Below are 144,179 nucleotides of genomic sequence, written 5' to 3' on the forward strand. Positions count from 1 at the left end.
CATTCAACATTTTTTACTGGAACTACTACTTCAAAAAAGCAACTCTCAGAATAGTAATGAAGTTGGTATTTAATTTTTTTTTTAAATACTTACATTTTCAAAAAATACATTGTGTCACACAATCAAAAGATGACTGCCTATAGTAACTACAAGAAAATAAAAACTTATTTTCCCAAACATAATATTTTTTTTTCAAGATTAACCTGGCTCATTCAGCATTTTTTAATGGTACTAATAATAATAGAATTTAATGAAGATCATTTTTTTTAAAGTCAAGACAAAGGAATTATAAATTGAGTTTGAACTTGTAAAACATATTCATGAGTCTTCAAAGTATTTAAGTTGGGAGACAGTATTGACACTTTCCCATGCATTTTAAATTTTAAATTGTCCATACATTTAAATGTTGATTTTTTTTTTCAATGCTGATCGTTGATTTGCGTATTTCAAAGTCTAGTCGTTTTTAAAAATTAAGAACTGTGAACTAAAATGAGACAGTTTTTTTCATACTACTATTTAAATGCAATAATTAAGCAATAGCTGTATAGGGAAAGTAATTAATGTAATAGGTAAAATGGCTTCTGAAATAAGCTAAGTAAACAACAAACTAGTATAGGGGAGGGGGGGCACATGTGAACATGGCACCATGACAACGTCAAGCAAAACATCTTAAAAAATTCTTAAATAATGGCAGGGCCAGTTCTACTTCTTAGCCTAACTTTTAGGGCAAGGACCCAGTCTATGTTCCTGTAGTGACAGGTTTTTTGTTTTAGCAGATGCTGATGTAATGTTATCAGACTTCTACATGTGAAAACATATTTTAAATTACCTAATAAGCTAAACTTAATTATTGCAAACCAATACATGAACATTCAAGTAAATTTATGAGTTGTTAATTGTTAAATCAATTTTCATTTCATTTTTTTATATTTTATATTTTAGTGCTATTAGTGATCACTTGAAGCAGTTTCCAGCTAAAAGGAGTCAAATTTTCATTTTCATATGAATTTCTCCTAGAGTTCAATTTTTAGTTACGTTCATTTCTATGTGAACTTCAAAAAACAAGAAAATTAAATTAGAGTAGCTTTGAAAATATTTATTTTGGGAATAAATTTGAAGATAAACAAGTTTGCTAGTTTGAAATTTCGTTTTTGTCCGAAAATACGTAACTAATAACAACTTAAGAACAAAGCTTTAAAAAAATAAGAAATTATTGAAATAAAAATCAAAATAAATTGCTTTAAGATGGCATAAGTTAAAACATCTAAGACCATTTAAAAATATTAAAACACTAACTGGATGCTAAAAGATTAAAATTTCGAGCGCGGCAAGACATTTTCGGCGAAGCACGTGTTCAACGCTTGAGTGTTTGTTCTCTATATTTTCATTTCTATGTGAACTTAAAAACAGGAAAATTCAGTTCAAGTAGCTTTGAAAATATTTATTTTTGACATAAATTTAAAAGTAAGGAAGTTTGCTAGTTTTAATTTTCGTATTTTTACGAAAATACGTAACTAATAACAACTTAAGAGCAAAGTTTAAAAAAAAAAAAAGAAATCATTGAAATAAAAACCAAAATAAATTGCCCTAAGATTGCATAATTTAAAATATCTAAGACCTTTTAAAATAGTTCAAACACTAACCGGATGCTAAAAGATTTCAATTTCGAACACGGCATGCAACTTTCGGCGAAGCACGTGTTCAACGCTAGAATGTTAACAAACAAGAACGACTTTAGTTTTTTGCCGATTAGGATAACTTAAGTCAAAGCACTGGAGATCATTATTAATAATGCAATTTTATTACAGAAAACGAAAATTTTGCATTTGAATTCTACCTCAGTAGATCGACACGTTCGCCGCGCAGCGAAATGCTATTGGCTGAAAACTGTATGATGCAATCTCCATAGTGTGTTGGAATGCAACTGATTGGCTCAAAATCGTTCTTCCTATTTCTTTTTCAGTGAATTTCATAAAAGATGAAAAAATAGTCGCTTTTTATTGCAAAAAGTCGCCGTTTTTTTAAAAATAGTCGTTTATGGCCTGTTTTTTGCCAAAAAAGTCGCCATAGTCGCCTAAGGTAAAAAATAGTCGCAAAAGTCGCCTTTTTAGTCGCCAATGGCAACCCTAAATTCAAGCAACCTAATGGTAATCAAATCGGAAATGAAAATTTCTTTCATTGAAACAGATATTTCGTTGTATCGGTATTCGTTGTAACAGGACTTCACTGCATATAATTCTGATAATATTGCTGTTTCTGCTCTGATAGCTAAACATTGTAAAGGGGTTACAACCATTAACTAAAAGAAGCAATACAATTTATATTATATTGATTCGTTCTTTTTCTGCGATTTTGAGGATATTAGCTACGACCTGACTTGAAAAATCCTGAATAATGTTCAATCAATTTTTACAAGAATTTAGATGAAATTAGACTTAAAGAGAATAAAATTCCCTATAAAATGAGACCAGAACAAAGTTTCTAGAATGAATAGTTTTGGTTTTACAGATGAAAAACTACGTTTTGTTGCTAAAAATTGCCATTTTTCGTAACTTTAGCCTCTTTGCGGCACATGTTAATATCATAGAAATGACTTGAAACTTTCCAAATGACATTTTCTAGTCTATTGGCACATTTTCGGAGGGTGCAGCGAAAGATTGGTTGAAAAAAGTTTTTCCCCATGTGCCTTATGACCACCCTAATGTTATACTTTGAGACAACTTCGTGTAACAGTAAAGGGTTGCAAAAATGCATAGTAAACATAGTTCTATCTCATTAAAAAATGAAATAAGCACATGCAAGGTTAAATTTTAGCCCATATTGCAGGATTTCTGTCAAAACTTCACATCTGTTCTTACAAAATAATTTAGTTTCTAGAACGGAAGATTCATCAAAACCATACAGATTGACTGGGAAATTTCACTGGATTGTTCACATAGAATAAATGTTCAGTTTAAAACATTACTTTGATACATTGTTGTTCTGTTTTTCATGTTTTCTCACAAAATACAATTTTTATAAAATTATAGTTTGGGACACTTTTGGACAGGACAGTAAAAATTGGTTTTTACCGTAGTGTCTAAAAAACCTTGCCAACCTTGCTGAAAGAAGAAGTTAGAAGTTCTTTAAAACTGACAATTGCACATTTTTTTTAAATCCAATAACAAACATATCTTGAAAATTAAATTTAGTGAGACATCCAAGCTTTGGTAGGGACATTAAAAATAGAGATGTACTGAGTACTCGGTACTCGGCCAAATTTTGATCAGGTACTCGGCCAATACCGAGTAGTTGTAAAAAAATGAATATTGTTCAAAGCAGATTTTACAATTAATAAAAAAGTGCAAGCATATAATATACTGCAATCATTTACAAGTAAAATTCAAATTTTGAGAATAATGAAGTTTGTTATGCTTCAATGGAGTAAATCTTATATTTTAAGCCCCAAAGTTGATGAAACTTATTTGTTAAAAATGGAGCGAAAAAGGTAAGTACGGTAATGTTTATATTATTAAATGGATTTTTGCCACTTCCAAAATTATTTATAAGGTATAAAAATACCTTTTCTTAAAAAATAAAGCAACGTTAATAGCAGAAATTTGCAGGAATACTGCAGACGTGTTTTGGCATTACAAGGAATGCTTTTTTCAATGCACGAAAAATGGATTTAAAGGCATCCGACAAATATCTGATTTTTTTACATTCATTAGCTCACATTTTATGCACTGAAAAAGATGTTCCTTGCAATACAGAAACACATGTCTGCAGTGCTCTTGCACATTTGTGCTTTTAACATTGTTTCATTTGCTTTTAAAAATTATTTAAGTTTGCTGGACTAGAAGTATAGATTGATATGATTTGTTATAATTCCAACTTGATTATTCCTACCTTTTATGTATTTGTTTATTTTTACTTTAAAAAATAACTTATTTGTAAAATTATTGACTTAAACAAAATCTTTTAAATAATGCATAATTAAATTTCAGCTGGAATTTTGCATTACAAACAGGGTTCATACTCTATTTGGATGAAAAAATTCCATGACTTTTCCAGGACTTTTTCATGACTTCGTGAAAATTTTCATGACCTTGTTACATGAAGAGAATAGTACCATATAATATCAAACTTGCCAATTTTTTCTTTTTCTTTTTTTTGGAAATGAGCATTAGTAAAACTTCTATGTGAATGCCACTGCCTGATTGAAAAAATATCAGTGTATGCCTAAAAAACTGAATAATTTTTACCTGTTTTCATCATATAAGTTTAAGTTAAGTAAAACAACAGTGAATGATGCTTAAATGTCGACTATTTTTTTACAAACAGGCAGAATGATAATGATTGGGGAAAAGGTTGAATGAATCATTACTAAGTTTCAATAAATTTGCTTCAAAAGTTGTCTTTTAGTGTCAACTTGACAATTTTTCGGCTCTTTAAAATAAAGTCACATTCTTTCGTAAATTCATGTTTCTAATAGTGTTCACTCTAGAAAAAAAAAGGGCAGGGTGCTGGCCTTTGAAAGGGGCACCTTTTTTAAAAAGGGCACTATTTCAACGCGGTGTCCCCCCATCCAAGATCAATGATGCACCACTCAAAAAGTACCGAGCGCCCCCCCCCCTCAAAAGAAGAGAAATAACACTTAAAACACCTTGCAAAAATTCAAACAGTCTAGTCTGCACCATGACTCCCCCCCCCCTTTATCACCGTCACCACTGACTTTAGTATTAAATATGATTTCATCCAGAAAACGCACTTGTCTTCAGAATAGGGTTAGCTCAACCCCCCCCCCCCCACCACACACACAAATGCCAACTAAGCTAAGCACATTTTCCACACTTCATAAAAAAAAATAAAGCTAATGCTGAAACTTGGCTTTGGGTGTTTTTCAAAACTTTTCAGGCCATAATTTCAACTACCTATGAGTAAAAAAAAAGTTCTAGGCATTTCAAAAGCCTTTGAATTTCAATTTAAGAAGAACAGTATTTAATTACTGATCAAACTAGTTTTGGCCAGGATTTTCAGTCAAATATTTCACTGTGCGCCGATTCGAAAAGGCTGGCAAGAATGGGTGAAAAATGACAGAGTTCAGCGTCAAGATGGTAGCGGTCGACCTACGGTCACAACAGATCGTGATGACAGAGTGATTGTCTGATCAGCTGTCACAGCGCTTTCTTCATCTCTATGAACCATCAGACGTCTTCCTAACAAAGAAACTGCCTAGTAAAGTGCATTGTGCCATTAAGTATTCTAGTAGACATCAAAATTTTGATGAGTGTAAATTCTCCTTTTTTAAATATATTACACTTCAAATAGAATAATTAACTTAAAATACTGTGTGCAGTGCTTCAAAAATGCAGTAGTAGCAAGTTGCAAAACTAAAGACTTTATTTCCTAGTCTTGGAATTCAAATTCATGACACAAATGTGTTGGCAGATGTAGGCGCTCCTAAATGCAATGCATAAGCAGCTTGGGTCAAGCTAAGATTTTTATCTCAGACAATTTTTGTGAAAATTTAATATTTCAGCATTTTAATTTCGTGATTTTTTTAAAAATCAATTGCATAATATTTATAAAAGAAACAGTGCAAGATTATTTTTGTTAGAAAAAAGCACAAGTATGTCAAAAGTAAGCTTTTTATTATGTCAATAAGTGTTTTAAATAATCTGTTATATGAATCACACACACACACACATATACAAAGATAATAAAAATACTTAGGAAAAAGGAAAGAATTGAATGTCAATACGATGTTTCCATTTCAAACGTTTTTTTTTTTGGAGGGGGGGGGGATGGGGGTTAAAAATCCAAGATATTTAAAAAATAACCTTGCATTTTAGCCCAGTAAGCTTTGTACTATGTTCTTCTTAGGAAACAATCAGAAAGTTAACTTTCCAGAAACAAATGTGAAAAGATGGACTAGCAATGCGCTAAAATTAGCTAAGCCTAATTTACACGTGCAGACGAAAAACGGAGACAAAGGGTTGAAATGTTAGGAAAATGTCCTATTCCCTCTCTCATTGTTAATTCTCAGAGGATCAAGGATGGGAAGGAATGAAACAAAGATCCTTCCCTTCCCAGAAGATCTTACTCCTTCCCACAACCTTTCAAAAACCCACCCTCAGTAGAAGGGAAGAACATGCCTTTGTTTCCTACTGATAAGACTGTTTGAGTTCTGAGAATCTCATCCCCTCTTTGCCTAGGTGTTTGCTTCCCCTTTTGTTTACGGGGCCGTTTTCAGGGTGAAATTCTGGGAACAAGGATAAGACATGGGCGTTTTAGCAGACGATCGCTGGACAAATGAAATTGTCCCGATATCGCGGCAAGTCGAAATGATGGTCGATGCATCTTTTTAAAAACACAGGGTGCAATTTCTCATTTTTGAAAAGGGCGGGGCTGTTGGATGTAATTTGAGGTTAATGGCCTACAGCTAAGCTGAAAATTAGGCAACTCATTTCCAACTAAAAATTTGAGGGAGTGGTCTGCCCGAAGAAAATAAAACATGAATCATTCTTTACACTGAAAAACATTTATTTAACATATATTGAGAAAATGATTACAACACAATGATTTGGTTCTCCGAGAAAAAATTAAAAAAAGAGATCTTACAATAAGTCCATGCATGGATCAAAAGTCCTGTCGATGTTCCATGGTGACACCTCACCGGTAGATGGACGGCATAGCAATTTCCACCAGAATTGCAGGCTGGTCAGTTCATACCACGTGAGCAAAAGTTCACCACATCAGGAGAAAAAACATATCCAAGATGGACACGGTCCTCTTTCCCCGGAGAACAAACGACCCACATCAGGGAAAATTATAACTTTTCACTTTGATAGACGTCATCACAGCACGCGCTTTCCAAACTGAAGACATCAGCAGTGCATTATTCAAGAAAGATCAGACCTCACCTGAGAGGTCAGTAGCGAAAAATTTATGATGACATTGACAAACACATTCACAAAACACCAACAACACAAGACGAGGAGACGAGTAAAAGAAAAGTAGCAGTGCAGTAGCGATCGAGCTACGGCCGGTCTGCGTATTTATAGCCAGATTCGACCTTACTCGAAACAATGTGACGTTACATTATTTGCATATTGCCAGAACAACACAACCCGGAGAAAACACAGCTTGCAGGTTGCACAATTCTTATTTAATTTGGCATTCAGCACTTAACACCTCAACATGGTTTCCTCATGTGATCGACATGTGCTCTGTCGGAAGTTTACCGACGTCTGCCGAATGACGGCAACCAATTGTTATATAGTTAGAAAACATCCAGGGTTGGGTTCTTCAACGTGTGTGGAATGATAATACCAAAATAAGGAGGACAAAGTAATATGAACGTCTAACTGTTTTATTCACACTCCATGGACTGACTTTCCCAGCCAAAGCATTGGCAACCGCGCATGCGCTACAAGTCGATGCTCATTAGTATACAATATGTTACACGTCCTTTTTTTTTTTTTTTTTTTTTTTTAAACAAAAAAAATTGATTTAAACCAAACACAATTTAAGCATGCACTAAAGATTAAAATGATAAAGACAAATAAGTGCAAAAATTACTAAAACAATCACAATTTAAACATATACTAAAATACTAAAATATTCAAGAAAAATAAATGTCAAAAGTTTTTTTTTTTTTTTTTAAACATAGTCCTGGAACCTGAGGGGTCTTCTTATTATGCGTTTTTCTCGTTTGGGGGTTGAGACATTATCAGGCAGAGTCTCAGTTGGATTTTCAGATGAATCCTCCCTTACTATTTGGGTGGATGGTGATTTTAATTTTTCCTTATCTACATCCAACTCCATGTTTTCTTTACTCTCATCTGGTCTAAGGTGAATTCTATTTCTTTTAAGTTCACTTCCTGCCGCTGTTTTCACTAAGTAAGATCTGGGTGTATTTAACTTTTCTATAACTGTCCCTGGGGCCCAATCTCGGTGCCCTAGCTGTACGAAAACTGGTTGATTTTTCTTTAGAGTTGACAGTTTTACAGCTGATCTGTCATAATATTCTTTCTGTTTATTTTGCTGCTTTTTTAAAATCTTTATTGTTTCATCTGTTGGGAACTTTGGTGTGAGAAGAGATGTTTTCTGTGGCATTACAGTTCTAAGTCTTCGTCCCATAAGCATTTCTGACGGTGATAACAAACTGGATTTTGGAGTGCTGTTGTATTCCAGTACTGCTAGGTTGGGATCTCCTTTGCTTCTAATAACTTTTAGTAAAATTGATTTCATCGTTCCAATAGCTTTCTCTACCATTCCATTTGATTTTGGATACTTAGGTGACGATGTTACAGGCTCTATGTCATACGACTTAGTAAAATTTTGGAAAAGTCTACTATCGAACGGTGGACCATTATCAGAATGCAACCTGCGTGGTATACCATGTGTCCTAAAAATTTGTTTCAGTGCATTGATAACTGGCTCTGCTGTTTTCTTTGTCAATTTCTTAATTTCTATGAATTTGGAATGGTAATCAACACATAAAAGATAGTCTGTTTTTTGTAGATACATGAAATCAATAGCTACCTCCTCCCATGGCAGTGTTGGTATACTGTATGGTAGTAAAGTTTCTTTTACATTAGCACGTTGATGTTGTTGACAAATTGTGCATGCATTAATGAATTTTTTTATATCTTCACAAAAATTTGGCCAATATACGTTTTTTGAAGCTTTGTTTATGCAAGATGTTATCCCTTGATGGGCTGAATGTATGTTCTGCAAAATTTCAGCTTTCATCTTTGTGGGAATTACTAATCTATTTCCCAGAAATATTAAATCGTTGTAACAGTGAAGTTCTGCTTTCTTGTCCCAATAGCTTCTAGTTTTCTCAGGCATCTGTTTAAAACTTTGTGGCCAACCTTCTTCAATGTATTTTTTTATTAAAATGAGCTCCGGATCATCTCTAGTAGCAATCTTTAGAACTTCGGTCTTCTCATCAGTAGCTGATAGGACTGTATGAACAACTGCTGCTCCTGCCTCTAAAAAACTAGTATCTTCACTACCTTTCAACGGTGTCCTAGACAATGCATCTGCGATATATAATTTTTTACCTGGTACATGTTTTAGTTCGAAATCATATTTAAATAATTCTAAAACCATACGCTGTAGTCTTGGGGACAACTTATCTATAGGCTTTTTCAATAGACCTATTAGAGGCTTATGATCAGTTTCAACCAAAAATTTAGTTCCAAAGATAAAATAATGAAACTTTTTACAACCAATTAAAATTGCCAACAGTTCTTTCTCTATTTGACTGTAACGTTGTTGTGTCTCTGTCAATGAGGATGACGCGTATGCAATTGGGTGACCCTCTTGTATCAAAACAGCACCCAGTCCAAATTGACTTGCATCTACAGACACTGTGGAGAGTTTATCTTTGTTGTAGAAAGACAAAACAGGAGAGTTTGTAACACATTTTTTTAAGTCTTCAAACGCCCTTTGTTCATTTGAACTCCATACAAATTCTACATTCTTTCCAAGTAACTTCCTTAATATACCTGTTCTGTCAGATAAATTTGGTATAAATTTTCCTAGAAATGTAATGATACCTAAAAATCTTTGAAGTTCTGCTTTATTCTTTGGCGTGCCGTATTCTACTATAGCTTTAATTTTGTCTTCATTTATAGACTGTCCATTCTTCGATAAATCAAAACCCAAATATTTAACAGAATCCATTCCAATTTTACTCTTCTCTTTAGATAATTTCAAACCATGCTCTCGAGCTCTATCTAGAACAGCTTTTAACTTGGCATCATGTTCTTTTTGAGTTTTCCCAAACACAAGTATATCATCAATGTATATTAAAATACCATTTATATCAATAAATATATTTTCTATAGTTTTCTGGTACACCTCAGGTGAACTGCTTAATCCATACGGTAATCTACAAAACTTATAGCGTCCAAAAGGCGTGGCAATGGTACACAATTTAGAACTTTTTTCTGTTAGAGGAATTTGTAAAAATGCACTTGAGGCATCCAAGACACTGAAAAATTTAGCTCCCTCCAATTCCGAAAAAAGACTTTGCTGGGTTGGTATTGGGTAATGCTCTCTTTTAATATACTTATTTAAGCCTCTGGGATCCATACAAATTCTTATTTCTTTGTTTGGTTTCTGTACTACAACAATAGGGTTAACCCAGTCTGTTGGTTCAGTAACTTTTTCAAGTACCCCTTTTGACACCATGTTATCAATCTCTGCCTTAACTTTTCCCTTTAAAGACGCTGGTATAACTCTAGGTGCAGAAATTTTTGGAACTGCATTTTTGTCTAATTTTATGTCATACGTATACAAAAGTTTACCCAAACTGCCAGTGAAAACATCATTGTACATTTTGAACAAATCAACATTTTCAACAACTGAAATTATTTGATTTCTTTTAATAAATCCTAACTTTTCAGAAGAACTCAAGCCAATTAAAATACTCGAATTTTGCTTAACAACATAAAATTCCAAGACTTCAGCTTTATCGCCATATTTACACAAAAATTCACAAGTTCCTATGACATTTAAAGAATGTCCTGTATACGATCTCAAAATTTTACTAGTCTTCTTAATATTTTCAGTTCTTTTAATTACTTTAAAGTATGATAGTGGAAGAATATTGACCTCCGCACCCGTGTCAATTTTACAAGATACCTTAGTGGTGTTAATATGTATTTTTTCTTTCCACTCGGAATTGATTCCGTCAACAACCGATGCTACACTAATTTCATTACTATCGGTTTCATATTCATCAGAGTCATCTGTATTATCCACTAAATTTATCTTTTTATTCTTGCAAACACTAGCGAAATGGTTTTCTTTACCGCATTTGTAGCACCGCTTTCCGAAAGCGAAACATTTCCCGTAGCGATGATAAGAATCACATTTTAAACATTTCTTTTTTACTTCCGCCTTTCTTTCACTCTCGGAATGGTCCACGATGTTTTTCTTTTTCGATGACACACGCTTGTTAATAGCTAAAGAAGCGCTTGAATTCTTTTTCTCTTTTACTGCAAGGACCGAAGACGCATGACTCATTAGTTGAATTTGCTTGGTGCTCGATTCTTTAGCACGGCAATATTTCACGGCCTGCTCTAAATTTAGATCCGATTCTATCAAAAGTTTTTCTTTGACCGCCACATCATTTATGCCAATAATTAAAAGGTCTCGAATTAAATTTTCTTCCTGCGTTTCGAAATCGCAATCTTTAGCCAAAACCTTTAAATTCGTCACGAAAGAATCAACACTTTCGTTTTCCCCCTGAACGCAATTGAAAAATTTGTATCTGGCTATAACTGTATTTTTCTTCGGTGCGAAATAATTATCAAAACTGTTTAGTACAATGTCGTATTTCTCAGAGTCCGCGGAGCTTAATCCAAAGCTATTAAAAATATCTAAACAGTCTTCGCCCATACATGTTAGCAACAATGCTACTTTTAATTTATCCGCCTTATTTGTTTTTTCTGTTGCCTCTAGATAAAAATTAAATCTCTGTTTGAACTTTTTCCAATTTTCTGGAACGTTACCTTCCAAGCATAATGTTGTAGGCGATTTGGCTTCCATCTCGAAATAAGAAAATTCTACTTACAGTTTTGCAAGGTCCAAATCAAGATTTGTTGAGCGCAATTGAGCGTGTTATCAATTTCCACTTTGTTGTTCCGTGAGCTGCCACCATGTTATATAGTTAGAAAACATCCAGGGTTGGGTTCTTCAACGTGTGTGGAATGATAATACCAAAATAAGGAGGACAAAGTAATATGAACGTCTAACTGTTTTATTCACACTCCATGGACTGACTTTCCCAGCCAAAGCATTGGCAACCGCGCATGCGCTACAAGTCGATGCTCATTAGTATACAATATGTTACACCAATCATAGCGTGATAAGATAAATAAATACCTTTGTGCTGAATAGTAAAGTCAGAACAAACAACGTAAGTAGAAGCACAAATTTGTAAATTACCGCAGACACGTGTTTCGGCGTTACAGGGAACGCCTTTTTCAATGCAAAAATAATGAGCTTATGGATGAAAAGACATCCGACAAAAGCCAAGAGCAGATAAGCATGCAGCTTAAAAGATAAAAACAGCGGATTAGCCAAACACCAATGACAAAGTTATAAACCGATAAGGAACCAATAGGAATGCAAGCAAAGGCCAGAAGCTTTCCCTTAGGTACGAACCCAGAAAGAAAGAATTCAATTGGACAAGGATTAAGCCGAAGCTTAAACAAAAAGAAAGAAAGAAAGAAAGAAAGAAAGAAAAGAAAGAAAGAAAGAAAAGAAAAGAAATTGTCAGTATCCGTGAACCGCAAGAAAGGAAAAGCAGAATGGAAAACCATGAAATAAAATAAACAGAAACAAAAAATATTCGAAAAAAGGAAAAATAAAGATAAATAGAAGAAAATTGGGGGGGGGGGGGGGTGTCAATCAAGACAAAAAGGTAAAAATAAACAAAGGAAGATAGATAAAAATGAGTGGGAAAAAAGGGGGGGTATTAAAGATATGGGAGCCAAATGTTAGAAAAATATGGAACTGAACTAAGATCGTTAACTAAGTTAGAACTGTTCCTCAAAATATGAAAGGATTCCCAAAAGTCAAGATCTGATGAATTGGGGCATTTTTGGATAATCTGATAAGAGTTAAAATCAAAAGAGTGATTCGAATCCCAACAATGTTGAGCAATACTAGACTTGTTTAATTGTTGTTTTTTCACATAATTTTGATGCTCTTTCAAGCGAATTTTTAAAGCACGCCGAGTCTGTCCAATATAGGCAAGTTTACAACTACAATTAATTCTATAAATTCCACAACAATTAAGGGGGTGAATAGGATCTTTAAGAGAAGAGAATGAAAGTTTATTAATAGGAGAGAACACCACCTGGAATTGGAAACGTTTTAGAATCTTAGCAACCTGATAGCTTACAGATGGAAAGAATGGCAAAACAACCAAATTCTTTCTGATGAAGGTTCGGTTAAGAACCTTGGTTTGGGATTTATTTGAAAGTTTTTTATAAATGGAATCAATCAAAGTTGGCGGATAGTCTCTATCAATTGCCACAGCTTTAAGATAATTAAGTTCCACTTTAAGAAGTTCCGACGAAGAACAAATATTAATTGCGCGATAAACAAAAGAATTGAAAGCAGAATATTTTTGATTTGGAGGATGAGACGATAGTCTATGAGGAGGTAAAGAGACAGCAAAAGGTTTGCGATAAACAGTAGTTTCAAAACCAATTTCAGTACGAGAAACAAGTACATCAAGAAATGAAATGCAATTATTCCGTTCTTTCTCACAAGAAAACTGAATATGAGGATCAATGGAGTTTACAATAGATAAAACCTCATCACTCTCAAACTGATTCTGGTTCATTAGAACAAAACAATCATCAACATACCGAACATAAAATTGGAACTGCAGTTTTTGGAACAGCTTAACCTCAAAATAATGCATGTAAATATCACTAAGAATGGGGCTAAGTGGGTTACCCATAGCCAGACCATCTAACATAATATAAAAATTCCCATTAAAAACAAAAGAACATTGCTTAAGACAAGTACGGGTAAGGAAAATTAAATCCTCAATTTCCGTATTGGTGAAATGAAATTCAGAAAGTCTTCTACGAAGGCATAACAATGAACCCTCAACGGGAACGTTCGTAAATAAAGAGTTAACATCAAAAGAAGCCATAAAAGAATTATTTGGAACGAAACTATGAATTTTTTTAACAAACTCAACAGAATTTTTAATAGTAAATAAATTGTGACTCCTAAGGGGAGAAAACACAGAGACTAAATATTTTGCAAGTTTGTACGAAGCCGTACCAATATTGGAAACAATCGGCCTGAAAGGAATACCAACTTTATGCACCTTAGGTAAAGCATAAAATCTAGCACAATTAGCAATAGATGGAACAACAGAGCGTTTAACATTTGAAGGAATAGACTTAACAGACTTGACAGCAGATGCAATAGTTTTTAACTCTTTATCACTAGGATCTTTAGAAATTTCAACATATGGCCCAGAAGAAATCAAATCATTAGTTTTATCAACATAAGATAATTTGTCAAGAACAACAATTTGGCCACCCTTGTCAGCTTTGGTAACAACCAGATTGTTACCAAAGCTGACAAGGGTGGCCAAATTGTTGTTCTTGACAAATCATCTTATGTTGATAAAACTAATGATTTGATTTCTTCTGGGCCATATGTTGAAATTTCTAAAGATCCTAGTGATAAAGAGTTAAAAACTATTGCATCTGCTGTCAAGTCTGTTAAGTCTATTCCTTCAAATGTTAAACGCTCTGTTGTTCCATCTATTGCTAATTGTGCTAGATTTTATGCTTTACCTAAGGTGCATAAAGTTGGTATTCCTTTCAGGCCGATTGTTTCCAATATTGGTACGGCTTCGTACAAACTTGCAAAATATTTAGTCTCTGTGTTTTCTCCCCTTAGGAGTCACAATTTATTTACTATTAAAAATTCTGTTGAGTTTGTTAAAAAAATTCATAGTTTCGTTCCAAATAATTCTTTTATGGCTTCTTTTGATGTTAACTCTTTATTTACGAACGTTCCCGTTGAGGGTTCATTGTTATGCCTTCGTAGAAGACTTTCTGAATTTCATTTCACCAATACGGAAATTGAGGATTTAATTTTCCTTACCCGTACTTGTCTTAAGCAATGTTCTTTTGTTTTTAATGGGAATTTTTATATTATGTTAGATGGTCTGGCTATGGGTAACCCACTTAGCCCCATTCTTAGTGATATTTACATGCATTATTTTGAGGTTAAGCTGTTCCAAAAACTGCAGTTCCAATTTTATGTTCGGTATGTTGATGATTGTTTTGTTCTAATGAACCAGAATCAGTTTGAGAGTGATGAGGTTTTATCTATTGTAAACTCCATTGATCCTCATATTCAGTTTTCTTGTGAGAAAGAACGGAATAATTGCATTTCATTTCTTGATGTACTTGTTTCTCGTACTGAAATTGGTTTTGAAACTACTGTTTATCGCAAACCTTTTGCTGTCTCTTTACCTCCTCATAGACTATCGTCTCATCCTCCAAATCAAAAATATTCTGCTTTCAATTCTTTTGTTTATCGCGCAATTAATATTTGTTCTTCGTCGGAACTTCTTAAAGTGGAACTTAATTATCTTAAAGCTGTGGCAATTGATAGAGACTATCCGCCAACTTTGATTGATTCCATTTATAAAAAACTTTCAAATAAATCCCAAACCAAGGTTCTTAACCGAACCTTCATCAGAAAGAATTTGGTTGTTTTGCCATTCTTTCCATCTGTAAGCTATCAGGTTGCTAAGATTCTAAAACGTTTCCAATTCCAGGTGGTGTTCTCTCCTATTAATAAACTTTCATTCTCTTCTCTTAAAGATCCTATTCACCCCCTTAATTGTTGTGGAATTTATAGAATTAATTGTAGTTGTAAACTTGCCTATATTGGACAGACTCGGCGTGCTTTAAAAATTCGCTTGAAAGAGCATCAAAATTATGTGAAAAAACAACAATTAAACAAGTCTAGTATTGCTCAACATTGTTGGGATTCGAATCACTCTTTTGATTTTAACTCTTATCAGATTATCCAAAAATGCCCCAATTCATCAGATCTTGACTTTTGGGAATCCTTTCATATTTTGAGGAACAGTTCTAACTTAGTTAACGATCTTAGTTCAGTTCCATATTTTTCTAACATTTGGCTCCCATATCTTTAATACCCCCCCCTTTTTTCCCACTCATTTTTATCTATCTTCCTTTGTTTATTTTTACCTTTTTGTCTTGATTGACACCCCCCCCCCCCCAATTTTCTTCTATTTATCTTTATTTTTCCTTTTTTCGAATATTTTTTGTTTCTGTTTATTTTATTTCATGGTTTTCCATTCTGCTTTTCCTTTCTTGCGGTTCACGGATACTGACAATTTCTTTTCTTTTCTTTCTTTCTTTCTTTTCTTTCTTTCTTTCTTTCTTTCTTTCTTTCTTTCTTTTTGTTTAAGCTTTGGCTTAATCCTTGTCCAATTGAATTCTTTCTTTCTGGGTTCGTACCTAAGGGAAAGCTTCTGGCCTTTGCTTGCATTCCTATTGGTTCCTTATCGGTTTATAACTTTGTCATTGGTGTTTGGCTAATCCGCTGTTTTTATCTTTTAAGCTGCATGCTTATCTGCTCTTGGCTTTTGTCGGATGTCTTTTCATCCATAAGCTCATTATTTTTGCATTGAAAAAGGCGTTCCCTGTAACGCCGAAACACGTGTCTGCGGTAATTTACAAATTTGTGCTTCTACTTACGTTGTTTGTTCTGACTTTACAATCATAGCGTGCCACATGTTTTTCCGAACACTTCCGATTCAAACTCGGACATTTGAGTGTCGGTGGCAGGTGGATGGGATTTCCCGCGCAAGGTTTTTCCTCCCGGAATGGCAAAAGGTAAGTCACAAAATGTTTTTTTTAAAACAATATTGGTGAAATCCTTCAAGAAACAAAAATAAAGGCATTTAGCCCAACAGGGGCGCATTTCGCGATCTAAAAGAAGGGCAGGGCGCATTCTACTGATACGGAAAAGGGCAGGGCGCTGCGCCCTTCAAAAACGGCCTAGCGGGAACACTAGTTTCTAAAACCAGATATTTATTTAAAAAAAATAAAAAAAAAACATTTCATAGTAAATAAATTTTTTGCTTTAAATGTACTTGTTTACTTATTTGTACATTTTCAAATGCATATAATTTAATAGGTTTAGAAATTCCAGAACATGTTTGAATAATGACACTGAACGTACCAGTGGCTCGCATGGATTAGTTTTGGGGCCGTATATTGGGCACTACTGTTTTTGAGCATTAGAATTCCCCTATTTCTGTATTCTATTGCCTGACTAAAGATTGTCTAAAACCTTCAACAAATTGAGATAAATTCTGATAAATTTTAAAATAAATATTTAGGAGTGATGGAAACGAACTTGGATGCAATGTTTTTTGAGATCGTTCAATTTTCCAGTTCAAATAGCTTTCACGGTGCACAATACTAAATCACTCAAGATTTCTAATGCTCTTTTTAGCTACTGTTACTTTTTCTCAGAACATTTTTTCATGACTGAAAATAAATTTCCATGAATTAGACTGAAAATTTCAATTTTCCATGACTTTCCAGGATTTCCATGACTCGTACAAACCCTGTAAAAACTATTATTTGGACATGGAGGTCTATACAGTAAAACCTGTAAAGTTGACTACCCTTGTAAGTTGACCACTTGTCTATGTTGACCGCTTTTGTCAGGAACGGAATTAGTCCTATCTCATATAATGAAGGAAAACCTCTGTAACTTGACTACCTCTCTATCTTGACCACCTGTCTATCTTGACCACTAATGTACGCCAAATTTGGTCTGGAGTATTGTAAAAAACCCTTTGTAAGTTGACCACTTGGTTTATTTTTCAAAACTTTCTTCAGCAAATTATTTTATTATTTATTTATTTATTATTATTATTATTATTATTATTTTTATAGCTTTCCAAAAATGTTTTTAATGCTTTGATGAGAGAATAGCATTTTACTAACTAAACAGCAGCATAAAGCTTATGCTGTTCTTTAATCTCCAAACTTGTTTTTCATTTGTTGTTCTATTTGAGATAACTTTTTGTACTCTGTTCAATGAAAATAGGTGTCAGTAGAAAAGTTCTAAGTCTTTTCTTTCAATTGCAATATGTTGTGGCAACACAAGAATTGTGCTGAAAAGAGCAGGCCAGGATATATACATTTTGGGCCCCCATGCAACAAAATATGTAGGGCCCCTTCCTAGTGGCCAGCAGTGTCTATTTTTAAAGTGAATAAGTCTTAGTGGTAGTTTTTTCTATTTTTTCTTCAATTTCTAGGGCCATTAGCCCCTTTAAGCACGCGGGCTCCACGCTCTGTGGGTACGCAGATGTACGCCTGCTAATGAGTAAAGTTACATGTTTCTAGTGAAAGGGATTAAGAGATAGGACTCTTTAATTCTGCCTTTATGAACTGGGAGAGTCGCGCTTACTGCTCTTTGTGCTATAAGTTGTACAAAAAAGACTTAAAAAAGAAAGTTAGTTGAACTTGAGATTAATAAAAAGTATGAAACATTATATTAAAATTAATTGAAAATGGAAAAAGAAACATTAGCCGGCACATATGGAATTTCTAAAAGTACAGTGTCTAATATAGTTAAAAACAAGGGAAAAAATAACAAAATTATTTGAAGAGTATTTTTAATTATTGTTTCACTTTCAATAATGTTAAACAATGAAAGTGAGTTGAACCGAAAGAATAAGGGTGAATTACTCAAAAAATGAATACATGGTGCTAGAAATGACAAAAAATAAAAAAAGTCATTACCGCCCTTTATAAGTTGACCACCAAAGTACTGCACCGCGAGTGGTCAACTTACACAGGTTTCACTGTACTACTATTCCAATGAATTCATAATTTGTCACGTGTGTGTCGGTGCTATTTCTTAAAACATAATTGGAACTCGGTACTCGGCCAAAGTGCTACTCGGTTTGTCTCTAATTAAAAAAAGACCTCAGAGGTGATCAAATTTTCAGAAGAACTGGAATGATTTCATTTAAGATATGATAAAATTAATTTTGTAATAACTTAAGGAATAATTTAGGCGAGAAAAATAATGAAAGTATTTATGTGAGTTACTGATTTAAAACTATATTTGGAATGTGCTGCTATTTACATTTTTGAGCCTTTTTTTTCATTGCAAAAAGAAATGTTCTATGGATTAAAAAACTACAACTCGGAAAAATCAGACTGCAAATTTTGTGGAATTAAAAATCATTATTGGTTGAAATTAGACATAAATGTACACATCGATTTTTTTTCCATTCAGTCACTTTAAAATATTAGAAAAAAAAAACTATAAAATAAATATTGTTAACTCATAAACATTAACGATTTTATTTAGTTATGTTTGGAGTTTATTGTGATGACGTTAAACTGAAATGCAAAATCATGGCAACAATAAATTTCAACTGCATTCCATTAGCCAGAAACAAAAGCACTTTTCAATTTATATATATTATCACATTTGAGTGACTGTAAGACATCTAATCCCAAGAATAACAGTAATACTCAATACTCCTATATCCCACCCTTGCTTTGTAACATAGTATCTTGCACACTTTAAATGCAATTAAAATCTTACTTGCAGAAAAAATGACCACATTTTGCAGATACAGGCGACTTCAGTAATTCAAGGCTGAAAATGGAAATTTAATTTATTAGAGATAAGAATTTAAAAAATGTTTTTTCAATAAAAGACAGCTGTGTCTGTATTTGACTAGAAATTTGGAAGAAGTCACATTGACAGTAATAGCCCGGTCAAAATAGACATTCGAGTTCGGAAAAATTCCCATAAAGCTGAAAATTGGTACAGACCTTAAGAACATCATTATGAGTGAAATGTCAAAAGTCCCCATCGATCCGAGTGGAGCTAAAAATTTTATGCAAGGTCAAAGGTCAAAATTGAAATTTTTTTTAAAAAAAATTGAAAACATTCATACAGTGCTGAAAATTGGTACAGACTTTAAATGCATCATTGTGAATGATATATGAAAAATTCCCATCGATTCCACTTGAACTAAAAATTTTATGGAAGGTCAAAGGTCAAAATAAACAAAAAAAACTTAAAACATCGGAAAAATTCACATAGAGCTGAAAATTGGCAGAGACACAAAATACACAATTATAAATGAAATATAAAAAATCCCCATCGATTCCACTTAATATAAACATTTTATGCACGGTCAAAGGTCAAAAAATGTTTTTTTTTTTTAAATTTTGCAATTATTTCAAAACATAACTGTTATTATAAAAAGCACATATTAATTTGTAAATTATACAATATGTTGAAAAGACGTTTTTATATGAAGTTCAACTCTTTCTGGTTCAAATTATGTGAAAATGGTGAAACAAGTACAACATTATCCCTTATTTAACGGATATAAGATGTCTCTCAGTACCTATTATCCCTAATCAGATTCTTCAGGTGCAGCAGCAACAATTTTTTTAAGTCTTTGCATACAAAGGTTGATCAAAAGTAACAAGTAATGCTTTGTATTCTCCAAACCACAAAGTATAGTAGTGTATATACTATTGTAGTTATTTGCAGGTTGGTGAATAAATGGTAAGAACAAAATCCTAGACATTGAAAAATCCATATTATTCTTTGTTAAATCTTCAATATAGCCGTTCCAACCTGATAGCGATAAATTATTCCATTTCCCATACAACCATAACAAATCTATTTTCCGGAGTAAGAAAGAAGTTGTATCACTTTCATAAGCAAAATTCTGAGCAGTTATTTTACTATATCCTACAACACCATTATTGTGGTACTCTTGTGTTGGCACATGAGCTTTTTCTGCAAAATCTTTCGCTGAAATAATTTGTTTCATTCGCGATAAAGAATCTTCTGCTAAAACTGAACTTCTAGGAGTAATAATTTGGATTATGCCCATTATGTGTAGAGTGTTATGGCCATCTAAAGTGTGTACGTTAATACCAGCATTGTCTGCTGCGTATTGAATAAATATCCCGGTTTCTGGTGGTAAAATATGTGGCTGATGGTTAAAAACTGTAGCCGCCTCATACGCCATAGTATCATTATACGAGGCACTTAAACCAAAAGACGAGAAAATTTGTATCAAACGTTTAGATCCAAATCGTCGATGAAAAAAAACTGAGAGACCCAATTGTAATATCGAGATGAAAGATCTAGGACGAACAGCAGCCATAATACAGTGGCTGACACTAGTACATATTAATTTCAAATGTTCCAATTTAGATCGTTTTCTTTTTAAGATAATTTGCTCCAAAAAATAAGTCAATGACTCCGGAATGTCACTATTAATATTTTCAAACATTTGACATGGCGGGGGATAATTGTTAGTGTCGCACACGACAGATTGAATATCTTTTTTAATAATTAATGCCGCAGTCTTTAGTACCCTAAATCTTTCCTCTTTTGCTGTTTTTTTTTTCGTACCAAGCTTTGTTCAGTATATCGTGCTGAGTGTAAACAAATCATTGCTAAACTTCCACGTTTCTCGGTTATAATCATTCTATTGCCATACCTTAACTTTAATCTGTTTTTGATTGTTTTATCATTTGGGATTTCAGTTTTACAAATATTTTTTAGTTCTTACGGTGAAAACTGACAGTCATCATTATTTTCAATATAATCAAATATTTCTCTCATCGCCATAGTAACAGCGGGATTTTCAGGACGACCTGCTTTAAGACCTACAGAACGCTTTAGAAATGAAGTGTAGCAATTAGAATGGTACTCCGCTTCAGCAGCAACTAAATCGTATTCATATTGTATGCGAGCAATAACAATTTTTGCTACGTCATCTGAACGATTATGTGCAATCTTTAGAATATTATCTTTAAAGGAAAGAGTAGCAACTTGACAAATTCTACGCCGTATATTCTGCTGTTTTTTCTTTTCAGTCTCTTCATTTGCTTCATCACCACAAAATAAGCAACAGTTTTTAAAACAAAATGTTGTCTCACCTGATAGGACTCTAGTACGAGGTGGACTACTCAGAGATGTACTGGCCTCTGTCTCTTGTTGTCTTTCAGCTGCCGCAATGTACACTTTCGGGTGTACATTTTGCGACACTACATGAACTGATCCACCGACTGTTTGTCTTTCAAGTATTCAACAAACCCATCGTTCCTTGCACTACTTGAATCAATTATAGATTTTAGTCCGCGTTCAACAGTAACAATTTCACCGTCAGTCAAAGATTTATTGCAAATGAAGCAATCTTGCGGCATCTTTGAAGAATTATTTGTTAAGGGTACGTATTCATATCAAAAATAGTATCAATAAACCCGACTTTTCACAACAAAGAATCACTCCCTGTTAATAGGAGCACTTGTGCGACTGACTTTGCTCATACAAAGGAATCTAAGCGCATCCACTCTCCCCTGAATGTAATTTGATCTTTTCAATTTGAAGGGGGGGGGGGGTGTGTGAATCGTAAGAGGGGATAGGCATAGCGGTCAAGTGTAGTTTCTCGAGGTCACTCGAAAGAAAGAAAAGGAGCTTCAGTACTATTTCCAAGTTTAAAAAACTGCAATACCTTATGAATGTTATCATTTATTGGGGGGGGGGGGGGGGCACAAATATTGGGCTTTTTTAACACCTAGGCAGATCCAGTTTCTGGTTTTGGAAGTACTCGTTATCAGAAAGGGATCAAAGTAATTTTAGGGCACAAATAGGGGGTTTAAGGTCAACGAAATATGTCATCAAAATGCAGCTTTAATTTTGTCACTTACAGGGGGGAGGGCTGGGGGGTAAGACCACCAAGGCACAGCCTCTAAATCTCCGCTTGTATGTACATAAATGCATAGTTTTCAAACTTTGCATCCTCTATTTCAAGACACTTACCGTTTAAGAGATATTTGTGAAAATTGATTTTCTGAGCTTCGACCTTGAATAAAACGTTTAGCTCCACTGGGATTCGTTGGGAACGTTTGAAATTTCGTTTATAATGATGTCTCTAATTATTTCTATGGTAATTTCATAGTCAAAGTGCAATATTTAGACAAAAATTGGGATTTTGGGGTGAATTTTTAGAAATTTGAGTCTTGAAGTGCAGTTTTAGACTTTATTTTATCGCTTTAGGGAGAGGGGGGTATGACCCCTTGACCCATCCACTGAATCCCCTCCCGTTTGTGCATAATTATCTATTAATTATTTATTAATTATCTATTAATTTTCAATCTTTGTATCCCCTATTTTTACAATAACACTTACCGTTTAAGAGATAGTTGCGAAAAATCGATTTTTGACCTTTGACCTTGAATAAAATTTTTAGCTCCACCGTGATCGATGGGGACTTCTGACACTTCACTTTAGTGTTGTCCTTAACTATATTTGTGTTAATTTCATAGTCAAAGTACCAAATAGGGGTACAAATAAGGGGTCTAAGGGATTTTTTTTTTTTTTTTAATATGTCTCCAATGCCATTTTAACCTATATTTAGTAGCTTTAGGGTGGAAGGTATGACCCCCATGACCCATCCTCGGAATCCCCACTTGTTTGTACACAATTGCATACCTTTCAAACTTTGGAACCTCCATTTTTTCGCTGACAATTATCGTTTAAGAGATATATATGAAAAATTGATTTTTTGACCTTTGACCTTGCATAAAATTTTTAGCTCCACTCGGATCGATTAGGACTTTTGACATTTCATGTATAATGATGTTCTTAAGGTCTGTACCAATTTTCAGCTTTATGGGAATTTTTCCGAACTTTCGCTTTTTTTTGGTCTATTTTGACCGGGCTATAAATGACTTTTATAATTACCAGGATTGCATAAATTTTTGGCCAGTAGCGAATTTGGCCCAGGGGGAAAAAAAAAGCCTTGATAAAATCAGTTTTAGCTGTGTGAAGTGGATGTACATAATAAGCAAGTAAAAATAAAATAAAATGACTAAGATTATTAAAAGCAATAAGACAAATTAATTCCACAGTCAATCACTTTTTCACTAGTGAAATGAAGCTTATTTATTTTGTAACTACAGTTGGATCCCGACTTAACGAATCTCTATTTCAGGAATTGCACGATTTAGCTCATTTTTCTTTTTCTCCGAAAAAAATGAAGACAAAAACCCCTATTTAACGAATAATAAAACCTGAAACGACAAATTAATTTAACAGCTGAAAGAATTTTTTTTCGTTAATTTGAGTTATGAAATACTGTATTAATTCGAAATGTTACATCCATATTGTCCTAAATAGAAAAAAGACTTTTCTTGGAATCAGCCATTTTTTGACGGGCGATTGGACAATCAACGAACAGTGATTCTGATGCAGAAAGCGATAGTGAAACTCCCATTAAAACTTACTTTTTCAAATGCTTTACATGGCCAAGAAACTAAAAACATATTTCATGCAGCAGGCTGCAAAAAACACGGAATTTTCTTCTCCTCATAAAGACGAAAGAGAACTATTTCGAGTCAAGTATCAAGGAAATTGTCAAACATTTATTACTCAGTAGTTTAGAATTTCAGATTAACCAGCGTATAATAAGTTGAGGAATGCTGAATAAAAAGTGTACACTTTCTAATTATGAATATTTTTGCGCAGTTGCTTATTAGGGGTTTTAGGGAAGGTAAGTGTTTTTTTTTACACCCCGATATTACGAATAACCCTGACTGAACGTATAAAAGTTTCAGTCCCGGTGAATTCGCTAAATCGGGGTCGGACTGTATTAAATTACTGCACATTTGAAATAGGTAAGTCACATGAGAAATGTGTGATAAGTTTTAAAAAATGTTAATCTCAAACATTGTCAACAGAAAGGTACAATATTGTCTCACAGTCTCAGAGGTATGAAAAAATTTCAAATGATATCTAATTATTGTACAAAACTGAAGATAGTCAATCTGTCTAACTTGGAAGATTTTACTGAGTTTCTTAGCAATTAATTCGATTCTCAGAAGAAAAAAATACATCAAAGAGCTGACATTAATGTATTTTGGCAATGCGAATAGTGGAAAAATTAAATAATTACAATCCAAAATTTAGTGATCATGTCAAAATCCACCAACTATCAAAATACTCCCTTTTTCTGATTCAGCTAAAATAAAACAACTAGTGTCTAAAATTTGTTTATGCTAATATTGTAAATAATTAAATACATTTTACAATTTAATGTCAGTACATTTTTGTATATATGTAATATATTTCAATTATAATTTTTTTTAAAGTGAAAACTAATTATAAGTTGTAAATTTCAAAATCAATATGTTGTCAAATGACTTGTTAAGTATTTATATCATCAATTGGGAAATTCTACAGAAAAGGGGGGGGGGGGGGCACAAAATTAAATTAATTTTTTCCTCACAAATTTGGTATAAATGGAAAGGAACTTATCTGAAATGTATGAAACAGTGTTCGATAATATCATAATATTTTCGAAAATATCTAACATTTTGATATATATTTTATGTTTTCAATAAGTGAAAACTGAAGTCTTCAAAAAAGGAAATAGTAAAAGCTTTATTTTGTTACATTATAATGACAATGACTCAAAATTAAGGTTTCTTTCATTATTTATATCTAATATTTCATTTTAAATTTCTTTCAATTTTAATGTAATTAATTTAGAATTAGTTGTTTTACTCATTTTTCTGCTGTTAGCTACTTTAACAGTTATATGGCTCAGAAATAAATAATATACACTAGTCAGTGTACACTGCACAGTCATAAGACACTTTCATTTTGTCTGAGTGTAAAAGATAAGTAAAATTGGACAATTCCATGATAAGGTCAACCAGATGATCAAATTTTCAAAATTAAAATTTCCAAACAAATGAGGTGTCATTTTAAAGGTAAAGAGTGGTGTATTTTCAAATGCCTATCTAAAATTTGATCATTTCAGTTATAAATAAGTTACAGGAGGTTAAACTAAGGTCAACATCTTGAGTATTTTCAAACCATATTTGGTGGAACTCGAAAAAATTCTGTTTTTTCCAAAAAATACATAGTAATATTATGAATTGAGATGAATAACCATTTAAAGATACAATGTGTTGCTGGTGATGTTGCTAAAATGTGTCAAAATATAATTCATTTTGATTTGTAAAAGAATTCCTCTGGGGTACATGTAGTGTTTTACGTCCGACACCAAAATGCGTGGTTAATTATGCTGAGACAATTTTAAAGCCACATACATATATTTTTGGGTACAAAGTAAGAATTTCAATCTCTTTGATGTAACCTATTTTCATTTTGTAACAAGTAAATATTTTTTACTAAAATCTAGGTGTCGGAAGTAAAAAATTTTTACGTCCTACACTGTTACATTCCTTTCAACAACATATGTTTTCAACTGTGTTTCTCCTTTTTTTTGCCTTTAATTTCAAAGTTAAAGTGAAACATGCATAAAAAACAACTTAGTGAATTCATTGTATATATATTAAGGGTTGATAGGGGTAAGTAGGATCCCTTTTCAGAAAAGGTGTGTTAAATGAACGTAATACAGTTAAGATCAATTTTGGCAAATTTGCCAAAACTATGAGTAGTAAAAGAAATTGGAAACACTAAATGACTGCGCTTATGTAAAGTTGGCTAAGGAAGAACCATTATCAACATTCAACCCATATAAATCTTGATGATTTTCTTTCAGGTAAGTTTAACAAATAACTAATCACCAGATCAATTCCTACTAAGTCATCATAGTTGTCTTGTATTTCACTAATAAAATATTTCATCAGAGTTGCTTTTGATTTTCAAATCCTCAGTTATGGGGTCCCCACTTACCCCATAGTGTGGGGACCTCTTACAGCGAAATTTTACGGGGTAAGTGGGGGGGCCCCTCCTCTAAAAGTTTTTAATAATATTTTACTCAAAAATTCTGATTGCAGTATGCACTTTAAGTTAAACTGTACATGAATGTTTAATGATCATAAAAAAATAAATGCTAACCGGGAAACACTTCTTTGAAAAATGCTGCTTAAACTCACCAAAAAATATTTTTCAGATTTTTTTTTTTTACTAAGTTCTCTGACCTGGAAAAAAAATTCCACGTAACCCAAATATATGCAAAACTAATCACTGTGATGAACCATAACATGATCAATATAAAAAAGTATAAAAACCATATATGGATATTTCAGTTTTGGAGGGTGACACACTTATCCAAGTCTCCCACTTCCCTCAATCAATCCTACTTTTGAATATACTTGGTAAATTTTGTTTTGGTACATGTAACCTATAATTTACATATTTATAACTGTAATCATTATTATGTATTTACATTTAAGAGCAATAGTTTATATCCAGTATGAACAATTTACGTCCGACACCAAGCAGCTAAAAATATTTTTTTAAATAATTTTATTCTTTATAATATCATTTGAAAACAGAAATATGCTTCAATCATAAGTATATTTTAGAATTATGCTGTTTTTAAAATTAAAATGTAAGCCAATTCACAGACTTAATAATTTTTAAGCGAACCATCAGTTTTACTATTTGTGTTTACGTCCGACACCAACTCTTTAAATTTTTTAAATTTATACTTTAGGGATCTATTTTGATAAACTAACATGAGTTTTTATTCAGTGGGATGTAGTAAGTATCTTATAAATAAATTTGATCATTTTGGAACAGTTTATATTTGGTAAATGGAATTAAAACTGAGAAATTTTTCTTCATTTTTTACGTCCAACACCTGGAATTGCCCAATTGTTACATTGAACAATTTAATGAATATAAAAGATAAATAAAAAGGAATATTACTTTGTTGCATTAATGATGTATTAATACATCATAAAAAATGGCTCTCCTCTGATATGCCCCCCTCTTGGCGAGATTTTAATTTTTCGCTCGATACGAAAATCGCCAATAAGGCGATAACTTGGCAACCCTGGTTTTGCAACTTGAACGCTGGAAAGTAGTTTCTTGAAGTTTGTCTTTTTGCACGTGTATGTGTGGTAGGAGGTAGGTGCTCATATGTTTCGCTCTTAGGGAGATTTTAAGTTGAATACTCTAAAATAAAGTTTCAATTCAAACTTTATTTTAGAGTATTCTTTTTCTTGTTGTTTTTTAATGTTAATTTAGTTGAATTTTCTATTTTAATTATGAGTTCGGTTTGTGATGTTGTCCAAATGTATCAATTGAAATTTTTGAATGAATCTTCTTTTTCTTTTTCGTCAGGTCGTCCAACGTTTGGACGTACCGGAGTCCTAAATAGATTTTTTATATTTAAACTAATTGAAAATAAAGAGGTTTTTTTAGAATTTTTAAGGGAAATTGGTTTACTTAAGAATGAAATGTTATGTTCTAAATGTAATTCTGTTATGAAAATTAAAAAAACTAAAAAATGTTCAGATGGGTTAATTTTTTTTTGTAGAAAGGTTATTGGGGGTGTTGTTTGTGGAAAAGAAGCAACGATCAGGAGTGGGTCATGGTTTAGTTCTAGCAAGTTGAAAATAGAGGAGATTTTTTTGATAACATATGAGATTTTAATTGGGACCAAAACTGCTGATATTGAAAGTCAATATTTTTTTTCATCACAAACTTTAGCCGATTGGCGAAATTATATTAATGAAGAAATATTAAATTACATTGAATTAAAATCCGAACAAATATTCCTAAGAGCGGAACATATGTGCACTGCCTCACGTGAGGAAGTAAAAGAAAAGTAAAAAAGGTAAGTGAACATATTTTGAATTATTGTGTTTTTAGTGTGTTTCTGGTAGTTTGTATTTTGGTCTGGTTGGCATTTTTGTAGCACAAAAATGGTGTTAATTTCACATAAAATCTGTGACTTTATTGTATACTGAACGGAGGAGATCTGTGACTTATATCCGACTGTGATGTATATTAAAAGTCGGAGGGATAACGGACCGAGCGGCAGCGAGGTCCTGGCGAGCCCGAGGTCTCATAGTACTTTCGTAATGAGACCGAGGCAGGGCCGGCGAGCCGAGGTCTCATTACGAAAGTACTATGAGACCGAGGGCTCGTATCCCGGAGAAACAACGGAAAAAAATTAATGCATTAATTTCATTAAATAATTAATGACATAATTTGAATTTTTCCTGTTGGCGCTAAAAAAGCATCGCTAAGAACGATGTATGACATGTGACGTCATACATAGTTTTCTTGGCGACGCTTTTTTGGCGCCAACAGGAAAAAGTCGCCAAGAGGGGGGTATATCAGATTTGTTCCTAAAAAATATAGTACATAACTCTTTGGTTATTTTTAATAATAAATGAACAATATTATTAAAATTAATATACTTTTTATATTGAAAATACCATAGCTAAAAAATAAATATCAAAATATCATGATATTTTCAAAATAAATATAGGATATATATCGGCGAACCCTGGTTTGTAGTATCAGGGTTCGAAAATATTATGATATTTTCGAAAATATCAAAAATATCGGACATTTTGATATATATCCGATATTTTCAATTGGCATAAAGTAAAGTCTTCAAAATAGTAAATACATCCTCAAATCACTCTTTATTTTCTTATATTATAATTACAATGTGTAAACTTAAAATTAATGTTTCCTTTGTTATTTATATCTAGTATTTAATTTTACATTTCTATCAATTTTAATGGAATTAATTTAGCATTAGCTGTTTTACTCATTTTTCTTCTGTTAGCTACTTTAACAGTTATATGATTCAGAAATAAATAATATGCATTACTCGGTGCACAGTCATAAGACATTTTTTTTTCTGAGCAATGTTTAATATTTAATTAGGCACTTTTAATATGAATAAAATTGTTACTTTACTAATAACTTTATTAATATAAAATACAAGTAAAAATGGAATATGTTACTTTGTTATACTAATGTGTGATGTATAATAATGTATTATTATACATATATATTATATAGTATGTATGTAAATAAAATGATGTATTATACATCATAAAAATATTGTACCTAACTTTTTGGCTATTTTTAACAATAAATGAACAATATTACTGCAATTAATATACATTTTATATTTAAAATACCATAGTTGAAAAAATAAATATCAAAAATATCATGATATTTTCAAAATAAATATCGGATATATTAATATACATATCGAATGATATATATCGGCGAACTTTGTGTAGTAGGTGTTTTCTGAGTAAAGCATGTTAGTTCGAGTAACTGTCTTGTCAAACAGAACATTTTGTACGAAGCAAAAACAAGTGTGTAATACAATTTACTGATTAATAATAAAAATATATTAGAAATGCATATCAGCAATATGTCAAGAAAACAAATAACAACCGAAACTGGGGTTGAAAATATGCTGCGTTATAAAATAAGACTACTAATATATCAAAGTTCAGAGTTTTTTGAAGCAAATACCACATTTACTTTTAACAATTCATAAAGAATGAATTCAATTCTTGGTGCATCAGCAGCAAAATATTCAATTACAGAATCAAAAAATGTGTTTCTCTATTTTAGAGCATTTAACTGTTCATATTCAATCAAAATCAGTCCAAGATTAGAAGTGGTCAAAAATACTGAAAATAGTTTATTGAGCTGAATCTTAGGGTTTTTCAATGTAAGTGAATTTTCAGTTCCCTTTTCCTACACCATGAGTTTTTTTTCATTTTCATTCTTAAAGTTTAAATCCTTTTGAGAAATTCCATAAGTTTTTTAATTGTTCCTACATGCATATGTATTGACGAAAAAATGTTCAGTTGATTTATATTAACTCTGAAAATTATGAACTTTTACTGGTAAATTTCCTGAAAATTCTACGTACCACACCAGAGAAACACACCCAAATTGAAGAAATTGAATCGATAGTTTTTAATTGGAAGGTGGTTGCACAAATGCTTACATTACAGGGTTCGCGTTTACGCGCTATAGCGGGTTTTTTACGCAAATTCGCGGGAAAGGGACGCAACTTCCGTGAAAATTCGGGTCCTAGGGACCCAGAACACCCAAAAGATAAAAACCAGAAAAAAAATTGTGGAAAATGCTGAAGATCTATCTAGTGAATGCTTTTAAGCTTCAATGACCAGGAGAATCAACAGAAAATGATTAAAATGACCCTATCTCTGTATCAGCTATTCAAACACACCCCTACTGTTGACCAGTCAATGGAATTTTAGTGATAAGACTGGGGCAGAGCTCAAGGAGCAAAATATTGCAAGTTCATAAATAGCCCATTGTACTGTATTCTAAGAATAAGTTCTCCCTCAACTTTTATCTTGGGGAAATTCTTGAAAACAACAATAAAGATCAAAAGTAAGAGTGGTTTCAATGCAATCTTCAGGATTGATACAGGACAACTGAGTAGTAAAAGCTTATCTATTTTGCATTCACCTAACCAGAATTACTTTTGAAAATTATTATCTTGCATCCTCAATAAAAGGATGGGTGAAAAAAAAATGGCGAACATTTTCCCGATCGTGCAAAACACAAAGTTCTGAACTTAACATTTTTCTTGTTAAATTACTTATGAATATGAATTTTATACAAAAGCACTTTAACCATGTTCATTTTCTAGTAATTCACCTATTTCTGAGGGGCTATTTTTATTTGGACTTGCAAAAGTCACGTATTAATCGATCGCGCCATTTTGAAAATTTTAAAAGTAGCACCAAAGCCAACACAGATATTTTAAAAGAGTCACAATGAAGTCAAATTTTCTAATTTAAGATTGCAAATGAGCAATTTTCATACTCATGTGAGAAAATGTTTCGTTTTTGCGATCGCGATTTTTGCGTTGTGTTAATTCGCTTGCGATTTTTTTCTATTTCTATGAAATTGCTATTGATAATTGATGGAGGGGGGGGGGGGGGGGCTAGTTGCTTTTTTTCACCTAGAAAAATGTTCATGAAAGCAAAGGGGGGGCTTTCTGCTTGATCAATCAAAGGCATTTATTTTTTATCTCATGGTAAAATCCAACTTTAAAGTAAATTTTGAGTTTACCTCATTGTAACTGACTAAATAATTTCTCAAATAACTAAATCTTGCAAGTGTATTATTTGAACATATGATAATCACAGAAAAAAAGGGCAAAATTAACCAATTTAGTTTATTTCATACCTTTTTCAAATAACTGTGTGGATAGTTTCTTTTCCCTAAGTATAAATAGTTGTATATTATTCAATTATGTGCTAAGATTTTCTGTTTAAAATTTAAGGGACTCATTTTTTCCGCCAAAGGACCCAAATCTATTTCATTAATGGGTCCTTGGGACCCAAGTTACGGATAGTTGAGCGCGAACACTGCATTACATTAAAATTTCATTTATTTTATTCCCTTTCAATTGCAAGAATCTTGTTAAGTAAACTTGCCAGACATCCCGGTTTTCAAACGAAATCCTGGTGTCCAGGCGGGTTTATTTCATGTCCCGGAAATAGATAAATGATTAAAAATGACCAAAAAGGTTTAAAAATAAACTATTTTGAAAGATTATTTCGGATAATTACTCTATCATTTGTAACATTGACTTGTAAAATAATTACCGGATTAGCTTGTGAGGATTTTTACAACAAGACAAACCAAAAAAGACTGTCTAAAAGAGGCCTATAAATTAAAAAGTATATCGAAATATTCTTAAATTTTTTATTCTTCAATCTAAGTTTTTTTCTAACTAAAATACACTGTCAAGAGTAAAATGTTCAAATTTTATCTGCTTACGTCATTTTTCATTATATTCCTGTTTTAGGTTCATAATTAGTAACCATTTATTCATAGCATTGAGCCAAAAACTAAGTATCCTATGAAACACCATAAAAAGCAGCCAAAGGGGTGTACCCTCGAATACTAACGATGCTGGGGGGGGGGGGGCATTCCAGTGTCCTGGTTGAACATTTGAGAAATCTGGCAAGTCTATTATTAAGCCTTTAAAACCATTTCAGTTTGTCGGCAAACAAACCCTAAGTTTTACACGTTGTTTACGTTTGAAAAGGAAAAATTTCCCTCATGCATTCTTTGGTGCCGAAAATTTGCAGCTAATTGAAAATGATTCCCAACTTTTGGAATCTCCGTCCAAATTTTATAATTGCTGAAATATAAGTATAACATATAAAGAAAAATTTACAAACCAAATTGAACATTCCAAAGTCTTTAACACAGCACGAACTGCATCATTTAATTTTTCCATTTTAGAATAACCCATCTAAAATATATAAGAAAGTATTTATTAGCAGGCATACAAGTATACACTTACTAATGAATGATTTTAACACTTACTCAATCAAAAAACAAAATTTATATAACAACATACATTTATCAACAAAAATTACTTTGTCATACATTTCAGTATTGGCATATTTGTTACAGCAACTGAAATAGCTCCGTTCAGAATTTAATTGTGAATGTTATGTAATTAGTATCATATCAAAACAATCATTAACTTCAAAACTTCAAAAAAAACATAAATTTGCCGCGCACCACTGAGTTGAGACGTGCAGAAGCCCAGAAGTGCGAAAACGCTCCGCAGAAAATAGAATAAAAAATGTATAATTTATTTCTGATATTAAAAGCATAATTAAAGAAAAGTAAATTTTTCTTCATATTCTAGTCATGAATTGAGTTTTTTTATCCAATTAGATTCATTTAACAGGCAAATAAATATTTCATCGTGAAAATAAAACATTTAACCTTTGTATCACAATTAAAAAATGCATAACACCTGCATTAGATTTGCAGTTATTTCTCTTATTATTATATTTAAAAATGTTTGTCAAAAATCTTGTGAAAAGAATTTAATCGATAATTTACAAGTACACACGCCATTTTGTGGCTGTGGTGCTGTTTTCAAAGAAATTAAAGTGCCGGCGAATTATTGTTATCTCGTGAGGTCAATTCATGTGAATTCATGCTGTTACAACTTATGCCAAGTTGATTGCTACTGTTACAGTTGTTAAAGTAGATGAGCGCAGCGTGCTTTACAACTCTGGACAAGATTTAGTTGGAATATTTACAGCAGATTCCAGGTTAGTCTTTTCCTGTTTTGCAAATGGCGGACGCCGACATTGATTTATATGCTGATGATATTGACCATGACTTTAATCAGGACGGAGATTATAATCATGATACTAATGTCGATCTTTATGATGATGTTATTACTGCTCCGTCAGATGAGCATCATAATGACGAAGGTAGACCTTCGTCAGCTGGTAGCTCATCCCCCCATCATTCTAGGCATGCAGGTAAACGCGTAGCTGTTTACGTTGGGAATTTGACCTGGTGGACTACTGATCAAGATCTGACTGATGCGATGCAAAGTCTCGGAGTTAATGACATCATAGAAGTAAAATTCTATGAAAATAGAGCTAATGGCCAGTCGAAAGGTTTCTGCGTTGTTGCTTTAGCGTCTGAGAATTCGCTTCGCATCGTTATGGAAAAGTTGCCTAAAAAGGAATTGCACGGTCAAAATCCTGCAGTTACTGCATGTACTCGTCAAAATTTAAACTATTTTGAGTTACAGTCAAGAAAAGGTGGTCATGGTGGTGGAAATCGTCATGATAACTCAAATGAGAGACGAAGTAGAGATCGTGATAGAGAAGGAGATCGAGACGGTAGACACTCCAGGTCGGATGGTCGATCCATGCAACAAGATCGGTCCAGAAATAGAAATAACTCTCAGCAGTCATATCAGCAACAACAAAGAATGGCTCCTGGTAATATGCATCCTCCGCCCCAAGGCCCTCCCCCACCTCAGTATCAACCGGGTCGCACTCCATGGATTTCTGCTCCTCCTCCACAAATACCCAACATGCCCCCGCCACCTACAAGGCCAGGTGGTCCTCCTCATGCTGGTGCACCTCCACCGCCTCCTGGAATTCAAGCTCCACCACCGGTTAGACCGGGACCTCCTCCTCCCAATAACATGAGATTGCCACCACCAAGAGGTCCCCTTCCCCCAATGGGCCCTAGGAGTGTACCACCACCAGACACACGTGGACCACCTCCTACCAGTGAATGGGATCGTCATCTGTCACAGCCACCACCCCAACATGTTGCTATGCCTCCACAGCCAGTGGGACCACCAAATAGACCCCCACCTCCTGTCCCAACACCTGGAGCAGGGATGCCACCACAAATACCACCACCTGCTCCTCCAATACCAAGCCCTCACATTAATCCTGCATTTTTCCATCAACAAGGAGTTCCGCCAGGGCTTGCTCCAACTTCGCAATCCGCAGAAATGTACAGTCGGCCACCACCCGTGCAGTTTTCAGATTACCGACCTGTAAATGATAGAGGTCCCGAATCCGCGCCTCCATCAGTATCGGATACAGAATTTGAAGAGATAATGGGGCGAAATAGAACTGTGTCTAGTAGCGCCATTGGTAGAGCTGTGGCGGATGCTAGTGCCGGAGATTATGCCAGTGCGATTGAAACTTTAGTTACCGCAATTTCTTTGATTAAGCAGTCAAAGGTCGCAAACGATGAGAGATGTAAAATCCTGATCAGCTCGTTGCAAGATACGTTGCACGGAATTGAATCCAAGTCGTATGGATCAAGAAGCAAAGAAAGAGCCCGCTCTCGTGAACGTGAAAGATCCAGAGAGAGGTCTTCCCGCAGAGAAAAGTCCAGTAGACGAGATCGATCTCGCAGCCGTGATCGAGAATACAGAGATAGAAGTCGTGAACGAGATCGATATCATGATGATCGCTATCGTGACAAAGATAGAGACCATGATAGAGATCGCCGAAGCAGTCGACATTAAATGTAATTTGTTTTCTTTACTTCTCTCATACCTGATTTTGCATAAACTATTTCAACCTTAATTTTGAATGTTATAATTTTGATCATATAGAAAACTTTGTAGTTGCTACTATTCATGTTAGATTTATCATTCAGTGGTGTAATCATTCCATTTATTTGGTGAGATTTCTTGTATAAGTTTTGAATCGAAATAAAATGTAAACATCAGGTTGATTGTAATTTCTTTGTACTTTTTTAAGATTCATTATTGTAAAAACTCATAATGAAAGCATGTTATGAATGTTAATTGTTTTTATGGCTCAGTGCTAAAACATGTATTATTCCAAAAACTTATTTTGTTGTCCATTTTACTCTTAATTGCTTGTCAGGTTAAGTTAACAAGCATTTACGACTCATAAATTCATATGAAGTTAATATAATTTTGGATAGGAATTTCTTCATGCTTTAAATTTTCATTATTTTTGACTTATTTTATTTGGATTTGTTAATACTAATTTTTCAGTATTCTTCCAAATAAAAATTAAAGATGTAAAGAATCAGACGGTGACTTTTTTAGTCGATATGAAGTAACAACAGTGCTCTTTCGCTTGTTAAAATCAAAATGACTTGTAATGCCAATTAAAATGTTAAGCATTTCAGTTCTCTGGATGAGGAGAATAGCCTCTATTTGTATAAAGATCCCGAGGATTCAACTCGTCAAGTAGGAAGCATCTCAAGAGCTGGAGAATTTACCAAGGTTTAACTTGTGTTACTTTTATGTATTTTAAATTTTATTGAAATTTTATCTTGCACTATATGTATCTTTCAAAATTTGTTTTTCATTTAAAATGAAACAGTTGAAATAGTTAATTATGGCACTTAAAAACCTTTCTTGAAGTAGAAATCTAAGAGAAAAAAAAGTTGTACTTTGGTTTAGGATGTTTCCTTGCAAACAGCAGATAAATAGTTGAGTTTTAATGTTTCAAAATTATCTAAAGACATCTAAATGGTTTAATCTATGGGCATAATTTTTGTTGCAGTTATGTATGTTGTAAAACTTAAATTTGTTTTATTATATTTTCCCCCCTGTCAAGTTAGAGAACTTTTTTCTTACAGGGATTCAATATGACTGTTTATTGAATTTTTTTAATTTAAAGTTAATTATTCTAATTCAATGAGTTGCAAAAGTTACAACCATTTATGTCTTTTTATTATCTTTCCAAAATATGAGTACAGATTCTCTCTGATTTATCTCTGTTTCAAACTTGAGTATTCTCTTTTCAAAAAAAAAAGCAAGCCTGCGAAGTCAGAGAAAAAATGTTCAACCCAACTCCTTTACCTCAAAATCAGTTTGGCTCCCAAATCGCTGGCAGGATTGTGGACTTTTGGGGAAAATGTCTGGTTCAGAATCTTAAAATTTTAAACCTTTGACTGCAACTCCTTTATCGCAAAGTCAGTCCAACTCCGCAGCTCTGAAAAATAGATGACTGCTGATTTATTGTATCTGTATCAAGGGTGGGATTCGATTGTAAATTATTTAATAAGAAAAAACCTGCGCAATTAATAAATAAGAATCGTAATTTGTAGCTCAATTTTCCTTAAAACATTTTCAATTCTAAATTGTAATACTTCTATCTAATGAGCATTGTGGTAGAGGGAAAAAAATATTGGGAAAATAATGAACATAATGAATTTTAATCCTTATTTTATTTATGCTGTCAAACCTTGATATCTCGAACCTCCTTATCTCAAAACCCTTGATGTCTCGAAAAAAAAAAATCCCATGCATTTTCTGTAAAAACCCCTTGTATTTTCCATAATTATCTCGAAATTTACTTTTGGAAGCCTTTGGTATGTTGAAATTTTTGCACAGAAGCAAATTTCAATTGTTGTTTTTCTTTGGCAATTTTTGTAGCAAAACCCATAAAACCAGTTCCAGGGACAATTGCTTGTCGTTTTTCATCTCTTTTCTTAAAAATTTTGTGAATGGGAATCGGAACAAGATAATAGGGGATTGTTGGTATGACGTGGTGTTTGAGTAAAGGGGTTGATTTTTGGTCCGTCAGTTTTCAAGCGAAAACGGAAAATGTGTTCCTCATTTTCATTATTCTGATTTTTTAATTCCTACAAAATGGCTGCTGAAAACTTTTTGAATGTGAGGAGCTACCGGTTAAGGTTAAATTTTTTGGTGAAAAAACCAAGTTGAAATTGTTCATTCCAAAATCTCATCCTGTGCACTTTCGACAATTATAAAATTTCAAATATAGGAAAATATTGAATATTGCTTTATTGATTGTAAATCAAAGTTGTCCCATATTACATATATAAATGCATATAGCGTACGTGTGTATTTGTGAGAGTTACTAGTGTTAATTTTTTCAAACCTTGATAACTCGATATCTCGAATTTTTCCTCCGTCCCGAGAGATTCGAGATATCGAGGTTGTACTGTGTATAAAAAGTGACCAATTATTTTTCTTAACTTTTGAAACCACAGAATTATCTTTCTTCTGTATTTTTCCCCCACTTGTATTTTATGTTAATAACTTTGACATGACACATGCTTTAAAAAAACTGTGATGAATATTTTGTAAGTTGTTGCGCATCTTGTTGATTAGAATCCCCTACCTACATGTGTCAAAGAAAATCGATGTGCACCTTTTGACATGTATACAATACTTAACTGTGGAAAAGAGTCCTATTTTATCGATGTTTTATCTCTTTTTAGTCTAGTTTTCAAACTGATTGAAATTGAAATCACTTAATAAATTTCTTTTCTTCTGCTAATTATGTTATTCAACTCTTCTAATGTATTGTGGACAAGTGAATGTGATGAAGCTTAAAGAAATCTTAATATCATGTGTTTCAAAGTGAGGTAAGGTCTTAATTTATTATACAAATCTGATGCAGTTTATTTTGCTTTCATAAAATGCATGGGCACTGTAATTGTTTTCCTTTTCTGTGGCAGATTTACCATTACGAGGGGCCCCTAAAGTTATTCAAAAATACACATGATAAATATTTTGTATAATTCTGTGATAAATGAAGGGCTCCCAAAAATGAATTACAGCAAGCCCCCAAAACCGTAAATCTGCCACCGTTCCTTTTGTTCAAAATTATATCATCAAATCTTAATTTGCATGTAATGTTAATTTATCCATTACAATACCCATGCTACTTATTGTTATATTATCAAGTATAGATGTTATAAACAAAAATTGCAGAAAATGTCCTAGATTGATTTAATCTACAATTATGGAATAACTTGGTGGTATCCAAGTACTAATACCTGTATTCACCTACGATTCGACCCTCAGTCACACGACAAACCACTGGTCATTCAACCAATAAGAATACTTCAATCTGCGTTTCAGGTGTCTGACTGAGAGGCAAGTCGAGTGAATGCGGATGTTAGTGACTTATGGGTGCAAAACTAGAACTAATATAGCTCACAAAATATCCATCATTGTAGAATTATCTCCAATATTTGTATTTCAAATGCATATTGCATGCTTAGCTAATATTTCTTGCTTGAGTTTTCTAAAATATGAAGTAACCTAGGATAGATTTTGTTTCCAACTTGCTCCAGGGAAATCTTAGTGTAAGATATTCAATTTGCAAAAACTGTACTTGATTACTTTGTATGTTTCTTATTTCTTCATTCTTTAAATTTAATGTCTTGTGCAAGTGTTCTTTTGAAATCTTCTGTCATCCACATTTTTCTTATTAAAGCATCTGTTATAACTAAATTGTGATAGTTAAAAGGCATAAAAGCAGTATGCATGCATACACTGTTCGTAATGCTTGCCTTGTAAGCTGTGTATTAATGTTTTAGTCAAACAATCTTGTAATACATTTTTAGGTTCAGAATGAAATGTAAATACATATTGCACACAGTTTGTAAAATTTTGTACTTAATCCTTTAAAAAAAAGTTACGCTGAGTTGGTTGTTTGCTTGACAAAGAGTAAGTACAATTTTAAACTGCCTCAGCCTCATGTAAAATTAAGAAATCACTAAATCAAGAAATTGAGTTGCAATTTTAAATTTTTTTTTTTTTTAAACTGTCTTATTTAACTATTACGCAATATTGACTTTACTCTGAATTTGGTGCCGGGTAAAATATCTCAGATATGTGATTTTTCAGTGTTTTTACTGGATTCAGTATTTTTTGAAAAAGCAAAATATTGTAGGCAGAAAAAAGAAGGGGCATTGAAGTTAAATTCAACATGTTCCAGTTAATTTCATGCATTCAATTAAATTAGTCTTCTATATAGATACAAAAATACTTGGGAGAGCTTTCAGTTGTAGTAATATATACTAACATTGTTGTGTCAGCTCAGATAGCCTTGTAATTTCAGTATTTTTCATCTAGTTTGAGTCACATGTCTGAATCTAAAGGTTCTAATTTTTCTGAAATTACTTGCTTTCATGCATTTTTAATACACTTATTCTACTATTTGGCTGGATTTTACTCATGTTAGTAATTCTCGGTTTACAGGGCTGCCCCTCCCCCTGCCTTAAGGGCGAAGGCACATCCCCCTAAATGTCACAAAGACCCCTCCCCTAAAAAAGTAAAAAATACCCCATAAAACAACCCCCTTCCCCCTAAAAATTTCAATGCCACAGCCTGCGCCGTGACCCACCCTCCAGGTGGGCCCCCCTACTATTTGATAAAATTATAGTTTTAATTTCTTTTATTAATTGTTAAAACTAGTTTGAAATCTTTAAAAGAAGCAAAACTCTGGTACACACTCAATCAGCAATTTATCAACAATTTTCACTTTTAGAATTATAATTTCTACTTTTATTAGCTTCAATTTGTGATAAGAGCACTCTGCTGCTTTCTGTAGAAAAACTTTTAAACGTAATTTTTAAGTCTTTAGCCTTTTTTTTTTCTTTAAAAAAAATGTACTTGAAATATTTTATAAATTATCTTTAAATTAAAAATTTGGTTCAAAAAACTGAAACCATATAAAATGAGAATAAATTTTAGATGCATATATTTTTGAAAGAAGTTGTTTGCTTAATGCTAAAGTGTGTGTGTTTTTCTTTTCCCCTGAAAAAAAAAGTTCATATTGATTGCATTATTCTTTTAAAAATGTTTTATGTTGTAAATTTTTCTGAATACAATTGACAATTTATTTTGTCAATTCATGCAAGAAAAGGTGAATATTCATGTTTTCATTCACTAACAATATTTTATTAATTTCCTGAGACATTTAAAAATAACTTTCTGTAACTCTTTGACTTTTTGATCCTGAGCCGTACAATTGTCTCATCAATTTTGCTCTTCAAGTTAAGAGGTTGGTAAAATTTGTCTCTGTAAATTTTATCAGTATAAGCATTCAGCAATGAAACCATAAAAGAGCAGATAGATGAAAAGAGAAATGTTGCATTGCATGTACAGAAATTTGATTTATTATTTATTCTTGTTTTTTTGTGATTTTTTTTTTTTTTTTTTAAGAGTACATTTTCCATAAAGTGAATGATCTAAAAAGCAGCTTTTTCTTATTTCATCTGGTAACAAAATGTGACAAAATTATTCAATACATCATTTTTTATGCTTATTCTTTTCATGATCATTAACTATTAGTGACAGGTTATTACATCAACATTTTACATTGTAAATGAACTTAGTTTAATTACTAAAATCATAATTTTGTTTAAAAATGTACCTTAAGTAACACACTTTCCTTTTTTTTCTATTTAAAAAATAAAAACTGGTGATGAATGCAAGCAATCAAGTTAAAAAAATTTAAGTTTAAAAAAAAAAAAAAAATCTTACTTTTTGTTTTTTTTTCTGAAGGTAAAGTCTTTGTCCTTTCTGTATTCACAGAAATACTGTTAGCTTTGCATTTTTTGAAAAGCTTTTTCACAAAATTTGAGTTAGCAAAGTATGAATTTCTTACTTTAAAATCAACAGGTTTACTTTAATGACATTCCTTTTAATGCATTGAAAGCATTTTTCTTTATTTTAATGCCACAAAATAGTTACAAGAAGAGTTACAAGAATAGAATTTATATTCATTTTCATCAAATTCCTTGTGAATCAGCCATTCAAGTAATGTTTTACAATGTGCTATTGACAATAACTTGTTTCATTTACTTTTATTTATTTTCTTTATTGAATTACCATGTCGTAGATTTGTTTCGTTATTATTTGGTAATATTGCATCTTAACTTTGTATTGGTAATTTTTCTTTTTAATAATATTCATTACTGAAAAATGAGAGATTTTTGTATTAAAATTTGTAGTATAGCCAAAATATCTGTGTAACAAACAGCAGAAGATCTTTAAAACTCGAATCTATAAAAGTTAATAGAGAAAATGCGCAACTTCTCTGAAGTTGTGAGTTAATTTTGGAGTTGGAAAATTCCTTCATTCTGCTTTACAAAAATAATTCTCTGTCTAATTAAGACAATATTTCATCTTTTCTCCTTAATTCAAATTAAGGAAAATTTGTCACACTAATTTCAATGTAAGTTATTGGAACATACTAAGAGTTTTACACTATTAGATGTTCCCAAGTTGCCAGATATTTTACAATAAAATAACTGAAAAATTATGTGATGTGATAAGAAAAAAATAAGCTATGAAAGATTAGAATTGTTTTTTATAGCTTAGAGTGAATATTTTTATATGGAAAGGAATATTGTTAAGTTTCAATGTAACCATAGTTGTTTCAAAATTATTCTAATATATACTCATATTGATAGTATATTCGAATTACCATCAACCATGCTTACAGGGTGAGTGAAATTACCTGTAAAATGCAAAACCTCTTATGTCAGGATGTGCATTAAAAAGATTTTCTACTGTAGCATAAGGTCACTCAGATCAAATTTTATTGTTATTGAAAAAGAAGAAAAGTTACCAAATGCCAAGTTTCTTACAATTATATGTTGTAGTTTGTTAAGTTTTAAAATGTGAAATGCATTGTAACAAGGTAAGGTAACCGGTAAATTGCAAAAAAAGAATGGGAAAAAATCAGTACAAGCAAATACCTAACAGCTAATTACTGTATTCATAGACTAGTTTCACCCTTATTAGGGATTATCAGTCAAGAATAACCATAAGAGAGCTAAAGTTAGCAAATATCTCATAGAAGCTGAAATTATCTTCACACTGGTAGCTAGATTTAACTTAAACACACCAGTGTGAAGGTAATCTCAATTTCTATGAGAGGACCTCCTGTTCTGTTTTGGCTATTCCAGATTAGTCTGTGCATGCTGTAATGAGCTGTCTGTTATTTATTTGCTTGTAGTTCTGTCTAAGCTCCAGCTGAGGGGCTTTAACTTACAAGTTTAAATAATGCAGTTATTTTTTTCTATTGTACTTTGATGTGCGAACTCTTGAGTGATATGAATTAAAATATTTAGTTTCTTATAACTTTATCTAATTTTAATTTAATTTATCTTCTACGACTAGAACCTAGATCCTTGTAAAGATATAAAAACTTAATCTTTTAAAATTTGATTTTAATATTATAGTTTATATCCACTTTTATGTTTAGTTTTTTTTTTTTTTTTCTCTTTTGGTGAGCAAATGTAGTGAAAGCATTCTTTCCTCCTTGTCTTTAAGTACTTGTTCGTAATTGTATGAATTTTTCTTCATCTTTTTTATATATTTTTTTTTACTAATGGAGTATTTTTCAACATGAAAGTTGTTTTATTTTATCCTAGTTGAAGGGGAAATAATAAGAAATCAAAAAAGTAAAGTATTCATTAAAATGAAAACCAGAATGAGATTGGAAAAAAACAGTTTTAAAAGACATGATTAAAAAGTGATTCTAAAATTTATTATGCTTCAAGTATTTGAATTTTATCATCAAGTTGCATATTTTGAATATTCAATTTAACTAATGCTAAAAATGTATATCCCAATATGCTTATAAATTTGTTTCAAGTTTGACAGTACATGGAGAAAACATGGTGAACTGAAATGTTTCATTATATTTTTACATCATAGTACCGAATAGTTTTCGATGAAATTGTGTATAAGTTTATAAATAAACAAAATTTTATTAGATGAAGATTCTACACATACCAGTCTTAACATAAACCAACTGCTCAACCTGTTCAACCACCTAAATTAATAAAATCTCTCTGGGTTTTAAAGTTATATAACTAGAAATTAAACAGAATAATTTAAAATTCTGATCTATGATTGAATTTTTGATACATTATGTAGAATGCATTATATTATACTCAGTTTTTATTTATGTAGAATCATACTATTTGTTTCCGCTTATATATAAATAAGATTTCAAATAATTTTTTTGTAGTTGTAAAACAAGCTTATGTGTGCTATTGTGATGATGTAACTTTATTTTGCTTCATGGTTGTGGATAGTCAATTTAATAATTCTATTTGTATTTTCTAAACAGTATGAAAAAATAGATATTCTAAATTTCATTTACGATGATGTGTTTGCCTTTATCTTTTAATATTGTAAAATGAATTCAACCCTTGTTCGAGTTCTACGGGCATTTATTACTTATTAAATGCTTTGTTAATTGAAAAAAGAAATAATGAACATGTTTTCTTGTTTTTAATATTTTTGAAACTAAAAAAATTTACCTTGTTTTAGGTGATATGAATGCTGCTGAAGAAATTGTTCACCTTGAAAAGATTTTCAAATAAAAGTTTTATGGCTTTTATCTCAAGTCTGCCTAAACGTTTAGGCAGTATTGAAGGTTATGGTAGTAAAAGGAATGAAATTATTTATCATCCCCCAAAATCTGAGCATGCAGAAGGATCTGTTATATTCTTCGGTGGAGATGTTCAGGTTTGTATTACATTATTTCTGTAAAATTTCCAATATACAGGGTTCGTACGGGTCATGGAAATCCTGGAAAGTCATGGAAAAAAAATTACAAAATTTCAGACCTGGAAAAGTCATGGAAAATTGAAATTTTCATTGAAAGTCATGGAAATTTATTTCAAGTCATGGAAAAATGTCCTGGACAAAGAGAAAGGAACAGTAGCTAAAGAAGCATTTGAAATCTTAAGTGATTTAACAGTATAGCATATAAAAGCTATTAAAAGTGGAAAATTAAACGTTCCAAAAATCAAATCTGAATTTTGAAATCCCTTTACATCCACTTCTGTAGCAGTTGTTTGCCATTTTTTGCGATGTGATTTTACTGCCTGGACATCACTTATTTTGAATTTTCTGTTATTTTCAATACTTCTTATGTTTCATATTCTGTAGTAGCAAAATTTCACATTCTTAGTTTTGCCATGCCCACTCAAAAAAAAAAAAAAAGCAATTCAATTGCATGCAAGTTCGATTTCATCACTCGTAAGGACTTTATTATTAAATTTATCAGAGTTTATCTTAATTTGTTGAATGTTTTGAAAATAAAGATCTTAAGTCAGGCGATAGAATACAGAAAAAGGGGAATTTTTAATGCTCTAAAACAGTAGTGCCAAACATACGGCACGCAAAACTAATCCATGCGACCCACTACTACGTTCAATGTCGGGAATTAAACGTATTCTGGAATTTCTGAACCTATTAATTTATATGCATTTGAAATTATGCAAATTTGTAAACAAAACAAATATACTTTTGTATCAGGAGATTGATTCATTACTGACTAATTTTTTTCAAAAAAGACCTGGTTTAGAAACATAAAGAACTAAACTATGTGACTTTACTTTAAAGAACCAAAATACTGTCAAGTTACGTGGATGATTAAAGGCACTGTTGACTCTAAAAAGTAACTTTTGAAGCAAATTTATTGAAACTTAGTGATTACTCATTCAACCTTTGTCCCATTCAATTTCATTCTGCCTGTTTAAAAAAAAAAATCAGACATTTAAGCATCATCATATTCGTTTTACTGCATTTTTACTTTACGAAAATTTATATGATGAAGACAAATAAGAATAATTTATTTTTTTAAGTGTGCACTTATATTTTTTCCATTACGAGTAAGTGCTTCAATGAGGCTGTGACATTCATATAGACGTTTTGCTAATGCTCATTTCCAAATATTACCAAGTTTGAGATTAAATAGTGCTATTCTCTTCGTGTAAAGAGGTCATGAAAATTTTCATTGAAGTCATGAAAAAGTCTTGGAAAAGTCATGGAGTTTTTTCATCCAAATAGAGTATGAACCCTGAATATATCTGAGAAATTTTGAATAATTCGATTTTTTTCTCCTTAGCAATCTTTTAAATTTTGTTTAAATGTATCGGTGGGAAAGGGGGGGGGGTAATTGTATACATTAGAATTAAAACTTTTGACCAGTGGTGCCCCCCTGGTCTACATCAGTACTTCTCAACCAGTGTGCAACAAGGTCCTTAGTGTGCTACGGTATTTTCGGAGTTGTAGAAAAGGGAATAATGGAGATATATTTTAACTGTGCAAGAGATCAGATATAACTTTTAGTTTAATTGCCAAATTGCTTTGAAAACTGCATGCCAACGGTGAAGCATTTATTTTACCAGCCTGTAAAGAAATCGTATGGGAAACGATAGATTCCAAATGAGGTGGTCGGAGTGAAAATTCCAGACGATGTTATCAGGCGACAAAATAATGAAATGATGACATTTAGAAAACATTGATATCTACAAATAGCTGGAAAATATTTATTTCAAGTTGATGAATCAACAGACATAAAAAGGCAACCAGTCTTGCTAATGAGGGCAGAACACAATCATTATGTTTTTTGCAAGGAATTTTCTCGGCTTGAAGCTCTTGATAAAATATTCCGCGTTACAGCTAAAGAAATTAATTGCAATTGGATCCGGTGCACAGGTGCTTGCAGGACGCGAAATGTCGAAGGATTCATATTCAATCAAAATACAAGTGTTCAAATCAATTTCCTCCATCGTGAAACTCTCCAGACAAGCAATATGCCAGATGAACTGAAGTCGGCTATGGATGAAACAGTAAAAATCATACAATGACGACCACTTTATACAATGAAGGGATGGCCACTTAATTATCGTTCTTTCTTTTTACTTTCTAAAGAGATGCAGGCAGATCACCACGCCCTGCCTCTTCACACACAGAGTTTGCTGGCACTTGAGAAGCAAGGTCCAGTCAAGAATTTTTGAGTTGGGAGACGAGGAACATGTTTCTGATGTTTGACAACGAAACAAAATATACCCAGGCCATGATTCAGAACAAAGCTTGAACATTACTTCATGTTGACTGGCATAGAATAATATGACTGAGTTTGTGGTCTGTTGACACATCAGCAAGGAACTTTGAAGGCACCAGAAAAATTTATAGACCACAGGAGCAACCTCTTCTTAATACTAGGGTTCAGAGAAGTGAACCTTATACGTATACTGGATGTTGGTAAAAAGAATACCTGAAACTCTCTGGTAACGATATTCATGAGCTGTTACTGTTCGTTTTAAAGAACACATGTTTGTAATGTGGGATTCTTAGCATTGACACTTTTCAAGAACAACAAAATATCATATCTTGATCCTCGCTTTAAAATCTTCTTGTAGCTCTTCCCAGCATAGAGCTGAATAAAATACGCTACTGTCCCTCAAGACAGGCACGTGTCTCAATGGTGTTAAGTGAAAGTTTGGGACTTGCAGGCTGTAAAAAGCACCAAAACTCATATTAAACTTCAATTTCTAAAGAAACTGAAATGTTGAAAAAATTAATTGTCATAACATTGTGGAATATATCCCTGTTCTTTTTTTTTCTCTTCCTTGCTTTGACTACTAAAATATTGAAAACATTGCCCATATTGACGTATGAAATTTGGTCCAGTGTGCTGCAAGGATAGAGCAAACTATCAAGTGTGCCATAAAGTAAAAGAGGTTGAGAGCACTGGTCTAAACACAGCCCACATAGCTGACCCGTGTGACCAGTTGTTTTGCTAATCTTACAAATCGAAAACCATGATTAATGACAACATTACAAATTCAGAGCCAAATACTGTCAGCCCTGCTTAATCTTTGTACATAAAGGGCTAACCTCTCCGGATGTCCGGGGTAAACTTTAAAACTACTGGGGGGATTTTAACCATTTTTTCACCATAGATAGCTACAAAATCGGGGAACAACTTAGGCTATAATTTATTGTTAAAAAACTTAGTTTAAGAACGTCATGATGGAAAACAGTAAATTTCACGTACTTTCCCAATGAAAAGATTAAATATAAAATCCATTGTTTCGAAAATTCATTGCCTAACAACAGCAATATTAAAAGTAATCATAATGAAATTTTTGAATCAAGGCTTCTCCGGAGCAAGCATGACATTGCTTTCTTAGGAATTGCATCCTCATCTTTATACATAAAGGGCTTCTTCTGTCCGGATGTCCGGGGTAAACTTCAAAACTACTGGACGGAATTTAACCATTTTTTCACCATAGATAGCTACATTATCAGGGAGCAACTTTGGATATAATTTATTCCTTAAAATCTTAGTTGTAAAAAGTTACGGTGGAAAACAGTAAATTTCATATCATTTCCCCATTAAATAATTAAATTCGCAACTCCAATAAATTATAGGGGGCGCAAAACCACTGTCTAATGGTGGATGAAAAAGGGTGAAACAAACAAATGCCATAACTTATAACTTGCTTTGACGTTTAGTGAATGACAGTACTTTTTCATCGTATTTGTGCGAAGCTTTCTTTTTTATTCTTCTGAAATTACATTACACCACAAACTGCTTGAAGCCGGAAATTTACCCCAAAGAAAACTCGTGGAATGGAATGTTTTACCTGTTTCTTTAGTATTGGTAATCACCGCAAAGTAGCGTATTCGAGCTTTGAAGTTGCGAATATAAAACCCATTGTTACAAAAATTCGTTGCCTAACAACAGCAATAATAAAAGTAATCATAATGAAATTTTTGAATCGAGGCTTCTCCGGAGCAGACATGAGTTTAAAGTCGTTTAAACATTTGGAAACTCTACTTTTTGCATCCTTAAAGAAACATAGTGGAGAGCTTCTTTTTTCTTTTGAGTCTGTACTATTTAATGAAATAAAGCGCACGGTTTTTTCAGTGATCTTTGTTTTTGTTAGTTCATATTTTGGAAATTCTTCAAATTTTTATATGCTTAAATTCGTCCTTTCGTTTCTAAATGAATATTCGTTCGTTCTTTATACTTCTTGCTATTTTACTTTAATGGGTAAGGAAAAAGCTCGATTTTTAATCACGTCAAAGTGATATGTTTTGAGTTCTTTCAGTTAAAACAGAAAACGAAAGGAAGTAGCGATTGTTTTTTACATTTATTTCTGACCCAGGCAACGCCGGGTATTTTTGCTAGTCATGTAATAAATAAGCGAATACACCACTTATAGCAATAAAACCTCCCAGAACCGAATATTTCCCCAATGACGCCATGTTAAAGATCCCCACTTAATCAAACTAGTGTAATAGAGTAATATTGACCAACTTTCGCTAATGGTTTTGCTGAGAAAAATTTTGAATTAGAAATTAAGTAAAAACAATTATTGATGTAAAAGTATAAAATAATATTTTAAGCCAGCAAGGGGGCAGAAAAACAGCATTCATATTCCATCAAAAGATTTCTTGTATTCTACCAAATTTCTTTTGTCTTTGCCATCACAAAAAAAAACCTATAGATAACGCAGTTGATAATTAAATTAAATAACACAAAAAAATATACACATTTTAGAGGTTAATCAATTGATAAATATTAAATGTAAAACATTGTAGACAAGGAGGGGAAAAAAAGGGAGTCAGAAATCTGTTCCCAAAAGATCTAGAGCAAGCAATTCACTATTATGGAATTTTTCAAAAAAAGAATGCACTGAAAAAAGATACCCAAACAGATTTTATAACTCAAGTTGTGAATTACTTTTTATAATTTTCATACATACTTGTAATATACATACTAATTATCATACTATTTTGTTGTTTATTTAACTTATTTCAAAAGCTTTTTGCTAGTAACATTTCTTTTTTCCTTTATATAGCTATTGATTTATTTTTATTACGTTTTAAGACATGTTATCAATTCAGAAAGGTAAAGAACAATTTCTCCATTTGATCAAATATCAATATACTTAATACCAATATATTTAATCGAATAAAATTTCTTGACATTAGCGATATTCGATTAAGCAGGGCCGACAGTATTCATCAATTAATTTCTGAGAAACAGATGCATTTCATAAAAAGAATCAAAGTAATAATAACTTCAATTGGTTTTTAATTAATTTTTTTTTCTTTTTCTATATATTCTCATTTATTTAGAAAAAAATTTTAATATTTTGAAACTTAATGTGTTCGACCCTCGAAAATCATCTACAAGAGTCCTAAAAAAAGATGGAATAGTTATATGGGTCATTCTCATAAAAACAGACATTTTTAGCTGATTAAGTTCAGAAAAATTAAAGTGGAATCAGATTAAACCTTTTTTAGGTATAGATATATGTAAGGGCTTTGTGAAAAAAATATTGGTCCACTAAAACAAAAACATTTTTTGAATAGCGTTATACCCTCCGCATTATAAACTCACCTAAGCATCATTCCCTCACTAGTGAGAGAATGAAGAATTCATTAAAGTGAGATTCTAGTAGTCATGCCTCAAACCAGGAAGCGACTTATGATCATACAGTTTTCATGCATTATTTTATTTTTCTGTAAAAACAGATGTGAGGGAATGACTGATGGCAAAACCCTTCCCTGACATGCTTTCATATGGATTCCAAGTAATTTGCGACAAATTAAAGACGCAAATATGTTGCAATATTTTTCTGTGTTTTCAGCTACAAATTATGCATTTGTTTGCTGAAAAGAATTTATTTTGTGATTCTGGGAAGGAAATTGACTGTTGTGAGAGAGTGACACCAATTGCTGGGGACAAATTTAAAAATAAAAAAAAGTACTAATTTTTCATGAAAAATTAATATTAAATGTTTTTTTACTTAAATTCCTCAATATTTTGAAATAAAAACCCTAAAATGTCAACTAATTGTTTGCTTATGATTTATTAACAGTGGTGACAAGTGATGGAATGACATTTGGGTAATATAGACTTACATTAAAGACAAAAATAGAACATTGAAATTTTACTTTTAATTATCTTGTTAAACTCTAAAAGTATGCATGAGTCATATAAAACATTTGTAAATTATTACAGGGACATGAAAATGTTTCTGTGAGAATAACCCCTATAGTAAATTTATGAACATTTGATTTTTTCTAGGAGGTATTTATTTCGACTAACTTTTGAGAGATAATCCATTTCAGCTGGAATAAATGTACTGCCTTCTGACTAAGAAAATGCGTTAAAATTCTGAAATGATTTCACATATCAGTAGATAGCATATTGTGTCAGCATTCACCGGGTAGTTCAATGTCATGTTCGGAGGCGTAGCTAATGCTTTAACCTTTTTTTTTTTTTTTTTTTTTTTTTTTTTTTTTTTTTTTTTTTTTTTTTTTTGACTTTTTGAAAACAAAGGCACATTTTACTAAAAAATTTCTGCAAAATTCGTGTCAAGTGTCAAGTTTTTCTTTTCATGCGAGGAGACGTTATAAGTAAATAAATTTTCAAGTTATTATTTTTTAATAAAAACTGAAGAAATATAAAAAAAATTTAATGTTCGAAATACCGTAAACCTTCATTTTACGCAATTCCATTTTATGTGATTTGACGTCTTGTTTTACATATTGCAGTTTTGATCTTAAGATTTGATCTATCAAGCGGCATTGCAAACAGAGAAAGACTTTCCCTCCTTCAGAATCCTAACTTCTGAGATTGCTGACAGCATTTAATGAACAACCTTTTTTTTTTGTCATTGGTTTCAAACCTCTTAAGAAATTTTACAAGTGATAATGGAGGACAAAACTAAGGAAGATACTAACATCGATGACACACAATCAAAAATTTTCACATTGAAAGTTATAAGATATTCCTTGACGATGGCAAACAGTCTCTGTTTTGTTAGTCAAGGAACAACCCGTAATGCAGTGACCCAACCTACGGGCTCCATGTGGTTAGTGCTGTTTCTTCAAGATCACAGAACAAAAACCACAATTTGTTACAATGTTACAAATTTGGATCAAAATAATCAGAAATTGGTTTCTGGAAAGTAGATTCAAACTTTGCCTTAACAACATAAGTACCTGTGCCTGTAACAAGTAATGATAACAAAAATTCTCAATTGACAATTTTGTTTTCTTTTCCGTGTTTTTTTTGCAATTACAGGGGGAAAAAAATTTTACATTTTTGTATTAATATGAGGTTCGACCTGCGGCAAGAAAAGGTTGGGCACCACTGCGGTTATAAATTTGATGTGAGAAATTATGGATGTGTTGTAAAAAAACTAGACTGGAAAAATGGCTGCTAAGAGACTATAATAATTATTTCATAAACAATAGTAAGTTTATTCATGTTTTCTTTATGCATATGGCATATACATATCACAATAACAACACATTCAGTTTATTATGGATTTATTTATTACCTGAACGAAAAATAACTTTTTAATCTCTGGACCCTAACCTCATTTTATCACTAATATTGGGATTTATTTACATGTCATTTTTGTGGAATGCAACTCCCTCATAAAACAAGGGTCTATTGTAGTTCACAATTTGGCATTATGTGTGCATAGCTAGATAATGTAGGTGTACTACATGCCATGCACGGATACATTTGCAGCTGTGCAGATACTTTTACTGTAGATATGTTTATCACCTGGTAGTTGTGAATTAATATTAATATTAAACAATGAAAAACTACATAAATTACTGAGAAAAGTTCCCTTTTGCTTTTATGGATACATACATCTTTTGAAAGTAAAAGGCATTCTTACTAAATATTTTGCCTATCCACTGTGTATTGATTTTCCTAAATGCAGATAGTTTTGAGTAGATTGAGTGCAGATACTAAATATTTTTATCTCACTATGGGAATGTGTACCAAATTCTGAATTACTCAATGTGTGATATGCCTCTAATAGATTTAATTTTAAAAGCATATGTAATTATCGTAATCATTATGAATTGCAGTATGAATATGGTTGCATGAATTATGTTTCGTTGCTAAGATGCTGAAGCTCAAATTTTTCAGTATAATGAGTTCTCAAAAGATTGCAAAGTTGAGTAAATTAAACCAAATGTTGAAGGAATTCTTTTAACATATGCTGAAGAAGGTAGTGCAGCAGTGGCTGATTCAAAAACAGAGGTGAAAGGAGTTTAAAAAAATACTCAGACTAAGCAATCTATATTTGTTAAGTTTATGAATAAAATTAATATTTCACAAAATGTTGCCATGAATTTAAGTTTCAGAAATGTGTACATTTCTGAAAGGCTTTAGCCTACAGTTACATTTTTCTCATAAAGAGAAAATACTACTTAAATTGTGAAATGAAAAAGAGTTTCGTTTTTTTTTTTTTCTTCTGAAGCTTTTCAAAAAAAAAAAAAAAAACAATTCCCAATGACTAATAATAAAGAAGCAATCACTTTATTCTTGTAAGTTATGTTGTATGTCATATAAAATACAGTAGAAGCTTGCTACTTGGATTTACATGTAAATATAAACTCCTAGAAAGAATTTAAATCATAGATAACATGTTCAAAATATTATTAACTTCATCACTATCTAGTATTAATGTAGTTTTCCCCCACTTTACATTGGGGTTCATCTGTTTTAGATCTGATGTTAATTTCTAAACTTTCAGGAAGAAATTATTTATTTGTTACTTAAACTTGTGTGATTTTAATCATTCTTTACAATGAAAAAACACCCTGGTTTCATTTAATGTTGTCACAATTCAACCTAACATTTCTGTTTGCTTACTTTTTGAAATTGTTCATTTTCACCCCACGCCGTGAACTATATTTAATCCGGGGGTTGGGGGTGGTTACTCTTAAAATTAGGATGATAATGAGTTACTATGGAGGGGGGGGGGGAGCTCTCAGATCATGTCACATTGAAGCCATTACAAAATCCTTGTTTTCAGTGGAATTAATCTGCAAAATGTGGAAAAAAATGATGCATTTAGTTTAATGGGAGTTTGTGCATAATCTTTATTTTGCATGCAACCAATATCGAACAGTTTATTAAGACATAAAATATCTCACAAAATATTTAAATATAATAATATTTATTAGAGTTTTCACCAGATGTTCGCCAATTTGTTGTGAATCGCATTTGTTTCATTTTACTTTTGTCTAATAAAATTTTTTACTCATCTATATATTGCAATATTTTTAGGATTACAAGGAGAACATGTTGAATCATCGTGACAACAAATATCATGCTAAAAGAGACCTTGAAAGCACAGCTGTGTTACTTCATGAGAGATTTCCACAGAGAAATATCCTTATTATCAAGCCTGTGAAAATGGCTTTAATGACTTTCAGTTGTTATGAAAACTTTTTGGAAGTTAATAACTTCGGTGCTCCAACATATAAGTTCAATTATGACTGCTTGAAACACCTAAGAATGCTATTGCAGAATGTGGAACCCATTATTAAGTCCCAGCAAAATCTTGAATGTAGGGAGACCATTTCCACTAATATTTTAGCCTCTGGGCAAAAAATTTTAGTTGGATTTAGCAAAGGATGTGTTGTTTTAAACCAACTTTTGTATGCTTTTACAGCCTTAAATGAAACACCAGACTGTGAAATTGAAACCCTTGTGAGAAGCATTGAAAGCATGTATTGGCTTGATGGTGGACATTCAGGTGCCTCCTGTACATGGGTGACAGAAAAAAATGTTTTGCATAATTTTTCTAAACTCAAAGTGGATGTTCATATACATGTCACACCATATCAAGTCCTTTGTGATACCAGGCCTAGAATTGGCCAAGAAGAAAAGAAGTTTCGCGAAAGTCTTTCGAGATTAGGAGTGAATGTTAAAAGAGTACTTCATTTTGAAAATGAGGTACGATCACTTGATATGCACTTTAAAATTCTAGATGTTTTTGAATCGGTTGCAGAAGACTGAACATTTATTGTTTGTACATTCTGAATAAATTTCAAATAATTATATTTTGTCGTAATTTTATTCTTTCAACTACAACCAGAGATACTCCTGCAAAACATTCTGTAAGTTTGGGGAACTCAAAACAAGAACTGAAATTCTGATTGCATTATTTTTGATATTTCCTGCACTCATCCAATGATGTCAATATGCTGTCTCTGAACTAAACTGGAACTTTTATGCAGTGGTTTAGTGGAAAATAATTTTATTTATGACTGTCAGAGGGACCAACTTGTGTGGTTTCTAATTACAGGGCTATCCGAAAATATACTCCAGTTCCCCAAAGCAGAATACTTTAGGATGTTCTGCAATGTAAAATCATTTGGCCAAAATTGTTCTACAAGTACTTCAAGCATTGTACAAGGAAAAATGTTACATTTTCCACAAATTGGGTGCCAAAAATCAAAATCATTTCATAAAGGCGTTTTTTTTTTTTTTTTTTTTTTTTAAACTGGACTGTTGCTATTTCTGTGGAAATGAGATATTTTTGGAACGGAAAAAGAAATGTACATTAAAGAAAATTAGATATTTAATAAGTTAAATTGAAAACTAAATTTCAACTATTTATTATTTTCGGTTAATACTGAAAATACTGGTATTTTACCTCAGCAAATACTGGTATTGCAATCCCTAAGTACAAGGGAAAGTTTTCGTAACGTAGGAAGAAATAACCAATGCCAAGACGAGTATTCAGTGCGATTATGAACACAAACATATTAATATGTGCATTGAACTTGGTCCACAAAACTAGACGAAAAGGATAGAAAAATAAGATTTCCCATAGGAGTATGTATTTGATGAATATGAATGGTTTTATACTCATGTGAAACTTATGCTCTTTTCTCATTTTGTTACTTTTTATTTTTTTATTATTTTTTTCACACCAACCTTTATTTCACAAAAAAAAAAGAGAAAAAGGAAACCACTGATTAAACCCCCCCCCCCCCCCCCCTTCAGTGTTTAAGAGAATGACTACTGAAAAGCTTTAAAGAGAATTGCATAGCTTACTACCGGGACTTACAGCAGCGAATTATACCATTATATACCATAGTTCAATCTCTTATAATTTCAAAACCAGCAAAATCGTGAAAAAATTAAGATACTCAGCATTGGTTTCAGCTCTCTCAAAATATTTAAAAACCATGTTTTATTTATTTTCTTTTTCCTCAAAAACAAGTTTATACCATCCCCTCGTTAATTTAACTTCGATAATTTATCATTTGTATTTGATTATGAATTTCCTCTTTAAAAGTTAATTAAAATATATTCATGCTATATTTCTGCATAGCTTTCCACCAACATTTCTGGAATTTTAGAAAAAAGTTTCCTTAATTATTTAAATTCTTGTTTTCCATGAGTGTTATCAAAATAATTGACTGGATAGCATCCATAATTCAGATTATTATTGGACTACTTAGCGAGAGGACACCACTCATTGCTGGTTCACCCCCCAATTTCGCCCACATTTAAAATTTCTTCTTCCATTAAATATATCTAAAGATATGATTGAAACTTAAGAACAGAAGGGGGGGGGGGATTTGGTGTCTGCAAAACGAGGGGGACACCTCATTGCTAACTTTCTTCATTCTATCAATACATGTCAAAAACAAAGTTTGTGAGGAATATGTTTAATAATAATAAGTAAATACATGTCGATCACTTTAATATCTTTGTTGTTTGGCTTGATTTGGGCATGAAAAAAGCAAATAGACATAGCTGGAAACCAGAAAGAAGAGCTCCCAGGAAATTTGGAATCTGAAAAAAAAAAAGAAATTATTTTCATTTATGCCAGTTATGTTGATTTTAAAAAGGTCAAAAAACAAAATCTAACCTCACAAACAGAATTTTATGTTGGTGTTTTTGCTTAATGACAACAACAATCATTAAAAAAAGGAGAAAGAAGGTGGTACTGCCACTAAAGCAGCCTCATTTATTCAGGAGATTCCCGAATTTTGGTGCCTTCTCCCAAATAAAGTAAAACCCACCGAATTTCCATCAGAACAACAAAATAATCTCCCAAAATTGAATTTTTCAATAATTAGAATTTCGGGAGAAATCCCACGGTAAAACCATCGCATAAACGTAACCTTTAAATACAGGAACACAAGTATAGACTAGGTCCTATCATTCTTAATCATTTTTAATTCATTTTCTTCTTTTTGGGACTTCTACTTTCCAAAAAATACTGTGAAACGCTCCCGAATTTTCTCTGAACTTCCTGATTATTTTACCATGTTTATTATGGTAAGTTTTATTGGGGGGGGGGGGAGGCACCGTGGCCTTAGACAGCCATGCATAAGACAAAAGAAACTTATGCTTTATTTAAAACTATACAACCTCACTTTAGGAAATGTGTTATTTTTTTAAATCCTTTTACACTCAAAGTTTTGTCATTTAATATATTTGTTCAAAGTCCCTCTAATTTTTTTCATAGGTCTCCCTAACTTTCATCTTTAAATATTGGCAAATGTGACATATTCTTTTTTTGAATCTACTGCTCCAGAATTCCTTTAAAGATCGGAAAAAAAAAGAAGTTTAATATTGAAAAAGAAAGATAGTTTGAATTTTCAGATCTTAAATTCAAGTCATGTTTTTCACAATTGCGATAGGACCCTACACGTTGGGTTTCTTGTTTCTACTAATGGCTTTTATTGAAACCATCATTTGAATTCAAGACGTGCTGGATACTGTTTTTGCGTAAAAAGGATTGTGTCAAGTCGAGAAGGTCGTTTATAAATAATTCGATTCCAATGCACATGGACGCCTGTATTAGAAGCAAATATAACAGAATTTCTTTAAAAAATACTAAACACTTTTCATAACGCACACAAAAGAACAAAATAACTTTTCTGAATCGGAAAGGCCAGTTTAAGTATCCCTGTAGTTTTCAATTACTCTAAGAAAATGACTCCGCAAACGAAGAAAAGTGCGGTTTAAGTCATGTAGAGAATTTCATATCATTACCTAGCTTCCAATCCTTAATTTAAGTGTTGAAACATGCATATTTTTCTGGAAAAGTTTGGTTTGAAATGACTTGGGCCGCACTTTTCTTTGTTTGCAGGGTCATTTTCTTGGAATAATTGAAAATTACAGCAATACTTAAAATTCCTTTCCGACCAAGAAATGTTATTCTGTTCTTTTGAGTGCGTTATGAAAAGCGCTTAGTATTTTTTACGAAATTCCGTTATTTTAAAGGTTTTCGTTTACAAACAAAATTTTTATTAAGTTCTAAATATAAATTCTAACAATATTATGTTTGACTTCTTTGGTAATAAATTATGAATCAATATTTATGTCAGGCCTACTAGCTTGGTTTCGCATTCGCTCCAATACTTGTTTTGCTGTATTAAGTTAGATTCTCTTTACTTAGCCCCGTTATCGATCATTGTCGTAGATGGGGATACAAATCCTACGGGAGCAATTTCATTGGATACATTTCATTCTTGCTTCCTTGATTCAAACGAAGTCATTATGAGTACTAGTAACATTACTGTTGCAAGGCAACAAAATTTGTAACAACGGGTTTTATTCAGTAAGTTACCGCCCGTAGCCAGGGCTAAGGCAGAAATACATGGGTTTTATATTTAAATATTTAGTGGGGAAATTACATGAAATTTGCTGTTTTCCATCCTAACCGAAATAATAATTTTATTTCAGAATTTTAATTTTTCAGCGCTAAGTTGTATTTTAAGATAAAGCAAATCATTTAGTGAAATCCCGAAGTCTTTAAGTGGTCTAGTTACTGAGATCTAAGCAAAACCAGGCCTCAGATTTCTCTGTGACAATCAGGCCAAGTGCAATAAAAGTGCTTAAAAAATCGAAGGACACGGACTTTATTCAACGCTCAAGTGAAAACAATAAGCAATTCGCGATTGCTCAAAAAAGAACTTGAAAGAACGCTTAATGCATCGTAAAAATATCGCTAAAATAAACAAACAAACCAAAAAAAAAACCTTCAAAAATGAATATGATTCAAGAAACTAGCGGATTTTAGAGGGAGGTGCCCCCCCCCCCCCAAAAAAAAAAAGTGAATTAATTTCACTATTTTATTTATTACTTTTTAATTGATCTTTCTTTTGCATTTTTTTTACGTAGTTAATTAAAAACAACACAAAACACACACAGCATATTTTGAATAAAAGCATTTTTGTTTGCTAAAGAAGTATTACTGGAGTCAGAGGCCCAGAGTTGCAGAATACATTTACTGGTTTCGAATTCAAGGGACCGTATTACCGCGCTTCGCCCACTAATTCTTTGATGGAATCAATAATCAACATTTTTTTAATGTGTAGGCACACCTAGAGTCATTTTGATCCAGGAACCTGTTTGCGAAATAATAGATTTCCTTTTCAGCTTATGAAAAATGAAAGAAATTATATGGTAGTTTCTTGGAAAAACCATGTTTTTTAATGGAAACGGCATGCAGTATCAATATGTTATCTCAACTGTATCATGGCTTTAAGAACAAATCAGCAACTGAATAAAATATGACAACGTATATAAAGTACAAATTGAGAATGGAAAAAGGTTAAAAAACCAGCAAACAGCTGTTTCGGCACTCTAAAATACAAGTGCCATCATCAGTGCATTAAAAACGAAGACAGGTTCACCCGACTAAAACACAGTCGAGGCGAACAATGGAATGAGAGACGAGTTGTAAAAGATATGAGAGTAGTACCGGAAACGATGACGTCAAGGTTACGTCAGAACTCAAGAGGACAGTTGCACTCAAGGGGAAAACGTCAGGGACAAAAAATAAATCAAATAACCGACTTCCAAACATTAGGAAAAGGGGGAGTGCTAGACAAATCATTGACGATTAAATTAGCATTTTTCCATATGTAATATGACTCCCAAAAATCTAAATCATGAATGGACGAACACTCGTCCTGGCCTACATTGGGCAGACTCGACGATCCCTCAAATTCCGGATAAAAGAACACGAAAATTACGTCAAAAAACAGGATCTCAAACGCTCCTCTATTGCTCAACATTGTTGGTCCTGCGGTCATAATTTTATTTTTTCTTCCGCCAAAGCTATTCACGAGTGTTCGTCTATTCATGATTTAGATTTTTGGGAGTTATATTACATATGGAAAAATGCTAATTTAATCGTCAATGATTTGTCTAGCACTCCCCCTTTTCCTAATGTTTGGAAATCTGTTATTTGATTTATTTTTTGTCCTTGACGTTTTCCCCTTGGGTGCAACTGTCCTCTTGAGTTCTGACGTAACCTTGACGTTATCGTTTCCGGTACTACTCTCATATCTTTTACAACTCGTCTCTCATTCCATTGTTCGCCTCGACTGTGTTTTAGTCGGGTGAACCTGTCTTCGTTTTTAATGCACTGATGATGGCACTTGTATTTTAGAGTGCCGAAACAGCTGTTTGCTGGTTTTTTAACCTTTTTCCATTCTCAATTTGTTCTTTATATACGTTGTCATATTTTATTCACTATGCAGTACAAAGTTTTCGACTACTTTTTATGAAATCAGCAACTGTTTTGAAATTCACACAGAAATAGTTTCTAATTCTTCAGTAAAACTTACATGTTATGAAGTTATGATTTTCTTTAAAAACTAATTGAAAAAAACTCAAGTGAGATATGGGTTTATTTAATAACCTTGCCCTCATGTTATAATCATAATGACAATGTTCCTAAGTAAAGCCGCTCATTATCTAGCATCTCGGTGACATTATGTTGGGTTTAGTATTTAAATGGTTTGAAACGTTAAAGCTGTTTTCCGTCCACATTAAAAGTATATTAGTGCTTAATATTCATGTACTTCGAAGTAGATTCATTGAGCTGAAAGAATCTTTTAAAAAAGAAAAATTAATAACAAATACGCACATTTAAAAATAAGATTATTAAAACTTTGTTACGAAACATCGAAGGCAGGGGGGGGGGTAAATTTTCCTTGCCCCCTCCAAAAGATTTTTCTGTATCCGCCCCTGTAAAGATGATTTGGTAGTTATAATGAACTTAATTGTATAGATATAGTTGTTTTATTCTTATCAAAATAACTTACTTGAATAAAGAAGTCTTGAATTAAAATTCCATAAAAGAACCATAAAACTGTGACTACAAAAGTGGCGAAAATTATTGAAAAGGGTAACGTTTCAGTGCTTCTAGTTCTAAACACTTGTTTCTGTAAAAGTAGAAAAGATAGATATTAATTCAACATCATTTGTCAACTTTTTTACGTTTTTAAAAAAAATATTTTGCTAAAAGGCTCTGCTTTTTGAAATATTAACTGCAGTTCAAATCTTCTCCTTCAAATGTATAAAAAATAACAGTTTAAAAAAACTAAATAAACGTGCTCAGCATTTTTTTAAGTAATTTTATTTTGCCGTACTTTAATCAAGTTCTTTTTTTCTTCGGGTGGGAGCAAGATTTTCATACTGACGTAATTGTAGTGAGCTTTTTAATTAAATTCCAATTTCTGGAGCAGGGGGATTTTTATTTTGTTGCAATTGTAACGTTTAGTTTAAACTTGAATCTTCTTCTTCCTAGCAGATTGAAATCTTTGCGAACCAAATAAGATTGCTAGGTAATCTTCGGTGTTGGTGAGCGTAAACGAGCCGGGTCGGATCTCCCTAGCTGTTAAAAAAATACAATGTAATTTCAGTTTGATTTTCAAGACACTGCAAATGAAATACACATCGATTGAAAGCGTCACATTCCTACTGTCATATGTCCTATCTATTTAAACAATATCTACTAAACCAGTTATCACAAAAGTAGACATGCATGTTTTTTTCGTCCCCATTTAATAGTTTACGTAGTAAAAATATCCCTACGTTACCGCAAAGCTTATGTTTCTAAAGGATTGAAGTGCCCCCACCCACCATTCTGTTTGAGAATCCACGTATCCCCGTATTGAGTGTTTAAATTTCAATGAATGAAGTGAAATTGTTATTTCTCTTATTGCAAATAGTTGCGTGAAAATATTTTCATACATAAGAAATACACGCAAAAACTAACTGTTGTTACAACTGCATACTTACAACATTTATTAAAGGCACTCCACTAGTAATTATGCTTCCAAGACAAGCTAAGAATCCAGTTATGTTCAATGCAATATCTTGCTTTCCCGTCCAATGAAAGGCGTACGCATGTGTAGAAAACACATAAATGCTTGCTCCAAGTAAGAGTTTTTGTATTGTTTTCTGTAAATACAAATAACAATTAAAATATATTGACTTCCAACAGTCAATGTGCAACTGGTTTTTTGCATCTCATTTGCAAATGAATGAATGTAGGACAACTCATTTGGAGGAAATGTGTATTCAACAGTTATTTATTGAATGCGTCGTAGAAATTTACATAAGTTTTATGCAAAGATGATTTTAAAAGGTCCATTCTAGGAGAAAACAATGTATCACAATGTTATGTCTTAAAATGTCCTAGAAACAAAAATGGATTCAGTAAGATCCACCCCTAACTTGAGTGCATGACCGGCATCGACAACTGTCCATTAAAATGTTGGACACCGAAATGTGAATACTATACATACTGTATGAAGTGAAAAGGGGGAAACGAGCGCGATCACTGAGACCACTGCTCTACTGTACTGTCCCCGCTTTGACCACTAGTCGAGCCCAATAACCGAAACAAATTTGAGCAGTCGCCTAACCGATATTTTAGGCAGTTCTCAGGGATCCTCGTAGTGGTATCCTAAGTGTTCAAATCTCTGCTCAGAATAGAAGTCACATTCACACAGTACATGAATTGAGCTTTCATCTGCTATATGGCATCCACAGGGGCATCGAGTATTACACAATGGATCGTCAGTAACACCCGCTGCTAGACGTCTGAGCGTGCGAAACCTATTTTGGTCGCTCCCCCCCCCCCCCACATATTATGAGATATTCGACCCCTCCCCTGAGGGTCATGAAATTTTTTTTATTTTTATTATTATTCTTATTTTTATATATATATATATTTATTTATTTTTTGAAGTAGGTTGAAAAATACTTAGTAGCTTGATTTACCCAGTGATCTCTTCCGCATCCTCCCCCCCCCCCCCCCCGAAAAAAAGGAATCTCTTTGCCTGCGCAAAAATTTCCATGTTCTGTGCTTCCTTACACACGAGATACATAAGTTGTTCTTTTTTTGCTACGTGAGAAAGCAGAAGATGAATGACAGTTTGCCACTTTTGCCACCTATAGATTATTCTATCAATTAGCTTATTTTGGTGATTAGCTAGCACGTCACGCGTACTAGTAAGCAAACTGTTGCTTCAGTATCTTAAATGAAACTTTTCAAGAAAAAAAGAATAAAAATAAGTCATATTTTTGATTTAATATTTCTCTGGAGAGGGAGCTTGACATGTATAAAATAACTTCGGAGATTAAATGTCGGCAATGAAGGTAATAAGAAAGTAATAAGCTTAGTAAGCGAGTAATATGTTTAGTTTATGATCGAAAATATGAAAAGCAGAACCGTAATTAATGAGACATGAAACAGTAAGAGAAATAAGTACAGCAATTAGTTGTATGTGTATTTTGAGAACTTTTTTTATACTACATTTCTATTACAATGTTTCAAATCCACTAAAAATGTTTTAAAACAGTTACAAAAACCAATATGATTATGAGTGGGTGTAAAAAAGGAGTCAATACTCATATCAAGTAGAAAACATAAGGGAGTAAGTAATAGCGTTTTTTGATTTAAAATGGAAAGTACAAGCTATACAAAGAAAAAGAACTTCAAAGTAACTCTTACTTTTTTCGGATTGTCAAATTCGTTCAAGAAAACACAACATTTTATTCCTTATTTCGTACGCATTTTTCCAAAAAAGAAAAAAAGAAATGAAAAATACCTGCACAGAAATTGGCATATTTTTTGCTTTCCTGCAAATTTTTTATTACAGAACATGTTCAATTACGAGCAACATGTGATATTTTGATTAGGTTGCATTGCTCTGAATAGGATAACCTAATGTTTAGCACATTCGGTCGGTAAATAAACGGTTTGAAGTAAACTAAATGTTGGATAAATAAGTACATCATTGATAAGGCACAGTAAAATTTATGAGAAGTGCAAAAAGCACTCTGGCGAGCGAAGATCTAAAAAATGATTGCAATTGTAAAATTTTTGATATGTCAATGCCTAGCTTTTCGAAGCACGAATTTAAAAAAAGAAAGAGAAAAAAGAAACCAGTCTTTTTTCAGATCGTTGCTAAAGTAAAATACCTGTAATAAACAGAATGGTTCAGGAAAGTGGAGAATTTATAGGGTGAGGTAGTGGAGGTAGTGCCTAAAAACGAATGCGACTTCACTTCTAGAACAAAGAGAGGGCGATACTATTTGTTAGGACTTATAAATAATGTGTGCTAATGCAGCATCCTACACAAATTGAACTTTTCTTGCTTTCTTGCTCGCAAAATCTGCTATTAATTTTTGTGTGTCCAAATTGTCTAAAATTTCATGTTCTATAAACAAAATTGACAAATTACTAAGTCTTTGCAGATGCATAGTTGATCTTAAACACTTTTTCATGACTTTTAACTTCGAGAAAGATTTTTCACCTGATGCAACCGAAAGTGGCAGAGTTAATAAGATTCTTAATGATATTGCTGTATTGGGAAAAGTTGAAATTAATTCGTTTGTAAAGAGATATTGTGAAAGTGTATGTGGATCATTAGACTCGTTATCTGGAAAGTGTAGTTTTAAAGCATTAATCTTCATCAAATAAGTTCACGCCGTCAATGTCTGCTTCATTTCTTGAGTCGTCTTTTAGTTTTGGATGTAAATCATTACAATGCTTTAGTAATTCATTTTTTGTGTGGCTAAATAATTTGCTACCGAAAAAGCCAAACACATCGTCAAAATACTCAAATTGTTTGGGTTTTCGTTTTGGACGGAGTGATTTTACAGGCGAGAAATCGGCTTCAATGTTGAGTTCGTGAGCTAGTTTGGTAGCTTCCTCTAAAACTACTTCAAAATGTTCATCTGTGCGACATTCCTCAAATTTTGCTACTAAATTTTTTAACAAATTTATACACATTTGTGTATTTAAGCACGGGCTTTGCATCATTTTGCTTAATGAATTAATTTCGTTTAAAACAGCGAACCAAATAATAATTGAGCATATAAATTTATAATTTTGCCTGTTTAACGCAAGTGAATAAGCTTTGTGTATTGTAGTGCTGTCCCAATCCGAAGAATTTTCTGATATCTCCAGCAGAGCATCAAATATTTTGTCGAAGTGATAACGCAAAGGTTTGATTGCGTCAATTCTACTTGACCATCGCGTAGCACTTAAAGGTTTTAATTTTATGTCGGGTGAATGTCTGCAAATAATGGACCATATTTTTGTAGATGAAGAGAAAAATCATAAATTTCTTGGATCAAGTCAAAGAAATTAATAGTTTCGTGCGAAATCCTTGCTACATCATTGACTACCAAATTCAAAGAATGAGCTGAACAAGGAACAAAAAATGCGCGACTATTAATTTCTAAAATTCTCTTTTGCAATCCAATATGTTTTCCACGCATATTAGAGCCATTATCATATCCTTGGCCAGGCAAATTTTGAATATAAAGTTTTAACTCCTGAAAATAATTTTAAAACAAAATCTAACAGACCCTCGCCAGAAGAACTGGTTATCGGACAAAAATCTATGAAATTTTCGCATATCTCTATTTTTTTGTTTGTATTATTTAAGCAAACATGTCTCAGTATCATTGTTAATTTCTGCGTGTGATTTGCATCTGGTTTGCAGTCTAAAATAATGGAAAAATACTTCGCTTCAATTACTTTATCCGAAATATAACTTTTTATTATCCTGACGAGTAAATCGATGATTTCATTTTGAATGTCGTCTCCCAAATAATGAGCCATACGAGTTGAATCCGACCTAGAGGATTCAATCTTAAGAATGTGTTTCCTCATAATTGAATCAAAAGATGCAATCATTTCTATTGCTTTTAAAAAATTTCCATTATTGTGTTCAAACAATGTTTTCGATGAACCCCGAAAAACCAAACATTGACGCGATAAAAATTTGAGCACATCGTACCAATACTTTTTTCGGAATCTAATAGCCTCAGTTGCATTTGATTTACGGTTGTCTTTGTTTTTAACATCTTATTCATTTGTACCAGGATTTTACGTCTTGATTATGGAAAACACTTGTTTTATGCCTTTTTAAATTTAATGATAAATGCTGCCAATCTGAGAAGCCTTTTGCATCACTAAAATTACTTGAATTGTTGCCAACAATTTTACAACAGAAACAGTATACTGAATCTTTCAAAATGGAATAAAACAAGCCAATCTCAATTGACTTTCTCACCATTTGAAAGATTTCTGTTGTAATAATTGGCAGCAAATTTTCTACCAGCGTCATTGATGGGGAAGTTGTGATTATGTACCTGAACAGGAACACGACCTACGAAAGCATTCGCATTATGAGTATCAATACTTTCAGGCCACGTTCCCGAATCGCATATAAGCTACCTTTACTCCTGTTCGGTCATAGGAAAATTTCAGGCCCTCTCATTGGCTTATTCGAGTGTCAATCAAAGCTTCAAAGACGCCATTGTAATGTTGCTAGTCATCTTTCGCACTGTGTTTCTTGTTTGTAATCTGCTAAATACGAATAAGCATTTGCAAATGATATCTTTAATTGAATGTTGCTGGCAAAAACAGCATTATTAATTCCCATCAATTTCATTCCTTGCAAAACAAATAAAAGTTGCGTTTGAGCAACTATGCTTTGAAATAAAAATAGTTGGCGCCATCTTTGGGCTAAAAATGCATATTTTACGACATTGTTTTAAATTAAATTGAAGTTATTTTAACAATAATTATCATAGCAAATTATTTTGTAGATGGAAAAGAGCGAATTCTGCAGTTTTTCATATTCTTAATGATATTTAATGCAATTTAAACAGCTCTTCTTAAAGAAATGATTACCATTTAACTTAATAATGAATACTTCTAGTGAATAATTTAATACATAATAATGACTTGAAATAACATATATATAATTTTACATAATGAAACATTGCTTTTTAATGTTATTTTCAATTATTTCATTCAAGAGTTTAAATTACCTGTTCCTTTTTACATAACTTTAAATATTATGAAGAATATTAAAAGATAAAGAATGTGCTGTTTAATTAAAAAAAACTTACATTGAGAGTTAGTTGACAAATGAGTTAAATTAAACTCTAATAGCTCCTTCTTCAAAAGCGCCATTTTTTGCTTAAATATAATGCTATTTATTCGTTTATTTATATATTTTACAGGTTTTTTTTAAAAAAAAGCAGAGCATTATTTTATTTTATGAGTTATGAAATTAGAAGGAGACAAGAAGGATATGCTTGCCAGACTCACGCAAAATTCAATTGGAAGTCTTATTCTTGAATGCTAACTCATATTCAATAGAAATTAGCTAGAAATAAATTGGCGCAAGAGAAAATTATATTAGAAATTATTATGTATTAAATTATTCGCAAAAGTATTTATTATTAAGTTAAATGGTAATCATTTCTTTAAGAAGAGCTGTTTAAATTGCATTAAATATCATTAAGAATATGAAAAACTGCAGAATTCGCTCTTTTTCATCTACAAAATAATTTACCATGAGAATTATTGTTAAAATAACTTCAATTTAAATCAAAACAGTGTCGTAAAACATGCATTTTTTGCCCAAAGATGGCGCCACCTATTTTTATTTCAAAGCATAGTTGCTCAAAGGCACTTTCATTTGTTTTGCAAAGAATGAAATTGATTGGAAATAATAATTCTGTTTTTGCCAGCAACATTCAATTAAAGATATCATTTGCAAATGCTTATTCGTATTTAGCAGATTACAAACAAGAAACACAGTGCGAAAGACCACTAGCAACATTACAATGGCGTCTTTGAAGCTTTGATTGACACTCGAATAAGCCAATGAGAGGGCCTGAAATTTTCCTATGACCGAACAGGAGTAAAGGTAACTTATATGTTCCCGGATCATCACCACATTTTTCACGGACCGTGGATGAACCGCCAATAGATGCCGAGCCTCAGGGAAATCCTTTCAGACGCATACATCTATTCAACCCTTCAAGCTTATCCGGGCCGTATTTTGTCACGGAAGACATGAAAAAGAATTCTGGAAATTGTGAAACACATTTTATCTCATCCCCGGCTGGCGCCCGGACTCCAATGAGCTGGGATAATCAGCACATAAGTCTTCCCCCCGACCTTCTGAAAGGGCAGATTTTCGGCAAATGTCCTGGAAAGTTGCATTAATTCGAACCTTATGTATCACATACGACCATCATTTCAAATTTTTCCTGAAGGGCTCAAAAGATACATATTTGTCAACGCATATTGCAGTAGACGGTCAAAATTCGAAATACAAAAAATCCGAAGGCACTTTCACGAAGCTTTTATAAATTGCTCAACTATTGCTAAGGAACAGATGCATTTTGTGAAATAAATTAATTTCCTTACAGTGCATTCAGGGGCGGACTGGGTCCTGAAGAGGGCGCCAGCCTTGACTCCCAAAGCACGCAAATTAGAAATAAATAAATAAATCAACGAAGACACACAGGTTCGAGAGCTCAAAAAAAAAAAAAAAAAAAAGCCGAGGGCGAGAGTTTAAAGGGCGCTAAAAAAAACGAGGGCGCAAAAAATGTTTAGGTGGTGAGGTTCGAGGGCACACAGGTGGGAGGGGCGCATCGCTCCGCAATGGGCTGAAAGACCAGTCGGCCCTTAAGTTAGCTCCATACACACACTCACACGGAAAAGGAAGCTGGTTTTACTCGTAAAACAAAAATACTCCAGTGGCCAATAAACATTGGCCTTATTTTAATGCTGTCAAACTCACGCTAACAACAACAATAAGAGTATAATGGAAAAGTACCGAATATTTTCACGTTTTAATTGTTAAGAATATCAGATTTTAATTATAATATAATTGTACACATCACTTTTTTTTTTCAGCAAAAAATTAAATATAATGTGCTAGCATTTTGAAAACTATTTAAGATTAAGAAAAATACTTTATAAAAATTAAAAAAGAAAACTAAATTTTAATGCACAGTAGAAGCTCAGTTTGTGGCTCCCCTTCTCATCTCTTGGCGCCCCCTCCCCATCTTCGGATTGTCTTTATTATATGTTAAAAATTACCTTGCTTTTGCGGGAAGAAGATATCGGGCTCAGTAATTTAACTTTACAACCCAACCCCGCACGTCACTACCTTTTTGGCTTGATGTCCTAACGGGGCGGCAACACTGAACAAAGTGACCGAACAAAACATAAGCAGAACAAGTTTTTTACTACACTGCCAGTGAATAAACCGTGAGCCCCTCTCCAGCCTCGAGGGTTGCTTTTCATTTATTTTTTCCTCTTGTCTTGATATACTTCCAAGAACATCGGGGCTATCTGGTCTGCTTGGACTGGTAATTGAGTGAACATTGAAAAAGGTCAAGAGACTTCCTTCCGCCTGCTTTTTATTGAGTACTGGCCACAGGTGGTACTAAGAGTGAAGTTAAGAGTCATCTTTCTTGCTATTATTAAATTTTCTCCGACTGAATGGTCTCCTATGGGGTGGGGGGGGGGGGTCGTTTTGAGCAAACAAAATTTTTTGAAAAGTCAAAAGTGATTTTTTTTTTTCTAATTTTCCCCCCTTCGATTTAGCATGTTGAAACTGACTTTGGCGCCCCTTTGGCGCTCCTCAGGCGTGCGGCGCACGCCTTGCACGCCCGCTTACGGCGGGCCTGAGTCCAGACAGACTTTTGATGACCCAACAGACTTTTTGATCTCATTCCTACTCATGGAGGCTTCTGGTTGAGAGTCTTGGCCTGTCTTTTAGAGTTGGACTTAAGCTACCGACTATACGACTCACCCATAAGTAGGTTTAGGGCAGACAGAGGACAGGCTCGGGTCACACAAATGGTACTTGCAGGGCCGTTCCAGGGGGGGGGGGGGGGGGCGAGCGGGGCAATCGCCCAGGACGCCACGGAATGAGGGTGCGCAGCAAGGTGTCCCTCGTTTCAACGGAACACGACGACTTTCACATCAAATGAGGGGCGCCTTGCGGCGCCGCCTCATTTCGTGTATCATAGATACACAGTCATAGACACACAAAATAGAGAATCGTTACAATGATTCTCTATTTTTTACTAAGGCACGAAAAAATTCCTCTCTCTTAAGTCTCCAAAACAGTAGTTTCCTTTGTATCATTGAAGCAGATACAATTTCTGAGAACATAACTGTTTAGAATCAAACAAAAGGAACTTTTCCTTTGTGTAGTTCTCACCAAATTTGCTTGAATTCTGTCCCTGCGTGCAGTGACGTAAGCAGAAAAACGTTTTAAAACGACACATTAAAAAAACAGAAAAAAAATTTTTTTTTTTTTGCTTGGGTAGGAAAAAAGGTCAAAAATTTGAAACTTCAAAATTTCGCAGGTTTAGCCTTAAAAACGCGATTTAAGGTCATGTTTATTAACGTTAGGGTAAGGGAGGAAACTCAGAGACTGTTTCCGATCGATTTTTTTTTTAAATACAGTAAATTCCCGATTATCGGCAAACGGATTATCCGCCGGTCCTTTCACATTTTTTTTCTAACTTGTGATTGTGTTGTTGTTCGCTTTTAAACTTTACATATATTTTTTATATTCAAGGTTAGTAGATGCATTGTAGCAATGTTTTTAGTTATAATTTGCATGAATGTCAGTGTCAGTAATATTTTTTATCTATTATATTCACTAAGTATCGTTTTTTACCTATTATTCGGATTATCGGCGGTTTCGCTTATCCGCGGTTACCGTGCCACCATCGGGAGTTTACTGTAGATTGAAAGCAATTCCCTCTCACACTGCAAATTTTCGAAATTGAAGTTTCAAAAACGCAACTTTAGACAAACTTTGAAGATTTCATGGATAGGAGGATCTGGAGCATTTCCCAGGAAAATTGTTCAAAATTATGGTTAAAAAAAAATTAAGCAATGTTTTACATTCAGGGGATATTCCACTTAAATGTTTTGTAAGTGTCGTTTAAAAACCCCATTGCTTGTGATATTAAAGAAAGGCGACATGGGGACCCTTGCATGAATATTTTCTTAAACTCAAGTCTTAAAACGCAATTTTTAATGCCATATTTTGTAGTGATTTTTCGAAATTAGAGCTCCAGAAACTCAATTCTGAGCGATTTTCGATGTTGTTGAGTAGTTGTAGACTTCTCCTTAAAACTTGCAAATATTTGATGCAAAAGAATAACATCTTTGTTTTTAACATATATGAAAGCTGGTATTAAGTTGGTACAAGTAAAAAAAAAAAAAACTCTTGAAAAGAATCATTGGATGAGTCCAGATCGAAATTTAATTTTGATGTAATTTACTTCGATAATTACATTTTCTATTTATAATCAGCAAATTATTTATTCGTGTTCTTAGTTTGATCAATATAAATAACCAATTCATTTTATATTGTTTGTTTTTATCTAGTGGGATAACATTTTTCTAGATAAATGTTTGGATTTTTAACATTTCCATTTTCTGAAAAGTTTTTGGGGCATTAATGCTTCACAAATATCAGAAACAGATTCATTGCTTGTGTTTTAATTTGTATTATGCATAGATCTCTGATTGTTCTGTTCATTAATATAAAAAATTCAAGTATGTATTATGCACTGATGTTATAACTAACTTTATTTTTCTGTGTGTATTAGAGGGGGGGGGGGGAGAGGGTGTGTGAACTGCGTTTGTGTGAACGCGTAATGCTCGAGAACTAACTGGCCGATTTCGCTGAAAATTCCACAGTATCTTTCTTTTAGCCCCGGAAAGGTTTGCAGACCAGTTCGAAAAAAATTCGACTCAATTTGTTTCAATGCTCTAACTTAATTACGGCGGGAGTTATTTGCGTTTTTAGCTCGAATTTTTTTAGGCTTAGCTGAAATTTAGGCACTACACTCTTCATTAAATCTATCAATAAAAAGTGAAGGAATTGTTCTACAGTTTTCTTTTTGACGCCATTGGAAAAGCAATATTTTTTACTCCAGATCCATCTCGACCTTTGGTCGAAAAACTGAGCTTCTATCTCGAAAGGAAAAAAGTTACAAGTCTTTTTAAATGAAGTTCAAAAAATCTCATTTCCGTTCAAAATGTTAACTATTTTCTTTCGCATTTTAATTCCTTAAAATTATTTTGTTTTGTGTTTCCATGGTTGCGCTTTTTAAATCCATCTTTCTCGATTTAATTTCTTAAAAGTATTTTAATATCTGCCGTCATTGTTTGGGGGGGGGGGGGGGGGGATTTGCACGTTTTTTTATTATTATTATTTAAGCCTGATTGTTGAATATACGTCACTTGACACAATTTTTATTTTTAAGGTAGACCGGGCAAAGCCGGGCAACGCAGCTAGTATGTAAATAATACACATAATCAATTGCATTTTCAGCAATGCTCATATATAAAGAGAAGAAATGAGGTCATTTTTAAAGTACTAACCCTTTGAACAGTATACAGATAATAACAGCAGATGCAGCTTGCTTGTAGTATGAATGATATGAAGTTCACCATAATTAGTACGGAGTCGTTTATTAGCAAAGCATATTGCAGCCATAGACTTGCACTGGAAGTGAAACAATAATAATAATGTAAATATTAATAATGGTGATAATTATGTTAACGATAATAATAATAATACACATACACACACAATTTGTGCCATATATTATGCAAGCTCAGAATGAAAGACTAAAGAGAATTTTGGCTTTATTTAGAAAGTTCAGAGTAAACAAAAGAAGATTTTTAGTATTATAGTGTATTGGGGTAAGAATCATCATTGCTTATTCTTAAGCTTCAAACTGCTTTTGAACCAGTTTGAGGAGATAGGCTGCAGGTCAAAAACGAAATACTGGAATGGTAGAGATTCGTTACAAGTGTTTGTACGTTGAAAAAATAACTATAATACAATTTAACCAAAAAACTCTATGGCACGACAGCCCGTGAGGGTCAAGACCTACTGTGCCCAACTCAGTTTTCCTGACCACGGGCCCTGGGGTGCAAGGCAGATGTTCCGGTTAGATGGTCAATCTAACACGGAACCCCCCAGTATTTGGTTCCCAAGCACGCTTGGTACTCATTTTATCGACCCACTGAAGGGATGAATGGCTGAGTCAACCAAACCTGACCCAGGGATAGAGCCCGGGCCTGTGACGTGTAGGGGCGAAGCGCTACCACTGTGCCACTGGACTTCATAATACAATTGAGACAGTGAGAAGCAAAGGGATGTAAGTGGACAATTTCAAGTTTTGAGAAAAACGCGTTTCAAGATAACATCCTAGGTAGGCTTTCATTGATTTTTTTTACTAAATCGTGCTATATATCAGCAACTAACAGGGCTACTAGTACCATCTCTTGCCCCAAGATAGAGGAGAGGTTCACCTACCATGTGTACTGGTTATCTCCAAATTTTTAATTTTGCTGCATACATCCCTTTGCCTCCACTGCCTCAATTTATGTTTCATGAATTTTTATGAAGAGGTGTTTATTTTGAATGCCATAAAATAGATTTTACAAATGATGATCATAGCTTCACTTATAACCAGGACCGTCATTTGGGCAATCAGGGGGAGAGGGTGTCAATTGAACCCCCTGGATTTCAGAAACATAATGATATTAAGCATTTTTGTGCGTATTTTGTTGTTTTTTTCCCTTTAAAATGCATTGAACACAAACCCTTTGCCCCCTTCCCTCTCCCGAAAAAAAATTTGAAATTACGGTCCTGCTTAAACATTATTACATACCTGACCTTTTTATAGCTAAATATTACATTAGGGGATGTCCACAAATGATATCACACTTTTTGAGGGGGCTAGGGGGTTCGTGAAATTGTGACACTTTGAGGCAAGGGGGACGCAGCGGCTAGCAAGACGTAAGACGTCACGCATTTTTTTTATATTTTTGTATTGAGAATACATTTATGAGAAATAGTGTGACATTTATATGGGCAGTTCCTTATTGACTCAAAAAAATTACTTTCTTACAAAAGAAAAAAAAACATGGTTCTCTCCAAATATAGCATGCAGGAACTTAACATTTTTGTTTTTAAAGTATTTTATTTTTTCTTTTTGACTAAAAGGGAAAAATACTTAAAAGAGGAACTACATATTCACTCACCTAACGGCACTACATACGAAAGGTAAAATAGATACATTTCCAGTTGACCTATTTTTACAAATGTCTACACAAACTGCCCTGAAATTAGAAATACGTACAATTTGCAAAATTATAAGATGATCTGCCCGTCAAGACCTGGTTTCTTATGAGGGAACTCGCCGATCTTCAGTGTAGCGTCAACCTCTAGACATGCGCGCTCTGGAGCGTGGCGCAACGCCGAAGATCGGCGATTTCCCTCCTAGGAAACCAGGCCTTGACTCATGGAGCACAAAAATGTAATAACCATAGATGAATAAAAACAACAAGTAAATAAGTCTCGCATGTCTTCGTATACTGTCCGCCTCCGGCAAGTTGAGCCCCGCTGGCCGGCCGATTGAATGATTCCATTTGTTGAAATAGGGGTGAGGAAAAACGGTTAAAGTTCAAAAGGCTTAATGGTAGCCCAACTCTGCGCCTAACAATTCCTCTTCTTACTGGTTGCTCTCCCTTGAAAGGAAATGGACTTACTCAAGGCCATAGCTCAACTTTTCAGAGGCGAACAGTAGTTCTTTTGATTTCATTCTAATTAAAAATTTTACAAAACTGTTTTCACCTGTTTTTAAAGAATTCACAACCACATTTTATGGAATCGGCGTAGATTGCTTTATGATTTAGCTTTCGTTCCTTATTGTAGTACCAAGTTTGGCGCTTGCTTTTGTCAAATTCACGTGGTTTTTTTTTTTTTTTTTAAATAATTTCCAGATTATTGCCCGTTTTTAATTGCTTCAATTTTTCTACGAATTCATTTTTCCTTTTCAATAAATCTTAATTTCATTTATTTTAATCAACTCCCCCGTATTACGGGGTATTACGGAACTTGGAGCGTTGGTTCTAATGTAAAAGTCTTTTTTGCTTTTTGTTCTAAAGAACCGAAGTGGTCAAATGTTATTTTGGAAGATTCTTTAACCAGTTTCCTTGGCATTTTTGGGGAATTTCGTGAATGCTTTGAATTTGGTTTTTGAATTTCAGGTTAATCCTTCATTTGCCTATGCTGTTGTGGGAAGGCAAAGCGCAGCCGTTGATTGATCAAACAACCCCGCGAAGTGTTTATTTATTGGTTGGCGCTGATTAGGCGCTGGATTCTGCATAAATGAGATTAAACTTCTCATTTAGAAATGCATAATTTCAATTATTGGAATTTAAATTTGTTACGGGATCATTCTCACAAAAATGTTACAAATCTGTCCTGCACTTGGTATTTTTTTAAATCAATTTTGCACAAGCAATTTAAAATGGGTCAAATAAATTTTTCTTTTGAACAAGAAAAAAAAAAAAGAAATCAGTTATAGCGTATCTTTTACTTAAAAATTAAGTTTCAACACAACTTTTTTTTTGGAGGGGGAGGGGGGAGTCCGCCGTCAAACTTTTTGAACAGGTTGACGCTTCATTACGACATTTTGAAATTTATTTGCTGATTCTAAATGCTTTTGAACATATTTTGTTTTCTTTAATTCACATTTTGGTGGCTCCTGGTCACCTTTCTATTATTTAAGACACATTGATGTTCCAAAATATTATACGTTGAGTTTCTATTTTTTCTTAACTTTTTACTAAAGCATTACAAATATATTTTCAACTTTAAAAATTTGCATTTTTTTTTTTTTTTCGTTTTTTTGGACCGTGGGTAACCTTGAAGTCTAAAGACACATTAACATCGGTAGAACACCGCCCATATCACAACACTGCTGAATTCTGCTCCTTGTTCTCGCAGGTGTTTTGCAGCAAAACATCCCCGATACAGTGCCCGCCGCTTATTAAAATCACATTCGTTCTGAGGACATTTGATTTTATAAAGCGGCTGACTTTATAAACCGGCGCTCATGCACTGAAAAAAATAAAAGGTTTTTAAGTATAAATACTCTAAAAAAGAAATACTTTACGATTAGTTGTATTTTATTTTTAGTCTAGTTGAATTGTATTATTTTAGTTCAGTTGCAAAATACAGTTGACATTTTAACTTACATAAGGTACATTTTTAAAATTTTACAAGGGTCTTAAAATATCTGACTTATTGTTGTATAAGAGAATTTGAAAGTAAAGATTGAGAAATCCCTAATTTAATTGCAGCATCACACTAACTACATTTAGGAAGCTTGTCATACTTATTCAAAATTTCTAATTAATCTTTCACACTCAAGTCGTCACGACTTCCTAGCTAACAATTTTAACTCAATTGTAAAAATGAACTGTCAGCCCCTGTAGATAGCTGAATGAGCACGAACTGATTGACTCAGTGGTCAGTGAGCAGGACTGCATGTTGGAACAGTTCTGCGAAGAGGAAACAGGCAGCACCAACTAAATATATGGCTCTGAAACAATTCTCTTGAGACTGCTTCATTCTTCTTCTTTTTTTTTTCATTCAACTCCCCAAGAATAAAAAACGATGTGGAATTTGTTATTTTATTAGTGCAGCAATGTTTTAAATCTTTGAAAAAAAAAAAAAAATCCTGGTTCTATTCAGAGACGAATTAACATATGCTTTCCAAAAGTTTGATTTTATAAAACGGCGAGGATGATTTTATAAAGGATAAACCTAACATGTTTTGATATAGAAATGATTCTGTTCTTCCAGATTTGATTCTATAAAGCGGCTGATTTTATAATCCAGTGATTTTATTAATGGCGGGCACTGTACTCCGTAAATCATCTGCGATATCATGGCGCAGAATTCAGCTGTGTTCGACATAGTGTTCTGACGATGTTTATGACTCTTAAGCCTTCAAGGTAACTGTGCAGAGCAAATATTCAACCACGCCAAAAAAAAAAAAAAAGGGGGGGGGGGACGCCTAGGGCTGCCCTGCATTTACATTTTTCGGAGGGTGGAAACTCGTAATTTCAGGACTAAAGCTCCAGATTTTGCCCAAATGATAAAATATTGTTACATACAGATGTTTCGTTTTGACCAGCAAAAACCTCTATTTTCGCAACCGTTAGTCCTAGATGCATACTTCCAATTACAAAAATGTTCAAAATCAGATGTAGAATAAGATAGTGAATGAAGTAAAAATAAAAATGAGTAAAAAAATACAGAATTTAATTTTTTGTATGGGCCTTAAGTTCTCTAACTTATATTTAGGAAAATGTTCTCCATTGAAAAACAATTCCAACACAAAAAGTTAGAAATTAGTACGACCAATATTCACCGAGATATGAAAGGCACCGTTTTGTGACTTACAACACTTTACATTCGCCGTCAATTACACCTTTTGGGGGGAAATATAGCATTTAACACGTGTTTAAAATTATATGTGTGAGAGTGTGTTTTTTCAAATTGTTCGAGGTTTTCAGTGTGTTTTTGCGTATCACGGTATAACATTTGCATGAACTTTTGAATAGTAATGAAAAATATAAATACCTTTTTTTTTTACTTTGGCAACCTCTCAATTTTCTGAAAGGGTTCCCTTGAAGTCCCTTAAAACTTTGAACTGAAGTATCTCCTTGAGTTTTGGTGGCACAAATGTCAAGTTTTTGTAAATAATAGTTTTCAATGGAGATTATTTCTCTAAATATATGTTAGGGGACCTAGTGCCCGTATTAAAAGTTCAATTTCGTATTTTTTGACTAATTTTTATTTTTGCTTCTAACTTTCAATATCTTAACTTCGCATTTGATTTTGAACATTTTTGCAATTGGAAGTATGCATCTAGGGCTAACGGTTGCGAAAATAGAGGTTTTGTAGGTTAAAACGGAACACCCCGTATACATAAGTATACCCTGTGTACATCTAATGAAAACGAACATTCGGACATTCAAAATTTTCAATATTGCAGTTATGTGTCTGGAAATTTTTTGAGAGGGCTCAGTGACCTCCCATTGGGGCACCCCTTGGTACGACCAGGGCCGGATTACTGAATAGGTTGTGACCTTAGGGCCCCTCAAACGGCAAAAACTGTTTTAGTCAATGGCTAAAATTGTTTTATCCAACGGCTAAAATTGTTAAATTCGAATACAGGAGTCCTAAAACATTATTCGGCCTTGAGGTCCTCTGATATTTTAATAGGGGCCCGGGTACGCCCACTTTCGGACAACTCTGTACATCAAATTCATTCACTGTGCCCTCTATTATGAAAGAGGGAAGGTGGCCTCGTTAGTCATACGTTTTGGCTTAGAGAAGGGAGACATGGAAAAGTTTGTACTCCAAAGAGGCGCTTTGATTCAAAAAAGTTTGGGAAAAATTGTCGAATTCCTTCTATTTAATCATTGCTAGAAATAAATTTAGAAATTATATAAACTACATACTTTTGAATATTAAGACCGATACGTTACTTACAATCCAGAGAAATTGCTGAAAATAGTGCAAATAACAGCAAGATTCCCAACAATTAGTGTAAAATCCATGACTACTCCACTTCCGCTACTTCGAACAAACGCATAAAAGAACTCGATGGACTCATCTGCGCAAATATTGTATTTCCAATTTACGAGCGGCTGTGATACAAGTGTACCCGAAATTTTGCGTCAACTTATTCGCCGCTCTAACTGCAGTTCAAAAATAGAATATCCTTGACAAAATATTTTTTCTACTTTTTCTACGATGACCGCATTGTACAAACGACCATAATTCAATCTTCAAATGAAAGCAAAGAGAAAAGTTTGCTGGACACTAATCATTTTATTTTTTTACTCGCATATGACTCCAGATCGGTCAGCGCTGAACTTCTAACAAAACTATGAAGCTTTTCCATGCTGTGTAAAATTTTTTAATAGTCATTTGATTTAAATATGATTGTCAAAATAAAAATCGATTTTTTACAAATTTAATCTTTGAAGGAAAGCAAAGACAAGGGTTTAGGAAAAAATAATAGTGAAACCTCGATTTTACGTTTCTTAAGGGACTGGGTTGGGAAAACGTAAAATCCGGGAAATACGTAAAGCACAAATCAAATATTAAAAAACTAAAGGTAGTAAAGATAACATTGAAAAAGGTATAATATTTATATTTTACGAAAAGAACATACCATTTTGAATCATTTCAACACATTTTGTTGCTTTGTTGACGTTTAGGATGAAAATGCTCCGTAATATAACCGGATGGAGCAGTAGCACATTTCATAGTTTCATAGATTTACTTTCAAAACAAGCGTGGTATGGCTAAAAAACGCACAAAAAGAAACGTATTGCTTATTTCAGATACTATTTTTCCCTTTTTTGGTTCCCAGGGAAAACGTAATATGCGGGAAATTTATATATATAACAAATTTTCCATCCAGGTTAAATTAACAGTATCAGTATGCAGGGGCGGACTGGGTCTTTCTAGAGGGCGCCAAACTTGACTCCCAAAAAGTGAAAAAAAAAAAAAAAAACCCCACGAAGGCGAATAGGCTTGAAGGAAAAAAAAAAAAAAAAGGCACACAGTTTTCATGGCGCGAAAAAATACATAAATAATTGAAAACACGAAACACAGAAAAAAAGCTTCGATTGAACCAAGGCGCGAAAGAAAAATCGAAGGAGCTCAGGTTTGGAGGTACAACAACAACAAAAAAAAAAAAAAAAAAAAAAAACAGGTTTAAGGGCGCAACTAAAATAATATGAAAAAAAAATTCTAGTGTGAAAAAAAAAGGAGGGGGGGGGGCGCACAGTTGTGAGGGTGTAAGAAAAGAAGATGCGCATATTTAAGGCCATCAAAAAATGAAAGTAAAATGAAACGATGTCACGCAGGTTTGAAAGCACAAAAAAGAAAGAAAGAAAAAAAAAAAAGGATGGCGCTCAGAGAGCCTTCGAGGGACACAGGTGGGCGGACGCATCGGCCCGCGGGCCAGTCCGCCCCTGTTAGTATATGGAAAAACTTTGACCTATTGAAAAAGACGTGAAATCAAGGACAGATACAAGGGAGGAGCGATTTGAAATTCTAAAACGCAAGTGTAGGCCATCTTTGACGACATTAAGGGAAAAAATTGTATTCGAATCTGTTAGGGGAAGGAATGGATACAGGGATTTTCTAATTTTTCAAATTTAAAGTTCCAAAAAAGCGAAATTTTTCGGCAACCTTTGATCATGTTATTGGGAGAGGGTATCGAAACATTCCTCTGGAATGGCTGCGAAATTGAAGTTCTAAAACCCATTTTTAGAATACCTCTTTCAATGGAAAAGAATAGGTTTATCCTTGGATGAATCTCTATATTTTAATTGTGCTAGATAAAAATGATGTGGCACCCCCCCCCTCCAAGCGTGTTTAAATGTGTCCTTGCGTGAAATGCGGAAAAAACGTAGATTCGGGGGACGTAAAATCGTGGTTTCCTGTAATGAAAATAATAAATAAATTAAATGGGAGTACTTTTTTCTAATTGCTTGAGATAAATATTTATTTGAACAAATTATTTGCATATCAAGTACCATAACATTGAAAGAGAACGTTTCATTTGTTTCTAGAATAAAAATCTGTTCTTTATATATATATTGTTGTAAAGATAAACTTATTTTTTCAGAGCAAAATTAACATTAGAATGTCCTAATTCCTGTTACATAGGCCAACATTATTTTTATATATCTATCATTTACTAAATGATGCGCTAATGAAGTACTGTCGGCCCCGCTTAATTGCATATCATCGGTTCCAAGATATATTATTAAATAAGCGGGATTTGATTAAACGGGGGAAATTTTGAATACCTCTCTAAATTGACAACATTTGCCTTAAAACGTAAAAATAATAAATCAATAGCTATATAAAGGAAATAATTAATGTTATTGCTAAAAAGTTTTTGAAGTAAGCTAAATAAACAACAAAATAGTTCAATAATTAGTATTTACAAGTACGTTTGAAAATTATAAAAAGTAACTTTCAACTTGAGCTATGAAACCATTGTTTCGGCACTTTTTTCAGTACGTTATTTTTTGAAAAATTACATAATAAGGGGATTGCTTGTCAAGGTTTTTTAGGAACACTTTTCTGACTCCTTTTCCCCCTCCTCGTCTACCGTATCTTACATTTAATATTTATCAATTAGTCGCCGTCTAAAATGTGTATATTTATTTGTGTTATTTAATTATCGACTGCACTTTTTTTTTTGTAATGACAAAGACGGAATAAATTTGATAGACTAGTGGAAACGTTTTGATGGAATATGAATGTTGTTTTTCTCGCCCGTTGTCAGCAATAAATATTACTTTACGTTTTACCGTCACAATAATTATTCTTACTTCATTTCTTCCTAATTTATTCCATTAAATTTTTTTCTCAACAAAAATATTTGCTAACGCTGATAAATATTATTCGATTAAGCGGGGATCTTTAGCATTGCGTCTATGGGGGAAATCTTCGGTTCCGGGAAGTTTTTATTTGTTCCGAGGGGTATATATTCGTTTATCCGTTACCCGATTTAACGGGGCTGACAGTACTCTCGATTGTAACAAAAAATGTGTTATTGAATCCAAAAAAAATAAATAAATAAAAAAATAAAAAGAGTTTGAAAAAGATATTTAAATGGCAATCTTTCGACGAAACTATTTTGGTGCAGCTTCGTTGTAAAATGGGTTAAAAAATATGTTTTGTTTAGTGTAAGAGCAGGAAAAGGTTCTAAAAAGTGTTTGAGAATCTTATTTTCTTAAAAGAAAAATGTAAAAGCTGAGATGCAAATATTTTGCGATCTTTTTAGCACGTATGTCCGCTAATGGTGATTAGCGGGAAAAGCCCGTGAAAGTATTTTTATTCAGTGAGATTTTAGGAAAAAATGCGAGAATTCCGCTCTCTAGTTTCCATTATTTTTTCACTTTTTTGAACTCTTTTGACTGGGAAATATGAACAGCTGCACAGTTGAGCATTTTGATCAAAACTAGGGTGACATGCAATAAACTAAACAGCCCGGTTAGTTTCGTTCTTATTATAACTCATCAGCCTGGATTAGTGAATAACCTAGCTAGAGACAGATGCCATCTCATTGAAGCTGAGAGTGCCAACAAACTGGTTGATATATTATTATTCATTTCACCAGCGAGTGTCTGCAGCATGGTGCGTTTCAACTCGTAGGTTGAAGCTGAAAGCAAAGCTTGGTTATTCAATAAGAACGAAATGCAGTCTCTGGATGTGATAACCGGGATGTCTGGTTTATTGCATGAAATGCTGCCTTAGTCAAGTAAGTTAGGTGCAATAACTTACTGCTAAATACCAAAGCTTTGCCTTCAATTCACGAGTTGAACCGCACCATGCTGCGGACTCTCGCTGGTGAGACAAATTTATTTTATCTACAAGTTTGTACGTACTCCCAGCTTCAATGAGATGACATCTGCCTTCAGCTTGGTTATTCACTAATCCAAACTGACAAGTTGAATAAGAACGAAACTGCAGTCTCTGGATGTGCTAACCCGGTTGTATGGTTTATTGCATGTAACTCTGAATAAGTCCTGGCTTAGGGGTATAACGTACTGCTAAAAACTAGTGTTTTGAGATAGCATCCTCTAACTTGGCTCAAAATACGACAAAATTCTCAAAACTTTTTGGCCTTGGTATGGTGCTACAATTGCAAATTTCTTAGCAAATTTACAAATTCTCGATTTTTACTCCATATATCAAGGAGAAAATATGCACAATATGGTTAGATATTTTCGTTTTCAAAATCGTGTTTTGGTTCCATGCTGAACTTTGCCAGATTTCGTGGTTGAGAAATTTAAAATTTTAGCACCAATACCAAAAAGTTGAAGAATTTAACTGCTAAAGCCAAAGTAACCCATGCTATTTTATGCATTTTTGAGTACTTTACAATAGTCAGTAGTTAATCCTATGTTTTTTTTTTTTTTGGGGGGGGGGGGGTCACTCCCAGCTTTAGCAGATATTCTGACACGAGCAAGGAAAATAATATTTTCAACTGACCTTTACTCTCAAAGTCATTCTTAAGTGACCAAATTGTTTATGCTAGCATGTATCTAGTTTCAAGTAGTATATCTTGATTAAAAAAAAGAAAAAAAAATCGGCATGGATTACTTATTCCTTTTGAAACAAACGATCACATATTTAACATCATATATTCACAACAGGGGTGATAGTGGACTCAAGTAAAATTTTCTGAAGACAGTGTGAAATTCTCAAAAATTTTGAGGTAGCTCGATCCCCCCCCCCCCCTTCCCCTAAAATATCTTTAAACATGCATACAAAAACCATCGAAATAACTAAAAAAAAATAAATAAATCAAGTTTTTTAAATATATATATATATATATATATATAATGTTTTGTCAGCCCAAAATTTTCAAACACCTGTCATTTACAATCTTAAATTTTGACCCCTACTCAAGAGCCAACAAGTCAAACTTGAGGGAAAAAAGCTTAACTTTTCTTTTCATATTGCTGGAAGAGTGCCACAATATGAAGAAATGAAATTTTACAAGAGAAGCGTTTGAAGTTAAACTCTTCAGGCAATTTGCATTCAGAAAAAGTAAGTTTGCTGTGCTCTCCAGCAGTTAATATTAGAACAAAAAAATCCGTCATTATTATTTTACCAAGAAGATAACGTCCTTTGAAGGCCTTTAAGCGGAAAAAAAAAGAAAATGAAAAATTTCGTATAGTGGCGCTCTTTTTCCAAACAAGCGATATCTTAAAAGTTTCAGGAAAATTGAAGACAGGCTCCCATTCACTCTGTCCAGCTTTAAAAAAAAAAAAAAAAAAACTCTTAAATTGCTGATCATGTTTTTCCCACTTGTTTGTCGCTAACAATCTCTCCACAAGGTGTTTTTGCATGGAAAAATTTTGGAGCACTTTACCTCTGAAGAGTCAGTAATGATCATTACAGAGTGGCGGTTGAATATAAAAAGCAATAATAATTTTAAATAACAGATTTTTTTTAAAAAATACTAAGCACTTTTCATAATGCACTCAAAAGGACAAAATAACTTTTCTGAGTCAGAAAGGACAATTTAAGTATTCCTGTATTTTCAATTATTCCAAGAAAAAGACTTCACAAACGAAGAAAAGTGAGCATAAGTCTCACGTCATTTCAAACCAAACTTTCCCATTTAGAATAATTGAAAACTACAGGAATACTTAAATCGTCTTTTCTGACCGTAACCAAACTTTTGTTTCTGAAGGGTTTTACAAAACAATTCTCGTAAAATCTATAAATGGTTAATAAAATTTGATTTCATTTCTATACTCTATTCATGTATGTCACAAAGAGCATATTTAAATGAGATGGTACTGCTTTAAAGGAATTAGCATGGGCAAGTGTAAAAGATGACTTTGTCAATGAAATGAAGGAAAAACTGATGTTCAACGACATTTCACCCCGTTATATATTTGATGTCGTTCTAACAATTTAAAAGAATTATGATTTCTTTTGTTAGTTACAGGTATGCCAAGGTTTGAAGGAAATGATGTTCTCAACAACTACATTAAAAATAAGTACAGTAGATAAAGCAGTGTAAAATTCTCCTGCAATATTTCATTTTTTGAACAAAATAGGAAAAACAAATAACGATAATAAAAAATAAATTAAAAAATAGAATTAATTTTTTTTCAGAAAAAAAATTAGTAAAACACATTTTTTTGGAATAGTTTTGAAAAATTTCGGAGGGGGTTTGAACCCTAAAAACCCACCCCTTAAATATGAACCTGCTTTTCCCCACATTATTCTTTCCGACATCATACCAGCACCAGGTGCAGTTTCTTGTCAGATAAGTGATCTTTATCACATACAACTGTACAAAGACACCATCTGTACAATTTAAGTGGAATTTTTCTATTTCTGCAAAAAATGAGGCATAAAATAATGAAAATAATGAATCCTACCCTTGTTAACCCCTTACCCTAACATTAACAGAGAAAGTCAAAATTGTGTTTTGAGTCCCTCAATGTTGAATATTTCCAGGGGAAGCCCCAAAAAAACTCTCTGTTCCCATAAAGTTACAAGAGAAAAAAAAAATGTTTTTAGACCTTCAATTCAAGCTCAAAAATTTTTCGAGGGAGACAAGATACACCCTCAAAATCTAATCTAAAATCATGTTAAACTTCCAAGATCAAAAAATATATTAAACTTTTCCGAATCTTGATGCCTCTTTAAGCATCAAAGGATTAAATTGGTTTGTTCAAGCACTTAAGGTAGAAGAGAACCCCCCCCCCCCCAGAGTTGTCTTTTTTGACTTAATTTTAGGATTGTTAATACGGTAATGAGCAACATTTAGTAGCGACCGCATAGTTTGAATAAATAAAATAAATTAAAAAGAAATAAAAATAAATAAGACATTTTTCTGTTAGTAATCAGGACTTTATTATTTACAGTAACACAAATAAATACATTTTCATTAAAACGTTGTTAAAATAAAAATGATTCAACTTAATTTTTTTGCTTTTTTATAAATAGAGTCTACAACTTTTTCAAGGCAATGAATTGTTTCCAGAGCAGCTTCAAACGTTTTATCACTGTCTGTATCTTCAAATATTATCAAAATTCCTTGTCCTTGATCAAGAATGCCTAAATGAACAGAGGAAGAGTAAATTGTTCAGATAGAGCATACAGAAAACATTACAGAAGATTTTTCACATAAACATCTTATTATATTTGGGAAATAGAATTATATGCAATTGTTACTCTGAACAAAATGTATTACATAACATTAGTCAGACATAGCACTACACTGAAGAGTCCTCCCATGCATAACATTAGATGTGGTTGAAAGGGGCCTTGAAAACAGCTCTGCTTATTCATCTAGATCATGAGCCGAGCAAAGTAAAAATTTTTAAAATAGCCAAAAGTTTACTGAAATTCAGGCAAAAGTATGTAGAATCTGATCCTTCAGAAAGAAATATGGAAAAGGAAAATATAAGTACTTCTCAGTGAATGAAACAGTTTTAGCATTGCACTTTAGTCCAACCATGATGAACAAGGAAGTTTAAAAAATGAGAAGCTCCAGCGAAAAATACTGCATAGTCGTATCTGCACTTTTTACTAAAATTGAGTTACTGTCACAAGGTGGCTCTTCGACAAATTTTTTACCTAAATACAATGTTTTATGGTCATTTGTTAATGGGAAATATTTTTTAGAAAATTCTGAAAAAGTTATATAGAGCCATTCCATTTCAGATCAGGCAGGGTCTGTCACATGACCATCACCGATTTTTTTGAAAAAATTACAGTAGTTACAACTAAGGGACATATGAAATATCCCAAAAGGATTTTGCAAGAAAAAATTTTTTTCTTCAGTTATAGCCTATTAAAATTCTGCACAAAATCCGCCATTTTGGAAAAAACCGGCAAAACACTCCATTTCAAATGGACATTATTTCAAAAGTATTTAACCTATTTGAATAATTCTTTTTTCTAAAAATAAATAAGGACCCATATATCCACCAGACATCGTTTTTGAAAGTTTAGTTAGGTTTTTTGATAAAGAAAAAAAATCATTTTTGTCACGAAAAAACTGCATTTTTACCGATTTTATGATTTTTTTTTCTCCATGAAAAAAAAGTTTTTTTTACTAAACGGAGATGGCAGTCTAAAGCCCTTATATGATAGTTTCATAACGTATTTTATTATAATCCTCGGAAATAAAATTTGAAATTTTGAAAATTTTCAAAAATTAGCGATTTTTGAAGTGCAGAATTTTAATAGGCTGTAACTGAAGAAAAAATTTTTTTCTTGCAAAATCCTTTTGGGATATTTCATGTGTTCCTTAGTTGTAACTACTGTATTTTTTTCAAAAAAAATCGGTGATGGTCATATGACACTTTTCATACCTGCCTGCCTGATTTGAAATGGAATGACTCTATATGAATCAACAACATGGAGGTGTAACTTCTCATTTTCAAATCGGCTGCAGATGCGACTTCTGCACTTAGCATGGCCGAATAGATCTGGCAGGCATGTAATGAAAGACAAGAAACCCGAGGGCCTCACTAAGAAAGGTTGCCCAAGTAATGCTTGGGCTGAAACCTCAAAGTGTTAAATTAGTATATTAACAACATTTTACAGCAGAAAGGATAAGTAAAGAATTCTCACCATTTAATTTTTTGTCCAGAATCATTTGTGACATCTTCTTCTCAACAGTAGGCTGTAAAGGAAAATAATTTTAGATTAAGAAAGATGAAAAGGCATAGGGAAAAAATAAGAAAAATGAAACGTAAAAGTCAGCAAAACTTAGCTTACTAAAGGCAAGCCAATGACAGTCGCAACATGGAGCAGCTGTAAAATGAGAAGAAACATTTCTAAGTCACATTACAGCATAGTGGCAATATCAAATAACATTTCAGTTAAGCAAAGAATAAGTATTAAATATACAAGATGCATTCAGGGTTCATATTTTATGAAATATTAGTTTTATGAGTGGTTTAAACAAACTCGGATGAAATTGGACTAAACTTTTTGAGTGGTAGCAGCAAAGTGAAGAACATGAGAAAGTCAGCTACTCAAAATATAAAATACAAGAATTGTTGAAAATAATGGTAAACTCAAAAATAGTGACACTCAAGTAGTAGAGTCATATTGCAAAATAAAGAGGGCAACCTAAACAGAAGCGGATGCAATCAGATGTCAAAATTAAAATTTCTTTTTGGAATAGTTCAATTTTCTAGATTGAATAGATTTTACAGATAATGCTGTTAAATTATCCAAGGTTATCTCTTTGTGTTGTTTCACTTTTGTCCGTGACTTTGAATAAATTTTCATAACTTTTAATAAAAACAATTATTTCCCATAACTTTCCCAGGTTCAAAAAGTGTTAATTTTTCACCATGACTTTTCCGGCTTTCAATGACTCATAGGAACTCTTGTGCATAGCTGTGCACAAGAGGGGAAAAAGGTGGGGAGAGGGGGGGGGACATCTACAACATGTAATTAAGCACTCTGCATATTACATATTCATTTGTAGAATACACAATGAAAAATTCCCAAAAAAATACAACACGAAACGAGAGGTATAATTGAGTTCTCTTTTGAAAACTGCAATAAAGAAGGCATTTTTAATTAATGCTAATTTTACAATCTTTCTTTCACTCTTCTAATTTGTTACAAAACTGTAATAAGGTTAAATGAAAAAAAAAATTAAGGAAAAAAAAGTTTATTGTTTACTTTATGTACAAAATATTTTTGAACACAAACACTATTCAATTCTGTACTTGGGAGGTAAAAAGCACCAAGTCCCCAAAACAAAATTAGCTAGGACACGAGTTTAAAGTTTTATTTTTGCGTGGATTGTCATTTATGGTTTTGTAAAATGAAAATTCATCTTGTCAAAGTCTCATAACTTTATATCTCTGAATAGAGTATAAAAAGTTGAGTAAATGGTGCTTAAATCTCGATTTTGGAGGAAAAGAAAAAAAGACAGCGACCTTTATTTCTTAGGTAAAACTACTCGATTGAGTGATAGGTTTTAATAAAATTTAAAAAAAAAAGAAAAAAAAAATCTGATGTGGATATCTCATTACTTTTTTTTTAGATAATGTCTTTTAATAACTCAAAAGGTGCATGTAGTTATGTTGGAGTTAACACTTTTTAAAAGAGCACTTTTAATTCTGAATTTTTGGTTTTAGAATTCTTAGACACTTTCATACACCCATGAAATTTAGGTAATGATTGTTCAAATGTCAAGAAATTTGATATTTTGGTCTGTATTGAAATCTGCAATTGCAACAAAAATTCAATACCATGAGACAATGGAGTAAAAATACAATATGAGACTTGTACTTAGATACTAGATGTACTTTTGAGAGATTAAGATGCTTTACAAACATATATAATCAAATCCCATTTCAGAGAAATGCATTACAGCAAAAATTTCGTTTTAGCAAAAACCTTGATAATTCTCAACTGAATTAATTATATAGGAACAACATCCACATTCATAGTATCAATGTAACCAAATTTCATGATTTTGCTGGTTTTTTGGAGTTAGTTAAAACAAGATTTGACTGTATTACAAATATCAACAATTTCAGCATCAACTTTAAGAGAATGTTTCTAAATATTCCCAAATTGGCACTGGATTCTGCATTTCATTTTTTGCACCAAATATATTCCTAAGTTGGCAGGCAAGAGTTTTTGACATTACTTCAGATTGCACAGAAATTAACAATGAATTTAAGTAATATGCTCCTTTGGAATATCAAACTGATCCCCCCCCCCCAAAAAAAAAAGAAGATGCAAATAGATCCTTTACAGACCCTACATTTGAATTATGCAAGATACATTAGCAAATGCAGACACCAAGAGAAAACTTGTTACAATTATCTCGATGAAGGCGAAATTGGATATTTCGGTTTGACTACTTGTACATTTATAGGTGTCTAAAAATAAAGAATTGCAAATGTCAACATTGCTCGAGTGCTCCACGGGTGGAAAATCTGCGCTAATTGCACCAAAAACTCAACACACATTGTTACCCCAAAACCCTCCACCTCTCTTACCCAATCTGTCTTGCCTAAACTGATTATATCCAGCAATATGTATAAGATCTGTATCACTGTCAGTAGCTCAGGTCTAGTTAATCCAATAATATCTAGGTTTTCATCAAAAATAATGCTTTTTGATGCATTAGATTAGTAGATAAATATATATTACAATTAATCGTGCACACAAAAAAAGTATTTTTTCGCACACTTAAGCGACAATACAGCTACCAAATTGGGTTTTAAAAAGTTGTTTATGTATATTTAGCTGAAAATGTTTTGTATTTGCTTCAAATTGTGCAGTGATCATGTACAAAATTAAAGATTAGTTACAAAACAGCGAGTTTACCTTATACAAAACTGATCTTTCTGATACAAAATTGGCATTTTTGCTGATACAAAAGTGATCGTTCGGATACAAAATTGACATTTTTACTGACACAAAGGTGATTTTTTAGTTTTCCACCCTGAGTGCTCTCTACTACAGACGAACTGTGAAAACATATTAGATGCCACAAACCACATTGAATGGTGTATGGCAGAATTCGATGATACTTTGAGTCACCCCACACTGATGGTAAATGTGTTCCCCCTTTAATCTTTAAACTTCCTGTAAATATGTATTTTAAACTAACTGTTTCATAAAATACTGTTTTGTGACCTTTAATCAGTCGTATTTTGATTTGTGATGTGGTAAGCAGCAGCACCGTTTTCTAAGGTAAGTACGTATATATGCAAGTGTTCATGCGTCAAAGCACTAGTCAAAATTTATTTAGAGGCAAAAACTAAATTTGAGTGGCAATTTTTGGGGAATTACAATACTTCTTTTACTTAGTACAGAAAAATTATGGGAAAAAAAACCACACACACACACGTTTTTTAAGAATGATATATGAAAGCAATGATTATTAATATTTTCTTTTTTGTTGACATGTGTTACATACATCTCAAATTAATTTGAATAGTTTTAAAATGGCTTATCGCTCATTAAACATCAAACATCACTTCATCATCATTGAAAACATTGCATATAGTACTATTGAAATTACAATATGGCATAGTTAAATGTATATATATATTTTAATACCTGCACTTTAGAATAAGGTTCAATAATTCTGCATAAATTCTTTTCCAACATTGTATCATAAAGGTCATCTAAATGAGCATGAATAATGGGATCTTCAACCAGCTGCGATTTATATTTTTCAAGAGCCTAAAATAGAAATTCAGATCTAAACATTAAAACATACCGTAGTTTTACCGGTACAGATGTGATATACCCCCCCATTTGGCGACAACCGATTTTTTGCACCAAATTGAAATATTTTTCTCGCCAATGAGGCGATAATTTTTTAAGCATGGCATCCCAGGCGAAACTAACCCGTGTTTGGTAACCCAAAGGGAATCGTATAGATCTGTTTAAACTTGTTTACTTGGGTTGTTTCGTGCAATATACCTTACAGGAAAGCTTACTTTGTGTTAGTTTAAATTCAGTAGTTGTGTTTTGAAGTAAAAACATTAGAAAATGCCAGTTTCTTCAAACTTGAACGTTATTTAAAAGTTAACTCCAACGTAGTGTGTATCTGTAACGTGCTATTGTCATATGATGTATTGTTTTAGACTGAGTGTGAGGATTTATACCATAAAAAGGTAAGTTCTTTGTTTTAGAATTAAAAAAAAAAAAAAAAAAAAAAAAAAAAAAAAACTCTCACTTCCGAAATTTTTTGTTTTTACAAATCCTTGAGGGGTTCTTGTATTTTTTAACTTTATTTTTCTGTATGTAAATTAATTTTACAAAAATAGTACAGTTATTTTGTTCTAAAAGTTAATTCTTATCGATGTCACGATTTATTTAGACATTCTATTAACGTGCCTCCTTTAGGTACTGAATTTCTGAAAATAAGTTGACTCCAGCATTTTATAAAAATATAAAGGTGTTATTTTATGTAAAATATAATAGGTATTTTGAAAGCATGTCTGGATAGCAAATAAATGTATGGTATTTTTGTATTATTTATGTTTAGGATGTTCTGTTGAGACATTTCTACTTTTCATACGTCGAAATTTGAGTAACTAAGCGCTTTTTGTGGCAGAAATAGTTATTGATTTTGGGGATGTTTTCCGCTTTAAAAATCGCAATTTGCATCGCTTTGCTCTTTTTTAACAGAATATGAGAAAAGTTTTTGTTTGATGAAATGCATGTTGCAAAATAGCTTTTATTTCTATTGGTACATATTTCATTGCTGAGCTGTTATAGTAATTTGTCAATTTAAGCATTTTAAATACTTTCTAGTCATTGTTCTTTGTGTACAAAAACTTTCTAGTTTCTGGTATTTTTGAAGCGTATATTCTACATGTTTTTTGTTGTGGTTTTGTTATTTTTATATATATTGTGTTCTGAAGTGCTTTGATCATGTTTTTATATCTGACTTTTTCCTGTTGGCGCTAAAAAAGCATAGCTAAGAACGATGTATGACATATGCCGTCGTACATTGTTTTCTTGGCGACGCTTTCTTGGCGCCAACAGGAAAAAGTCGCCAAGGGTGGGGTATATCACATCAGTTCCGTTTTACCATATACAGCATACAAAGGACTCATACTACAGCATGACAGAAAAGGACATAAAACTTCGTGCTGTAGTGTTGAGAAGTGTATTTAAATAGTTCAGCCTCACGCAACAGGTGAACCACTATAGCTGATGCCATCATTTGTTGATTTTTTTGTGACTAAATGCCATCCATGATTTATACTGTGAACAGATAAAATAATAGCTCTCTTCAAAAGGGCCTTAATATATACATTTATTTTGTGGTCTTAAAATTTAGTTTGAATGCCCAAACATGCTCATCATCCCTTTTGCTGAATAAAACAAGTTCAATGTTTCTCAGTCTTTGGTTACCCCTTCCCCTTGACTACAAGTGCAATAAGAGAAGAATTTGCTCTCTGTTTAATTGAGTCATCTTCCTGAGATGAATTAATAAAAATTAATCTCTAAATGTTTTATTGAATAACTAACAAATAGTTCATAGCAAAGTTATACATTTACAAATAATTTAAAAAAAAAAAAAAACTTTTGTTAAGACTGTAAAAAGCACATCATAACTACACTACATAGTAAAAATCATTACCGTTTGGAAATCAGCTAAGGATCTTTTTGAACTAGCAGCAGCTACTGCTTTCATTGCATCAACATCAACACCAGCATATTTCAGAGCCAACTTTCCCAAAGTGATAGATATTACATCATTTGGACTAGAAAAAAATAAATAAAAATCCATCAGTCATATGGCATGTCGGACAGAAAGTTCCCAAAGTTTAATAAAAAAGTAGTGTTTGCACATTAAAGGTATTTCTTTTTCTTTTAATTGTTTGAATTTGAATGATACATTAAATAACATTTTAAGAAAAGTTTATGGAAAAATGAATGCTACAATGTTGACTTTTTTCTCCTAAATAAAGCAAAAATCATCTTAATATAATATGTATGTATTTTTAATGATAAAACTTGCATAAGTTTAGTTTAAGAGTTAAGCATATTACTCATCAATTTCCATTTTGAATACATATTTTTTAAAATTCTAAATAATTACAGTATGGTCAGGTGGGGTGGAATGGGTAGTTTATTAATCTTTGAGTTACAGAAAAAAAACTTTTTTGAAAAAATAAAAACACTCCTGTTATTTACAATAGTTTGACTTTATTTTGGTTCAAGAAAAAAACTGAATGCAAACAGTTAGTTTAGTGGCAGCCTTCTTGAAAGTTACATTGTAAAAATCAAAACTGATATCTTTGAAACTTTGTTTTCATGATTTTGTTTGAATTTAGATAGCATTCTATTACTGTTATTTTCATTTAAGGAATTATCCTTTGTCAACTGAAAAAATCAGAAAAAAAAAATTCCATACATTTTAAGAAATATTTAAAATTTTCTTAAGTGGGTAGAATGGGTATAATATTAGGTTTAATGACATAAGCTGTGGAATTGAAATTTTTTTCTCATTAAAAGTTTTTCTCTGAAGTAAGTTGTTCATTTTATCGAAAGTTTTATATTATGAAATCCTTATGTTATAGAGTTGCTTATGGTTGCACTAAATCTGGTTGGATGGAAGACACAACCTTTGAAGAACGGCTCAAACTTTTTGCAAGGGATCTGTAAGAATAAGCAAGTCATCTGACATATGGAAGTGTAAAGCATGCTATTGATAATGAAATTATCATTTGCCTACAATGCCCTCCTAAGCCTAATGGGCGTATCTCAAGGAGTAATTTTCGGCAAATCGACCATTTAATACAATTGAATTTTGCACACTTTTAATGTAAAACTTTAACTAAGGACGTTACACTAAGGAAATTGAGATACTGCTTTTTAGTTTAGGAAATAACAATATTTTTGAGATACGTCAAACCATGTTAGTGATTTTTGACAGTATATAATTGAGATATGGCCTTTAGGCTTTGGAAAAAGATGGGTTACCTCTCAAACATTCCTTAGCAACGAAAAAATGCAGTTGCAAAAAAAGGTGAGATACACCTATTAAGCTAAGGTGGGCAGTACTGCCTAGTACGAGTCATGCCCTGAAAACCACTTATGTTGTAAAAATTCTTAAGAAGTCTTTGATGGGAAATTTTTTCACCTTCCCCAATAATGCGAAAATGGAGACTGAAGAAGAACAGATCATCAAAAATATAAGTCAGTCAATACTCAATAATCGTGGACAACTATATTTTTTGTTCAATAGATTTTTACCCTTTTATTAATATCTTTGTGAAAAAATAATAAATAAATTCATATTTTCACTCTGAAATTTAATTTAAAAGAACACTACCCATTTCACCTTACCCCATGGGGTGGAATGGGTATAAGAACAGACTTTGAAATAATAGCTTTTACACTAAACAATAAAATTATTTCAGTAGTAATAACTATGGATATGTGAAGTGTAATGTTGAAATGTAAAAAACTCAGTAATTGTTTTTTAATTGTTGGATATCAGATTTGAATAGTTTGATAATAATTTCAAAAATACCTGTTTTTATACCCATTTCACCCCACCTGACACCATGCATTACATTTAGTCCTCAACAATTAGGGCAGGTTTAGGTTAAAAAAAAATCCACTGCTCACTAGTTAGAAATAAAAATAGGTTTTTATTCAGAAAAAAAGAAAAACAAGGATTTAACAACCAAACACAGCATCAAAATCCAACTAAATCTGTTTAAGGATTGTGTTTAGGACCAATTTTATGACATTTTGGAAAAAGGATGAATAGATATGACTAGACAAATGGATATCCAAAAGGTTGTGCAATTTTCATTAGCTGAAATTCATGCTACAAATGATTACTAGCAAAAACAAGTATCACATATAAAGGATCATTTTTAACAATAAGTAACTAAATTTCTTAAAAAAAAAAAATCTTTTAGCGCTAGTTTTTAATACTGCAGAATGCAATATTTTGAATGATTTGGATCTAAAAGAACTTAGAACAAACAGGGACAGTAAAGAGGGCGCTCACAGAGCTGTTGAGAATTTTATGTCCAGTATCATGTATCAAAAATGTTGATTATTTTACGAATGTTGGATATAAAACTAGTTCCCACAGAGATATGATGAAACATTTGCCAACAAGTTCTGACAAGCAGATCGCATTTCACGGCAATTATTCTTAAAATTGCATATCCATTATTCTGGATGAATTTAATTTTGGATCCATGACCCAGATTTCTCAGTACACTACTGTTAGATATATCCATTACTTTGCAATGGCTGCTGAGTATAAGAGGTGTAAAAAAAAATTCCTACATTGGAAAAGAGTTCCTTGTAAGCCTGACATATGTGTATGCAAAACTTTTGCAATTTTCTGCTTTAACAGTGCTTAAATCATTTGCCGCCTATTTGTACCGAATTACTTCCTAAAAATAGGATTTCCGAAGTTGCGTTTTTTTTTCATTCCTCATGATCAGGCTTTGAATAAATAGAAAAATTAAAAGAGCAAAATTTGAATTTAAGACAATTTTAACCTGATGGAAGAGCAGAAGGGAAAAACATTGTTTTAATTACCAAAGTTCAAAATAAAAAAGGCACTATAATGTTTAAAAAAAAAAAGAGCAGATAAAGCAAGTAGAAGCACTAGCTATTATTTCAGAATTGAGATATATCTAAATGCTTAAACTCCTTAGATATAAATTAAAAACTTACTCTCCAAGCATAATTTTTGCCAATAACATATATTTTAGTGCCACCACTGCTTTAGGATCATCTATTGATTCATAACCTTCAAACGCCTCATAGAAATAAGAAAATGCAGTTTTGAAATCTTTTTCATCAGCAGCATGCAGAATACCAGACTGCAGATCAAGAGCGGCTTGAAGTTTTGGAGGACAATATATTCCATTTGCAGTAGTCCTTGCAGTAGTCAAAGCAGCTCTAAATTTAAAATCAAGAAATTTTTTCATGACAAAAACCTTTTAAATAAAGGGTGGAAGGAATGGAAAGGCTTTAAAAAAAATCATTGACAAAATCATAAATGAAAGGACACATACATTATTTACACTTGGTTAATTTGTTAAGGTGAAATAAAAAACTCACAGTATTTTCAGTTTGTTCTTGTAAATACAGAAAAACCTCATTAAGTAGTCACTACGTTTAAGCCGCCTCTGGTCCCGACAAGGTACTAATCATAATATAAAAGAACCCTCGTTTACTCTTTAACAAAACGAACTCTAACACGGTTAAATAGTCACACAAAAATAGTTTTCTAAAGTTTCTTTTCTTATCAGATCTTAGAAAACAGCACCATACTGGGTAGAAATACTGTGTGATGGTCATTTTCTTAAACCTAAATTAAAGTTTAAATTTTCTGCCCTTGGGTAGAGGATTAGAAAGCCACAGGTGGTATGAGGGACAATTAGAAAATGAGTAACTGTTTCAAAAGGAGAAGAAAAGGGTAGGAAGTGCCATTCCCACTACTCATGGGTGACAAGATTAGCAACTCTGCAGCACACCGATGAGAGAGGACAAAGGGACATGGCTGAGTTTTAAACTCGGCCATGTAGCCAGAATTCCAGGTGCCAGCATTCCATCTGTTTATGGGTATTCAATTCTTGGAATTCTAGCCCTGTTTGAAATGTTGCTCTTCTCTGCTGGTTATTCAAAGTATTAGTTCTTTCTGAGGCTCTGCTTAATGTAGACGTTTTTCTTGTTCATTTGTGACCATTTTTGAGTGTGACTTCATTTTATAGCGAGTAAGCCCCGCTATAAGGGCTATTTTCTCTCTTGAAGCATCATGTTTAGATTAAGCTTTTAACATGTCAGGGAAACGAAAACTTACCTCTTTATCTTTTAAAGAAAAGAAAGAAACAGCTTTCTCAGTACACTACTGTTAGATATATCCATTACTTTGCAATGGCAACAGCTGCTTTGAAAACAGCTTTTGCCAAAGAACACTATATTCCCAGAACCTCCATTAAATAATATTCTTTCCTCAAATCAAATAATTGAAGAATCTGACATCAAAGACAAAAGAAAGAGGATGAGAAAATCAAAGTTTGACGAGATCGAAGAGGTTCTAGTTCGCTGGCTAAAGCATGCAAGATCAGAAAATGTGCCTATTTCTGCTGTGATTCTCAAAGAAAAAGCTTTGGAAATTGCCGAGGAGTTCAACATAGAAGATTTCAGCAGCATCAATGGTTGGCTGGAACGTTTTAAAGACAGACATTGCCTATCCTTTGAAAGCGAAGCAGTATCTGTTGAAGGTGGCACTTAGAAACCTGGAAAAATAGTGTTCTCAAGCACATTTTATCAAAGTGATTCCTCAGATATTTTTAATCCAGTAGAGACAGGTTTATTTTACCGTCTTTTGACCGACAAAACTCTATCATTTAAGGGTGAAAAATGCACTTCCGGAAAAGCATGCAAATAACACCTAACAGTTCTGTTTCAAGCAAATATGAACGGAAATGAAAATGCTGTTTAAAAATGTTAAAACCTTGCCAGTTGAATATGAGGCAAACTCAAATGCATAGATGACAACAACAGTTTGGAAACGACATATTTGTAAGATGGATTCTCAATTTTTGCGGCAGAAAAGAAAGGTTGTCATAATTGTTGATAATTGTAGTGCCCACAATCAGCCTGAAAATTTAAAAGCAATTGAAATCTTTTTCTTCCTCCAAATGTAACTGCTCTTCTACAGGCATAATTCGAGCCTTTAAATGGAGGTACGAAAAATGCTTGTAAAAGATTTGATAAAAATGCAATTAACTACATTGACAAAAGTTAGAGTTCGGTTACAGCACAAACTGCTTCAAATTGTTTTCGGCATGCAGGTGTTGTAGTAAATGCAGTATCAGAAGATAACTTCAACAAATAAGCCATCGACCCAGAGCCACTATAAACTTTGCTACAAGTCGCAAATGAAAAGAGGTGCATCGTCAATGATGTAAATGATTTCATAAACATTGATAACGACATTGCAATCTGCTCTCAAGCGACTATACAAGCTTTGACTACTGAATATTTGAAAGAAAAATAGAGTAGTTCAAGCGAGGATAGTGATGTTGAGCCCCAATGCAGAATACTACTAAATTTGCAACATACGTTGCAGAACAGATGCCTGAACTGCAGAACAATTCTGTTCAATTATGAGAGGAAAACTCATACAAATTATCTGCAGAAACTGTAGATGTTTTGCAGATATCTTCCAACTCAAATTAGAATTTTGCACATATTCTGCAGATTTCTTTAAAAATTAGAAAATTTTTGAAAATTACGATAATTCGGCAGAAAGCTGTCAAAAAATGTTGAATTCGATAAAGTCATCTGCAGGACAGGTCCGCATAAGTGGGCAAAATTTTTTGGTCCCTTGAGTGACGACTTAACGAGGTTTTACTGTATTTTAAAATTAATGAAAACTGTATTTGCAACTAAATTACCTAGCTGCAATATATACTAATCAAGACATTCTGAGATTTCATATACTTATTACAACAGAAGTAAAACAGTAACTGGAATTGTTTTTCAGTATAACTTTGATTTAATGATTTCCCCAATTTAATGATACATTTCACTGGTCCCGATTTGAATACACTGAATGTATATGCTCCTCGATTAAACGATATCTTTTAATTATCAATAACTTTTCCCAGTCCCTTAGCAAGCGTTAAATCGGGGTTATATAGTATATGTATTTAAAAACTTAACATAATTATAACAGAAATCAAATTAAGCCATATATTCTTCAGTATTTAACTTTTGACATTGTTAAAGAGTATGGTATTTCATTTAAAATGTTTTAATATTATGCAAATTGATTAAAAATAAATAGAAATTTTATTTGTTTTCCACTTTAAGTACAGTTAACAAAAAAGATAGAGAAAAATCTAATTCCCATAGAAGATACAAAGAGATTGCAATTTCATCTTTTTGACATTTGACACAAATAAAAAGCATGGAATTTTGCTTACAAACTTTCAATTTATGATCTTAAGTAATGGAAAAAACAAAAACGAAACAAAACACATTTATCTTCCTCTAAACAAAGTGTAGTAAGCACCAAAAATGAGAAAATATTCTCATATCGGATGCAATGAACATTTTTTGAAAAAATGAAAGCACGAAAAGTATAAAAACGGCAATATATATATATATATATATATATATATATATATATATATATATATATATATATATGCATACACACACAAATATAAATAGAAGTTTTTTCATTTTAAAATTGAGGGATGATTGTGAATTCATCAAAAAATACCTGAAAGTTTTGAAGAGGAAATGGCTGGGGGGATTTAAACTAAGACCTCTAATGCTTAAACAAATACAGTCAAATCTTGATATCTCGAACCTCCTTATTTCAAAGCCCTTGATATCTCGAAAAAAAGTTTTCCCCTTGCATTTTGCATAAAACTTCCAAGTGTTTTCCATAGTTATCTCGAAATTTATTCTTCGGAACCCTCGCTATGTTGAAATTTTTGCCACAGAAGCAAGGTTTAATTGATTCTTTTCCGCTGGAAAATTGTGTAGCAGAACCAGTTATGGCTGCATGTAGCCCTTTTCAGGAAAATTTTCCTGAAAAGTATAAGAATAGAGGATTGGGGTAAGAGAATAAGGGAGCGTTTCGGTATGAGGGGGGGGGGGGGGTGCTGACATCTTTTGTCTGTTTTCTCTAAAGATTACATTCTTTCCCTTTTCTTCTGGTTTGGAACAAATGCTCACTTTGACAACAGGGGGGTTGAGTTTTTGAGTTGACCAGTTTTCCAGAGAAAACACGTTCTTCTTAAGTCCGATTTTTAACTACTGCAAAATGGCTGGTGAAAAGCGTGTGTTATCAATTGAGGATAAAATTAAAATTGCTGCTAATTTTAAAATCCCCACGAGTACACTTTCAACAGTAATAAAAAATCGTCAAGCTATCCATAAAAATAATCAAGGAAATTGTAAAAAAAATGAAAATTTAACTTTTCTTATCCTGAAGTAAAGGAATGTGTGCGTTTAAAACTTATTGAATTGTTAAAAGGAATTATTAGTTTTTGTTGTTGATGCAATTTGATATATCTACATGTCATTGTGAGAGTTGCAATTTTTCTTCTTATTTATCTCTCTTTTATCTTTTTCTTATTTTTTATACTTATTATTATTATTATTTTTTTAAACCTTGATAATTCAAAACCTCTACACCTTGAATTTTTTTTCCTTCCCGAGAGATTTGACATGTTGAGGTTATACTGTACAACAATATAAATTAATTGAACACACAAGAATTTTTTTTTCAATATCCATAAGTCAATATACTGTGTACAGGTTTAATTTAATTGGTAAACCGTAAAAGTTACCAATGAACCAGGGTTGGTAAAAAAACCGTTTTTTTTTCTCAAAAAAAAAACCAAAAAAACCCCGTTTTTTTTGGTTTAAAACCAGTTTTTTTTGGTTTAAACCGGTTTTTTTTTTGGTTTAAATACTATTTGCGAGAAAAACAATTAATTTTCGGAAGGTAATTAAGGTTCCATGTAATTAACAGTTATTCAATAGTCACATTATACCTAATTTCTTGATTAATTAAAGAGATAAGAACAAAATCTTGTAACTAAATTAAATAATTAAAATAGCTTTCTGCAGGGAAATATTGATTGAAATGTTTGACTTGATTAACATATTAGTATGCATGTATATATAGACCCTTTATGATACGAAATACTTCAAGAAGTGGTTGTGATACGGGTTAAGATAAAATATAATGAAGATCCAAGAAATTTTTTTTATAAAACCAACATAATATGAATAATTATCGAATAAAGGTAAAAGTTATATTTTTAAACATAATCCTTTCAAAAGAACAATTTTCATATTTTTTCTTTCTGATCTTACATAATGCTGATTTTTATATACACAATGTCGCAAATATTGAAGTAAAGCAAAATGTACAACAGTACATGATTGAACAGTCAAAAAATCGATAGCTGTTGTACTGACAAAGTGTTAAAAAAAAGTGCTGCTCTATATTCGACTCCGTTCTTATTTTGGAAAGACTTGGAAAAGATATCGACTATCGCTAAAACAAAGAACCAAATCAAAAATACAAAAATTGGTGTAACATGGCTTAAATTACAGCTTATTTACTGGCATACATGTTGCATCCAACACTGAAATTTAAAAAATATTAAATGCGAACTCTTTAGAACAAATAAATGTGTAGCAAATTCTATTTCAAGAAATTTTTTTTGCCAAAAACGTTATATACATGAAGTATAAACTTTTTTTAAAATTTGATTCAAAAAATATTATTTGTGTTCACCTGCAGAACAAAGCTTAATTTTTAGGAGCAAACAATTAAGTTAGACTGTTGATTACCTTACAAGTCAAAGTTAAAATTCCTGGAAAGTGCAAATAAATGGGCAAAAATGTCACACCCCTGCAACAGGAGTGAGCAATATAATGGATTGCATCTAAAATAAAAGATTCAATCCTTAGTAAATCTTAACTAATCATGTAAATTAAGCATAATGAAGGAAGTTGACTGAAATCTGCTTTATTGCATATATGAAATAAAAAATATATTAATATTTTTTTCGATTGAAGCTTGTAATACATTTTGAAGAAGCAACTTTGCAATTTTAGTATTTATCTCTGCAACTTAGCTAGGAACTTAGCATAAATGGAATTTAACACTTTTCAATATGTGTGAGAAAATCAATGTAAACCTGTAAAATGGAATTTTTTTTTTGGCTTTTTTTTAAACAACCATTTTTTAAAAAAACCGCATGGTTTTTTTAAAAAAAACCAATTGGTTTAATACTTATCATCTGTAAAATATTTTAAGGTGAAATCAACGGCTTACGATAGAGTTTCAGTTTTTCCTCAAATAGTTTAAAAGTAATGAAAATTGCACTTGCGACTGAATATAAGGAAAATACTTTTGCTAGATGCAATATCTAAATTGTTTAATCAATAAAATTCAGAATTAAAGTATTACTAGAAATGCTACACATTTGAAGTAATTAAAACAAATATAAAATTCAGCATTTAACTTTTTGACATTTGACACTATCAAAGAGCACAGGTCTTTAAATCTTTTCAATTTTATGATTTTAGTAAAAAATTAAAATAAAATTTCTTTTAGTGTCTTAACAAAGCCTAGTAAACATTAATACAAAAAATCCGATTCTCATTCAGGATGCAAAGAGATAAGAAAAAAAAAATCAAATTAACACAGGAAAAAATACCGGAATTCCAGTGAATAACCAGAACACAACAACTTTTAACCCTCTGACGGTCCTGGGTCATGAGTAAGATGTGAAATTCTTCCACATGAAAATGTTTTTTTTTTCTTTATTTTGAGTAACTTGTTATGTAAATCAAGTGCCTTATCTTCTATCAATGCCTAGCTACTGTCCTGCGCCTCTGACCATTTAACAACGAACATTTAGCATCAGAAAAATACGTGTAAAATGCTTTTGAAACATGTTCACTAGGGTGTGAGACGTTCAAAACCATCAATGAGTTAATAAGCCCTGCAAAGTTTGAGACATTCATTTACCTTGCATATTTTTCATTACCAAAAATTAGGATTTAAAATTTTTCTGTACTTGCCACAAAATTTTGTGGAATTTATATATTTTCATTTTATAACTGTCCAGTGTAAAATTGTCCTCATCAATATCTAAAACATATATGGTGTTATACAAAAGAAATAAAATAAAGAACTTACCTAGCTCTGGGAAAATTACTCAAAGAATGATACACTTTGCTTTCTAATAACTGAACTTCAACAAGTAAGTTTTTGTCATCAAGTTTCTTAAGTTCTTTCAACAACTCACTTCCTGTAAATTTTTTGAAAAAATTAAAAACTGTTACACATGAAAAATGGAACAGGAAACCAAATCATTCAGAAAAACATTTACCTAAACTCAATGCTTCGGTGAACTTACTGACATCATAGTACAAAGCAATCAATCTTGCCTATAAACAAAACAATTAGTAAGAATAACTAAGTCATTAACAAATACACAAAATTTTAAGCTAACAGCTATTCTTTTTTGAATGCACATGCTCAAGCAAGCTTTTAATGGCTGCTAAAATTTAATTTTTTAAAGTTTAAACTATTTCAGCATTGCTATTATAAATAACATCAACTTAAATAGTGGAAAAGAAATGATTAATTGAGAAGGATTTCAGAACTGAAATAAAATCAAAAGGGACCAAGTTGAAGGAAAGAAAAAAAAAAAAATTATGAGGAGAATAACATAGCTTTTATCATCCAAACTACTGGAAAATTTTTCTTTTGCACTTGAACTGCATCAAATCCTGCCATAAAGGTTAAGGCATTACTATTTTTAAGGTAGAAAATAATCAACATACTTGTTCTAAATGCAATAAAATAGTACTTATTCACAAATCCCTCAACAAATTAAATGAATTTCATGAAAGAAAAAGTACTGTACAGTAGATAGTTGTCTTTTACTAAACTTTGGAAATGTGCTTATAAAAATTAATTTGCTTACCTCTAATGCTTGTCTTAAGTAATTCCTTTTTTCTTGTTTTGCCCATTCAATACATTCAAGACACATGTCAACCTATACAAGAAAAACATTTGAAAATTTAAAAAGCTTGCTTACAGAAAGTACAGTAAAACCCGTCTAATGCGGACACTAACAGGACAAGTTTTTTTGTCCACAAAAGAGGGGTGTCTGCAGGACAGGGGTTTAATAATTTTATTTGATTCAGAATCGGAGAATTAAATATTGTCCGCATAGGAGGGGTTTTAATGTAAAAAGCAAACAATAATTTGATTGTTTCATAAAAAATAGATTTCTTTCAGTTAGTATTTAAAATAATTTTCCTTAATTGTATAGTGTCATTTTAATGCTGTGAGTAATTAATTTGTATATAGTATTGCAACATAAAAAATTAAAAATGAAAGCATTTGTTAAATATTATCATTACTTAAACAAAAAATAAAAATAAAATAAAATAAATAAAGCATGAAAATATTGTAGAAAAGCAGTAATGGAATGGAATGCCATTTCTATAGGTTCAAGCATCAATTCACCCCTGATCAGCTACCAATTTTCAACCAAGGAGAAACAAAGAACATTGAACACGTATCTATTCTTACAGATTCAATACAATATTTGTGGAAAACTGATATTAACATTTGCAAATAACCAAGACACATGACATTAATATTTTTCTTTACTAACATTTCTTTCATAAAAACTTTTTTTTTTTTTAAATTTATTTTTATTTTTAATTTTTAATACAGCATCTTTCCTTATAAAGAACTTTCTCGCTCTAAAATTTCATTTATTTCATCCTTCATCCACCATTCAGTTGCCTCAACATGCATGCAATGATTTTTTGGTATTAGATTGAATAAAACACTCAATTATACCTCTAATCCAGTTGAAGCTTCCATGTCAAGAAACAAATCCACAAGAGCCCGAACAATCTTTGTAGCTTTTGCTTTGCTGACCAACTTCAAAAAAGGTCTGGCAACTCTGATCAATGTAGCCAATTCTAATGTGGAAAAAATGTTAGACATAAGTGACCAAATTAAATCAAAATTCTAAGCAAAACTTTTAGTAAAATAAAAACTAATACAATTAATAAACGATGCAACAATTAATAACAAACAAATATTGAATGAAAAATAACTTAGTACTGACTTCAATATCTTTGGAAATTCATAGTCTTATCTTTTACTCGACTTTGTATAATCCAAATCAAAGTTAACTATAATATTATTACAAATGGCTTGGGAAGAAAATACAGTTAAGTCTCGACTTACGCAAGAGATGCGTTCTAAGACTCTTCACGTAAGTCGAAATTTCGCGTTGTGGAAAAAAGGTATGCCGTAAAACTTTTATAAACATACCCAATTACTTAACACACTTGTAAACACCACCTCAAACTGTTTTAAACCATTCCTTAACTATACATTCCCATTTCTTACATTAAGAACAAAATTTTTATTTGTATTAAAAAAAAAACTTTTATTTGACATAAAATACTGTTACAATGCAAAATCAATGATCAATGGGAAAGAGGGACATTTAATAATCTAGTACGGCACGTACTGTATTCTAATAAAATGCACTAACTTAAAAAAACCGAAGATGATGATTTATGCTGCGTAATCAAACCGCTATTCGAATACATATTTTGAATACAGTTGCACTGCTAATTCTTTTGTAACGTTTCCACACATCTCTATGGCAATACCTCTCTTCCAGGTTTTACAATACAAGAACACACACAGCGTCCATTTTCATCATTATTGTGTTTTACTTAGACAGTACTCGGCGAACTTTTACGGATTTCCTTTTCTTGACTTTTAATTGTGCTTATGGAAGAGTCACTCATACCCAATGGTTGCGTTACCTTACTTTAGATAATACAACAGTATTAGGTGTCATTACATTTCATCAACTTTTGCATTTAGAATGAAAAAAATTAATGGAAAATGCCGAATAGTTATCTGTATGTACTAACAAAGCGATGTTCAGACTAGTACGCTGTAGGAACTTTAGCTATTAGTGATGCTAAAGAAATGAAGGTTCATTTGCGAAAAAAATATTTTTAGGACAAAGTCGATACTTACGTACCATGATTCCCTTCCAAAAACTTTTGTGTTGCTGGCGATTAATTTGCATTATGGAAAAAAGTTTTTATTGGGGGAAAAAATTGTGTTATAGCCATTTCGCATGAGTCCGATCTCGTTGTAGCGGGAGTCAATTGTAGTAACACTGTAGTATAGTAAACTTCTTTAACTCTTAGGGTTAGGGATAGTAGAAAGTTTTTTGGTTCATCAATCAATGACACAAACCTTTCAAACCCCAGATGATTTTTTAAAAATTGAAATGTTTTCTTTTGTAAGATATGTACATCTTCCATAGATCGAACAAAAAATGAAAACAGCACTTTTTGCTTCATCTTTTACAATCAGGGGGGTGTCAATGATTTAAATCAGTGGTTTAAATCAAATGAATTAGAAAATAAAAAATTATTCAAATCATTTTTTAAAATTAAATCATTAGAAATCCTCTTGAAAATTCTAAATTTTACTAGTTCGGCTTTTTTTTTATAGACATTTTATTTTTTACACTGATTTTGTTTTTAGGTGTTTAAACTCCCTTAACTATTATTATCCTTTCAAATTTTTTTGAATTACTCAACCTGAACATACAATTTTTACTCAGTGGCTTTTTGTACTTTTAAATTGCAGTGCAACACCTCCATTTGTCAGCCTCTCTATTCCTAAAACTTGTTATTTGTCCAACTTGTTCAAATAAAATTCAACTTGCTATCCATTTGGCGTCACTTAATTGATGCTGATGCCAAAGTGAGAAGCGGAGAGGGGCATCTAGCCAAGCAGCTTCTTCAGCTCTGTTCTCATTACTCTATCTCCAAATACGGGCACATATAGGTAAGGTGACCACTTATTTTATTTACAAAAAACAGGATGTTTTCCAATTTTACCTATCCACCCACATGTGTAGGATAAAAAAAGTGTAGAGTTTAAAAGTGTTCATTTCTGCTTTTTTTTTTTAAACCCAAAATTTAAGCTTCTTTCCCAATGTAGAATGAATAGCTGTCATCATATTATGATACTCAAGTGCAGAATGAATTCCATGTAGTATCTTAACACTTTCCAAGCAGGACGTTTTTTGCAACTTTTTTATTCCAAATTCTTTGATCTTATTTTCTTTTGTCATTGGACAGTTCTTTATCACTGAACAAGTCCAAATAACACTCAGTTTGCATTTGGGGGATTGTCTATATTGGGGGACTGTCTATAGATCAACTTGGGATGCACTTACTTTTTTGCAAGTAAAGGGTTTTTTTCATACCTACATTTTTCTGGTTTAAAGCAGTTACAAGCTTGATTTGCTTTGATTTGTCTTCTTATTTTGGTACTCTGGATGTGTGCTCTGATTGCTGATATAGGTTAGCTTTACAGGTGGAATGAAACTGTGAGCTAAAAAAGGTGTGACACATCTGCAGCAATCAGAGATCTTGCATTCAATGTTGCACTTAAAGCATTAAAAATTTTTTTTCAGGGAGAGTTTGGCACAGTTAAGGTTTGGCACAGGTTTATGTCAATACTGATATTATTCAAAGAAATAAACAAGAAAAACACTAAAAATATTACAACTACAGTCGCCCCTCGCTACTTCGCGCTTCAACTTTCGCAATTTCACTACATCGCGGGATTTTCTGTTTTTTTTTTTTTTTCAATTATATTCAACTATAGCAATGAGTCTTTTATATGTTCTCGTGCAAACTTTTTCTTACAAGAGAATTACAAATTATGTCTTTTAAGTTAGGTAAGCTCTTCTTAGGGACTGTAGTTGTACTGGTTGAGGGAGTGGAGGTTTAAAATCGCCGAAGAAAGTTTATCTCAATTTAACCTTAAACGTTAACTGCGAAGTATAAATCACTGTATTATTACTAGGGGATAAATACATCTCTAATGGTGTTCAACAAAGTACTACTAGCTTTTAAAGCTGTATGCGTAATACGTTTGATGAGGATACAGGAAGAGAGGGAGCACATACGGTCACTAACTGGAAATTAATTCATCATTGAACAAGATGAAGTTGAGCTATTTTCATAGGTTAGTAGTAGTGTGTAAGAACTGCATGTGTGTGTGTGTACTTTATTTCCCAATAATTAATGTGACATCGATTCCGTCTAATATATCTCATTTTCTCATATTTTGTGCAATATATTAAGTATTACAAATGTAATGTTGGATAAAGGTGCTGTTTCATGTCTAGGGGGCTCTAACTATGTTAAAAACCTATTTAAATTGCCGTCAGTAAGTTTTATGCCCTCTAATTAGGAAAATATTCGGTTTATAAATACAGAATCCTACTTCACGGAAATTCAGTTATCGCGGTGACGTCTGGAACGAATTAACCGCGATAAACGAGGGTTAACTGTAAATTGTTTATTCAAATGTGTTTCACTTACATGAATCTTTAAAACAATCATGATTTTCCAAAAGAATCTTTCATGAAAATGTTTTTATAGCAGTGAAAAAAACTATTTTTTTCTCTCCTAATTTAGTGCACTGTTACATTGTGTTTGATCTTCATACAGAAAAGTCAAGTAAATATACAAATGTAAAAACACAAAAATGTATACAGCAAGGCTGGGTTTTTGACATCAAAAACCTGACGAAAACATCAAAAACCTGTTGAAAACCTCAAAATAGTGTCGAAAACTCAAACACAACCCTTATTGACATTTTTAATAAACATATGAGTTTCCTCTTTTGGAAACATGATTCCATCATAATTTATTTTTCTTATCATTTAAGTAAAACAAAAATTAAATTAAAAAATTTCTTTAAAACAAAATTAATTCCTTAAAATTAATTTGTATGCCACAAAAAGTTACAAACATTAAAACTTTTTAATAACTAACAATTAGTTACAAGTAATTTTATCTTTCCAAAAATCTTTTTATGTAATTATGTAATATCCTTTTTCTTTGGAGTAAAAGCAAAACTAAATTGATTAGCAGGCAATGATTAATTATAAGTCAGCTAAATATTTTTAATGATTTTTTTTTCCTTTTGTAAATCCAGAAGTGAAAAAATATCTCTTTTGTTGAAGAAAAAGAATGTCTTCCAATCAAAAGGTGCGGGTCTTAAGAGAGTTCGTCTCCAGCAAAATTATAGAGATAACTATGTAATAAAAACAACTCTTAACACAAAAAAAGATTGCTTTTTAAGCTGAATCTGGATCATACCCAGGAAATTAGCTCTTGGTTTAGAATGTCTCTGCAACAATAAGGTTAGTAAGGTCTAAGAAAACCCAATATTTCTGTCAAATGTGTACAACTCATAGTGAGTTTACATTCAAGTCCATTTTGTTCAGCATTTATTGAGAGGATCTTCTATAGTTTTGGGTCAATCCATCCCAAACTTAGAAATAAACTTGGTATACAAAAGGCTACAAAACTGGTATTTTTCTACTGCATGCTCCAAGGGAATATTTAGAATGAGACTAAATAAAATAAGTGACTGTTCAATAAAGATGTCTATTTTATTAAGTCTGTAAGTTTGAAAGTATACTAGATAAATGAGCAATTTTCTTACAGTGTTGAAAAATTAATGGAATTAATAAGCTATTTATAATTACTTTCTATTCTACAATTATAATAGCTCTTTCATTTATTACATCACTTTGTTAGTGCATACAAATAACTATTTGGCATTTTCCATTAATTTTACTAATTAATGGAATTAATCTAAAATTAATTTTCCATTAAATTACCTGATTCACATTTCCACAGCAAATATATCTGTGCACGATGTGTGTCTGTATTATCAAGCTCCATGTATAAGAATGAGTGTCCCCCTCCCTCAGACACAAAAAAGGCGCAAGGCACTTTCAGATAAAAGGGCACATTTAGGGGGGAAAACAGTTTACAAGGGAAAAAAATTTACTTTTTTTATGACATAAATTATTAGTAAAACTATTCAAGAATATGTTGCTAAAATTTCAGTGAAAAATTTTGATTGGTTCCTTGATTCCTATGCTAATGAGCACTTAAGTGACTGGAGATTCAAAAACATTCACAGCAGCTTTTTTCAAACACGTTTTTCTCAAAACAACTGTTTTTTCATCTGGCGGGCATTCTAGCTCAAAAAATTATTTACCAATTTTACTGAAAATTTGTATGTATATTCTTTTTTCAATGATACTCTAATCTAACTCTGGAATGATTTTATTAATTATAAAAAATTAATGCAAGAAATGTGGAAAAAATGGTAGAAAACATAACATAGTAATCAAACACCTCAAAAACATGCATGTTTCAACTTTTTAAATCACAATTAGGTTCATATTAATAGTAAATATGCTGTTTACAAGAAGGTAAAATTGTAATGATTATGGATAAAAATTGTGGCTTTAGTAATGTCCACCAGCAAATAAGCTCTGATGGCGACAGTCTACAGGCAGCAGCTTCTAAATACACTATTTCTGGTGGAAATGACTTGAAAAAATTACCAGGTGTACTTCAAAAAACGAATAAGATATTCTCTAAGTTTAAAGAAAGACTAGTTATTTCTTTTCTAGAAAAACACTTTTGGCTTCCTAAACTGGTTCCCCCCCTTAATTCAAATAGGACCCTTTTTGATAGAAGTTTTGTAATGGAAAAGGTGATTTTTTAAAAAACTTTTTGATATACTAGATGCATACGAAAAGAAATTTTATTTTTGATTTTTTTTTTAATTTTCCAGATTTATACTCTAAATCAGTTCTAGTAGATAAATGATTTAGACAAGGGAGAAATGTTTCAAGGTCAGGGTTGTGTGAATCTGTACCTTTCGAAAAAAAAAAGATTGTTTTTGAGATGAAGTTTTTCTAAAACTTGTAAGGGGCAAGAGCATCAAAAAGGTGCCCTGCCCCTCGCTACTTTTAAGGTACTAAAAGGAGCAAGGCCCAGGGCCTTCCAAAAAAATTTTGGGGGAAATACTAGATGACTTAGCATTGAATTTAAAACCAGTGAACTAAATGCATTCTTTAGCATTGACTTCTGACTCCTATGTTCCTATAAGCAAACCAAACTGATTCTATTCAAGCATACATAGGTTTTTTTAAAAAAATAATACTTTAAAATTTAATTTACATTATGGAGAAATGAATTCAGAAAACTATTCAATTGGATAGATTTAATCGGAATATCCGAATTTCAGAGTCAACATTTAAAATTTCAAGCATAAATTAACAGATACGGGGTCTGTCCAGAATTTTTCACAGGGTCCATTTTTTGTGAAAAATCAAATAATTTTGCAAAAAAAAAAAAATTGTTAAAACAAAATTTTAGGATTTAGAGATGGTACAAACTGCATCATTTAAACATAAAGTTGAGTGCTTTCCTCTTCTATGTTGAGAATATCATTCTGAGGTGTTTTTCTAGTAGGTATTTGGCGGGGTGACAAGGGGGGGGGGGGGGGTTACGGCATCACTCTCTCAAGTATCACTATTTTTCTATCATTCTACATTATGTTAAGTTATACTAGAAATATTTCTGTACAGTATTTAAAATAATTGTAAAAAAAAAATAAATAAACAAATAAAATAAATAAATAAAATTTAGACAAAGGTTCAGCATTTAACCTAATGATCCAAGACACTCTTTAAAAGCACAGAATTTCGTTTACAACTTATAAATTCCGTGATTATAACAAAAATAAAAAGAGATTCTCATAGCAGATGCAAAGAGATTGCAATTCTTAAAGTGAAGGCATCAAAAGTACAAAAATGGCTTGTAAAAGAAATATTTTTGATGAAATTATTTTAAAATTGCATTTTAGAGTCTTGTGCTAAACATATCATTAATATCTCTGGACACAGTTGAAGCATAAAAAAAAAAAAAAAAATAAATAAATAAAAAAAAAAAATTAAACCACCGATTTAGCATTTTAATTTTTGACTCCTAAAAGAAAATGGAATTTTGCTTTAAAGACTTGAAATGAGCGTTCTAACAAAAATAAAGAGACTTTTTATTTATTTGCAGCCTAATAAAGCGAAGTTAGCTTGAAAAAAGAACAAAATATGATTCTCATATCGGATGTTAAAAGATTGCATTTTTCAAAATGTAGACATCTAAAGAAAACGAGCTGATGTGTGCATCACATGACTTCCTTTTACTCCAATTTAATGTCATTTTCTCATTATTGGCAGTTTTAATGTGATTCAATAGTTTACTCTCTAAATATCACCAACAGTGGCTAAATTGAAACGATTAAAAAAATTTTTTTTTTTTTAAATCACAAAATTTGTCGCCACGCTGGCGATATATTGCCAAGTGTTTGCCAAATTACAACACCACTTGAGTTTACATCGAAATTAACAATGATCCCCCCCCCCAAAAAAAGGGCAAAAGACCCCCTTTGGAACATCCAAATACAAACAAAAAGGGTGGTGCATAACTAGACCCCACTACGAGTCAACATACCAAATTTTAACTTTCTAGGACATTTCCTTAATTGAGTTATGCAATATACCATACGTACATACAGACGTCACGAGAAAACTCATTGTTTTTTCCTCGGGAATAGTCAAAATGGTTATTTCGTGTGTCTATATGTTCTTAGGCACTTATCCACGTGTGGTTGAGTCGAAAAAAAAAAAAAAAAAAAAAACTCAACATTCATTTGGGGGTGAGCAAATTGGAAATAAGGTTGGTTTTTGAGTGACAATTTTTTTGTGAATACAATACTTCCTTTTTGTAAAAGGAAGTAAAAAACGGTAAGTAAAAGAGTTTATTTAAAGTTAATCATACTTGTTAGCATCGAAAAATAAAAAACCATATAATTTTGTCCCAAGATAACAGTTAAGCTTTGCACCCTCACTCACCGTAAAAACGCAAATATTGACAAGCTGATGAAATGATTAGAATATTTTCTAATCAAGTCATTATAAAGGTTTAACGTGATGCTAAGTAGCAATAATTTTGAAGTTGGTAACCATTTCTGAAGTGATCATATTTTCTCCCACCTTTATTATCTCTTTGCAGTTCTAAGTTCATTTTACTGATAGATATTATTATTATTATTATTTATTAAAACATGAGTGGGGAGAAAAAGTGCTTACTAACAGTGCTTACCAATGCCTTTTCAGAAAAGTTTACTACAACACCGCTGCTAATTAGCTGTGATAAAACCAACAAAGTTTTAAAACCAAACTTATTTTCAGCTGTTACCAAGAAACAAACAACAAGCATTATATTTATTTGGCAGTAGCAATTATTTATTGCTTGCAGGAGCATCACAAGAGTGCCAATTTTTTTTTCTTTGTAAAATTAGCAGATTTTGGATAAGCTAATCCCTCTAACTTGGCTTTAAAAAAGGTTCCAAAAATTATCAGGCAAATACAATACGCATTATTTTGCTTTCAGATTTACTCTTTCAATAAACAATTTGTGAAAGATCCGTTCTTGTTTATCAGAATTTTGTGAAGGGTCCATTTTGGTTGATCGGATTTTTGTGAAGAGTCCAGGGTCCGTCAATGGACCCAAATATCCTCTGGCCAGACCCCTGGATAGAAATAAAATTGATACATAGTTCGCAGTTGATTAAAGTAACAGTTATGCATATTTGTTGCATAATATTCAGCAGAATTATTTGAAATTAAAAGTAGGCCAATGGTAAGGGATAATTGATACTTGAGATTTTTGTAGTCGCCAAATTTTGGGCAATTATTTCATTTCGGTAAGATCCAAAAGTTGGCAAAATATTTCACGCCCAGGATGTATATTGATATTTTATGAGCATACTAGATTGCCCTTGCACCTGCTAGACTATAAAAGTGATGTAGTTAATTATGTAGTGAGTAACAGCAGTGCTCTTGGATATCAAAATGATCAGCTTGCAATTCTCAGCGTGGATGAGACATATCGAGCAATAGGCAGTAATACCCTAGTCTAATATTATTACAAAATGATACTAAAAATGAATTCAAGAAATCAATACCTTTAGCTTTTCCGGAATCAGCAAGATTCTTGGCAAGCTCAAGTAGATTTTGCTCCTTTTCTCTAATAATTTCTTCATCTGGTTTGACATCTTGAGGAAGGGCTAAGAAAACCATTAAGAACATGTAAGACTATGACTAAAAATATAATTATCATCATCCAAATAAACAAAATGATAGCAGGATTAAAAAGCACTAGGACGTCTGGGGGGGGGGGGTTACGGAGGGCTTACAATGATCTAATAATTTCATTTTAAAAAATTACAACGAATCACACTCGATGATCGAAGTTAGATTTGAGGGTACACTTAAATCTATGTGACAGCAATAACAATTGAAATTATTTTTTAACTGTTTATACTATAAATTATGAATAAATGAGCTAAAGAGATTTTAACATTTTTTGATGATGAATACAATTCACATGTGAAAATAGAACAAACATTTGTTTAAAAGAAAGGAACATTATGACATCGTGAGTCAGCAGTTGTAATAACTTCAAACTGATAAAAGGAACGTTTTGTAAAGTTTATACAACTGAAAGTAGAAAAACATGAAAAACAATCTTACTAAATTCTTTTACGATGTCAACATTCGAATTTTCTGAATGAGTTAAAACTTCTCGATTTTTCAGTACAGCTGCAGCCGCCGCCATTTTTCTTTTTTAATATCAACAACCTCTAGAGTATTGCCAGCTTCCGATGTAATATTTATCAAATATGCTGACGAATTTCTTTAACTGAAACAGTAATAAGGAGGTCAAAATTTTCTATTTATAAATGACAAAATGATAAAAAAAAATAACAACTTACCGAAAAAGGAAAAGACTTAGTTTCGAGCAATCTATTCTGAAATATAATTTAGTTCAGTTCATCCTCATAACTGTACCAAAAGTTAAGCTTCAAACTCTCTTAGAAAAATGAGGAGTCTGTTCTTAAAATTTAATTTCATATTCAAATAAGTGACATCGGTTTGATGAAATCGCGTTTGATTTATTCAGAAAGTGCTGAAGCAATGCCATCGACACTTCAAATTTAATGTATACTTCAAATAAAAAAAATATGGGGCCGTGGTAGCCCAATCGGTAGAGTGTCGGATTCGGGGCCGGAGGCTCCTGAGCTCGAACCTCGATGGTCGAAGACCCACCGTCGTCATTAAAGGGGACTGGGCGACGTTAAATATGCTGGTGGTCTCAATGTCCTCCAAGTGAAACGATACCTCTGTGGGTGCTAGCACCAGGTAGCTATTAGCTCCTGGACTAGTTCTAAATTCTCATAAACTGTTCGATCCGGTGATGGTGCTGCCATCTATCGGTACATAAAATAATGGAGGCAAGGCACTTAGTATGCAGTCCTCGACATAAATACAGTTGTAGTCAGTTGTGACTCTGAATAGGAATAAAAAAAATATCTGATACAATCAAACACGTGACTTTTCTTTGTACGCATATTAAATGCACCTTTGGAAACGGAAACTATAGATAGCGCAATAATCCAATAAATCGGATAAAAACGGAACCAACTTGTCTGCAACACTGTTCTGCTACGGCACTAAAGTTAGCGATGAATCTTTACTTTTGGAATTGTTTTAAATGATATTCTTTTCTTGTTTTCAATTTTTGTGTTTAGTTTGTGAGGATGTGGTTATTCTTAATGCATTAATTATTCATAAACTGTAAATTTATCGGTTTTCTCTTCATATTTTGATTTGTAGAATTGGTATTTGTTGCACGTCCATTCTTTGATCTCTATACTGTTTACCCCCTCCCTCCGTAGAAATTAGTTTTTGGAACAAAATTTTCGACGATGCTACTAATGATGCTGGAGAATAGTGGGATTCGGGATAGCTGTTTTTCTTTTCTTTTCTTTTTTTTTTTTTTTTTGAAGTTGAGGTCCTAAAACGCAACTTTTATTGATTTTTTTTTTTTTTTTTTGATGCAGGGCGATTGGTGACTCGAGCGAGGAAACATTTCGAAACTGAAAGCCAAAAAATTGTAGGACATCTTTTATGACGTCCGGAGATAGATGGGGTTTAACTGTTCTTCCCCGGAAATGTTTCGAAATCGAAAACTTAAATACGCAATTGAAAAGCATCTGATGACATTACGAGAAGGAATAGGGTTCGGTTACTCTCGTCCGTAGCTGTTTCAAAATTAAATTCGTAAAAACAAAATTTTGGACGACGTTAATAATGTTGGAGAAGGGCTAAAATCGGGGGTGCTCTTGGGAAAGAATTTCAAAATTGAGGTCCTAAAAACAAAATCTTAGACGATTTTCAATAAGGTAGGAGGAGGGCTGAAATTAGGATCACTCTCTAGGTAAGTTTTCGAATTTAAGTTCCTAAAAGCAAAGTTTTAGACTATCTGATACAATGTGAAGGTGGGGCGTTATAGAGATCTTTCCCTTAAACAAATTCGAAATGAAAACTCTATGCATTTGTAGGATCTGTAATACTGGGTGACTGGATGGGGCTTGAGGAATCTCCTCCGGAAGAAGTTTGAAATTTTAGACCATCTTCAAAATGGAACAGGGGGGGGGGGAGGGTTCGAGGGCAAGGGCACTCCTGAACAGTGATTAAAATGAAAAAACAACGTAAATAAAGCACAAATATTGGAGAAGATACAGCATATAGCTATTTCAAGGCTACAATGGAGCCTCTTCATCAGTGCAGAAAGCTCACCAACACAACCAAAAGTTGCGAGAGAACTGAGTTCTCTTGCTTGGTGAGCTTTCTGCACTGATGAAGAGGCTCCATTGTAGCCTTGAAATAGCTATATGCTGTATCTTCTCCAATATTTGTGCTTTATTTACGTTGTTTTTTCATTTTAATCATATTGTAGCACAAAGCTTATATGATAATTTTTCATATACTGCTGAACAGTGTTTAGAGTTGAGGTCCTATAAACGAAATTGTTTGCTCTCTTCGATGGTATTTGGGAAAAAATTAGTGTTTAGGACCCTCCCCAGAAATTTTCGATATTTAGGTCCTAATGCCAACAGACGTTGAAGGTCATTTTTGATAAGATGTTGGGAAGGGATGTGGTTCGTTGAGTCTCACTCAGAAACTTTTTGAAATTGATGCTTCATAAAAAAAATCTAGATTAGATAATCTTTGAAGATGGTAGTAGAAGCGGGTTCATGGGGGGAATCTCCTCTGAAATTTTTCTATTAAAGTTATAAAAATTTAACTTTAGGTTACCTTTTGTGGCGTAAAAAGATAGGAAAAGACTTAGAAAACTCCTCCCTCCCTCTTTTTTGCTTTGTCCATAATATGTTTTTCATTTTTAAAAGTATGTTGTAAAACATCCTGACCCACTTTTTCTTTTCCAAAAACATTTAACTGTTTTAGTTTTTCCATAATGAAATTTTCAAATTTACCTTTCAAAATTTTGTCTGTTTGAAAAACAAATGCTTTTATCCCCGAAAAAAAAAAAAAAAAACCCCTTTGGACGCTTTGGCTTGAGGTGATATTCAGCAGTAATATCTTATATATTTTTTCCTTTTTATTTAAATTTAAATATCCAGGCTCTAGAAATTTTTAATGCACTTTTTTTTACATTCATTTTTTTACCTTAGAAAAATGTAGAACTGCTGGTGTCTTTACCTTACAATGTTTTGAATCACTCTTTCTCTCTATATTTTAATTTTTCTTTCATTTAAAACATACTTCGGGGCATCTCATGCGTTTTTATCCACTTTGTTCTGATCTTCGTGGTGAAATTTTGAATAAAAATATTAAAACTATTAATATGTTGGAAACAGACTCCGATAACTTACATCATTATAAATAAAAATACATAAAATTGCGCATAATAAATTATTTATGAGGAACTTGAATGCAATGCATGTGTGTGTAGAGAATTAAAGCTGTTTGTTGAATATTTTGTGCAAAATAGGATGTCTGATTTTTCTTTTCGTTAGATGTTGGTACGTGTGCGTGTTCGTATTTTGTCATTCGGTGAGATTTGAAGTTTTATTCGGTAAATTGATAATTTTCCCTCGCCCAAAAATTTTAACTTTGGGCGCCCCTGATGATTGGCAGTTATAAACAAGTATGAATTAATAAATTATTAATAACACGAAACACATACGTATTTCAAAGACATCAAGAGAAAAATAATTTCAGTACCAAGTTTTATAACTAAACCTTTTCTAGTTCATGGTTTTTACTAGTTTTCCTGTGTGACTTACTTCTAATAAGTTTGTTCTCCTTTGCAAAGCCAGGGGCGTCCACCAGCCCTCGAACCTATGCGCTTTTTTTTTTTTTTTTTTTTTTTTTGCGTCTTCGAACCTGTGCGCCCTTTGGGAGTCAAGGTTGACGCCCTCTTGAAGGACCAGTCCGCTCCTGGGCAAAACTATATTTTTAACAAATTATTGTTCAAATCAAAGTTATTAAAAATTATCTGCTTCGACCAGAAAAGGAACTCGACTCGATCATTACTCCAATTGCTTTTTTTTCGGCCTAATGGGCTGGTTGCAATCTATTCTAGTTGAATTTTGCTCCTTCATATATACTAGTGCGCCACATTTTTTGTTTTTCAACAAGCTGTTTATTATTTTTTTTTCTCCGTGATGTGCGCCTTTTTCTGCTTGCGCCCAAAGGCCAGGGCCTAGAATGGGTAATCCGGGCCTGGTACCATCTTCTCTTTGTCAATGTTGGTGTTTATTTCTACACAGGAAGATTGCATATTATTATTTTTTCTGATTGATCTAATTGTTTTCGTGCTGATAAATACCAAGCTTCCTTTAAAAATGTAGCTGTATCATTAGGGTGGTCACAAAAAATCGATTTTCGAATTTATTCCGCGGCACCCCCCTAAAATGTGCCACTGGACTAGAAAACATGAATTGCAAAGTTTCAGCTCAATCCGATTATATTAACACGTGCCGTAAAGAGACTACAGTTACGAAAAACAGTGATTTTTAGCAAAAAATCGTAGTTTTTCTTCTTTAAAACCAAAACTTTTCATCCTAGATACACTTCGTTCGGATCTCATTTTGTAGGAAATTTTATTCTCGTGATGAGTTATCTTATCCATTTTTTTAAACAAAATTTATAGAATGGTACTGGGCATTTTTCAGGTCAGGTCATGGAAGATACCACCAATAAGGAATTTTCACGCAAAGATCTAAAAGCATTACAATATTCAATTACATATATTTGCTCTTTGTTGATTTTGATTTATCCATTAAAAAGGCTTCATTTGGAGGTAAAATTAAATTCAACAAATTGTTGATTTTAAATAAAATAACTAAGCAGTTCAGAAGAGAAAGCGGAGTTAAAATTACAAAAAAGAAAAGACAAAATCTAATGCATTTTATTGCTTACACTGTTAAATTATACATCATTATGTTATTACTTTTCATTCAGAAGTTAAAGTGGTAATGGCTTCGATGTGACAGATTTTGATGAATGTGGAAAAATGTGCCTGCATTCGGACATAACTTGTAATAGAAACTGTCGTTAGTAAGAAATTAGTTGTACACCTGTTTCAGCTGCCGTGAGTAAAGATGCGAATTAAATATCTTGCTATGTGAATGGCAACACAGAATCGCATTTCATCATTTGTGATGTCATCGGACAGAAGCATAAGCAATGAAAGCTCGCCGATTTAAGTAATTTTTTAAAAATATTAAACAAATTATTTAAAAAATGGTCAGATCCTATGTTTTTAAGCATGCTCTTTCAGAAAAAAATACTTTTAAAATTTTGGAAGCGACGCCTTTGAAATAATAGTGACAAAAATATTTTTTTTGTAAAATGTGAATGAAAAGTTTAATCTTAAAATACACTTTAGGAACATCCATGATTCTCTTTCATTAAGATTATCAAAGTAAGGTCTGCGGAAATGTACGCTTCAAGCATTTTTTAACGCAGAAAAAAAGAATTCAGTGCACTATTCACTAGACCGCAGAGAGGGTATGCTTACGCTACCGGGATCTGAAGGGGGTTGAGCATGCATGGAAAGGCTGACGCCAGAGCCGGCCTTAAGCCGATTAGAGCAAAAGAGCCCAATGGGGCCCCGCGCCAGCAGGGGCCCCGCTCTAAAAAAAAATTTTTCCCCTCGCAAAAATAAACAAGAAAATAAAGAAAATAAAAAGTTCAAATGAACTTAACTGATAATAATTATAATATACTTAACTGATATTTAAGCTGGGGGTATGGAGTTACTTTCAGTGTGATTAAGGGAGTAGGGGGGATTCCCTGAGACTTTTAGCATTCCTATTAAAGTAAGCAAATATCTGTCCCTAGAAACCTATCTGAAACTAGTAGTATCAGATAAATTTCCAGAAGAAAAAAAAACATATAGCCGATTGAACATTTTTAAATCCATATCTAAGGCCATACCCGCTGTACCCTATAACTTTCGGTCAAGAGAAAGGAACTAGGTAGTGGGGAACCAAAGTACAAATTTTTAATGATTATCAGCAATTAATACGGGCCCCTATCCCAGGATCTTACTATCACATTGGCAATGCGGAAATTTACCCCCGAGATTCCGAAATTTCAGGAATCTCCAAAGCAATCTTTTTAATTTATTTCATTTATATATTTACTTTTATTATTTTTTTACTTTCTTCATTTGTGCTGATAAAAAATCTTAAAACTCAGCAGTAATGACAATTTTTTTAATACACAATTAACACTAACGTAGGTGCAATTCTGAAAAATAAGCAAACAAAAGATACTTCAAATACTGCGTGCTTTTATTAGCGTAAAACGTCTCCATAACAATTCTATAAAGCAAATTGCCATTAATCTTCTAACGTTTCTACATATTGCCTGGAAATAGGTTTTTAAGTCTTCAAGTCCAAAAAATTTCTTGGGGCATCCACCAAATCCTGACATATCTCCTAACGTGACTGAAGATGCGTTTTTAAAATTCAATTTCAAAAAATTCAGGAGGAGGCTACTCCTTACCTCAACTTTATCACAAAAAAACTGACTAAAAGTACATCATTCAGTTTCAATTTTAAAGGATTTCCAAGGAAGGAAAATTCATAAGTTTCACCACCCTCCTCCCTTTCTTCTCCTCTAACGTCTCCAAAGCACAGAAATTTTGGGCCGTCACAAATGACTTTTCCCGGCCTCCCTTTTATATTGTTTACCCCTATATTTCACCCCTAGTTTAAAAAATATTGGATCTCCTTCAGGCTCGTGCCCGGGACAACAGATGCCCCATCTCTTGCCCCCCCCCCCCCCGTGCACGCCCCTGCCGCAAAGGCAGCCTAAAATAGCGCTTTTAAGATTTAAATTTCCAAATATTTTCTGATAAAGGTATCTGAAACCTTTTTCCTAACTAATGACCCCTTTCTTTAGAATCAGCACAATAGCTTAAAATTTTCGTTATAGAAAATACTACTACGAGAGAACCCTCGAACCCTTCTTTCTCTTGGATAGCATAAAACTGATTTCAATTTCGAAAAAAAATAAGCGAAGAATCTCTTCCCTTTTCCTCCATCGTTTCCAAACAGAGCCTAAAATTGAGTTTTTAACACTTCAATATGGAAAAATTTTCGAAGAGTCACTGAATGCCCTAACGTCACCAACGATAGTCTAAAATTGCGCCTTAAAGTCCTCGATAGGAGATCACCAAATTCCTTTCATCTCCATTTTCATCAACATCACCTTGGGACTAAAATTCCGGAAATTTTTTTTTAGAGGAACCCTTAATTTCCTATCATTACCAAAATTAATCTAAACCTATTTTAAATTTTAAAAATAATTCGGTAGGCAGGGAACCTCTGCCTTACTCCTTTCCCTTCATTTTACACAGAATTGTCCAAATTTGCGATTTTAGACGTCGGCTTTGAAGACTCTTCCGGGGACCGTGGGTGGTTTATCTGACCTCTAACGCCAACCCCCCCCCCCCCCCGCCCCAAACCCTTGTCTCCGTACCAAAACTGCTGTTTTTAAACTTCAATTTCGAAAAATTACCCAAGAAGAGCTCCCCCGTTCCCTGCAATTCCGTTCCACTTCTGACATCCCAAAGACGGCTGATTTTTTGCATGTAGTCTAAAATTCCTTTTTACTTCCTTTTACAAAAAAGGAAGTATTGTATTCGCGAAAAAATTTTCACTCAAAAATCGCCCTTAATTTCCATTTTGCTCACCCCCAAATGAATGTTGAGTTTTTTTCTCGATTCGACCACATGCGGAAAAGTGCCTAAGAATGTATAGACACGCGAAATATCCATTTTGACCATCACCGAGGTAATTACAACGACTTTTCTCGTGACGTCTGTATGTATGTGCGTATGTGTGTATGTGCGTATGTGCGTATGTATCTCGCATAACTCAAAAATGGTATGTCCTAGAAAGTTGAAATTTGGTACATAGACTCGTAGTGGGGTCTAGTTGTGCACCTCCCCTTTTGGATGCTTTCGGATGTTCCTAAGGGGGTCTTTTGCACCTTTTTGGGGGGAAATCATTGTTAATATCAATGCAAACTTAAGTGGTGTTACAATTTGGCGGACACTTGGCGATATATCGCCAGTCTTTTGGTCGCCAAGTTTTGTCGCCAACTTGGCGGAAAATTTGGCGATTTTTTTTTTATCTGGTTTTAATTTGGCCATCGTTTTTAATATTTAGAGATTAAACTATTGAATCACATTAAAATTGCCAATAATGGGAAAATGACATTAAAATGGAGTAAAAGGAAGTCATGTGAGGCACACATCAGCTCGTTTAGAACTGAATTTTGGTGCATTTTCTTTTTCCGTCTAAGTTGTAAATTGCGTAGGCGGCTCGTACGAGAGGACCCGCCCTCCTCGGGCGGGGGGAGCAACCGCCCGCTCACTGCCAATGGTGAAGGGAATTGCCCCCTCACTTTTCATATTCTCAAAGTTGCACAATAATGATCGATACATAAAATGATTTTTTATGGGTGGATTGATTTATTCCACGAAAATAAAATTCTAACTAAATGGACTTTTCTAGTGTTATTTCACGATAAACGAACTTTGAATTGAAAGAAGAAAGTCTACAGTGGTCATCCGTCCCGGTTTTGGAGGCCATATTCCACATTTTTTGGAATTAATTTAATCAATCATGTTAAAATCCCACAATAACGTCCAATTTTACAAAAAAAAAAAAAAAGAAATCAGCAGCCGAGGCGCCATTCCCTAACCCCCACACTTCTTTTCACCCCCCTTTTCTCGTGTATCAAACGCATATGATTGAGCATAAATATTCTCAGAGCTATTTTTCTTACGTTCTTAAAATTTACACTTATTTTTGTGGTCATTCATTCATTCTTTTCTTTAATAATAATAATAACAAAAAAATGTATAAAAAAAATGAAATCTGATGTAGAAATTTGAAGGAAGACGGACAATTGGGGCAGTTTCAAATCCTTGCCCGAATCAGAAAAATCGGTCGGCACCTCGAATTTGTATCACCGTTCTGTTTAGGGCCCCGTCAGATCTCTCAAATCGGGCCCCGCATCTGCTAAGGCCGACTCTGGCTGACGCAATATTATTTCTGATTATTGTTACAGGCACGATGGTGATTATGAAACCACATGTCGTGGCCCCCCTGGGTGGTCGACAACCACGGGGGAAGGGGGAAAGCAGTAGGGGGAGCCGTTTGCTAAAATACTCATAACTCGCGAACTATTTGAAATAAAACACTGAAAAGAAAGGCAATCGACGCAACAAAACAAGGGCATCATAAAAGCTAAATATGACTATGATCATATCTTAGTTAGTTTCGGAGTAAAATTCTATTTTTCGCAAACAAGCAAAAATTTTGAATAAAATACGCATTTTTTTAACACGCTTTTATTAGCTTCACCTGTATGTATGTATGTATGTATGTATGTATGTATGTATGTATGTATCTTGTAACGGAATCTTGCAGCTCAAATTTCGCCCACTTCCTGCGATCGGATTCTTTTGAAATTTGGCACGCGACCTCAGACCCGATGACAATGCAATATTCCATAATCAAATTAATTAATTAACTCTTTTAATTGTGAGTTTCCCCCAATTTTAATCAATATTTTGGCATAAATCCAACAATGTGAAAAAGGAAAAATTTAATAAAATACATTAAAAAATGCTCGCAAAAATTATTTAAAAATATCTACAAAAACCTTTAATTTTTCTGCATCAGACAAAATTTGTTCCAATGTTCCAAGGTAATTAGAACATGAAATATAACTGTTTTTAACTAATTTCATGCCAAAATTTAGGTGAGCCTTCAATTGGAAATTCATTGCTGATCAGACCATTGTTGAACAAAACTTTTATTCAAATGCATCTCAAATTTTCAAATTAACGAAGATATGATTTCCGCACACATACATCGATGACTGAGATGGATTAGCTTTTTTTGGGAAAATTTTATGAATATAAAAGATTTTGAATAATAATGAAATGAATATTTTTTCGTAAAACAAGTTAAACTAAAAAGAAGAAAATAAAATAATAGTTTAAAAAACTAAAAAAACACGCTTTCGTAGCAAAATGAACTAAAAAGTGAAAAATAATCTTTGGATGATAGTAGTTGACCAATCACTTAATTTCAATGTAATACAAAAAAGCGTGGGGGGCTTCTTGTCAGTTGTCATGAATTTCTTCCATTTGTTGTCCAAGCAAAAATGTAAATAGACAGCCCCCCACGCTTTTTTGTATTACATTGAAATTAAGTGATTGGTCAACTACTATCATCCAAAGATTATTTTTCACTTTTTAGTTCATTTTGCTACGAAAGCGTGTTGTTTTAGTTTTTTAAACTATTATTTTATTTTTCAAATTATCAAAATTATTTAACTGTTTAGGGAACCAATAAAATCTGAAATATCATTATCCACTTTGTTTAAAATTACTTAATTATTATGAAAGCGTTGAAAAGTGAAATAAAAGCAAGCTCAAAAAGCGTTTGAGGTAATTCACAGAAAAAAAAAAAAAAAAAAAAAAAAAAAAAAAAAAAAAAAAAAACAAGTTTGCGGAATGTACCTTGAAGACTCGACATAAACAAAAGTAAATTTTGTAGCTCTCCTGTTTTGGCGGTTTTATTTCGTAATATTATCAAAACAATGTCCAAGTTAAGTAATTACTTAATTATTTAACCTTTAACGCATTATAGCTGTTTAGTATGGGTCACAATGGCACTTTTTGAAAAATTAAAACATGCAAGTTTGCTAGTACGAAGTAATTACGGAAAGGATAAATGATCAGGATAACCCTTTTGCAGATTTTACACCTCAGTTATGAAACATAGTGAGCGAGGCTATTGCCACATAAGCAGCATCAAAATTTCAGTGGAACGTTAAAGAATATGTGAATAGTCCAGAGAAGTCCTGCAATGGCAATGTCTTCGATAGCGACAGCAAAACAGCAAAAGAAAACCAATAAAACATTTAACCTGGGAAACGTTAGCTCAAAACTGATGTTAGTACTTCTAAAAATCATTCCCATACAATAAGCCCAATGCTAGGTTAGGTTCATCAAAATGATTCACTGAAGCAAAGCGCGAGGTCCGATTTCGTGAATGTAATTGAAAATGACATTTCTTGCAGCAAAACTCTGGAAGAAGCACCCTGTTTTAAGAACAAAGTTCAAATTATCGATGGAATGACTCTGGTCCATAATGCCCCAAACACTACTTTCAAATGTAGCAAAGATTTTGCAAGCCTCCAAATAAAAAATAATAAAATTTTCTCTCCAATAGTCAAACTACACGAGTGAACCTTAAACACGATCGGTACATCTCACTGTCGTTTTCATAACTTGAAAACCAGAAGTTCAGGAAAGTCTCCTTCGCTTATAAAAAAAAATCACTAGGTACCAAACCAGTGGTTTCGTGTCATAGCCATTCCTGAAAAAAAAAAAAAAAAAAAAAAACTTTCAGAGTATGTAATATGTAACATATCCGTTCCTGCATCCAATCATCTTCTGGTGTCTGGTAACTCTGAAAACGAAAATGAATATTATTTAAAATCTGAGAGTCAAGTAATAAATTTCTCTGAAATGTCCGAACCCCACCAGGACAAAGCACGCAACAGAATCTATCTTCCTGCATATGATTCAGTGCAAAGTAGGGGAAAAAGTAATTAATAGTTTCTAGATCGGAAACTAATGAATTTTTATTGGCAATCTTTGTTAAAGGAAAGAGGTTGCCATTTCACGTGCTGGTGTTGTGGAAAGGAAAAGAGCTTTAGGATGGCATCTATCTTCAGGAGCACTTACGGAAAAAACATCTAAAATTTTACTAGCTTTTGATGCATTTTCCGCCTGCGATTCAACAAGTAAAACAGGAACAAAAAAGTATGCTTTCACTTTACCAAAAAAGTCGGAAACTGTTTTTTGTACACTAGAGTTATCATTGAAACAATATCTGAGTGCTTCAGAATTTCAACTGTTAGAAGCTGTATTATAAAAAAAAAATGTCAAGAAAATAGGTATTTCTTGCGAATGCAACCATTACACACAATAATTTCTTGTCATTTCCATCAGAAATAAATATAATATCAGCTCTCTACCATGCTCCTGCATTTCTTTCCAACATGTGCTAAGAAGTATTGCTCAACTGTACTATTGAATCAATTCCCCTGTACCTTAGCAGTGCCTTTAGATGTAATTAAGTTTGGGTTTCACTTGAATGAAAATTAATACATATATTTTCTTGTATATATACACATTTTTGTATACATATTATTTCTTGTATCATTGTTCTTTGTTGGGTAAATTATAAAAAACAATATCCGCAAAACATATACCCGCAATATTCTTTTGTGCAAATTGAAAATATCAATTAATAGAAATAAATTAAAATTATATTTGAATTGAAACTACTGTGGGCCTGGTTCCCTAGTTCCTCTCAAATTTAAAGCACGATATAACAAAATTAAAGCCATAATTGAATACTTTGCAATTAGAATAAGTTTGTAAACTGATGAAAGGCTATTTTTTTTCTCCTTAGCATACTGTAGTTCTATTCAATGCGCTAACTTAGGCAGTGCTTGCATTTTCTATTTCGCTTTTTAACGCTCACGTTGGTAATAATTAAGTAGTTTTAAGCAAATTGAATGATGAAGTTTCAGATTTATTTGATTCCCTAAACTGTTAAATAATTTTAAAAAAGAACTTATCTTTGAAAGAAAGCTTTTCGTATTTTATTCAAAATTTTTGCATGGCTGCTAAAAAAGGCATTTTACTTATAAAGCAACAAAGATAGGACTATAAAGATAGTTAGGTTTTTCAAGCCCTTGTTCTGTTACATCTTTTGCCACATTTTTAGTGCTTTATTTCCTACGGTTCGCGAGTTATGAGTGCTTTAGTAAACTTAAAAACCCTACTGCTTTCCCCCCTCTCCCGGGGATGTCAATCACCGAAGGAGGGGGAAGGCATGTGTTTTCATAATCACTATAGTGCCTGTAACAATAATCAGAAATAATTTTGCGTCAAGTCTTCCCTGCATGCTCAACCCCCCCCCCCCCCCCCTTCAGATCCTGAACTATACTACGAATAGTGTTCGAGCTTGCTACTGTCATTTTGTTTTTCAACGCGTTAACAGTACTTAAATAGTTTTAACAAACTGAATAATGATATTTAGGACTTTATTTGAAAAAAAAAATCAAACAATTTTGATTTGGAATTGATTTTGGTCAAAAAAAGTTTGTTTTGCGCATTTATTCAAAAATTTTGCTTGTTTGCGAAAAATGGAATTTTACTCAGAAACCAACAAAAATAGGTCCAAAATCATATTTAGCTTTTATGAAGCCCTTGTTTTGTTGCGTCGATTGCTACTTTTTTCAGTGTTTTATCTCAAATAGTTAGCGAGTTATGAGTGTTTTAGCAAACGGCTCCCCCCACCGCTTTCCCCCCTCCCCCGCGGTTGTCGACCACCCAGGGGGGCGACGACATGTGGTTTCATAATCACCATCGTGCCTGTAACAATAATCAGAAATAATATTGCGTCAGAAATAATATTGCGTCCATGCATGCTGAACCCCCTTCAGATCCTGGACTTCTTGCTTTGTTTCCAGATTATGACAATTTAGAAGTGAATTAAATATTGCACTAGGGAATTAAACATTGCGCGAATTAAGTAATACGCTTGCTATCAGCCATATCGTTGTCAGTACGTGTGAGTAAAGAAACAATTTAAATATTGCGCTCTGCACTAATATGGCAGCAGTGAATGGTATTTCATCACTTGTGATGTCATGCGCAGAAGCATAAAAAATGAAAATGAATCTGCACATTGATTAAATAATTGATACAAAATATTAAACTCTGCCAAATTGTTTTTAAAATGGTCAAATCTTATGTGTTTAAGCATGCTCTTTCAGAAAAAACTTAAAATTTTGGAAACGACTCCATCACTTTATACATCTAAACCTAAATAAATTATTTTTTTATTAAATTTTTATTAATTAAACATATTTTCCTGCTATTAGGTAATTTTATTTGCTTTTCCCTTAAGAACACTACTGACCTAATGAAAATTTTTTAATATACTTGGATAACTCCCGCAAAGAGGTCACCTGCTGCTTTCTAAATGAACGAAGTCGTTCAACTGAACGAATTCAATGCACGGGTGAAAAAATTGAACACCCCTCAGATGAACGGATCATTAAAAGGAACGTCATTGCCCACCTTTGTTCTATATATGCTTTATGAGGCGTTAAAATTATTTAAATTATCGGAAAAATTAAGAAAGAAAAAACATTTTTAACTCTAACGAAATAATTCATGATTCTCAGCTGGAGCAGTTTACTTCTGAAGTAGGTTTTCATGGTGATTGAAAAAATATTTTTGAGGAAATTTTGTGTCAAAAATTGCTGAACCAAGCGGAAAATATAAAAGGAGATGAGTGGTGTTGAGCATTACCGAAAAAAAGGTGCATGCTTTATCTCCATTTTGACAAAAGATAAATTAAGCTGAACATTAAACTGAGGATTTTGAACCTAATAAATCAATGCGGGTACTTCACAAGTCGTGTTTAGGGTGTAACAGAATTCCTTCTCGGGTTTGAAAGGATTGTTAAGGGTCATTCCATGTCAAATCAACCAACCAACCAATCACTCAAAATGACCATCTCAGATTTTCATGAAACTTTCAGGGATTATACTGTTTGACATTCTAAATTCAGATCTACTTTTAAAAAAAAAATCTATCTTTTTTGGTTAATGAGTTATTAATTTTTTAAATGTGTAAAAACTCACGTTTTTTTACTCATCTGTTATGCTTAAAAATGCTACAATTTTAGTTCTATGGGGTCAATACAGTTGGTTAACAGCTCATTTTAAAGAGAATTGCATAAGCTTTAATTTGACATGCAATTTGCATATTTCTCTTAAATTTTTGAGATTTTTTTAAATTTTAAAATTTAAATTTTTTTAAAGTTAGTGTCCTTTAAAAATTTTGAAAAAAATATATGTTTTTTAATATGTTTTAATAAATACATCCTAAAAATTTCAGAGTGGGTACATGATGGGATCAGCAGTTATAGCAAATAATGCAATGACACTTTTTTTGTAATATATATATATGTTTTTTTATTAGACATTTTTTTAGATTATTTTCTTTTACATTTTTAAAATCATATTTTTTAAATTAATCTCTTACTTTTTAAAATTACTTTTATTTTAAATTTTCTTTAAAATTATTTTTTAATTTTATTTTTAACTAAGTAATTTCTAATTTGGCAACATTTTATTTCAAAATTATGGTATAAATTAAAATATAATTAAAAATTGAAAATGAAATGCATTAAAACCATTTAAAAAACAGGCAGATCATGCAGCAGCTTGTTTACACACGTGTTGAAACACTCCTTGACACGTTCAAACAGGTGTGTGACGCATTAAGTCCAATAGCTGAAGGAAGCTGTTCATTCTTATTCTGGCTTTCAAATAGTAAAGTAGGTTGTGTTTGATGTATTGATAATTGTGCTTTTTTAAATTTTGCTTAATTGTTTGTTTTTTTAATAGATGTTCTCATATTTTAATAGTTATAAAAGTTGATTATTTTTAAAACAGTTTTGTGCAAATTTTCAAGAATGCTTATTGGAATTTAATAATGACCTTTTAACTAAGCTTTAAAGAAAAAAAAAACATGACTGAAGCAGGGACTTCAAAATTATTTCTTTGTACTGCTACAATCCATTTAAAAAGCCTGGACATGACTATTACAAAAAAAAATTTAAGAACTGTGAGTAATAATGTATCAAAGCATCATAAGGAAGTAATTGAAGGCCATAAAATATGTGATACTTGCCGCAAAACTGTACAAAAATTACCTTTAGTTACCTCAGATTATAAAGAAAGTTCAGATGAAGCTCTGAGTGAAACAGATCATGAGACTGAAATTTCAACTCCAGAAAAGTCTAAAGCTATTGAAATTTTAAATGAAAGTCTTGGAGTAATTGATGAAACTCCCGTAAAAAAAATTCGTCTTAGTGAAAAGAAGTACCCCCACACAAAATTAACTAAGATCACTGAAAGTTTTAGGAACTCAACTATTTGGTTTAAGCTCAAAAAAATCAGATGATCTCATAAAGTTCGATTATGATAGTGAAATAATTAGCCGACTTAAAGAGAAATTCTCCAGTACAACTGACAAAAGCTTAAAACTGCAAATTTAAACAACACCTTCAGAAAGTTGAACCTTAAAGCAAATAGAAAGCGAATTTAAAGTGACAAATTTCATTGCTAGAAAAGCTAAAAAACTCATGAAGGACAAAGGAATAATGTCTGCTCCTGATCTAAAACCCGGAAAGGCATTAAGCCCAGAGACAGCGAATCTAGTGAAACAATTTTATGAATGTGATGAAATCAGTCGTCAGATGCCTGGTAAGAAAGATTTTGTTTCTATTAAAGTGGATGGAAGAGCAATTCATCTCCAAAAGTTTTTAATTTTAAATACCTTAAGAGAATCTTATGTGCTATTCAAAGAACATTATCCTGATAAAAAAAATAGGCTTCTCCAAATTTTGTGGACTTCGTCCAAAAAATTGTGTTCTTGCTGGATCAGCTGGAACACATTCAGTTTGTGTATGCGCTATTCACCAGAATGCAAAATTGATGATGACTCAGTGTAAGTTACCAGAATTGATTCACAGGGACAAACCAATCAAAACTTATAAAGACTTACTTAGTTTAATGATTTGCGAAATTCCTACAGACAAGTGTTATTTCCGTCAATGTAACAACTGTCCAGATACTAATAATTTGAAATATCTTTTTGGAGATTGGATGAGCAAACAGCACTGATACTGTAACATACATTATCAATTTGCAGTAGATGCAAATTGATAATAGGACTGCACTTGAAGCAATAACAAAACGAAGTGATGATTTTTTAAATTGTTTGTTTGATAGCTTACCCAAACTTCTGAAACATTCTTTTATTGCTAGCAAACAATCTGCTTATCTTAGATATATGAAAAAAAAAAATCTGGTTGAAAATCAATGTATTGTATTATGTGATTTTGCTGAGAACTACTCTTTCATTTTACAAGATGCTGCACAAGGATTCCATTGGAACAATGCACAAGCAACGATACATCCTTTTGTTGTATACTACATGAAAAATGCCATGTTACAGTACCTGAATTTAGCTATTATCTCTGATTGCATGTCCCATGATACAGTTGCTGTGCATTTGTTCCGGAGGCTTATGATAGCATACTTAAAGCAAAAATTGCTGCAAAGAGTAGACAAAATTCATTATTTCTCAGATGGAGCTACATCCCAGTACAAAAATAAATCGAATTTTGTGAACCTCTGTCACCATACTGCAGATTTTTCTATTGAAGCAGAATGCAATTTTTTTGCATCATACCATGGGAAAAATGCTTGTGATGGTATAGGCGGCACAGTTAAGCGATTAGCTGCACAAGCAAGTCTTTGTATGGTCTATAATGAACAAATTATGACCCCCCGTCAATTATATGAATGGTCTAAAGACAATATTAAAAATATCAATTTCATATATTCAACAGACAAAGATTACGAAAAAGAATTAGCATTTCTGAAAACAAGGTTTGAAGAAGCCATAACAATGAAAGGAACTCAACAGTTCCACAATTACTGACCAAAAAACAAAAGCACAGTTTTCGTTAAATATTACTCTTTTTCACACCACACAAAAGAAGAGATAATAAGCAAACATGATGATGCTGATGATTTGGACTTGAATGATATAGTTGGTTTTGTAACATGTGTATATAATAATGAATGGTGGCTAGGTTGTGTTTTAGGAATTGAAAATGAGGAGGTTAAAGTAAGTTTTTTACAACCTCATGGACCTTCTCCATCCTTTAAGTACCCTCATATTCCTGATGTATTGGTTGTAAATAAAACGGAAATACTAAACAAAGTTGACCCTACAACACAAACTGGAAGGGTTTACAATCTCTCAGAATCTGAAAGTTCAAAGGCGAGTAAAAAGCTACTTTCCAAACTGAGGAGATGAAAGACTTATCTGCCACAAGGTATTTTTATGTATCGAATTCTACTTTGTGTTTATACATTTCAAAATTACATCCTCGAAATTTCTGTGCTAGTTCTGTTTACTGAACTTCAAAGGAATAAAGGATAACCAAAATTTAAGATTTTTTTTGAAATTTAAAGGTTTTTTAATTAATTGAACTATTCATAGTTTTACTACAAAATGTTTATAATATTATTAAAAAAAACTAAAACATGTACATTTTGAAATAAATTAAAATTGTTAAAAATAGTTTTGTACATTTAAAAAAGTATTTTTTATTTATTTATTGTTTTTTTAATTTTTAAACAAAAATGCTAAGTAGCACCATTGCATTATTTGCTATAACTGCTGATCCCATCACGTCCCCACTCTGAAATTTTTAGGATGTATTTATTAAAAAATGTTAAAAAACATACATTGTTTTCAAAATTTTTAAAAGACACTAACTTTAAAAAAATTTAAACTTTAAAATTAAAAAAAAAATTTAAAAATTCAAGAGGAATATGCAAGTTGCATGTCAAATTAAAGCTCATGCAATTCTCTTTAAAATGAGCTGTTAACCAACTGTATTGACCCCATAGAACTAAAAGTGTAGCATTTTTAAGCACAACAGATGAGTAAAAAAACGTGAGTTTTTACATATTTAAAAAATTGACAACTCATTAACAAAAAAAGATAGATTTTTTTAAAAGTAGATCTGAATTTAGAATGTCAAACAGTATAATCCCGGAAAGTTTCATGAAAATCTGAGTTGGTAAATTTGAAAATAATTTTTTTTTGGTTGATTTGACATGGAATGACCCTTAAATAAATAAAGAGATAACCCTTATTACGAATTACGTGAACACAGAAACAAAGTATATATTTATATATCGTCGCCTCAAAGCAATGGGGTCGTTTGCGAAATTTTAAAAGTATTTTTTTTTTCTGAAGGAGCATGCTTATAAAAAGAAAGGATTTGACCATTTTTTAAATAATTTGACAAAGTCTGCTATTTTTTTAAAAAAATTTTAAATCAGCGCGCAGACTCAATTTTATTTTTTTACGCTTCCGCGCATGACATCACAAATGATGAACTGCCATTCATTGATGCCATTAGCGCAGAGCGTAATATTTAATTCGCATATTTACTCGCATGTACTGGCAACGATACGGTTGATAGCAAGCGTAGAGCTCAATATTTAATTCACTTTTGAACTATAATAACGTGGAAACGCGGTAGACAGCAAACGTAAGCATGCAGCACGTCAGTGGATTAGGCGCCAAAGTGCATCACTCGTGACGTCATAAAGACCACGCCTTGTTTGAAAAATCGGATATTTAAAAAAATATAATTAAAAATTAAATTTTGGGAAGATGAAAGTATTTTCTAGGTCCATGTTATTTTCTTTCATCATTCAATCAACTTCAGTGACTAAAAGTAGTACTTTTGACTGAATCAAACAACCCCATTGTAGAATCTCCTACTGTTATTCCTGTGATTAGATCTATTCAATCTAATCACAATCTGTTCAAGAGTTCAGGCACTCTTGCTATAAGTGTGGTATATAATTGAGCAGTGTAAATGCGGTACGGGTTCAAGTTAAGTTAGGGAGCATGACATCTCTAGGATATGGCATGTTGTCGAACTAAATATAAGTTTTAATGCTTACGATTTTCTACATTTAAAGGAGAGAGATGACTTTTCTTCATGTTAAAAGGTGTGTCCACATCAGTTGAACTTGAAAGTAAAATAATCTCAATTTGGTAAACAAGTGGTGATAACTGGTTTTTGGACTCAAAAATTCAATTAAACCATTGAGTGAATTTAAAAAACTAAATGGATTAAGAGCAGTTTAAGGAGTAGGAAATTTATCATTAAGTAGCTCAAAGGAAACTCTAATTGGTATTTCATTTCATGAAAATTTGTTTCGAAGTAACAATTAACTACGAAAACTAGATTAAAAGCGAAAGAATAAAAGACAAAAATAAATGAACAAATAAAGAACTAAACGGAAAAAAGTTGTAATAATAATGAGCGTAAATCTCTCGCATTTAAGAACCTACTAAACAAAGATGAGTACATTAAAATAATGAGTCAGTTCATTAGAACAAAAAGATGTCGTTAATGGTTCTTATCTCATCAGTAATCATTTTGAGGAAAAGCTCGTCTCAAAGATCTGATACAGTAAGTTAAATTCATATGAGAATTAAAAATCTGCATCCTATATACAGTGGCTCCCAAAAGTCTTCGTACACCTACGACTTTCAACGAAATCGGCCCCAATCCATTGGTTAGAATTAATATTTCGGAATAGGTATTTAATTATAAGATCTATGATTAATTTTTACCAAAACTACATGAAAAGTTTTTAAAAAATATTAAAACTTAATTTTTAAAAAATCAAACACCAAAAAGTGCCGGAAATTCTATGTCACAAAAGTCTTCGTACACTTTATAAAATGTCTATTTATTATTGAATAATCTAACTTTTTATTAAGTTATTAATTAGTAGAATATTATACAGTATTCATAACACCATTTAAACGTCTGGGAATAGATTTCATTCTTTTTCTTTCCTTTTTTTTTTTTTTTTTTTGCGTAGTTTCTGAGTAAGTGTTCAACCACACTTCGAGTCTTACTGTTTCTAGCTCTATTTTCGTTTTAAAGCCGTATTTTCGTAATCTAACCTATAGATATCTCTAAATACGTTACATTAGGTTCAAAGCTGGAGTTTGAGGGGTTTTTTTCTGAATTTTAGGATGATTTTTGAGGCACTAGACGCAAACGTTGAAAACCGAGTGCTTCATATCGTTATCTTGATAAAAAACAAAGTTGTTTCCAATAACCAAATTTTTGGTTAAGAGTTCAAAATTGGTTTTTAAAATATTTAAAGGAACAGTATGATTCATTATTTCACCAAAAATTTCCAAACTACCTAAGTCCTGATGCTGATATGCACCCTCACACTAGAACACCTCCACCGTCCTGATTAACTGATCCAACTAAGTTCTCAAGATTAAGTTCCTAATTTTTTCTTCTACTTACAATTATGCAACAATTTAACCAAAAATGTTGAATTTATTTTTATCTGTAAACAAGACGTAATTCTAAAACGTTTTTAGCTTATTAATCCTTGATTTTGCGACGAAAAGCGTAAGCTTTGTGTTTTTCGTGCGAACAAGAAAATTTCTGTGAGAAGAGGCCCCATTTAATCCAGCTAATCAGAGAACTTGGCGAAAAATTTTAGGTGAAAATTAAACGTAAAAATTTTTTTAAACTCTGTAGAAACTTTTACAGCACTCAAATGTGTATTTTTAATAATTTTTTCAACTTTAAATCTCTGATCACGTTTTGTCAACTTTGCCGGTTGACCTTTTCTTACCTTGTTTTCGGTCCGATTCCTTTGTTTAAAGCATTTTATCAAACAATCTACTATACAAACAAATAAATTAACTAATTTAGAGTCATTTCAAACCAATTTACCGCAACTGTGGGAAACAAATTCGAATCTTGAATGGTGTTTGGGGTTTTTTACGAATACCAGCGATTTTATAGCAATAAGCACAATATTAAGAAATAAATAAACAAAAAAATAAAACCAAATGACTTATAAGGGTCAACACAATGCAAAAATAATAATAAAATGGCATATGATAATTTTAATCATGAATTTATTCGAAAATATTTGAGTGTACGATGACTTTTGTGGCGTGTTATTTCTCTGTCTCTTCGTTTTCTGACCCATTTCAAAAACTAGATCCGTTAATATTTTGAAAAAACCAATGGGTTGTGTTTAGAATGACATAGGAATGATGTGAAAAAATATTGGACTCCATATTCGAATTCAGTTTCGATTTATTTTGGTTTTACTAAAAAATTTCAAAGTGTACGAACACTTTTGGGAGCCACTGTATTAAAAAAAAAAAAAAAAAAAAAAAGTTACATTAATCTGAATATCTTACATGAAGAGAAGGGGGGGGGGGGCATAATTTATGGCAAAAATAACAAGTAAATGTATATCGTTCTGTTTAAGAACTGAAGAGCAGTAAACTGTTTTACATCTAATGTTCTTTCAAATTACATTTTATTGCATGAACAGATATGGCTGCATTAGAAATATAAATTTCCTTTTGCTGTGAGAAATTTTCAGCTTTACTTCAACTCACACTTTTTTCCCCTACAGGCAGAACTTTGTTGTAATTGCATGTACTTTTCCATAAAAGCAGCAATAATTATATATTACTTTTTACTTCGGACGCACTCTCAGAAATGGACTTTCATATTCGACGAAATTTTCTTCGTTTCTGACGAAATCGCTTCCAGGGATATGCTCCGAGCGAACATTTCGTCAAATTGAGGAAACTGCTTTCGTCTCTGGTTTGAAGATGCGAATTTCGTCAAATGTAACGAAATATTTTTTCATTCTAGTTTCGTCAAATCGACAATCATTTTCGTAGTTTTGAGAGAATTAGTTTCGTCAAATTAATTTCGTCATATTTGACCATGTTAATTTCGTAATTTTTTGAGTTTCTTTCATTTTTCTTTTTTCTTTTTTGAGCTGATTAGTTTTCTTTCTTTCTTTCTTTTTTTTTTCCCTTTTTTGACGATACTGACGAACCTCGTTAATTCGAACACGCTTAAAAAGAATTACTTCTAAAACGGACTTTTTTGTATTCTCTGTCCCATTGTTTTTTGTTTTTCGGATAAGACGAATTCTGTTAAGAGTAATCGATTTTAATGATCCATTAAAGTTCGTTTTAACGAGGTTCGACTGTATCTTATAAGATTTAGTGAAATCTTTACTTCAGAATCTTACCACCATAATTTCCCACTTTGATGCGCATAGTCACACTCACAGGCCCGTCATTTACGGGGGGGGGGTCATTTATGGGGGTTGACATTCCCCTCCCCCCCTTTGATTTTTGAACTTTTATTCTTTACGTACCAAAGGCCGTGTTTTTAGTTGGTTCTCTATAAAAATTTTGAAGAGTGTACACCTTTTTCCACAATTGGAAACAAAAATCGAAATGACTGGCCTGCACCCCCCCCCCCCCGCCTAAAGCAAAAGGCAAGTATTTGTTGAAAAAAGAGACACATAAAAGATGTTAAATTTTTTTTTATTAATGTAAAAATACAAGCAGACAATTTCTTTAAAATACAAAAATAATTATTGCAAATTCAAGTTAAAGAACAATGTGAAATTATATCTGGGAATTAGGGCTTTACGATGCATCGATGCATCGTAAAATACCGATGTACAGTACACCCTACATCATTACACCGGTTTAGAATAAAAACCTCTAAACCGATAGATCAGTGTTCGCCACAAGTTTGCTTACATCCAAGCTTTTTTTTTTTTATCCAAGCAAAAAAAAAAAAAAAACGGAAACCCGCATGTTAGTCCGGTCCCATAAACTCCCCATGGTATCTAACTAAAATCCCATAAGGGGGATTTTCCTGCAAAAAATCTATTTTTTGCCGGATCTTTTCCATATTTGGCACAGAGGTTCATTCTTGTTGCTCAGGAATACTCATTGAGCAGTTTCCTTCCCGCTATGGGGGGGGGGGGGGGAACAACCCTCATAGGGGATCTCCTTATAAAAGCCAAGTTTTTGTCTAATTTTTCCAAATTTGGCACAGAGGTCCTTTGATGCTCGGGAATGCACACACAATGGTTTTAGTCCCTCCATGGGGGAGGGGGGGGGGCAACGCCCATGGGGAGGGGGCAACGCCCCCCTTACAAAAACCAAGTTCTGTCGGATTTCTTCTAAATTTGGCACAGAGGTCGTTTGATGCTCGGGAATTCAAAAAGTAGTTATCGTCCCTCTATTGTGGGGGGGGAGGGAACCCCATTGGGGGTGCTTCTTATAGAAACCACGTTTTTGTCGAATCTTTTCCAAATTTTACACAGAGGTCTTTTAATGCTCGGGAATTCAAGCAGGATAATTTTCGTTCTTCTATGGGAGGGGAGGAAACCCCTCATTGGGGTTATTCTTATAAAAACCGATTTCTGTCGGATTTCTTCTAAATTTGGCACAGAGGTCCCCCTTCCTCTATGGGGGGGGGGGGGCAACCCCATTGGGGTTCTCCTTATAAAAAGCAAGTTTTTGTGGGATCTTTTCTGAATTTGGCACAGCACTTCTTTGATGCTCAGGAATTCTCATTGGGGAGTTTTCGTCCAGGGGGTAGACCCCTTTTGGGGTCTATTTTTTTTTTTTTTTCAAAAACCAGTTTTTATAAGATCTTTTAACAATTTGGCACAGAATTCCTTTGATGCTCGAGAGTTCCCCCATTTTAGTCCCGCTATGCATGGGTAATCCCCCGCGTGGGTTTTTGTGGGATCTATTCCAAGTTTGGTACATTTGTCCTTTAATGTTTGTGAATTCCCACAGGGTAGTTTTCGTGCCAAATTTGGGACAATTCTGACAAAAGCTTCGATTTTTGCAAGGAAAACTCCCCTAATCGGGGGTTTGCCACCTATAGCGGGAAGAATAATTCAAACTGCTTCAACTACTCGCGATGTAAGTTTGGCGATGCATCACGATGTAAAAATTCCTACATTGTCCAGTCCTACTGGAAATATAGAAGTGCTATTTCCTCAGCAGACATTGGGTTCTGAAAGAATAAGACATAGGTTACTTTTATGCAGAGTTACATCAATATTTGCTCAAGAGAAAATTGCTGGGGATTTACTTCTTCATTGCATCGCATAAAAAATTCCAGAAAAAAAAAGATTTTTTTTAAAACTAATAACATAAATTTTAAAGAAATAGTGCAATAAAATGTACAGCTTTAAGTTTGTATATCTTTGTTCGAAAATTAGATACAGAAAATGAAATTAGATAATCTTGAAAAAAAAGCTTACCTTTTTCTTTTTTCAATCGATTATTTGTCTTATTAATTTTGCTTCTATGAAGAATGCTTGTTTGGCAAAATTTATGTTTAATACAGGAAGTGTATTATTGCATGCAGTACATACTTTATACTTTGAAGTACTTTGTTACATACTTCATATTTACTTGTCTGGAACTTCAAGGGAAATTAGGTACCTATATATAACATAATTGATTAGAACTTTACTGATTTACTAAGATAGCTCCATAAGCATTAATGCAACCATGGCCAACGCCAAGACAGAATTGCAAGTAAGAGATTCAAAGGTATGTAATGAAAATAGTGACTAGCGTATCGAGAAAAGTTTACTAGTTTTTATCATATACTTTTTATTTTCCTTTCAATTTTTCAATTGAAATTTTACATAGACATTTTACTTTGTCTGCAGCAAAAACCATTACTCTAACTTAAATTTGGACTTACTAGTAGTTCATCTATGAAATGCTTCTGAAGAGAATTCCCTTTATTTTGCTGATAATTCCTTGAGGCAGCAAATATGGCAATATAATTAATGCTGTATTTATTTCATCTGTAGAAACTATGTATAATGGAAAAATTCATAATTATCACAAATCAGGTAACACAAATTAACATAGAATTTAGCGTACTAAATGTTAAAATAAACAACAAAGAACGATTTATAATTGTTATTATTTTCAAACATGCTGCTAACTTACCTTTTTTTTTTAAAATCAAGGTTACCTTCAATAACTTATTTTAAATTTGGGATAAATTGAAAAAATATTGAAAATATTTAGCTGCAAAGCACAAAGATATAGTTCTTTATAAAAATTAATGTTTTCTTTGTAACTTAAAATGCTTTGTTTTAAATTAATACTTACTTTATTTCATGTTTTATTTTGCAAGTAAAACCATTCAAAAGAAAAAAAGAAACAGACTCAACAAATAGTGAAGTATTGATACAACATAAACAAGAGACACCTGCAGAAGGGGATGACATTACATAAACAACATGGGGTGCGACTTTAATAAGTCCGGTCAACGAGCCTAACAAAAAAAAAAGGGGGGGGGGTATCATTTCCGAACCGTAAGCTGATAGCCAGTTTGCATTTATTTTTAATTGCATTAAAAATATTTTTCCTCGATTTTTGTGGGCTTGTTTAAAAGGTTGCTAAGCAATTATTAAAAAATATTTTTATGAACACTTTTGTGAGATAAAGTTCTTAATACTTTCTGATTATTAATTTCTTCAAAATCATATTTCATTTTGCTATTAAAATATTTCATGTAGTTTTGTTAAGAATTAACTATAAAAGATCTATTGTTTACCCATTTCAAAATATTAATCTTACCTAATGGGTAGAGCAATATTTCATTGAAAATGATTAAGTGTTACGTACACTTTTGTGAGAGAGCTACTGTATAAATTATTATTGTATTGAATAAAATATTACATGTAGAGTAGAAGAAGAAAAAATACCAATGCAGAGGAAAAAAATTTTGAATTATTAAACAAAAACACTTCGTTCACCAGAATTATATTAGTAAAATTCATGAAGAAGAATGAAAACACATAACCATGAAACATATTCAACGTTGAAATTAAAAGCTTCAAAGTTCTATGCTATTTATCAAGGCGCTGTATTTATTATCTGCGTTGCTGTAGCGACGGTGGAATTTTTTATGTAAGTTTAAATTCGTAAAAATGCTTTGATCATCTTTGTCAATTGTCTAACGGGGGGAAATAAAGGAAGTACGTTTTTGAAAACAAATGTCAACAAACACACATTTTCATTTGCAAATAAAAAATAACGCTAGTTAAGCCTAACGTGGAGGTGACTCAAAGTTAGTGTATACAGAATTCCAAACCAAATCGAACAGGTCGTTTTCAATTTTAATGTGTTTTAAATCCAACAATAAACACAACACTAAACAAAAATGTAACAATACATAAAAGAAGGCACATTGCACATACGTGCAAATTTTAATAAATACTAACCTTCTTTATGAATCCTTTAGAATAACTGCCGTAAAATATTTTAACGAGCAAGTACAAGACTGAAACGAAAACTCCCAGAATGCACTGCAATGTGACGAAATCGGGACGAAATTATTTCGTGAAAAATTTGAGATTTCTGGTTTCGTCAAATATCACGTGATTCGGTGAAGAAAGGATCGTAGAAAATAACGAAATAGTGCTCGAGGATTGCCGAATCGTTAAAATTGAGCGTTTCATTTTTGACAGTGCGGAGCCTTCGCTTTTCGCGTGCATATAATTTAGGGTTAGGGGAGAGGCATGCACAGTGGGCCAGTTTTTATTTGTTTAATTATAATTTCTTTCATTTTAGTTTAAAATAAAATTTAAGTACAGAATTATTATTTTAACAACGATTAGCTTTCATTGCAATTTTGTTTCAAAATCGAGACAGTGAGAAACAAAGGAATGTAAGTGAAATTTTTTAATTTTCGAATAAAACACGTTTGAAGTTCAGATCCTAGGTAGGCTGTACCATCTCTTGTCCCAAAACAAAACAGAGGTTCTCCTACCTTTTGTACTGTTTATCTCCAAATTTTTAATTTTGGCACTTACAGCCCTTTGCTTCTCACTGCATCAACTGAGGCACCGAGAAACAAAGGGATGTTAAGTGGACATTTTCGTTTTGAGTAAAACGCCTTTAAAGTTGCGGTCATAGGTAGGCTTTCATTGAAAAGTTTTTCCAAATCATGCTGTATAACAGCACCTATCAGGGATACTAGTACTATCTCTTTCCCCAAGACAGAGTAGAGCAGGTTCACCTACCATTTGTACTGGTTATCTCCAAATTTTAATTTTGTCATTTACATTCCTTTGCTTCTCAATGCCTGGCTTGTTCTTCGTCAAATTCTTTAAAAATAAATTGAATTCTAAAATTTCGAATTCAAATTATGTTTTTCGCAATCACGAGTTGCGACAGGATTCTACTCATTGGAGATATTGTTTCTAGAAATGGCTCCTGCCTGCCCCTCCCCTTGGGCGGTTACGTGTGTATAGTTGTGTATGTGTAGGCTTGTGTGTGTGACATAAAAATAGTTACAATGATAAAGCACATCTAAGAGCTCCAAAATTCTTTTCAAAACAAGATTTGACGCATTGAAAATAGTACTGTAAATAGTGATTGCAATACCGGTATACCGAGTACCGGTATTTCGAGCAATTTTGCAATTTCGTAATACCGGTATTTGCTGAGGTAAAATACCGGTATTTTCGGTATTGGCTGAAAATAATAACTAGTTTCAATTAAAGAATTTTCAAGTCATTAAATATTGTAACGGATTCGGTGCGGCTTCCAACTTTCTCGAAAGGATGACACAGTTCTTGATTAAAAATACAGGAAATTTATTTACACTATGTACAGGAAAGAGCGTCAACAACTGCTAAATTAATCATCAGCAATTAAACCAATATCACTCAACACCGTAAACTCAACGTTTACACACGTATTTACTTCCAAATACGAAAACAACACAGCGAAATGCCTCGCAATAAACAGAGCTAATACACTCTCAGTTCGAATTCTCAATCGAAACTCACTTTTTATCCATCGCTAACGGCTTATATACACACCGAAAAGAAATCTCTCAAATATTCCAAACGCTTCTAGAAAAAAGTAGACCGTTATCAAATTTTATCAATGAACAAAAAAAGAAATAGGGGGGTCGTATACTTTAGCCGAATGAAAAGGGGTTGTATATTCATTACGGGAAACTATTTACAGGTTACGTTACTACAATAATTACTATTTACAGAATTTGTAACATTGCCCCTTCCTAAGGACTGCACGTCCCGGGCAGTACAATCCCCAGAAAGGGTGCCAAACTTCTATCCCATGTTCACAAATACACACATTAAATAATAACCAATAATGCATAGGAAACACAATAATAACACGAACTATTACTAAACATTAAAAGCAAAAAAACTATCTACAACTTTAATGTTATCAACCAGGGTTGTTTACGCAATACTCATGAACTATGGCCATTGTATGGGGCTAATCGATCATAATGTACAACCCTAGGTTTTGCATTAGGTGATTTTTGGATCCTCACCACGACGTCATTCAGTCGGTTCAGGACTTTGTAGGGTCCATCCCAATGCGACTGCAATTTGGGTGACAGACCTTTCCGTCGGATGGGATTCCATAACCAAACCTTGTCGCCTTCGTTGAATTCATGTCCAGTAGACCTTGTGTCGTATCGGGTCTTCATCTTCTCCGCCGCGATGTTGATTCGCTCTCGTGCGATGTTATGAACGTCTTCCAACCGGGCCTGGAGATCCTGGATGTACTCCTCAGGCGATGAAGGCGCATCCGGAGGACGACCGAAGACGAGATCACAAGGTAGCCGAAGCTTTCGTCCGAAGAGCATCTGAGATGGGGCATATCCGGTAGTCTCGTGGACAGCACTGCGGTAGGCCAGCAGGAACAAAGGTAGCTTCTTGTCCCAATCCTGTTGATTTCTGCATACCATAAGCGAGAGATTGTTCAGGATTGTGCGGTTAAATCTCTCCACCATGCCGTCCGATTGTGGGTGTAGTGGTGTTGTCCTAGTTTTCTCAATTCCGAGAATTTGACATAGGCCCTTAAACACAGCAGAGAGGAAATTCCTCCCTTGATCGGAATGAATCTGCAAAGGTGTTCCGTATCTCGAGATCCAATGTTGGACTAGAGTCTCTGCTACGATGGTAGCCTCTTGATCTGGAATGGGATATGCTTCCGGCCATTTGGTGAAGTAGTCGATGGAAACAAGAATGTATTTGTTCCCATCAGCAGTTCTTGGTAGAGGACCCAGGATGTCGATCCCAATTCGTTCGAAAGGAGCTCCAACGTTGTACAGATGTAGCTTCCCTCTGCTTCTCTTCTTCGGTCCTTTACGAGCAGCACAGGCGTCACAAGAATGGTACCACTTCTCCACGTCATCCTTCGCCTTGCTCCAGAAGAAGCGCTCCCGAACTATATTGAGGGTTTTCAAAACACCAAAATGTCCTCCGGTCGCACTACTATGTATTTCTTTCAGAACATCTGAAATCCTTGATCGGGGAAGTAGTAACTGCCACCTAGATGTTTTGCCGTCGTCAGATTCCCATTTTCGGTGTAGCACGCCGTTCCGTAAATGGAGCGAGTTCCATAAAGCCCAGTATCTTTTTGTTGCAGGACTGAAGATGGAAACGTCCTGCCAGCTAGGTCGCCGACTGTCACTTTCCATGAACTCCAAAATTGGTTTTATGTCGGGGTCTTCAAGTTGATCTTTTCGAACTTGGTCGTCACTCCATGGATCAGGTTCTGATGATGTTGAAGTCACTGTCACCTGATAGGCAGTAGGGCTAGTCGTCCCATACTGTTTCTCGATTCGGGAACAATAGTGGCAGTTCTCAGGACAGGGTCTCCTTGATAAAGCGTCAGCATTACCGTGAGATAACCCTTTTCGATGCTTGATCTCCATGTCATATTCCTGGAGCCGCTCTATCCATCTGGCTATCTGGCCTTCCGGATTTTTGAAGTTCAAAAGCCAAGTTAATGAGGCATGATATGTCCGAAGCAGAAATTTTCGGCCGTAGAGGTAATGATGGAAGTGTTCTACAGCTTTCACTATGGCCAGTAACTCCTTTCTGGTGACGCAGTAATTTCGCTCCGACTTTGATAAGCATTTGCTCCAGTAAGCGATGACATGTTCATTTCCGTCAATTTCTTGGGATAAAACAGCTCCGATGCCCTCGTTGCTCGCATCAGTGTCCAGGATGAAGGATTTTTCAGGCTGAGGATAGTCGAGGATAGGCGTTGATGTTAAAGCCTCCTTCAGTCGTAGAAATGCATCTTCGCATTCTTTGGACCATTCAAACTTTTGCTTGCTCTCCGTCAGCTTATGCAAAGGTCGTGCAATGTTGGAAAAACCCTTTACAAACTTCCTGTAGTACGTGCAGAGCCCCAGGAAACTTCGCAGCTGATGGATGTTTTCGGGACGACTCCAGCTCTTGACCGCAGATACCTTTTCTGGATCGGTTTGTACACCTTCAGAAGAGATGATGTGACCAAGGTAGTTCACTTCCCGGCGGAACAAATTACATTTGGACGGGCTTAACTTCAGATTGGCTTCCTTAAGCTTTTGCAGTACCTTCCTAAGATTTGCCAGATGTTCTTCGAAACTGCGTCCCACAATGATGATATCGTCTAAGTAGACCAGACAGGATTCGTAGGAAAGTCCTCTTAACACTGTCTCCATAAGACGCTCGAACGTAGCTGGTGCATTGCAGAGGCC

General features: G+C 32.8%; 4 protein-coding genes across 5 annotated transcripts; 2 read left to right on the plus strand and 2 right to left on the minus strand.

The window, feature by feature from the left end:
* The first annotated feature begins 33,268 nt into the window (after positions 1–33,268).
* LOC129225273 (cleavage and polyadenylation specificity factor subunit 6-like) lies at positions 33,269–43,963 on the plus strand. The gene is made up of 2 exons (XM_054859857.1): positions 33,269–35,205; positions 43,772–43,963. The coding sequence occupies exon 1, from the start codon at positions 33,488–33,490 to the stop codon at positions 35,201–35,203; it is 1,716 nt and encodes a 571-aa protein (XP_054715832.1). The 5' UTR covers positions 33,269–33,487; the 3' UTR covers positions 35,204–35,205; positions 43,772–43,963.
* Positions 43,964–53,074: 9,111 nt separating this feature from the next.
* On the plus strand, positions 53,075–54,449 carry LOC129225274 (mitochondrial protein C2orf69-like). The gene has a single exon (XM_054859858.1). The coding sequence runs from the start codon at positions 53,373–53,375 to the stop codon at positions 54,090–54,092; it is 720 nt and encodes a 239-aa protein (XP_054715833.1). The 5' UTR covers positions 53,075–53,372; the 3' UTR covers positions 54,093–54,449.
* A 1,299-nt stretch (positions 54,450–55,748) lies between these two features.
* LOC129225122 (sugar transporter SWEET1-like) lies at positions 55,749–77,689 on the minus strand. 2 transcript variants are annotated; one of them, XM_054859683.1, is made up of 6 exons: positions 77,567–77,689; positions 73,258–73,335; positions 71,584–71,707; positions 61,137–61,298; positions 60,158–60,277; positions 55,749–55,883 (listed from the first exon to the last, which is right to left on the minus strand). In XM_054859683.1, exons 1-6 carry the CDS (start codon positions 77,632–77,634, stop codon positions 55,785–55,787), a joined length of 651 nt encoding a protein of 216 aa, XP_054715658.1. In that variant the 5' UTR covers positions 77,635–77,689; the 3' UTR covers positions 55,749–55,784. The 2 variants fall into 2 exon arrangements, with proteins under 2 accessions (XP_054715658.1, XP_054715659.1); XM_054859684.1 differs by lacking the exon at positions 61,137–61,298.
* A 6,787-nt stretch (positions 77,690–84,476) lies between these two features.
* On the minus strand, positions 84,477–113,286 carry LOC129223850 (26S proteasome non-ATPase regulatory subunit 11-like). The gene is made up of 12 exons (XM_054858212.1): positions 113,173–113,286; positions 112,605–112,706; positions 103,503–103,627; positions 102,613–102,684; positions 102,013–102,070; positions 101,820–101,931; positions 94,802–95,029; positions 91,731–91,854; positions 89,690–89,815; positions 86,366–86,401; positions 86,219–86,270; positions 84,477–84,694 (listed from the first exon to the last, which is right to left on the minus strand). Exons 1-12 carry the CDS (start codon positions 113,255–113,257, stop codon positions 84,552–84,554), a joined length of 1,263 nt encoding a protein of 420 aa, XP_054714187.1. The 5' UTR covers positions 113,258–113,286; the 3' UTR covers positions 84,477–84,551.
* Positions 113,287–144,179: the final 30,893 nt, after the last annotated feature.

This window comes from Uloborus diversus, chromosome 6 (assembly GCF_026930045.1).
Source record: "Uloborus diversus isolate 005 chromosome 6, Udiv.v.3.1, whole genome shotgun sequence".
NCBI lineage: Eukaryota > Metazoa > Arthropoda > Arachnida > Araneae > Uloboridae > Uloborus > Uloborus diversus.

Excerpts from the sequence above, each read along its gene's own strand:
- LOC129225273 (XM_054859857.1), top strand. The coding sequence starts at position 33,488 with ATGGCGGACGCCGACATTGATTTATATGCTGATGATATTGACCATGAC.
- LOC129225122 (XM_054859683.1), bottom strand. The coding sequence starts at position 77,634 with ATGGATTTTACACTAATTGTTGGGAATCTTGCTGTTATTTGCACTATT. Across the intron at positions 73,336-77,566 it reads TTCAGCAATTTCTCTGGATT|GGCAGTTTGTGTAGACATTT; the intron begins GTAAGTAACGTA and ends TTCTAATTTCAG. Across the intron at positions 60,278-61,136 it reads GAGTGCCTTTAATAAATGTT|AAACAAGTGTTTAGAACTAG; the intron begins GTAAGTATGCAG and ends CTACTTTTACAG.
- LOC129225274 (XM_054859858.1), top strand. The coding sequence starts at position 53,373 with ATGTTGAATCATCGTGACAACAAATATCATGCTAAAAGAGACCTTGAA.
- LOC129223850 (XM_054858212.1), bottom strand. The coding sequence starts at position 113,257 with ATGGCGGCGGCTGCAGCTGTACTGAAAAATCGAGAAGTTTTAACTCAT. Across the intron at positions 101,932-102,012 it reads CACCGAAGCATTGAGTTTAG|GAAGTGAGTTGTTGAAAGAA; the intron begins GTAAATGTTTTT and ends AAAAATTTACAG. Across the intron at positions 89,816-91,730 it reads CCTTAGCTGATTTCCAAACG|GCTCTTGAAAAATATAAATC; the intron begins GTAATGATTTTT and ends TTTCTATTTTAG.